The sequence below is a fragment of the Gymnoscopelus microlampas genome (genome assembly GCF_963454915.1).
Source record: "Gymnoscopelus microlampas genome assembly, chromosome: 12".
Lineage (NCBI taxonomy): Eukaryota > Metazoa > Chordata > Actinopteri > Myctophiformes > Myctophidae > Gymnoscopelus > Gymnoscopelus microlampas.
Genome location: NC_139949.1, coordinates 36,281,102 through 36,425,280, shown reverse-complemented (window position 1 = coordinate 36,425,280; position 144,179 = coordinate 36,281,102). Strand labels below are relative to the sequence as shown.

General features: G+C 42.3%; 7 protein-coding genes across 24 annotated transcripts in view; 6 read left to right on the top strand and 1 right to left on the bottom strand.

Moving 5' to 3' along the window:
- The window catches only part of LOC311057311 (uncharacterized protein), a gene marked incomplete at its 5' end in the record, with an annotated part of 31,623 nt that extends 16,917 nt beyond the window's left edge, over positions 1–14,706 (top strand). The window contains 12 exons of the mRNA XM_084074266.1: positions 5,863–5,984; positions 8,642–8,700; positions 8,790–9,180; positions 9,538–9,641; positions 10,319–10,473; positions 10,622–10,793; positions 11,264–11,390; positions 11,490–11,584; positions 11,764–11,978; positions 12,448–12,630; positions 13,129–13,264; positions 14,504–14,706. Coding sequence (XP_083930392.1) covers positions 5,863–5,984; positions 8,642–8,700; positions 8,790–9,180; positions 9,538–9,641; positions 10,319–10,473; positions 10,622–10,793; positions 11,264–11,390; positions 11,490–11,584; positions 11,764–11,978; positions 12,448–12,630; positions 13,129–13,264; positions 14,504–14,588 — 1,844 coding nt within the window. The 3' untranslated portion in view covers positions 14,589–14,706. The remainder of the gene's footprint in view (positions 1–5,862; positions 5,985–8,641; positions 8,701–8,789; positions 9,181–9,537; positions 9,642–10,318; positions 10,474–10,621; positions 10,794–11,263; positions 11,391–11,489; positions 11,585–11,763; positions 11,979–12,447; positions 12,631–13,128; positions 13,265–14,503) is intronic.
- A 14,428-nt stretch (positions 14,707–29,134) lies between these two features.
- On the top strand, positions 29,135–33,087 carry znrd2 (zinc ribbon domain containing 2). Of its 2 annotated transcripts, none has more exons than XM_084073871.1 (4): positions 29,135–29,184; positions 29,900–30,051; positions 30,507–30,591; positions 30,808–33,087. In XM_084073871.1, the coding sequence occupies exons 1-4, from the start codon at positions 29,169–29,171 to the stop codon at positions 31,254–31,256; spliced, it is 702 nt and encodes a 233-aa protein (XP_083929997.1). In that variant the 5' UTR covers positions 29,135–29,168; the 3' UTR covers positions 31,257–33,087. The 2 variants fall into 2 exon arrangements, with proteins under 2 accessions (XP_083929997.1, XP_083929996.1); XM_084073870.1 differs by having other exon boundaries at positions 29,149–29,184; positions 29,897–30,051.
- A 916-nt stretch (positions 33,088–34,003) lies between these two features.
- On the top strand, positions 34,004–38,248 carry fam89b (family with sequence similarity 89 member B). Its single transcript, XM_084073384.1, has 3 exons — positions 34,004–34,296; positions 34,716–34,995; positions 37,156–38,248. Exons 2-3 carry the CDS (start codon positions 34,723–34,725, stop codon positions 37,420–37,422), a joined length of 540 nt encoding a protein of 179 aa, XP_083929510.1. The 5' UTR covers positions 34,004–34,296; positions 34,716–34,722; the 3' UTR covers positions 37,423–38,248.
- Positions 38,249–42,926: 4,678 nt separating this feature from the next.
- Positions 42,927–79,547, top strand: LOC311056616 (uncharacterized protein). Of its 15 annotated transcripts, none has more exons than XM_084073374.1 (31): positions 42,927–43,499; positions 50,764–50,821; positions 51,017–51,112; positions 51,341–51,394; positions 51,912–52,090; positions 52,803–52,921; positions 53,220–53,303; positions 54,019–54,810; positions 55,326–55,397; positions 55,732–55,890; positions 56,856–57,191; positions 57,451–57,655; positions 58,397–58,708; positions 60,271–61,368; positions 62,356–62,652; positions 62,832–63,335; positions 63,946–64,050; positions 64,681–66,396; positions 67,324–68,301; positions 68,973–69,195; positions 70,048–70,205; positions 70,617–70,665; positions 71,025–71,355; positions 71,453–71,589; positions 71,902–71,947; positions 72,233–72,285; positions 73,377–73,488; positions 74,889–74,988; positions 76,387–76,460; positions 77,356–77,470; positions 77,637–79,547. In XM_084073374.1, the coding sequence occupies exons 1-31, from the start codon at positions 43,396–43,398 to the stop codon at positions 77,722–77,724; spliced, it is 8,754 nt and encodes a 2,917-aa protein (XP_083929500.1). In that variant the 5' UTR covers positions 42,927–43,395; the 3' UTR covers positions 77,725–79,547. The 15 variants fall into 15 exon arrangements, with proteins under 15 accessions (XP_083929500.1, XP_083929493.1, XP_083929501.1 ...); XM_084073367.1 differs by having other exon boundaries at positions 73,368–73,488; XM_084073375.1 differs by lacking the exon at positions 53,220–53,303 and having other exon boundaries at positions 73,368–73,488.
- Positions 79,548–81,297: 1,750 nt separating this feature from the next.
- LOC311056814 (RING finger protein 145-like) lies at positions 81,298–112,913 on the top strand. Of its 3 annotated transcripts, none has more exons than XM_084073636.1 (12): positions 81,298–81,437; positions 91,475–91,742; positions 96,799–96,907; positions 98,345–98,421; positions 100,083–100,318; positions 100,927–101,102; positions 101,589–101,729; positions 103,909–104,091; positions 104,573–104,720; positions 105,318–105,440; positions 106,716–106,949; positions 107,419–112,913. In XM_084073636.1, exons 2-12 carry the CDS (start codon positions 91,559–91,561, stop codon positions 108,136–108,138), a joined length of 2,331 nt encoding a protein of 776 aa, XP_083929762.1. In that variant the 5' UTR covers positions 81,298–81,437; positions 91,475–91,558; the 3' UTR covers positions 108,139–112,913. The 3 variants fall into 3 exon arrangements, with proteins under 3 accessions (XP_083929762.1, XP_083929761.1, XP_083929763.1); XM_084073635.1 differs by having other exon boundaries at positions 98,330–98,421; XM_084073637.1 differs by lacking the exon at positions 81,298–81,437 and having other exon boundaries at positions 91,719–91,742; positions 96,799–96,845; positions 98,330–98,421.
- A 2,131-nt stretch (positions 112,914–115,044) lies between these two features.
- On the top strand, positions 115,045–135,625 carry LOC311057903 (E3 ubiquitin-protein ligase RNF14-like). Its single transcript, XM_084075055.1, has 9 exons — positions 115,045–115,128; positions 117,718–117,879; positions 120,518–120,648; positions 125,940–126,126; positions 129,610–130,016; positions 130,417–130,645; positions 130,976–131,148; positions 132,934–133,064; positions 133,489–135,625. Exons 2-9 carry the CDS (start codon positions 117,726–117,728, stop codon positions 133,547–133,549), a joined length of 1,473 nt encoding a protein of 490 aa, XP_083931181.1. The 5' UTR covers positions 115,045–115,128; positions 117,718–117,725; the 3' UTR covers positions 133,550–135,625.
- A 2,142-nt stretch (positions 135,626–137,767) lies between these two features.
- LOC311057310 (grpE protein homolog 1, mitochondrial-like) lies at positions 137,768–140,314 on the bottom strand (the record flags this gene model as incomplete). Its single annotated transcript, XM_084074265.1, has 4 exons — positions 137,768–138,111; positions 138,225–138,306; positions 138,690–138,822; positions 140,289–140,314. The coding sequence occupies 4 exons, from the start codon at positions 140,312–140,314 to the stop codon at positions 137,768–137,770; spliced, it is 585 nt and encodes a 194-aa protein (XP_083930391.1).
- Positions 140,315–144,179: the final 3,865 nt, after the last annotated feature.

Sequence of the window (144,179 nt, the reverse complement as noted above, 5' to 3'; positions counted from 1 at the left end):
AAAGTTTCTTATCTTATTGTCTTCCACGATGTGGAAATTAGCCAGTTGGTTTTGCCATAAAAACACATACTGTACCAGAACATTAAACTCAACAATCATCATCTCTTTTTACATCTGAGACTACCGTCCAGGACAGGCTTCAGACACGCCTCCTGCAGGAGACTTGGCTCACATTTGAAGCCATTTGATTTGCCGTTAAGACCCGTTACGACCGCATGCCCTTTCTGACATAGGGTTTGAAACCACAACCTTCCACATGAAAGGCATATGCTCTAACCGCTGCAATAGGGCGGTGTGGATGAAATCATATTATGTTATCATGATTGCTTATATGTAACCTTATTATCAGTACATTACGTTGTTCATCTTATGTTATTCATCTTTGTACCCTATGATACATTATATTTTACATGACGTAGAGCCAAGATGTCTCTCCTAGGCCTGATAGCTATTGTTTATTGTACAGCTTGTCCTTGTAACATGACAGTATACTGTAATTATGGTCTGATTCCTTGTGCTCGAGGCAGAATGTTTGTACCATAGGCCTGTGCATACTCAAATGTACATCTCCCTTGTCCGCTAATGTATTAAAGAACCAACCATCCCACCTGCTAAGTACTGACTCTGACCCCCTTTATTGTTAATACACATTGACCACTGAATTCCACGACAGCGGTCACTAGTGATATTATACTCAACAATACATCAAAAAATCTATGAAACCCAAACATTTAATGACTACATATACATGCAGTATCCTACTATCCTACTGTACGCAATGAAGAAAACTCTCATTCTGTCCTTTCTCCTGAGCGGGTTGAACAATCGATCTGAACTTGTACATTGGTCTATGGGCATTGACCATTGGCATATGCAGGACCTGATGGAGCTAACTACCCAAATGTAAGCTGTTCATTAGCATGTTTGTGAACTCTGTCACTCAATTAAATCTCTATCCGTCAGCCATTCATTTGTATCCTTCAATAAATGTGCATCAATAGACTGAAATCATACATGGGAATTGGCCATTGGCATTTGCAGGGAGTGAAAAAACAGATTTTCCCAGGCGAGGACTGTAGTAATTCATAGTCGATATAAAAGCACAATTGTAGTTTATCCAGTTATAACACTTACTGTACTGGTTGCTAAATTAAGTCTACAACCTTATATACAATAATAATAATATATTGTTATAAAAGTTACTACATGAAGATGTGGTATAACAATTGTTACAAAAGCATGTGGAAAGTTGACACATGAAAACATAACATTCAAAGAATGGAAATAGAGCTATTTGTTCATCATACCTGATTTCATCAATTCAAAGCTATTGCTGTCCATATCCTACCTGGACTGTCAGTCAGCTATTGTAAATTATTTACAAAATAATTTATCGGGCCAGATATTATCAACAATCAATGGGTACTTTAGGACCTGGAACAACCTTATATATAATAATAATAACAATATATTGTTATAAAAGTTATTACATGAAGATGTGGTATAACAATTGATACAAAAGCATGTGGAATCAAATGTTACAGGTGCACACAGAAATGCTTTTTGTGCAAGCGTCATCCTATAATGTTTCACTTAGAGGAATTTTATCTGGAGACAGAGAGGCATACTCCTTTTCAAACAAGAGCTCTTTCATGGTTCAAGGTCTCTTAGAAACGTGAGAGAAGTTTTTCATCTAAAAGTCTCGAGAGGAAAGTTGACAGTGAAAACATAACATTCAAAGAATGGAAATATAACTATTTGTTCATCATACCTGATTTCATCAATTCAAAGCTATTGCTGTCCATATCCTACCTGGACTGTCAGTCAGCTATTGTAAATTATTTACAAAATAATTTGTCGGGCCAGATATTATCGCTGGCGGGCCAGTTCTGTCCCACGGGCCACCTGTTGCCTACCAATGCTCTACAGTGAGGCCTAATTTCTCCAACCCCCTTTGGCTCTTCAGTCAACTGACCTATTGACCCTCAAGAATGTTCCATGGACATGGAAGTCGCATCTAATTTAGCAAACACAAGGTTTAACATTACCCCAAACACTCGCTGGTCACTACTATCAGTGATTGAGTGACTAAAGTCCAACGGAAACCTGGAACTTCATAAACGCAAGAAGCCTTGTCTCCATGCTTCAAGCCTGTGTGGAGACACACAGACTCACAGCCCTGAATGGAAGAACACAATCAGAATTGCATTATTATGGTTTCCCTTTATTGGATTATGTTATCATCCCAAAGATCACACCCTGAATTGTTTGATGACCATTTATGTCATAATGTTTGAATGTTTCATTCATTTAATCATTCCAATTCATTAATCATTTTGATTGTAATTATGACATTCACTGTTTGTGCTTTTTCGAAGTTATTCATCATAGTGCACTGCACTGGATTCAATGTTTTTTAATAATTGTGCAAGGTAGAATAGACACAGTATTACAGAATAAGTGTAATATGAGCCATGACTTAATCACTGAACTTCCCAAAAATGGGCAACTCTTCGAGCCCATCTCTGCCTCACAACATCATGTGTATTTCTGAGAACACATCTGTTGCAACTAAGCCTCATGTTACTGTCGCACACTACGTATATAAACGCTGCGTGTGACCCCCTCCTCTTCATGTCTTCAGTGGCCAGAAAGCCATAACACGGCCTGGCTCAGCCCGATGCGGCTCGTCTCATCATGGCGCTCTTTCTCTCTCTCTGACGACCTTTATTCAGCATAGGACACTGTGGCTCTGGGTTCCCAAAATCTGACCCCACTACGACCACGTCTCCGCTGCTTTTCCTCTATACTGGTTGTCGTATCTGTACTCCTGCTCAACTCACCCCGCACAGGTGAGGTTCTCCCAGGCACTTCGATTTGATTCGATTCAACTCTACTTCTGGTACACGCATTTAGCCCTGTGACCTGCTCTGACCTGGGCATTCCTATAGACAGCTCAGCCTCTCACTGCTCCTGCCTGCACTCCGTTGTCTTTGCTGAGACAAAAGGAGTAGCCAATGACAAATTGACAGCTACAATTTCACGCTTTCACCCTAAATCCAGCGTGAATTTAGTATTCAAAAGACTGAGCTGTGCAACTGCCATAAGATGTTGTTCCTGAACTCTATTATCCAGATCACAGCCTTGCCTGTACTCCACCACGTTGCCAGGACAGACCACTCACTGGACCTTGGCTTGGACACATCGCATTACAACTGTGATGTGCGGTAACTCAGGAACATATTTGAATAAGATCAATTCAAGCTGCTCATGGCATATCATTTGATTATCGTTTAACTTTGTCTTTCTTACAGGACTAAAGTTAGGTTTAGCTACCATCTGGATACAGCTAAAACGTTGATTACATTTAATCTTGAGATTTTCCATTTTGTTGAATATTGCATTATGTCTAGCTTAGTTTTCATTAAATAAAATAATTTATTTATCATATCAAATCAAGTTTGATCATTGCTCAAGTTGAATTATTATATTTCTTATATGAACACACTGATGAAGATGATTTTTGAGCGGTGTAGCCGCTCCTATAAGTGGGGTTGGGAATTCGTCCTTCCCTGTACTGTGATTGGCTGACTCTATTCACACCCTTTCCGTCCTTCCCTGTACTGTGATTGGCTGACTCTATTCACACCCTTTTCGCAGTACCGTGATTGGCTGACTATTCAGACCCTTTGCTTTGATTGGCTAGCGAGACGCATGATGAAATTAATAACCTTTAAATAGTACCACGCACTTCAAAAAAATATCTTTTTTTTTAAGTGAGCTTCCATCACTGTGATGACACCGCTCACTTCACACTGGGTGTGATTTTCACTTTATGTTCAAATTTGTGAACTCTAACTATTCTCATGCATTTCTCTCCTCAGTTGGCCAGTTGATCTTAACTCGAGCATGTCATGGACCATTGGCATATTCAGGGACTGATGAGGAAACTGACTTGCTTCACTTTTACCAAATGTAAGTGTATTAGAATTTTGCAACAGGCTATGGGATGTGTAGTCATGGTCGCTATCCCATAGCCCGGAAGTACAGCTAGTATGCCATGGTTTTATTGGTTGTTGGATGGTAGTCAGGGTGGCTGTGGTAGGCATAGATATTTACCTCAGCTGTTCATTGGAGCGATGCATATATGCGGTTGCCATATGGTATTGGGCCAGGCCAAACCTCCTAATGCATGTTTGCCCCATATGCAGTATGAAGCAGGAGGTCTCTCTACAATTAAAATCATCATAACTCACTGAATCTTCAAGTGATTTGGTTATGATAGGATACTTGGTTAAATCTTACTTAAAAGAAAAAGATTTAGTGTCCAGGTACTTATATGATAACTTAAACTTGCAATGGAGCAAGTTCACCCTGCCAATATGGTGGCAAAATTGACCTGTGTGACCAATGCGGCGTTTATGTATATTATATCTATGGTGTGTGTTATTTTGGCTCTGCTATGCCAGGGTTAATTGATGTAATTGTGTTTTCCTCTTTAGGGCATGGTCACATGCACTTCATACGCATTGTAGTCAACGCAAGCTGACATTTTAGATGTGTCCATTTCCCATGTTGTTTTGCGGGCTGTGGTCAATGCTGGCATGTGTACTAGTTTTCTGGAAGGGTAGTTTGTTTGACGTAGGTTGTGTTGGCTCACTGAAAGAAAACTACAAGCGAAATGGCTGCGCCTCTCTCCTATTGGTTGGCGCCCAGTCAAAGTTCACCAATGTTGAACCCCACGCTTCTTGTTGGACTTCACACACTACAGCGCTGTCAATGCACCGTAACAGGACACTCTGCCCCTTTTCTCCCATATAATGGAAGTAAACGATGCTAGACCTGGGTCGGGGCTATACACACACAACACTGGCAGAGAGGGCTGGCTCAATAGCACAAAGTTATAAAGGACTTTGATTTAAATGCATGGCAAGTATAGCAGACCCAGCTAGGCTGGCCTATAGACATGCGCACTGATTTAATGGTGTGTTGTTGTTTGTGCATGTGTGCATGCACAGTTATAGACTTTACTTACTGTGTAACAAAAGAAAATATTTTTTGCAAAAGTTTTGCCAAATTAGAAGTACTTTACAAAATAGTGATGAAATTGTATCATTTAAAGCCTACTTGGGTTTGAGAAAGGGTGGGCTTTTTAAATGATAGGCTTTGCTGAAGGTGTAGGTACGGAATGGCTTCCCGTTTTGTTTCCCCTGCACTTTGCATGAACTTGTTTGTGTGGTTCAATAGTTAAAATAGCCTGAATAGAGTCTAAGCTACTTAGGAAAGTTAAGAGTACAGGCACGTGCAAGTATTTGGCATACTTAAATGCAAAGAATGTTCTTCAGGAAAAACACTGCGATGGCTGCAAGGAGAAAAACATGCAGGTTGTGGGCTGCATGGGCCAGATGGTTTGGCCACTACTGAGCCTTTGATTATTTCTTTCACTTCTCTAAATTCTAATTCAATACTTTGCCTCACTCCTCCACTACCATCACCCTCAGATCTGAACTTAGGAAGTCTTGACTCCCACAGGGGTACCTGCTGACCAGCCAACCACTGCCAGCTTGTCATACTGTACCAGGTACAGTATGGTACAGTCCAGGTACAGTGTACCTGGATTCTTCTCAGCGACATACATTACCAAGTATGCTATCTGGGAGAATTACGGTTTCTTTTTTCTTTTTGTGTGTTTTTCCTTTTCCCTTTTATTTTTTTAACGAATGGGAGAAAACAGTGAAGACTCAGTCTTCCTGGCTGGGGCAGACTGGCACTTATTTTGGAATTATTTTCTTTCCCCTAAATGCTGTCTTCATGTCAATGGATTCAATGGGTTGTATATTGTATCTGTCGGAGCGCCTCCAGAACACCACTGGTTCATTCCTGAGGCCAACCTAAGTGCGGCATGGAGGAAGGCCATCAGTCCTACAGAGGTGGTGAACGGACAGGAGGACCTGAGCCAGAGTACAGACTGCATGAGCCATGAGGTCAGAAAAGCCCTTACACAACGGGGGCATGGACCATGCCGCATGGTGAATAAACCATACAAACATCACCGGCCTGTATCTCCCACCTGAAACAGAGGACTAGGACCTCTACAGTTGCTAGAATAGAGCTGGTACACTATAGACCGTGATTCCGGTAAAAGAGTCACAGGAGAGGAGCTTGGTTCAGTTGCTTTACTTCTGATACGTGCGGTCTACAAAACACAAAATACAAATTGCCTTTAGCATATAATATAACATAAATCAACAATCAAATTATTGTTACATGAAACATCACGGTTCAAATAAACAGTGGGTACTGCACAGGTAGTAGCCATCAACAAACAGTTCACAGAAAGTACAGCCACTGTAATATATTCAAACATACACGATATAAAACAGCACATGACAATAACATAAAGTATCGCATCATATTCTAAACAAACAATAAGACACTTACTTTTACTGTCATGAACACACACACACAGTCAGAGAAATAGCACTGCTCCTCATGTCAAACAAAGTCAAACTGGCTGAGTGAGAGCACACAAGCTGAACATAATCGCACATTAGGTGAGCATCAACTGACTGGGAAAGGAACACCAGCTGAAACTAGTCGTTAATTAGATGCATCAAAGCATTGCTGGGTCAACATGACTTCTATGTCAACGAGGACTGCTGTGTCAACGAGGGCTTTCCTACACCACCAAAACTATTCATTTACTTGATGACTTTATGCACAGTGAAAAGTCAACCTCGTTCTTAAATATTGTGTCACTTCATTGCCACCTAATATTCAAATTCACACACGCACACACATACAAAATCTTGTTTAGAAAAAAAAAAATCAAAATCAATAATTGTATTCAAATCGCTTATTTTTTATAATCAATTACCGGTAGTTTGATTAACTTTGTGCCCTCTGGAGTGATTTAATAAATTCATTGTATTTAACTTGTTCTACCTCCACTCACTGTCTGCACTTGGGTCTTTTCCATGACAAACAAACCTTATTAAATAAACATTGTAACACACACAATTGTTTGTGCAGGTTGATCCCAGAGTCTCCTCGGTGGCTGTTCTCTCGGGGCGGAACAAAGGTGGCTGAGGCCATACAGAGATATGCAGACAGAGGAAAGAAAATAACTGGTCATTTTTAAGAGGTCAGAGGTGATTGATTGATTGATTGATTGAATACTTTATAACAGTTGGCAAAGACAAGCACAGGGAAGTACAGTTCAATACAAGGTCTGTTAAGAGGATTTTAAACCCAAGAAAGCACTATGGCTTGTTTCCATTGGGGTCCTTTGTACTCAATTCATCGAAGAAGGTGAGATTCATATAGTTTTGCTTGTTAGTGGAAGATTATCAAATTTAAAAAAGAAATCCACGAAAACACTCAAATATGGTAGTCAAATCCCTTTCAATTTCTTGTTTGAATTGCTTTATAGAAGGTGTTTTCATTGTTAAATCCAGCGACATAAAATGAATCACTGATAAGTCTGTTTTTTATGGTGAGTCCTTTAACTTTGATCTTACTGATCACAGATCACTGTTAAATGTTTGTGGTCATTAAATGCTACCAATAAATTATGTGAAACATGCACATTATTTCATGAAATCAAGAAACAAGTGATGCTATTAATATTATTTTCTATTTATTATCATTATTATCATTATTATTAGTAGTAGTAGTATAACATGCTTGATTTTATTTTTTTCATTAATTGCTTCCTATCAGCCGCCATTGAGGTCCCTGGTTATGTTGCAGCTATAGGAGGAGAATGCTGTCATCATTTCTCATCATTGGAGGAGGGTTTCTCCTGCTTGTCAAAATCGTGCCCAAATAAGATGGCAACATGCAGTATAAAATTGTGCTTATCTTGTTTTAATAATTGCTACTAATAAAAACACCATCAGCCATGTCAAAGGTGTCCTGACAAGGCTTCTGAGTCCAAGGTTAATACCAGGCTTTAGTACCCACAAACAAAACACCTTACCACAATACTGCCCTCACCCCACATTCCCATGGCCCAAAACAATCAGCATCGATCTTTCAGAAATCCTTCTGCTTTCAGTTAATTTTTACAGAACAACCTTATTATTAACAAAGGTCATCCATAATACTGACATAATTCTAGCTAAATACCTGCTTGGTGGTGTATGTAAGGTGGCATTTGTTTTAGTTTTTTGCAGCTCAAATCAAGCTGGCACACAGAGATTCTCAATATAAGTGTGTTTTTATAATATAAATATAAATATAAAGTCTGAATGGTGTTTATTAGTTATTGAAAAAAGTTGAGAGTACAGACTCAGAGTTCTTAAAAGCAAGGAATGTTTAGAAAAAAACACTGCAATGGCTGCAAGGAGAAAAGCCTACAGGGGGTGGGGTGTATGGGCCAGATGGTGTGGCCACTACTGAGCCTTTGATCAGTTCCCTCATTACTTGCACTGTACTTTGATCAAATCAGGACAATGAGGTGAGTTCTCTCATTTCTAATGAATAACTTTGCCCTGCAGTGGACATGGTGAAGGTGGAATTGGAGTTTGTCACTCGGACCGGGATGGAACAGCGGTACACCACCAAGGCTTGACAGGGGGCTCGACTGACACTCAGGTCTGAATTCAGGAAATTCTTAATTTGTGCCTCGGCCCCACAGGGGGACCTACTGACCCCACACCTCATAACCCGTGCCGTACTGCACCTGGAAGCTTCTCAGTGACCTACCAAGTCTGGTATCTGGGAGGATTACAGAGGTTTGTTGAGATTTTTTCTTTTTCATCCAAGAGCTTTTCTTTTTCATAACAAATGGGAGAATACGATGAAGCCACCGCCTTCCTGGGGCAGACTGGCCCTTATTTCTGGAGGATGTTTTTCCTTGTAAATACTGTGTTCGTGACCTGCGGACTAAATGGTTTATATATCGTATTTGTTGGAGCCACTCCAAAACACCACTGTTTCATTCCTGAGGCCAACCTGAGTGCGGCATGGAGGGAGGCCATCATTCCCATAGAGGTGGTGAACGAACAGGAGGAGCAGAGCCGATGCCACCGGTACAGGCTGGATGAGGTCAGGAACCTGTCTGCTCTGGGCTACAACCCCGGTCAGGACGTGAACCTCACTGAACTGAGACAGGAGAGCTGTGTGGACGGATGGAGCTACAGCCAAGACATCTTCCAGTCCACCATAGTCACGGAGGTCAGTGTGTGTGTGTGTGTGTGTGTGTGTGTGTGTGTGTGTGTGTGTGTGTGTGTGTGTGTGTGTGTGTGTGTGTGTGTGTGTGTGTGTGTGTACTTGTATTACTATACTTGTGGGGGCCAAATGAGAAATTGACATTGTGAAGACAAATTTCCTTGACAAAAAAGAATGGTTGTTTTATGATGTTTTAGAGGTTAACTGTTGGGGAAGTTATGTGTTCACATGTTTACTCTGCATAAGGAATTGTTGGTTGTGAGAAATCTGGGTTCCTTCTTCCCTCCCCTCCTATCCAGTGTCATTGTTGCTGTCTTTTTGTGTGAATTAAACATCAGAATGATCTCTCCTAACTCCTAACAGTGGGACCTTGTGTGTGACAATCAGTGGATGGTTCCCTTTGCAACCTCAGCTCTCTATGTGGGCTACCTGTTTGGGTCCTTAATCTCTGGACAGTTGTCTGACAGGTATTTATTTTTTATCTTTAAAAAAATAAAAAGAACCCCTAAAACACACGTTCTTGTAGTGCCTTACAGATGTTTTCCACCTCAAACACTATTCTGGTTGCAGGAAGCCAGTGTATGATATTAAATACATTGCATGAGTATTAGAGTGGTGTTTCAAGAAAATATTCATTTGAGCAAAGAACACAAATACTGCATGACTCTATTGGTCCATGACAACAGCTCCATCTACTGTTATATAATGGATTTGCATTACAGAAGATGGCAATGCAGTGGATCAAACGCTTAAAGGTGGCATCGCCCTGCATTCATGTCACCACCTATGCTATAATCCTGTCATACTCAGTGCACAGTGGTTTCCAAAGTGGCGCCGCAAGGGGAGCCAATCGGAAAGGAGAGGCGGGAAAAATAATAAAACATTTAAAGAAATGACATATAACATTTTTTTTATTATTATTTCAAATTCCATTCATAAGATTGTTGGCGTCCCTATTTTGGACATGTCATTGTGTAAAATGCTTCAAAAATACAAGCTCTACAAGCTTACAACGTGTTTAATTGTCGTTTACATTGTCATTTAGACCAACTGACACAGACATGACGACAGTTCCAGTCGAAAATATTGAATACAAATAGCTTTGCTGTCAGTTTGAATCAACTATTATTTCTGTTCCATGTAGGTTCGGGAGGAAAAAGATTCTCTTCTTCTCACTTGGGGTTCAGTGTTTATTTGGCCTGCTTCTGGCCTTCTCCTACTCATGGGTGATGTTCTGTGTCGTCTATTTGATTGTTGGAGCCTCCCAGATATCCATATACATCTCTGCATTTGTACTTGGTAAGTATAGTAAAATATTCCTCATTCTCTCTTTGTTTATCTAATTCACACAATCACCTGCATATTTACATTGGTGACTGTTCTTGTGCTATGACAGTAGTAAATGTGATTCCTCATCATTCATTATTGATTATATTGTCTTCCACAGGGACAGAGGTGCTGAGTAATTCTATGCGTGTGCTCTTTGCAACACTGGGGTCCTTTCTCTTTTACTGCATTGGGTACATGCTGCTACCCGGGATTGCATTTGGCATGAGGGCATGGAGGACTCTTCTTATCATTCTCGCCTCGTTGTCTGTGGCTTACATCCCATTGTGGTGGTAAGTTCCTCATATCTGTAGGGGTCTATGAGAGATGCTGACTAAAGGCATACTGGAAGTGATCAACTCAACTCTAAAGTCAATCAAATCCTAGAGTGGCTCAAACTCATAGGTTCAGTAACTCATTCAAAGGCATAGGCTATTCTTCGAAAGGGAAGTGGTGGCAGCTGGGCCCAATTCAGATATTTGTGTGGCATCTCAAGTAAATGATAAAATATAAAATCCCACTTTTTTACCTTTAAAGATGATATCACATCAACCTGGTATCCCTATTTTGAGCATGTCATATAGGCTAAATATTTCCAAAAACCTCCCCAAAAATGCCAGAAACTAAAAAGTCGATCTGCTAGCTCACATTGCAATGCAAAGCATCATCAAGACACAGCAGATGGACCTTGCGTTACTAAAGTTTGAGAACGCCTGTTATAGCTGATAAAATCAACACCTAGTAACATAAATTGTTTGTGCAGGTTGCTCCCAGAGTCTCCCAGGTGGCTGTTTGCTCAGGGCAGAACAAGGGAGGCTGATGCCATAGTGAGGTATGCTGCCAGGAAAAACAAGGTTGAAGCACCACTGGTCATCTTTAAAGAGGCAGAGGTAAGGTCTTGTTAGTGGAGGAGTATCATATCAAATCTTATCTTCTTTTTCAATGAAGACACTAATCCTGTGAAATGTCTTGTTTGCATTACTTTATAGAATGAGGTTTCATTGGCACCAAAACAATACACCTTCCTTGATATTCTGAAATCCAGCAACATAAGCCTCGTCACACTGTTATGTTTGTTTTTATGGTGAGTCATTCCAGTCTTCCTTTCTGATACATACAGAATTTTTAAAGATTCGTGTTCAATAAAAAATGTATTATGCAAAAGGTTCATGAATATTTCATTAATGTACTTCGTAAAACAACGTAAGGTATCAACGAACAACTAATGCGATTAACTTTTGAATATTTGTTTTTATTCTCAAGGATGGCAATAAACATTGGCTATTTTGGACTCAGCTTGAACACTTCTAATCTAAGCGGAGATCCCTACTTTAATTGCTTCTTATCAGCCGCCATTGAGGTCCCTGGTTATATTGCAGCTACGTGGCTTTTGAAGAAATATCCCAGGAGAATACTGCTGTCATCATTCCTCATCACTGGAGGAGTGTTTCTCCTGCTTATCCAAATTGTCCCCAAAAGTAAGTCTTATTTTGTGTTACATGAAACTATACTTCACCGAATCTCACAAAAGCATCGATTCAAGTGTTTATCTGCATGATGGCAGTATATAACTTGTATTGATCTTGTATTAATCATTGCCACTGCTAATAAAAACATAATCAGCACATATTTATCCTGGCCAGGCCTCTCAGTTCAAGGTAATACCAGGTCTTTCCGGAAATAAGCACCCCTAAACAGAATGTCTCATACAGTAGTTATTACCACACATTCCCATCAGCCTCCATCTTCCACAATCCCTATTTTGCTTTCAGTGCAGTTTTGCATGCCAAACTTGTATAAGTTAAACATGTTATTTATAATTTAAAGCCATCATTCCATGCTCAATATTGGTGTGACTTTTACCTTCGCACCGGCAATGTTCTTACAAGGTGTCACTTTTTTCTAATGGCCTATATCGAATTTTGGAATTAAATCTCTCCCCTGCAGCCCATCGTGAAATTGCTGTGGCTATGGAAATGATTGGGAAGTTTGGCTTCACCATGGCCTTCTGCACAGTGTACATCTACACGGCCGAACTCTACCCCACCGTGCTCAGGAACATGGGCATTGGCATTTGTTCTTCAGCTGCCCGTATTGGCAGCATCACAGCTCCTTACATCGTCTATTTGGGTATGTATTGTATACTATGTACTGTATGGAACACCTGAGACTTGTATTGGAGGCATTCACTGAAGAGGTATACCAGGCTATGTATACTCACTGCTCATACTTTATTTGATATTATACCACATCATTGAACAAAAAAAGTCTACCTAGGCAATTCAACAGGACATTATGATTGACTGAGACTTGTTACGTGTGGGTAACATTAGTTCTATATAACCAGGGCATTGAAACCTTTTCATGATTGGGCCATGGAGCCCCATTTCAAATGGTTCTGTTTTATGGTTTAAGTTACATTGAACTATCTAAATGTCATTTTTTCTTTAACTGTAATGAATTTAAACTAATCATTCATTTTTCTGGTTTATCATGTGGGCAGCAATCGACAGTGCTGTCCTCAATAACAGTATGAGAGTATATACCGTGCCCTCTGGAAATGTTTATATACCCCTTAACAAAGATGTGTTTCACCAATGGTTGCATTGTATTTTTGTGTGTTCACAGGCGCTTACAGTAAGTATCTACCATACATTCTCATGGGAAGTCTCACTGTCGGCTCATCCGTGGTTAACCTCTTCCTTCCTGAGACCCTCAATAAGGACCTTCCAGAAACACTGGAGCAGATGCAGAAATGTCACGGGTAGGTTCAAATCCCCCAAAGTTATTACAATGTACTTCATTCACATAGACCATTGGTTCTCAAAGTGGGGTCCGGGGACCCCCAGGGGTCCCTGAGGGAGTTCCAGGGGGTCCCCAGCTAAAAGATAGATTAGGCACCAAATGGACCCTAATGGGTCTGTAACTCTGAGAGTGTACAAATGGAACCAAATGGACTCTAACGGGTCCATTTGGTTCCATTTGTACACTCTCAGAGTTAAATTAACATAGATTTTACGATATAAACTGGGGTCCAAGAGATAGAAATGCCATTAAATGGGGGTCCGTAGCCCTAATGCATGTCAAACTGGGGGTCCTTCAAATTAAAATGGTTGAGATTCATTGCTAGAGCCGTAAAAAAAATCTTCTCTTATGGGGGTCCCTGGCATATCTTTTCAAATGGAGGTCCGCGGGCTAACAAGTGTCAATTTGGGGGTCCTTGACATGAAAAAGTTTGAGAACCACTGCATTAGACCACAGGCCCTGCCGCCCCCATTTGATACTGCTTGTTATCTCTGGGACTCTAATAGTGTTAATTTAACACTGTGGACAAATGGAACCAAATGGTCCATCTGGTTCCATTAGTGCTCTCCTGGAGTTAAAGACCTGTAAGACCCTGCTGGTCACCGGACCCGGGTTGAGAACCAGTTGAGAACAATGTTTCCACCCAACCTCATTTACACATCACTTATTTCCTAAAGCTGAAAGGACCACTTCACCCATTTTCAACCTATCTTCATATTGGTCCTCAGTGATGCTCAGTATAACATGGCACCATTTCTGTCAATTCAGTCTGTATCTGAGGGGAGGGCTGTGGATAGTTCAGAAACCCGCCTACCAGAGACATCATCGGTAGGCAGGTTTGGTCATTTTCAACACGATTTCAAAAATATTATTTCTTATCAAATGGCTTCTATTACAGTATATACTAGCTTTCCAGGAGGAGAAAGGCTGTAGTTTCTATTAGCTTGGAATCCCCATCGATGATGTCATTGGTAAGCAGGTTTCTCAACGGTTCATAGTCCACCAATGAGATACAGAGTGAGTAAACAGAAATGGTGCCCTCTTATTATGAGCATTAGTGAGGAGTACCAATTATATGATCATACTGTTGAAAATGGGTGATGTGCTCCTTTCAGCATGTCTCCAATAATGGTTAGGTCTTTTGGCAATTACAGCATAATATTTGACACATCATCTTACCTCATCTGTATTGTTACAGGTTGTGCAAGAGGAAGAAGAAGGACAGTTATTTGGTAAAGGTAGAAAGAGTTGACCTAACTATACCACGTGAGGTGAAATTCTGAGCAGACTCTTGTGTATTGTTGCCAAATCTACACTACTTGACTTTACTGTGTCAAGTAATCCTCCACATACTACCAATGACAGATATGTACAGTATCTAAGTTGTGTGTTCTGCTTACGCCTCCACAGAACATCATAATCTTCCCTTTTCATTTAATGTTAAAGGAGTAGATTTTCAAAAAGGGTAATTTATATTTTGTCCTGACTTGTGTCAATGTAAGGATGAAAGCAGTTCAGTTTTTAAACATGCACTATATTATTGGATTTTTACTTTTTTTTTTTGATTTTTACTTTTCTTTTTCCTTTCAGAATATCGACAGCTTCTGACTCAAATTGTAACATATCTTAACATATATGGCATTGTTTCTGCTTTAGCATTTTTTTGTAGTATTTGTACATTATTGTTGTAAAATCTATTTTAGACTTTAGGAGAGAATAGAGAATTTGACTGATATTCATTGTATATATTTTTGTACAGCATATATTTGCCTATATATAGCATAGTAATCTCAATTTTAAAACATCCTTTGTCCACTATACCACACGCAGAGATCTTTAGTTTGGTGGAATTGCTCTTTGTATAAGCTACTGCATATGCACTATAATTGTCGACAATTTAATGGCTGAATTCCGATGGTGCTGCTCCATCTACATCATCATATCCACTTAGACACCTGCAATATCCTTACTTTGTTGTCCCACAAATCTTTAAAGAGGTTGGATGTAGGTCATTCTGCTACAAAGCTCCATTTGATTGGAATAATCTTCCTCTATCCCTTATCCATTACATCCTTCTGTCGCTTCAGGACTTCCCTATATTCACATCTTGATACAACTTGTTTATGCTTCTAAATTGACTGTACGGTACTTGTAGGGATATACAGTATGGACTGATATATTTGTATAGTACCCTCCCTTCTTTCTCTTCTGCTGTTTAACAGCTGATGGTGTGTTGGTTGGTGGGGTGGGTGGGAAAGGGTGAGCAAGCTATCTGCGTATGAATGCATCTGTATACTTGCATGGTATGTATCTATGTCTGTTGTTTGTGTTTTTATGGGACCCCCTCGCAAATGAAATGCTGCATGTCAAGGGGCAATCCCTTCAATACAATCTGTGAAATCTGTATGATGTCTCACATATTGATAAAAATAAACATATTGATTTGATATCATGTCACATATCAATATGTGTACACCTGCTTGGTCCAGACCTATAAGATAAGAAGTTCATGAATGGCAATAAAGAAAGTTAAAATGTCATAAACTTCGCTTCAAGTTCGCTGTTCAACTGTAAAGTTATCCAAAATCATTTTGTATTATGATCTTTTTGTTGTTTGTTGAGTCAGGAGCCTAATGTTTAAATAAACAATCTGTCATCCTCAAAATTTAGCTGAATTAGAAGAATCTCCTGAAAAACTAGTAGTACAACATTACACGGTGCCTCCCGCTTCCTCGGGCACTACAACAAACAATTGGCTTTTGATGGAATACTTTATTAGTCAGAAATGTAAACAGCACGTGGTACAGTAAGACATTAAGGCTAAAAGGATAACACAAAAAAGTCCTGGGGACTTGTTTCCATTGTGGTCCTATGTATTCAATTCATAAACATTGCCTAAACAATTAACACAATAATACATGTGTTCAATAAATACAAACACTATGTACAAAAGAGATGGGAAAATTACATGTAGGCTAAAATTACATTACGTACAATTTGAATGATTTAATATTAAAAACAAAAAACGAACAAAAAACAAAAACAAAAAATATATAAAAACATATGATAAAGCAAAGACATGATGCTACTACCTGTATATGGTCATGTCAAATAAGAAGTAAAAAAATAAAATGAAGAGATTTAGAAAATCCATACGTGACAATATTATGGGTGCCTATCATCTAGTTACCCACTTGGGTATTCAATGTATGTATCAGGCTTCTTTTGTAAGTAGGGAGGGAGGATGCGGTGGCTAGTTTGACGTACTAGGTATGAGAGTATAGGGCACTGTTTCTTTGCCTATCTTAAATACCAATCAGTGATATTTGCTTAACCCTGTCTTCTACCCTGAGCCATCCCAAACTAGCAAAGTGTGTTGGAATTGGGTGGGTCATGGGCTGTGTTTGTGGTGGGAAGTTAGTTGGGGAGGGTGAGCTCTGTCACTGCACAATTGTTTCATATGCCGACTGATTCCTTGTTGGTTTCACATACTCTTCAGATATCTGTCCTCCTCCTTCTGCCACACTCATTAAAGGTTTTATTACAAAAATACATGTTTTGTTGTTAAAAAGTTAGAGCGCTACATATTTTGATCGTTTGATATTTGATCATTGCTATAGTGTATAGAGTGTATGTTAAGTAACACGTGTCTCTCCAGCTCTTTAGTAAACAGATAATACATTTTCAGGTGGGTTGCCAATTTCATCCAATCAGGAGAGAGTACTCATTCAGTTTTAGTGTTCCAATTCCAATTGTGTCAGCTTGCTTCTTTCTGTAATCACCTCCATTTTCACTTGTTCATCTTGCATTCTGTATGAGCTCACATATCATGATAGGTGTTCACATTGAATTTATGTTTCATTAGTTTTCTTGAAACCAGTATAAGATTATGGTCTGACAGGCCAGTGATCAGGTTGTATGATTTTTTAATACGTTCCGGTTTATTGGATAGTATTAAATCCAGTTGTGTTTGAGAAGACCTTGTTATCCTTGTTGGTCCTTTAATTAATTGTACAAGTTCAAATTTCTTTGTTATTTCTTTCAGTCTCTTGCTGCGTACTTTATCAGTCCAATTTATATTAAAATCACCCAGTAGGAGTAGCTCTTTGCTGAGATCACATTGTTTCAGTATATCAATCATATGGTCAAAAAACACATCTTTTGATGACGGCGGCCTGTACATCCCCACAACATTGAACAACATTTGTGGGAATAAGGTCACCGTGATGCCCACACATTCAACAGAGTTTTCATTTTTAAAATCAATCTGTTTGCATGCAATGTCATTTTTAACATAAATCAAGACTCCGCCTCCCTTCCTATGACCTCGGTCCCGTCTGAAAACATTGTAGCCTGGTACAGTAAATACATCTATGGGTATTGTTGAAGTTAACCACGTTTCTGTCAGGCACAAGAAATCCAGGTTAGAGTCCGTAAGAAGATGTTCCAGTTGCTCAGATTTTGACAAGAGGCTTTGTATGTTCAAGTGCCCTACAAAGAGTGCCTTTGGTTTTAATTTAGGGTCCCAAATGACTTTAGCATGTTTAACAGTTTGAAACAGTTTAAGGGGCCGGCGTTGTTTGTATATTGCAGGGTTCCTCTGGCAGTTTTGTGGATTAGAGAGGAGCTGAACAGAGGAACGTAAATCACATTTATTGGCAAGGTTTGATAATGTGAGCCCCAAATTCTCTTTTGCCATGAAGTCCACTCCAGGCTTCTTTTCGAGGAAGGCTTCACTTTGAGAAAGTCCTCGCTCATGATGTCCACACCAAGCTTCCCTTTGAGAAAGTCCTCGCTCATGACATCCACTCCGGGCTTCTCTATGAGAAAGTACTTGCACATGATGTCCACTCCAGGCTTCCCTCTGTAGAAGTCCCCCCAAATGATGACGGATGCCATGTTGTGTTGTCACCTTGAATATCCCATAGGAAAATGTCCTCCGTAGTAGCAGCTGGAGCACCATTGATTGATTGTAGATTTCTTATGTGTGAAACTGTTTAATATGCCTGTGCGATGCTCCAGTGATGTTGACATTTGACGTCAGGTGCTTGTCCAATTGTCCAAAAAATGCTTGTCCAAAAAATCATTATGGAGGAAAAAACTGTCAAACTCCTCAAAACAAACTGAAAAACTGACAGTATAACCGTGGGAAAGTCAATATAGAGGACAATAGACCATTGGCTATATAGCCCCAAGGGGGAAAAATCTAATCATGTGGATCCCAGGATCCATGTGGATCGTAGAATCCACATGGGAATGGCGTTACTCAGATGTGGATCTTGGACTTCATGGGGCCATTTTGTGACTTCAGCCATCAAGGACATATCTATGACATATGACTCCAAATTTGGGCAAGGTGTCAGAAAGTACGAGAGCTGTCGTCATAGTGAAGTTTGATGCGTGTGGAGCTGACAACAGGTGCAACTAGAAAATGTGCTCCTCGGAGCACAAGTCTCCGCCAGCAAATATTGGAATTTATTCCAATATTTGCTCAAGATTGGAACTTTGATGATAGTGTGTACGTCAGATGGCACATTGACTGCATTAGAGCACCAGTGTGTCTACATAATGTATTGCTCCGCCATTTCTCAGCCATTTCGTGATTATTCCTGTCTTACCTCACTTTGAATGAGAGACACAGACTCTTTCAAAGTGACACATCTATTTATAGGCCGCTATACGTCATGCGTCTCACTAGCCAATCAGAGCACACTCTTTCAACGTATTGTCACGTGTCACGTGAGGCTTGACTAATGTTAGCTTGGCCGAGGGGGGGGGGGGGAAACATAGTCTCCTGGCGGAGACAATAAGTACATCAGATAACAGAGTATTGCACAATGGGTAGGGACGTGTATTCCCAACTTGCATCGTTCCTGAATTGCATGCATGGCCCGAGTAGTAGTACAAATAAAACATGTAAAAAATGCGTGGAGGTAATAAGTTTGTGCTGATCCGTCCAGCGGTTTGCAAGATTATATCAACAGCTGATTACATCAAATATATATTTGCACCAGCTGTTTTCATTAACCTGGCACAGCCATATGGAACCATGCAACCGTTTGGAATAGGGGCTACACCAATGATCATTTAAAACAAGGCTCTTGCAATGGCTTCACTGTGCAATGTTTAGCTATGGATAGCAAATGACTAAGTGTGCAGTTTGTGAATGACATCACAACATAATCAATATGACATCAGTCTTGCCTAAATATGGAGATGGGCAGATGGGTACGTACATACTGACTCCAGACTGGCTATAGCCTGCAGGTATGGTGGATCTGGGAATATGAATTTAAAAAAATGAACAATACAAAACAAAAACAGTTGTTGTTGACAGATCTGAAGAAATGTGGCGCTTATCGGTGAAGTGGTTTGGAAGATTAGCGATTAACCTCAACACAACACATTACCAGGGCCGGGAATAGAACCAGGGACTTCCTGTTTCGCAGGAGGCCTCTCTACCCATTCAGTTACGTTTAAGTTTAAGTGGTTAAAGACCACCAGGAAGAGTTCAGACTAGTATTCCATGCTTTTAACGCAAAACTTAAATCAAAACAGAAGTAGCTACAGTGAGTTGTGGGGAGGGATGAGGTCTAAATTGACAGAATGGAGGAATGTACCAGTTTGAAAAGGCTTAAAATTACACATTTTCATTGTAAACAACAGACACGTTCTCTTGGTGCTGACCTGAATAGAATTTGGCCACTTAGTGCGTTGATGTATCAGATGACACAATTTTACAACCTTACAGTTTGTAGCTGTAAATCACATTGATATGACCTAAACACCTTGAAAAGTCATTGAAAAAGCTACATAAATATTTGAGGGAACTTTGAACTATTCATATCTGTAAAAAATAAAAATTCTACATTTGTATTTGCTTACATTTTGTGTTAAGTTCTGTTTTTATCTGTGTAACTTTCCATGTGTCATTGTTCTAAATCTAAAGTAAAGTAAAACTTTAATGTTTCCATAATGTTTCCGTTATGTTTTTCTATTATATATTTGTATTTGAAATAAAATCCATGTTAACAGGTGAATAGAATCAACACCCAGTCACTAGTCATTCAAATATGTACAACATAAGAAAGTCCACAGTTAAAGTTGCCACTCTCTATCTTGAGTGAGTTGTGTTATAACAGCGTCTAGGGATCTACTGCTGAAAGGTGGTGGTGACATATTTGTCAATGTATTGATCTTGTTTGAGTTTGAGCTGCTGTGTTGTGTTCCCAACTCAAAGTCCTAAGAAAATGTTATCCAATGAGTCAAGCCTATTTACCGCCTTGCTATCCATATATTACTAGTTAATATTATAACATTAATTGAACATTACCACAATGCATTGGCTAAAGTTACAGTAGCTTATCTCTTTGTAAAGGTTGTTTTACGTTAATGTTACTGTGCTTATTAACTAGTGCCTGTGTACAGTAGCTGTTGGTGGAGTGCTCGCCTTTGAATCCCAAGGCTGTGGGTTTGATACCTGGCACCACATACATACCAGCTCAGTGGCCTTACAGTTAGAGTGACTGCCCTGAGATTGGGAAGTCGGGGTTCAATCCCTGGCCGGATCACACCAAAGACTCTAAGCATCAACCTGCCTCACGCTACAGAAACAGGAGGTAGGCTCCTGCCTGGCCAATGGGCCTCATGGCTCGTTGTTTGATCATTATTCAAGTATTATATTTTATTATATCAAGTAAGTCAGTAAACAAGTAGGTTGAAGGTCTAAGTGGCTTATTGTACTATTAGCTGAGCCCCACACCTATTGTACCGCCAGTTTCCAGTATTTACCGCAAGTTTTAGTTACCCAAGCCATGCTACTCATATGCTGAGTATGTGGTAAGTTTAGTGCTAGCTAGGTTCAACTAGCTTTCAGCTGCAGTATACATAGCCCTCAGTCAGTGGAGGACGTTGGTTTCATTGAGCGTGACCTCATAGCCCTCAGTCAGTGGAGGACGTTGGCTTCATTGAGCGTGACCTCCAGCTTCACAGCTGATCTTATCTGGTCTTTCATGAGGACAATTACTGGAACAGAGCTCCAATAATCAATAAGAAACTCTGGACTCTGGTAGTGAATCATTTCTTCACTACCAGTGGAGCCAGCTGGTACTTTAAAGTTTTGCCGCAGCCAGTTGTGAGAAGATTACATTGACAATATTTCAGAATGAAGGGTTGTGGGAATTTGATTGTTTTGCTGTTCTGTTTGTTTGTATTGTTCAACGAGGGAGAGAGCCAGGTTCAACCACCTTCACTGTCTGATATATGGATTGAAGTCAAGGGATTGAGAGACAGGACGCACAGTCTGGCTGTAAAAGTTGCAAAAGAAAATGGAGGTGAGGGTAGTTAAGAGGCTTGTTTTGTAAAATGTGATTTAAAAAAGGAAGTTACAGGTACAGGCTGAAATGTGTTTACACATGATGCAGAAGCGATGAGCAACTGAAACGTTTCTCCAGAAGCCAATTATGCTAAATATAATAAGCTTAACTTCCATAACACTCCATATGCACACCTGTATCTTTAACCAGAAAACAATAATTGAAATTGTTTTTCAAAATCTATTATTTTATTTATATTGATTATTTTTTATAATCTATTAAATCAATTTGTTTGATTAACTGTTGCATGCATCCAATTTTGCTATTACAAACTGTTTATTTCCATTTATTCCGCCACTCAATAGCTTTTTGCGCTTTGTGACTCAAAGGCCTATAGCTTGCTTTACATGTCAACACCTGGTCTAAAAACACTCAACACATGTCTACGACCTATACAGAATCAAGAATCAACTTTATTGTCACGAAATGTCACAGATGTTGTTCTTGGCGGCGGACAGCAGCATCTTGCAGTACGAGTCGTAAGCATTGTTCAGATTGTTGGGGCACTGGTGTGGTAGACCAGCAGCTGCGTTGTTCACTTGTTTAGTGAAGCATGTCCAGTTTGCTTTCTGGAAGTTCCACCTCTTGACATTCATCCCTTGCACAGGCTGGACCAAAGATAGAATGGTGATGAGCGAAGGTCGGTGGTGTGACCAGGGAAACATGTCCAGGGTGCTTCTTAATCTTAACTGGGAGTGGCTGGTTGTTGCAAATGCCAGGTTTGGGACATGTTATTATGTGTGCACAGATAGACACTAGGTAGTGCTGGAGCACCTGCCCTTTTGGCCTCTGGACAGCAATGTGCCCTTTTGAAAGTTCGTTTTTTACAGTGTTTGTTTTGTATAGTGTACAGTATGTGGCCCATGGTGACATCGATCAATTCTGGATTAAAAGCTTCTAATATATTAACAATGCCCCAAAATATGCGTTGTAATTTTGTCAGACATCCCCCCACACGTGCCCGTGGCACTCCTGTGCCATGCCCATAGAGTTAAAAATAAGAGACTGTGCCCCTCCCTTCCCTCCACTAGTGGAGTAAAAGTACAAGACAATTGGAAATACTCCAGTAAAGTAATAGTACCTCGAAATTGTACTTAAGTACAGTACTTGAGTAAATGTACTTAGTTACTTTACACCACTGGAAACAAGCCCAAATAATCAACTACACTTTAGAAACAAGCCCCCAAAAAAAGCAGCTTTCCAAATGCATGGCCTTACCTAGCAGCGCGTAGATTAGAAGTATGGCTACGCAGAAGACCTGGCCGTTTTGCTCAGCAAGTCATCCTGGGAAGCAGTGGAAGAGGACCTCTCTGATGACATGAACATCCATCCTCTCTTCATATCTGAAGAACTGGCGCCTCAAGCTCATTGTTGATAAGACTGTATCAACAATGTTCCACCTCTACAACAAGGAAGCAACCCCCAATATCAACATCATGGTTGACGATGCCCGGCTACAGTTCCAGCTCTCCTCGACATATCTTGGGGGTGAAGCTTCACAGAACACTGTCTATTTAAACAACACCTGGACAGTATCAAGGGAAAGACCACCGCCCGTGCCGCACTGATTCAGCGTCTAGCCGGTACTACGTAGGGAGCCACCACAAAGACACTGTCTATCTCCACCGAGGGTCTGGTGTTCCCCGCCGCTGAGTACTGTGCCCCGGTTTGGAGCTGTAGCCCTCATGAATCTGAAGTCAAGAAGTTGGATGCTGCCCTCAATACCGCCCTACGGACTGTCTCCGGATGTCTACGAGCCACTGTCAGTTTCAAAAAAAGTGTTGACAGGCCAGCCTGGTGGTCTTGCCCTTGATACTACGGTATGACTCCTTGCCTGCCCTTGGTCGTAGTAGGGGTGTGAACAGTTTTTTGTCTGGGGTGGTGCATGTCCTTGATGATACAGTGAGCTTTGACAGGGAGGAAAGCTCCCCTCCCATTTTTGCGCTCGGCAGTTGACTCAGTGCTCTTGACTCAATGCCCCACAATATCCCTGCAGTGCCACATTCTGCCTCCTACATGGCCTTGTGAATGCCACCCGGCCTGGCGGAGATATGCACTCCGCAGTGTGCCCCTTTCTCGTTTTAACTTATTTCTCTGTGATATTTTTCAGAAATGGCTGCCAAATTAAGTGCCAGTGAGACCCAGGTGGAAGACCTTAAGGCCAGAATGAGTGCTAGTGAGACCCAGGTGGAAGACCATAAAACCAGACTGAGTGCTAGTGAGACCCACGTGGAAGACCATAAAACCAAACTGAGTGCTAGTCAGACCCAGGTGGAAGACCATAAAACCAGACTGAGTGCTTGTGAGACCCAGGTGGAAGACCTTAAAACCAGACTGAGTGCTAGTGAGACCCAGGTAGAAGACTTTAAAACCAAACTGGAAGCCAGTGAGAACAAGGTGGAAAACCTGAAGAAAGAAAGTGAAGGTAATTTAAACAGGAGGATTCACAGTGAATGCATGTACAGTAAGAGAGGGCAGTGTTGAAAAATAACTTAACCATGTTAATGAGAAAGGAGAATTGATTTTTTTTTTTATCAATTTACTGTATATATTTGATCCATATAATCCCCATGGGAAACCCACTCAAATGTATGCCATTTTAAATTAAACAATATGAATATTTATGATTTGCTTAATGGTAATGCTGTGCTGATTTCAGCGTACCTTGCTAAGCTGTCCACTGTAGAAACAAGGGTGACTGCGAGTGAGGGAGGAGTGGAGGAACTGAAGAGACGGAATGCAGGTATTATTTCATGCTTACAAATTGAACTCTGAGCTTTGGAAATCAGGCTTGAGTGAGAGACAGCGAAACCCAGCTCGATGAGCTATGCTAGAGAACAAAGGCAGTTTGAACAATGTGGTTTTGAAAACTAGGCTAAGATAAGCTTTAACAGGTGAAATGGAATTATTAGGCTACCCAGTCAGGAACAGGATATCCATAGAGAATCTATGTTCTAAAACTAAAATATATAAAAACTTCAAATCAGAATTAGTCACAAAGATGTCATAGGATGAATGCCTATAGGTTTATCTGTGTAATCTGTCATAGTTAATACCATTTACCATGATTGTGTCAATTGTATAAAATATCTAAACAGAAAATATATGCTTTGTCAAAGCAAAATATGGATGTGAGTGTTTTCTTCATTATAGAAAGAACGACAGTTATATTCACTGCAGCTGCTGGAGGATCAGGACCCATTGGACCCTTCGATGCTGACACCACTTTCATCTACAGAACGGTCCTAACAAACATTGGCAATGCTTACAATGAGCATACAGGTAAAAAGGTTATTATAGGGCTGCAATTAACATTTATTTTCATTAACAAATAATCTGTAGATTTCTTTATCATGAAATTACGTAATATGTTTACCCAGCAGTCAAAAACATAATTTTATGATATCAAACAAAAACAAGTATTTACATTGGTAAATGGCACACATTTGAATATTTTACATAGTCACCAAACAAAAAGGCTAAGTGTAAATTTAAAGCACATATTTTACACTTGGGTAGTTTGGGTTGTGTATTTACCTTGCCATGATGTAACTCCAAATATTAGAAAGATATAGAGATAATAGTTGCTCTGTAGATTGATGATTCAACATTTACTCCTCAGTGACTTACATTGCAATGCACACCAAAAATCATCTCTGAGTCACACTTAGCACACAAACTAATGCAACAAACCAGATTCCACAATGAACAAATTGACAAAACTTGACTTGGTTGTGCAATGTAAGTCAATGAGAAGAATATTTTGGATTATAAGTTATATTTACGGAGCAAGTATTGAAGATATCTCGCCAATAGTTTGAGTTATAGTTACATCATCATCAAGTAACTATAAATCTGCCATCTTCAAACTACATTCCATGTATCAGTTCAGTTTGTATGAGCACATATAAATCAGGGCCGGACTGGGACCAAAATTCAGCCCTGGCTTTTTGGTCCGAACCGGCCCATCCGCTTTACGTTTTGGCCTGTAACTGAACTGTAACTAGGTCGTACAAACAATATTCCCTTTTCCTTGGATTCCTTGGATCATGATGCATATTAGGCCATGCCCATTTCAGCTTAAAACTGCAACCCAAGAAGGCCACCCACCCAGCCTGGCTGACATAGTACGCACTCTCCTTTCTAGTTTGAATAAAACAAATTATGAGATGTCCCTGCTGTAGATAAATAAAAACGTTCCATGCTCTGTTGAATCAACAGGTATCTTCACAGCGCCTGCAGAAGGTGTGTACTTCTTCGTGTTTTTCTATCATGCTGGCGGGAACCGGGTTGCTACCCTCTTCCTTTACAAGAACAGCCACCGTATGGCCACCACATCTGACCACAGCTCCGAAGACGGGGCTGATAACGGTGGCAATGGAGTCACCCTGCAGCTGCAACAAGGAGACCAGGTGTATGTGCGCATGGCTGCTCAGACGCACATTTGGGGAGACTCCAATGCCCATACCACCTTCAGTGGCTTTCTGTTAGGTTAAAAAATAGACATATTTCAAATGGTTTGCTAGAATCCTTGAGTAAATCAGTAACTACTGTACATCCTTAAGGTGTCCTTTTGTATTATTATTATATTAATTTGCTGAACCAATACATTTTCCCATATTTGTATTAAGAAGAAAAATATTTGTATTAAGAAGTTTGTTTATGTGCTAAAAGAGTTACTTTGAGAGCTGTTTCACTGTACAATGTAAGTCAATGAGGAGCATATTTTGAATTATCAATTTCTAATCAATGGAGCATTTTTTTTTTCCCATGTCCATCTTTGGAGTTACATCATGGCAAGGTAACTACACAACCCAAACCTTGCCCTTTAACCACAAGAATATTTGTGTCAAAGTCTTTATAGTCTGAGGATTGAAATGATAATATAATATAATGATATAATGATAAATGCCGCTCCCCTCCTCCACTGTAACAGTCTATTCACTACTGCAACTTCTCACAGTAGGCCTGCAACTGAAAAAGCATATTGTAATCCACGTTGTCTTTCCAAAAGCTTTATCTTTCAAAATCCAGTTTGCCTTATCATTCTTCACACCTTCTGAAGGTTGTAAAGAGAATAACATTTTAATTTGATGATAAATCCAATTAAAAAGTACATTGGATGATGAAGAAGTGAGGCTTTGCAGGCGTTTTGTTTTTCTCCTCATACAGAAACTGGTAGAGAAATAACCTGTATCAGAAGCACAGACCCTAAAAGTGCTTAGCAAGTAAACAGCAACATGGAAGAGTCAAATGGGAGAGCAGCCATGTGTTAACAGTTGCAGTTTCAGGGCCTGTTCAGTGAGTTTTGATGACTCTGAACTGATGTGACCTGATGGAGTTGGTCACACAAATAATGATCACTGGTTGGGGCCATACAGTAGCTCATATATAGGCTAGCCTAATTTATAGGTGATTTGATTGGAATATGCAGCATAGATTTTTCTATTCTTTTTATGAATAAAACCGATCTGTATGGTAGAGTATGTTAATACAATTTAACTAGCACATCTGCAGTGAGAGAGGAGTTAGAGGAGGTTTCCCTAATTTTCCATTGATACATAAGACCCTGGTGTCAGGTAGGAAACCTACTGGACTAGTGCTCATACACACCAGCAAATAGTCATTGATGGGGATGAGACATGGAATTCCAACACTGATGCCATCTATAAGAAAGGTCAGCAGAAGGCGAAGCTACATTGTACAGTTTGCGCAGACTGAGACAGTAGGCTATAACGTAGAAAGAAGTCTAATGGTAACTTTTTGTTTTGTTGCCTGGTGTGGCTCATTAGCATTGGTGACTGGTTAGTCAAAACAAACTCCATAAAATCATCAATGTATCCAGCAAGATAGCTGGGGTACAACTTGAGAGTATGACATCAATGTATGAGACACGGGTACTTAAAAAAGTGGAAAGCTATTACCAGGGATAGAACACACCCTCTATACAATCAATACCACCTTTAGCCATCAGGACGACGGTAGGCCTACACAGTACTGAAGTTGCAAGCTCGGGCTCAGAGGTCATTTTGTCCCCACAAGTATAGGACTTTTGAACAAATAGGCCCTACCTCAGTTCTGCACATAATAATGTGATGTGATGCCTCTCTCGAACAATAACTGGTAGTCTATTCTATTTTACTCTCTATGAGGTGACAGTGGCTCAGGGGTAGAGAGTGGCCTGTAGAGCAGCCGGACGGCAACTGCGAGGTTCCCAGTTCGATCCTGGGCTCTCCCAGAGTTGGTGTTGAAGTGTCCTTGAGCAAGACGCTGAACCCCTAATTGCTCCCGGTGATCAGGTTGGATCACCTTGCATGGTGTGTGAATGTAATGCACAATCTATGTAAGGCACTTCGGATAAAAGCGCTATATAAATGCACCATTTAAGAGAAGTGCGATTGACCGATCTATCTATCTACTGGTTGACAAAGTAGCCTACTGCCTGAAGACGTATTTTTTTTGCAAATCAAGGCATGGTATGGACTGGGCCATTAGAACAGGCCCAGTCCATTAAAAAGTATTTAAAGTATTTAATGTTATGTTAATGTTACAGGTTTATAGTATTGAAGAATTTTTACTCACCCAGTTGATGCACACATGGGGATATTCTTTGGACAATTTTCCAAACAGTAGACCCAGCCCAGGTGGGTCATGGCTAACGTGCCTAGTTGATATCATCCACACTATGATCCGGTCCACTACACCACTGGTTCTCAACAGTGGGGTCCAGGGACCACCAGGGGTCCTTGAGGGGGTGACCATCTAAATTGTTGATAGTTTGGGTCCAAATGGACCCTTACAGGTCTGTAAGTCAAAGTGTACAAATGCAACCAAATGGACCTGTACACACTGAGTTATGGGGGTCCGTGGCCTTAATGCATTATACCAAAACTGTGGGTCCTTGACACTAAAAGGTTTGAGAACCACTGCACTACACCTAGCACAACAGTCACCATTTTTGCCTTTTGCTAATGTTTGACCAGTTTTTATAGTTTAGTTTGTTGATTACGTTTGATGCAGTGATGGATTTTTTTCCTTTCTTTCTTTTTTTTTTTTGGTGAGGAATTAGAAAGGTCTTAAAGGTCCTAAAATTGTCACTTCACTGTCATCTAGGGACCACCCCAAAATCACAGGTTGAGAACCGCTAACATAGGTTAATTTCATGTAGCTACGTTGATTTTCCACCAGGGAGTGCAAACGCTTCGTTGTTGCGAAATGTGTTGGAAAATGGATCTTCACAAACACATAATTATTTTATATAATAACCACTCTAATATACAGGTGAAATCATCCTCTTTTCTTTTCTTTCTTTATTTAACTTTTTTTTGATGAAATTTACCAAGCCAAGTAGGATCTTAAGGTTTATCATAAACGTCAAAGAATGGTTGCTTCTGCTTTTAATTCTCCCATACGCAACTTCCGGTGTCTCACAGGAGCGTGTGAGTGACGTCATCACGTAGAACGTGTTGTGAGGCTCAGTGGGACAACATGGCTTTGAATGGAGGTTTGTTACATTCTATATTTAACCTTTTAAGTTAACCCCGGTATCTTTTCTCAGCTCATAAGACGCATTTATGTGTGTGAGTGTTTCATTCGACATATTCGGTGAAAAAAAGAGCGTGGCGTTTCGTTGTTATTTTCAAATTGGAGTTTGACAACCCAGGGAAGTAGCTATATAGCTAACGTCAAGTAGCTAACATTACCATGGCGTAGTAGTTGACGTTATCTTGTTTTGTTTACAAGTTTTGTTGATTTGCTTGGTTTAAATATCCATACCTGCGATAGGAACTAACTACTAAATTATCACAATAATTGATGTGTTTATAAGTTAACCGGGGACATAAACCCAACAGTACCTTGTTCAGAGCTTACTTTCAAACTGGAGTGGAATGGAATCCCTATTTTGGGCATTTTAGACGAGATAAACTGATAGATCTACAAGCTCACACTGTCATATGAGTATATTGGGCTTGTAACTTTTAACCTGATTCGTGTTTGGGGTTGGGAGTCTATAAATAACGCTTTGCATCGTTATGATAAACACATTGAAAATGAAGATAACATGGTCATTTTGTGATGTACATATCTGTAGATATGTCATAAATTAAGAGTGCATCAATTCATTTGTATTCAAGTGTGGAGCTAATATTAAAAACATAAAATACGTGTGTAAACCTAATGCATGCAACCCTATCATTCATTTGCTGCTGTAATGGCAGATGATGATGACTTTGAGTGGGAGCCTCCAACAGAGTCAGAGATGAAGGTGATCCAAGCGCGCCGCGAGCGCCAAGACAAGATCAGCAAACTGATGGGAGGCTACCTGCTAAAAGGCTACAAGATGCTGGGAGAATGTTGTGATATATGTGGGGTGAGTGAGTGGTTTGACAATTGATCATGTTTTATTTGAAACTGATTCTCCAATGTGGGTCATCATGATGACCGAAAGAACAAGATTGTGGAATAAAGGAAAGGAAAATCAGAAACAGAATAAAGATACACATTTAAAAAAATAAGCGTCCATCATAGCTCACAATTAAACAGAAAAAAAGGATTCTCCAATCTCCACTGCTCTTTAGTTCTGCAATTTTAGTACCACATATGCCGTATTAATGCTACCCAAGGTTTTCTTTATGTACACTTGCCATATCCATTGTAATCATTTTTTATGCCCATGGATTATTTTCTCTGCTTCTACGTATCTCCATTTAGTAGCACATACAACTTACAGTAGCAACTTACAGTTAGTGTTGAGTCTTGAAGGATGATATAAGGCAGGATGCTGTATAATATTCAACAACATGGATTATGTATTATTTTTTCTAGACAATTCTTCTCCAGGACAAGCAGCAGAAGAACTACTGTGTATCATGTCAGGAGCTTGACTCTGATGTTGACAAGGACAATCCAGGTAGACACACATACACAGAGACAGACAGAAACAGTGAGTGAGTGAATTTGGACTAATGCTGACTTCTATTCTCTCCTCTCCATCTTTACTCTTAATTTTTCTCCCTCTCTTCTTCTCCTTAACCCTGCATTCGTCTGTTTCATTGCCCCCTCTCTCGTCTCTTGTCTATTTCCCATCCTACTCTTGTCTCCCACGGTTTTCCTCTTCTCCACTCAGCTCTGAATGCCCAGGCAGCATTGTCGCAGGTGAGAGAGAGACAACTTGCGGCCCACCCACCTGCACCATCCCAGACGCCGGAGCCGAACCAGGTCCCCAGCAACAGCCAGGGGAGTGGATTGGTCCCACTGCCCAGGCCGGAGCACTGTGAAGGGGCCGCCGCCGGGCTGAGAGGCCCCTTGCCCCCCCCACCTGTTACCCCCCCTTTAGTGCCATCTGCTCCAATCCTGGCTGCCGCTCGGCCCCCTGCTCCGATGCCTGGCTCCCCACAAAGCAACCCCCCTCTACCACTGTTACTAGAAGCAGAGGAAGCCGTCCTCACCAAACTTCGCTGGGCCAGTAACGAGCTGCGGACCACTACCTGCCTGGAGGCGAGCATCCAGCTCTGCAGCCTCATCACCAGCTGTGCCAGATCACTTCAGAGCCTTAAGGAGCTCCACCCCCAATAGCTAACCTGCAATGAAGAATACAAAATACTAAGGATGGGACAGTAATGTCACAAGCAATATGAAGTGTGTATAGCTTGTAGTTTCATGGGGCCCTGACATGGCTTAATTTATACCTTTTCGACAAGGGTTACTCAACAAACATGACATATTGTCAACTGAATAAAGTGTTGAAAACTAGAGGTGGTCCGACATATCGATTTGAATTAGATATTTGTTTGTATTTTTACCACATCGGTATCGGCAGCTAAAGATACCAATATGGCATGCCCCCCCCCCAAAAAAAAATATGTGCAGTTTTTTTAGTTTGAAGAATAGATGATAATCCAGTGTATTAGTTCCCCACATGTACTTTGAAAGCATAAAAAAGAAAGGCATGAGCACAGACAGTGGTTTCAGATGCCTTTTACGGTACAGAATTCACTACATTAATTATGGATATTGGACTCTTTTGGCCTTCCTGTTCTACAAAATATGAGGAATCGGTATCGGCCTTGAAGTCCATATCGGACCACCTCTAAAAGATAGGCCAGGGTCCCATGAGTCTGAAGCACTTCCGCTAGATGGCGCTTAGTTTAGACAACACTGATGAATCCTTGGTGTCATTATACTGGCCTGGACTCATCAGACCTGTATACCCAAAAGAATGCTGGTCCCCTTCACCCACTCAACTCTTTTCCTGGACCTCTGACTTTGTCGTCAGCAGTAATGCTGCTTTTCTCTGTGTTCTGACCTCATTCTGCAGAGTCAAAAGATACCTGTAAAAAATGTTTAAAATGTTCTAAGTGGGTATGGTACACTTCATGTTACCTTCCAACAGAGCTGTCCTTCATATTACTTAAAAGGCTTCAGGGACTTGTTAGTATTTATAGATGGTCATTTAGTTTTGCCCTTCCTCATGATGCGTGAAAATGGAATATCATGCAAGGAATGAAGTTAGTTATTACACAGATTTGCGTTTAAGGTTAAACCAATATTATACAAAGTTGTAGTCGCTGTTATTTGGCTCCTTTTTTTCCTTTTAGGAACATTTAAGAGACATGCCTTTCATATGGCAAGCTGATATGTAGACCATATTCTGTCCCCAATCCTGCTTAATATCACAACAACAAACAGTAGGTCTGTATTCACGACCCATGCTGGGAGCTCTTAACTTGTTGAACCACACATAAAAGGTGTTTGTGTGCTGCTTTTTGTGACATTCCCAGTAGATGACCTGATTTAAATACAGCCAGAGGCATTCTAATGCCATTATGTCCAATTCATCTGGGTCAGTTATAGGTGCTGGGAATAAAACAACTGATGTAAAAGTATGCGTCTTATGGCTTAATTTAAACTGTCGCATGACAGTGTCGCTCGATTTTCAGTTGGAATTCTGTCCTTTAGTCGACAGTTCAGTTTGCTGTTGCAGCTCTGGAGGATGGTGTGTTCTTTCTTATGTTCCTAAATACATGCTGGTATTTGATATTTCAGAATATTGCTCAAAATGTGTTACTTAGCAAGTTGGCTCTTTTTTTAAGTCAATAACTTGAAGAAAAGGCCATTAATAAACAATTTTGTTCATTTGTTAATAGAAGGGCAGGGCAATATTTAGATGCTGCGGCTTTCACAAAGGTCATCCTGCTTCACTAACATGCATGGCTATGCCTGTATGTGTGTAATTTTAGGAGGTACAGTATAGGCTATGTGTAACTCCAGATTCCATTAAATAGTCTTTCACAGCAGAGGGATTGTTTAGGTAGGAGACCTGTAAATCAGTATACATGATATGAAGCGGCCTGTGTCCTGGACCTATTATCAGAATAAAGTGTTTGCCTGCTGGCTTACTAATGTAGTTGTGATTTGTTCTTCCAGGAGAGAGTCTAAGTTGTACTAATTGAAATGCAGTGTTCTGCATCTCATTGGGCTCCACCAAACGCAGGCATGGTCGCACACAGAATATCTTTATTTTCACTTCCTCGTCTTCCGATGTTGCTATAATTATGCATATCGTTGTCTGGCAGATAGCTCAAAATGTGATACGTTTTTTTTAGCTTGTAAAAGTTAAAAGGTTTCCACCCGACTGCAACAATATTTGAGAAAGGTTATAGAGCCACCACACACCAACACTTCATAACCATTGGAACATAAGTAGGCATTCTGTAATGGGATACCATCACATAATAAACCACTAGAATTGCCCACATAGATGACCCATACGTCCAATAATTGCCATAAAAGCTTAATACCGTATTCCCATTCCGGAGATCCTTAATCTTACTTTGTAATTCATAATAAAGTTGCTTTATGATTTATGTATTTTTTATGCTATTCAGTGTGATATGTTAACACATATTGTTGATATAACAGAAGTACTGCACAAGCAAGTAGCCTATGATTATTGTGGCACTGTGTGTGGATGTATTAATTCTCAGTGCTTAGGCCCACAACTGAGAGTGTGTGTGTGTGTGTGTGTGTGTGTGTGTGTGTGTGTGTGTGTGTGTGTGTGTGTGTGTGTGTGTGTGTGTGTGTGTGTGTGTGTGTGTGTGTGGGGGGGGTGGGTAATGTACTTGTTTTGTGGTTTTGTACAGTCAAACTTTCGTTGTGGCAGTAGGAACGACAGTCATTTTCCATTTCACCCAAATACAGCTCCAGTCTGTCCGTTAGTCTGTAGTTGACTGTAACGGGATGGGCGGGGCGGGGCACGGCAAGCGGGACTGAGGGAGACAAAGGGAACAGAAACAAAACAAAAGCCCATACCAGGACAGGAGGAAGCGTGTGAACCACATGAACTAGCGGCTCCTCGTTTGTTTTTGTTTTTTGTTTTGTTTTGTTTTTTACAGCAGACTCAATTCATTTAAAGAAAATTAACCGTGTCTTCTTAAATCCATTTGATGCATGGACATTGTTCTACTTGTTGTCTACAGTTGTCTTTTTTTCCAGACGTGAGAACAAAAGATGTGGTAATTGTGTGGATGTCGTGGTCTGGGACGTCAATCTGGAACATAATATAACAACTTTAAAGCTCAACACAGGATACCTGCCTGGCTGTCAGTGGTGGAAAGTAAGTAAGTAGGCTGCATGGATGTTTTACTTTACTGGAGTATTTCCATTTATACTTCTACCCCACTACATCTCAGAGGCAAATATTGTACTTTTACTCCACTACAATTATTTGATTTTTTTTTATTACAAAACATACATTAACCACTTCAGCCCTATATACTTCAGCTATTTGAAAATATTTTCAAACATTTTAAAAACTTGTGAAATGGGACTTTCTGCATAATAAGTACTTTTACTTTTGGTACTTTAAGTACATTTCGATGCCAATACTTCTGTACTTTTTACTCAAGTACATTTTGAATACTGGACATTTACTTGAAACAGAGTATTTCTACATTATGGTATTGATTATTTTACTCAAGTAAAAAAAAAAGTGGAGTAATCTACTTTTCCCACCGGCTGTTATTATTTCTACAGGGCCGTGATGATGAATGGGATTCACTCTAATAACGACTGTCAGACGGGGAGTGTCTGCTCGCTGGAGGGTCTGCCTCCGCTCCCCAAAGGCCTGAGCGGCATCCTGAACTCCAGCGGCGGGTCGTGGCGGGACATCGAGAAGGTCCACAGCAAGAGAGCCCGGATCCAGGCGGACATCAACCGGACCACCGTGGTGATGAGCGGCGACACAGCGGCCACGCGGAGGCACAGCAAACCGGCAGGGCTGGACGCTGCGTTGGCACTGCTGCGCAAAGAGATGGTAATAATCTAGCCTTAGATCAAGACTATCGTAAATGTATTTTATCGAGTCTGACTTATCTACGAGAGTCTTAGCGGCCACCCCCCCAGTTTCCCCTGGAATTTCACCAGTAAAGCCCGTATTTCTCTGAACATGTACAATTGCAAAATATAAGGTGCTTACCCGCTTGCCCCAAATGTTAACTAGGTGCCCGGTGTGTTTGTGCAATGTATTCGTCGATATTGTTCAATAAAGAAGTGTTTTAATCTCGTCTGTGGCCAACTCTGTCCGATGTTCCAAATGGGTGTGTGTGACGGGGCGCATCTGGTGAAAGACGGAATTACACTCAATGTAAACAGGAAGTAAACGAGGGGGGTGGGTGGCGTTCGGCCACAGACGGGATTAAAAGAAAACACTTCTTTATTGAAAAATATGAAGTAAGTAATACATTGTACAAACACACCGGACACCTAGTTAACATTTGGGGTAAGTGGGTAAGCACCTTATATTTTGCATTTGTACATGTTCGGAGGACAAACAAACTGGGGGGGTGGTCGCTAAGACTCGTCGATATAAAAATGTCAAAATCGATAATCTAAGTCTTGATCTAAGGTAATAGTAATAATCAGTGTTGCCATATTTTGTGAGAGAAATAAGCAACCAGGTCTAGGAAAACAAGCCAAAAAGAAGCAACTATTAGGCCACATGAGCACTTTAAACCTTAAACCTATAATGCATCAGCTATTTGGAAATAGCCGATCTATAAAGCTCACAATGCCTCTCTGTGTTGTGGGCTTGTAGATCTGCTATTTTCCCCAAAAATATTGAATAAAATGTTGGTGTTTCTTTTTCTTTTTTTTTTACATTTTAACAACATATATTTTGTATGGGTGTCCCTGGTATCAAATATTTTCAGATGGGGGTCTTCAGACAAATATATTAATTTGGGGGTCCTTCACATGACAATGTTTGAGAACCACTGGTATTAACAACATAGGAAACAAGCCCAAATTAGCAACTAGGCCTACATTTTAGAAACATTCCCAAAAAGAACAGTCTGTTACTGTTCTGTTGTTGGTTTGTATATAGAGAGCTGTGGTTCTCAAACATTTTCATGTATTTGATGTTTCAAAATATATAACACATTTTTTTCAGAAAGTTTAAACATTTTCAACAAATTTTATAGAAAATTGGCTATTTCTTAAACAGATTTTGATGCTATATAAAGTAATAACCAATATAGAACGTTTCTACTCGCCTGTAGCCCACCTACAGTATCTCTGTACATGTCAGGCTGTAGCATTGGCCCATACTGTGCCTGACTTGAGGTACATTTACTTTGGAATTTTCTTTTTTTAAATACTACTTCTTAATCTTCAACCCTACACATCAGAGTCAAAATTGTACTTTTTTCTCCACTACAATTATTCTACAGCTTTAATGCACCATCTCATCTACAACTGATGTGTGTGTGTGCGTGCGTGCGTGCGTGCGTGCGTGCGTGCGTGCATGCATGCGTGTCCAACAGGTTGGCCTGCGTCATCTACCTTACAATTGGAATCTACAGTCGAATGTTTGTGCGTGTGTAAGTTGCATCAGTGTTGCCACATTGCGCGCGAGCAATAAGCAACCAGCTTGATACAAAAACACCGCACTGCGCATGCGTCGACGCACTTTCCCTAACCAATTACACGCCACTTCACGCTTACAACTCCTGGACATGGCAACCCCGGCAACCCCGCCCCCCATCCAAATACTGTCTGTCTGACTCTTTGGGAGGGTTGAACGCAGCGAACGCCGTCTCGCTGGGCTGAGCGTGCTGCTTCATCAATCTGTGCCGCACATTCTGGTCCTGCAAGAGCCTGTGTCAATACATAGATAGATGAACGGGTGAAATGTGTCCGTCTCTCAGTTTGCTTTCGTTTTCGGTTTGCGTCTCGAAACACTGTTGCTCTCGCTTTTGGTTTGCGTGTCGAAAACATCTACAGCCTACTACACGAGAGCCTCGCGCCAGCGACTAGACGGAAGGGTCGCGTAGCGACCCGCACCTCTAGTTATTCTACAACAGGTTGGCCTGCGTCATTATTCTACAGCTTTAATGCACCATCTCATCTACAACTGATGTGTGTGTGCGTGCGTGCGTGCGTCGTGCGTGTGTGCGTGCGTGCGTGTGTCCAACAGGTTGGCCTGCGTCAGCTGGACATGTCTCTGCTATGCCAGTTGTGGTCCTTGTATGAGGCCATACAGGAGTACAAAGGCTCTTCGCTCCTCTCCGACGCCTCCTACAACACCGACACAGTGTACTCGGAGGAAGAGGAAGACGGAGATGAGGAAGAAGAAAGGGCCGTGCCTTCCTCACCTCCTCCCCGCACATCCTCATCTCTGTCCCTGCCTCCCAGCAACAACTCCAGGGACCAGTGGATCAAAGACTCCTTTCACATTCCATGATATTTCTTCGAGCTTTTCTTTAGACAGGACTTTTAGACTTTTACAGTTGGGTCGTTCTGCGGGTTTTGTGCCTTGCTCAAGGGCACCACAAACTTTTTTGAGGCAGGGGAGAGACTTCACTTCCCCTGCCTAAACTTTCTTTCTACACATGCGTCTCACTTATTCTGTAATGTCTAGTCCACTGCCATTGCCATACTGTATACAGAATGATATTACATCAACAACATACAGAAGTTCTTATCATATTATAGTGTGGCCTGCACTTTCATCAAAGCTGTTTTGTGTTTTATTGTTTCTGTTATATTTTAAGGTAAGAGTGAATCTATCGGTTGTCTATAGGAGGAGGACCTGCATAGAGGCTTGACCTTAGATATTTCAATCTGAGAGCATAAATAGCCATCCTTGCTTTGGGGCACAATACTGCACACAGTAGGGTTAACAAAATGCACATTCAGGGCATGCAATTTAGGATTTTGTCTTGCAACGGTTTCTTTTAAATAGAAAGAATGAAGGCTATAGTGTACCATCAGTCAGTGAGCAGCAGTTTTACTTTGTGTTTTAAGTTCATTGCCCGACCTTGCAATGAGCACCTTTTTTCTTTCTCCATTTTTTCAGTTAGCAATGTATTGATACCATATTACACGTTTCCCTGCACACTTTAAGAAGTGAGGTGACAGGACTGTTCACAATGTTGAAATAACTTCAGTCTGTGGACACATAAGCCTATTTTAGAGTTTTTTTATGCAGCTCTTAAGCTTTGTTCCTGTAAACATATTGAATGAATCTCGTATAACATTTTAGCTGCTCTGAAAATGATGTACCTTCTCAGCTTCATTTTAATGTATTGTGTCTGTCTACATGATAATACAATAAAAAGCACTATATGTCACAGAATAGCCCTATGTAGTCCTTTGAACTAATAATTATAGCTGAGTGATCAGTGGACGATACAGAGTATGGCCACCAGGGGGCACACTAGCTCTAGTTGAGAAAGAAGGCCCATTGCTTCTGGAGAATGCAGAACAGGGAGAAGCAATACAGTATTTGCTGTCAGCAGCTAACAGGACCAGGGGCAGGTGTTGAGGGTGTGGGGAGTGCAAGGAGTGAGGGTGTGACGTAGCAGAAAGTCCCCTGTGGTTTTCTATTTATAAAGAACATATGTTGTGGATATTGTTAGATTTGCCCCTCTTCCCACCTGTGATTGTTTGGCTACTCTGGTTTGTTGTCTTCCCTGGTTATATTCCCTATTTGTGTCTTGTGATCTGACTCTGACTGTCCCAAGTTCTCCAACAACTCTTGGGACTGACAGTTTATCTGCCATCTTTTCTGCCTATCTCGTCCTGCCTACCAGCCCGCAGTGCAACTGAACTCCACAAGAGCCATGCACTATCTCTGGCCCCACCTCACAGTACAGAAAAGTGCAGTGCAGTGTAATCAGCAGGAGTTTAAGAGGTGTGAAGTCACCAGACTAAAGGTTACTCACTGGGCGTTAGCATAGGAGTGCTGTTAGAAGTCAGCTCAAATATGATAACCATATCAATAAGCCACAAAAATTGCCCCATTGAATGTCCAGATGAATAAAACTGACAGACAGCAAACATATTTAAAATGATCAGACTTTCGGCTCTCCAATACGCTTAAATGGAAGCACTGTTTTTAAATATTCTGCTCCTAACTGGTCATATACCCCATTTCACAGAAAACCTGGAATTGATATGGGATATTGCACACGGATTTGACCCGCGTTGGACCCGTTTATACCGCAGTGCAATAGTTCTGGGTAAGTGCTGGGTCATCATGGCTAGAAGACCTCACACCAGACCCACTGGGTCTGACCCACATCCACAACTTGACTTCCTTAAACATCACTTCTAAATAGGGTTGTAGTGTTTCGACCTCATTCAAGTTGATCAAAAAACATGAGTCAATCTCCATCTATGTTTTACTTCTTCGAGCCTGACATTTCTTACTCATAAACCCGCTTGCACCTTTTAAGAGTGGACGTTTGATTGCTAATTAACCTTTGTTTTAAACTACCATTTATGCTGCACTAGGCTAGCGCACCTAGAATCATAAACCATGTTCCTAGCTCTTTCATATTGAAGCCAAGCCGTGTCTGACCAGGGTTACTGATCTGGGTCAGATATCCAGTGTTGACTCTTTCACCTCAAAAGCAAATCTGGGTCAAAAGGTTACATGTTGTTGGGGGGGTCATTTTGGAAGGTTTTACAAGACAGTACCACAGAGTTAAAGGACCACACCGGTGGTCCGTTAAGCTTATAATAATAATAATAACAACTAGAAAAAGTGCTCCTCGGAGCACAGGTCTCCGCCAGGTGAAAATTTGTCTTTCGCTGTACTGTGATTGGCTGATTGGTATTCAGACCCTTTGCTCAGTACTGTGATTGGCTAGCGAGACGCATGATGAAATTAATAACTCATAAATAGCACACTCACTTAAAAAAAAAATGTTTTTCTTTGAAGTGAGCTTCCATCACTGTGATGACCACTGTTGTTTTTAAATAGCACCGCTCACTTCACACTGGGTGTGATTTTTTAATTTCATCATGCGTCTCGCTAGCCAATCACAGCGCGTCTGCGAAGTTTGAGATTAATTTCATCATGTGTCTCGCTAGTCAATCACAACACGTCCTGCAGAGCTTAGCCTATGGGCGTGTTTTCCACAGCATGGCGTCACAGCAAAAGACACATTTTCACGACGCTTTTTGTAAAGCACATTTTTTGACAGTACTCCTACAGATTTTGTCCAAGCGTCATGCAAATCGGTACACATCGGTACACTCCACCATGCCTTCGGCCTGGCGGAGACAATAATAATTTGGTTCCCATTAGATGTTTTTGTCACTGTATATTTGCATGCGAAATGTGTCCTCTGCATTCACCCATCCTATAACTAGGAGCACTGTGCAGTGAGCACTATTAGTACAGCACTCAGGGAGAAGTTAGGGGTTAAAGGTCTTGTTCAGGGACACAAATCGGGGGACCTCTGTTTCCCAGGCAGCCTCTCTATCCACTCAGTTAAGGCCACCCATATGGCCCTAAGCTCTTTGGCTATGACTCGTTTTATACCGACCCTTTTGGAAGGATATTGGGGTTTCATTGATTTTCGAGGAATCCATTGCATTGAGTTCATTTCAGTACAGTATGACAATGAACTTGCATAGACTTGAAATTTGCTTGAAATAGACCAGGCTAATCTGAGGCACCAATGGCCTAGTGGTTTGCATACCACACATAGGTTCCAATGCAGCCTGACAGGGGCTAGTCGGTTCGGTTCCAGCAGGCCTTTGCTATGCGTCTCTCCCTGTTTCCTGTCATTCTTCACTGTACGATCCAATAAAGGCGGAAACGCCCAAAACATTTAAGAAATAGCTAATCCAACCCAGTAAATAAAGGTGGCTCCCTGCCGGTAACAAATTGCAGGTTATATGATGTTTGATGTTTTTCGATTGAATACTTTATTAGTCAGAAATGTAAACAGCATGTGGTACAGTAAGACATTAAGGCTAAAAGGATAACGCAAAAAAGTCCTGAAGGACGATCATCTCGTCCACTGCCAGTTTAATAACTTTCTTGTCAAAGTCATATGACCAAAACTGTGAATAGACAATTATGTTTGCTTAAGCTGGACAGACCTTGGCCTACAGTAGGCAGTGATGGGCAAAAATCCATCAAAATGCATGTGGTTACAAAATCATAAAATAAAATAGCAATTTTATCACAATAAAATGCAATATACCATTGCCAAAAATACATGTACATGTATATTCCCTGTAGAAAAAATACACTTCTCAGACATCTGTGTGCATTGAATGGCAAGAATACATTTAGCACTACACACTCTATACATCTGGGACATGTTACATAATTAATATTTGTAATACATTTTTAAGAACACATTTTTCAATTACCTTAGATGGGGCCACTGAGATTAAAATATTCCCCCTGCTGTGTGCCCCCTGCAGATACCCCTCACCATGCCACTGATGCAGGTGCTCAGCTGGATGTTAAACTCTTGTCAGGTGAACTAAGTATATTTGATAACTAGCCCTCAACTTCCTCTCGGAACATGCATGACGTGAAACGAATATACACACTTCCTATTTAATTATCTACATTATTCTCACATTGAAATGACCAACTTGAACTAAATACTATTGCTACAGTACAAACCTCTTTGGGGAACATGTTAACTGTGATTTATTGGTTGTTTTTTTTTGTCTTTTGTTGTTTTTATGTATTGAAAATACAATATTGTTCCCTGAAGTATATGTTACAAATTAAATTCACAAAAGTAATGTACCGTAAATATGTATAGCTATATCAAATACAAGGGTTCTGGATTGTGCTGCAGCACAGTAAACTTTATAACCTGAACCCAGAGGATTCTTGTACAAATATGAGTCATGAGTAGCTGTTCTCTTGGTCTACATTCATCTATCCCAGCTGCCTCTGTCTATCCATCTATCCCTCCTCTATCTCCTAAAAATATACTGCTGCTCTCACTAAAGGAAAATCCCTCACACTGACCCCCTTGGTCCATAGGCCTACAGGCACACATAAATACGCACACACTCACACACAAACTATCACATAACTGGTCCAAGTCTCTACACACTCACCATGGAAACTATTTCTCTAGATTTAACTAGATGAAACATACTTTTCGTGTTAGTGCTGAATGAGGCAGCTGGGTCTCAGCTGGAGTGAATTGAAATATGAGTCTGCATTCAATAAAAAAGAATCCCCAAGGTTTCCCCCATGTAGGCGGGCATATTTTAAGACAAAATGCATATAGTGGATTCAGACTAGGGTTTCCAACTGTACTTTGAAATAAGGAATCGTCCCTTATTTGGATGTGTCCCTTAAACTGATGAGGGACACACTTTGTTCCTTATTTTTGGGAATCAATCAATGACAAAGTTCACAGCTCATAATACAGGTTGTAACCACTTGAACCCTTGCGACGTGTTGTGAGCTTCAGAGCTTGTAGAGCTGCTATATGGATGCTGGGGTTCAAGTGGTTAATATCATACAGAATATTTTTTTCTGGGCATCCCTTATTTTTCTTGAATTTCAGGTAGTTATTTTTTTCTGGGCATCCCTTATTTTTCTTGAATGTCATGTAGTTGGCAACCCCAAAGACTGAAAAGAGACTCCTTGTGAATGTATAGCCTACATTACAGCAGCACCACTGTCTAAAATATAACCTGTTGTTGATAAGCATGTACTTATAGACAGTAGGGATCAAAGTCTGCAACTACAACCATGTTACCTCACCACCTCAGACAGATAAAGCCATACTTTGCATAGAGCTGCATCACCCATGGACTCTCTCTCTCATGTATGTGTGTCTCTCTCTCTCTCTCTCTCTCTCTCTCTCTCTCTCTCTCTCTCTCTCTCTCTCTCTGAGTCACTGTGGCAAGAGGGGAGAGTGAACAAATTCAGAAGGCCCATATTCCCACCAATGAGGCTGACTGACTGTCTCCCCCCGTGGATTAGTCTTCAGAAGTGGCTGATGTTTAAACATCAACAACAACTGTTGTTGTTGACTCAACCCGCCCCCCGACCATCTGATGTTATTAGAACGGGGGGAACACATCGGACAAAGCATATTCGGTTCCGCTTTTAAAAAGTATCCGGTATCCACGCAGTTCTCTTCTTGACTTATCCAGCCCAGTTCTCTGAATGGGGTCGATTCCTGCTGATTCAACTTATTACCACATAGTACAAGTCGCAGCTTGCGGGACCAGCTGGGCGGTAACGGTTCATCATCACATCACCAGCGGGCTCAGAGAGCCGTCACCGGTTGAACGCTCCGCTCCGCAAGGCAACTGAACACTCTCCTTTTAAGGAACACAGGGAGAGAGAGAGAGAGTGTGTGTGTGAGAGTTGGATTGTGTCCTTTTCCCCCCCAAGAAGTTAACTTTTGTCTCCGTTCGATTTGAAATAATGACTTCTGTTTGGAAAAGATTACAACGAGTTGGCAAGAAAGCCTCCAAGTTTCAGTTCGTTGCGTCCTACCAGGAACTGGTGTTGGAATGCACCAAGAAATGGTAAGTTAACGGACAATATTCTAAAAGTCTTCTTAATCGACCTATACATTCACCACCTATATGAACTGGTCACCTCTATTTACTACTATCATGTCTTATTAGATTAGGTGTTCAACTCCCCAGTGACTTTCATTTGATATTAAATGAGCTGCTTTATGGTGCGTAAAAAGGGCACGGCTGCAACCGTCCACTACAGACTGTTATTATCTGACCTCGTTAAGTGTTCTGGGTGTTTCTGCTGTACGTATCGATATCAACATGGAGACAGTGCGTCAACTAACGCAGTTGTTTCCGTTACGAAGCCGTGTTGTTGTCAGTCTCATACTTCACTGTGTGGTGCGCCCGCATCGAGCCTCCTAACTGTAGACCCAGTATACACAGAGTATATGCCTATAGCTGTGTACAGTAGACCTAGAGTCTATACACAGAGGACTAGCCTCGGGTCGATGTGCCCACCAGTTCTTTAGCTTCCCACTGAGCATTTTTTGGTCTATTAGACGTCTAAAATACGTCTATGGGGTAGGCTAAAACAGGGTTATAATTGGTCTACTGGTGAAAGTTTTTTAGCGGTCTAGGCTTAGCCTAGACGTTGATTAGCTGTTTTTTAAACGTCTATTTATAGACCGTCTATATTATAGACGTTGAAATGACGTCTATAATATAGACGGTCTATAAATAGACGTTTAAAAAACAGCTAATCAACGTCTAGGCTAAGCCTAGACCGCTAAAAAACTTTCACCAGTAGACCAATTATAACCCTGTTTTAGACGGACGTCTAATAGACGACTATTGCTCAGTGGGTTCTGCCCTGCTATGAATGAATGAGAAGGAAAGCGCCTGCCAGCGTGTGTGATAGAGATGCTTCAAGTGATAGGGTAGCCTACTGGATGGGTGGACACAAGGGACCTCTGGGCACCTCGATGTGAAATGGGCTATTTTGTCCAAAAATGTAAAATCAAATATTTGAAAAATGGTCCTAGGTAATGTAAAGTCATAGTATACATGAGCCTTCAACTTCTTGTTTATCCCCCCAAATGACTGGATAAAGGATATGCAGGTTTTGTTGCAATTGTAGAAATATTAGACCTTAATTGTCGAATGTATAAGCATGTTCTAATCATGTAGTAGGCTACTTTACTTAAAGATATTTTCCAAATATTACATTCTTTAACATTTTGGGGAAAAAAGCACTCTTCCTTGGTGCCCACCTATCCTGTTACAGAAGCGGTTAGCCTATGTTCAGCCCTAAGCTGAGAATGGGAATCCCTTTAATCAGCAAATAAAATAAAATGAAATATATGCAAATTGTTCTTGGAGATAGAGAGCCTACTCAGCAACTAAACAGCACTAACCATAGTGCAAATATACAGCAACAAGACCTCATGAAGTGCAAAGGCAATAACATAGGCCTATAAACTAAAGATCATTTTCTAATATAGTCTACACTCAAATCATACTGTCATAGTTTGTTAGTGTTTCAAATACCAAGGCCTTATAATAGCTCATGCAATTTCCTGTGATGGCCGTTGGTCATGGATGGTCATGGAAGGCATAGTCAGATATTAAGCTGGTGGCCTACCACTGGCACAACATGACATTAGTCAAAACCAAAAGCTCATATGGGGCTGTTAAGTATAAAACCCTATTTATTTATTTATTTATTTATTTATTTATGTACCAGTACACTCCTATATATTCTTACTTTACAATCATTTGTAGACTGATTTGTACACTTTTTCCATTTAGGAGATATGTGGTGGCCAGTTTGTGATACATCAGATGCATACCATCTAATTTAAAATATACAACTTAACCCTTATAAAAACACACATTGTACATTTTCATCAAATATTGTTGATGTTGTTGTTGCAGAGATCAGACAGCGTTAAGCTTTTCTCCCATTTTACACCATATCCTGTTTTAACCAATCCCATACTGCCTCTGACCCCTGACCCTGTTAAAGTCCCATTGGTTTGCCCCCCAGCAGCCAGGACTGATGTTACAGATGTTTTTATTCAAGCCTATTACACCACTTACACACATATTGGGCAACCTATGACTATCAAACCTTTTTTCCCCAATCAGACCTTTGACCTAGTCCTATATGGCACCGATCAGAGCAATGGTCACCGATATGGCCCTTTGAAGTGTTTAACAGTAAACACTGCTGTACCACTGCCGTAGTGGAATACAAGAATGCTCGCCCCAAAACCTACTCGCCCCGGGTCAAATCCGGCGACCTCGGGAACGGTCGGCCCCACAAATCCGGCGAGCTTGGAACATTCGGACCCGGTCGGACCCACCAGGTATTTCTGGCCATCAGAACCTACTCGGCCACGTTTGAAGTCTGGGGGGAAAGCGTTCCGTGCCAAGCCGGGCGAGTGTACCGTGTACGGGGCAAGTGTACCGCCACTTTTTCATGTCAAGGACCCAAATTGACACATTTTAGGCTGCAGACCCCCATTTGAAAATATTTGCCAGAGACCCCCATAAAAGAAGATTGTTTATGGCTCTAGCAGTGATTCTCAACCATTTTCATTTCAAGGACCCCCAGTTTGACATGCATTAGGGCTACGGACCCCCATTTAATGGCATTTCTATCTCTCGGACCCCAATTTATGTTGTAAAATCAATGTTAATTTAACTCTGAGAGTGTACAAATGGAACCAAATTGGTTCCATTTGTACACTCTCAGAGTTACAGACCCATAAAGGTCCATTTGGTTCCTAACTATCCATCATTTAGCTGGGGACCCCCTGGAACTCCCTCAAGGACCACTGGGGGTCCCCGGGCCCCAGTTTGAGAATCAATGCTGTAGTGCCCCATATGTGTGCAATTTAATGGTGGTGTGACTATTCTCATGCCAGACCCCTGAACAGTGTTTGTGTCAAGTTTGGTGCGGGTCAGAGCAACAGTGCACCCTGACAGGACCCCTGAGGGACACACAGGGTCCTGTTGTGGTTATTCTCATGGCAGACCCCTGAACAGTGTTTGTTGCAAATACGGATGTTATTGACGTCCATCATCGGTCCGCCCACCCTCTTTAGGCAATTTTGATATTGTAAATATTAAATAAGTATAATTATTCTTTGATTCATAGTTTTTTCAGGAGATAACGTCAGTTGGCACATGCTCTAAATATCCATTTGGCTCCATTGTTATTGCAATATTAATAATTTTCTGTGTCCAAGAATCAAGTTACTTATATTTACAGTATACAGCGTACTAGTGCCAAATCACAACACAAGTTATCTCATGACACTGAGTGATCCACTTTGTTTTAGTGAGGCATTCTCTGGGATTAGATCATTTTGGGGTTGTCTGCCTATCAAGGCCAATATACATGCCAATGAGCTATAGTCTTAACCACTTAAGCCCTATATAATTTGTCATATGACGAAGCTCACAATGTGTCGCTTGTAGATCACAGCTTTCCTATTATTTTTTGGGGGGGAAATATAAAAAAAATGGAAAAAGGTTATTTTTTTACATTGTTTTGAAAATGTTCACATATGGTGCCCAAAATAGGGACACAGACACCAGGTTGAAAGTGGTCAGGATTTATCTTCCTACATGTTATTTTCAGAGTACTGCACACTACAATGGACTGTGCGCTCTTTATCAGACCAGGTTACATGATTTAGGCCTGATTGGGCATGTCTTATACAAAGTTCACAGACGTTTTAACAATGGAAGGATAGGCATTTTGTTATCTGACTTCAGAACAGAGGGCATAGAGTAGACAGTGAGACAGAGGATTTAGAAAGAGTGATTACTCACACACACAATGAAATCAAAACATGCCACTGGTGAGGAGAGAGAGAGAGAGAGAGAGAGAGAGAGAGAGAGAGAGAGAGAGAGAGAGAGAGAGAGAGAGAGAGAGAGAGAGAGAGAGAGAGAGAGAGAGAGAGAGAGAGAGAGAGAGAGAGAGAGAGAGAGAGAGAGAGAGAGAGAGAGAGAGAGAGAGAGAGAGAGAGAGAGAGAGAGAGAGAGAGGAGAAAGAGGATGTGAGTAAAGGATCTATATTCTGACAACATTTCAGGCTTGACTTCAGGCTCTTCAGGAGGAGATCAGTTGCACAAGTCATCAACCCTGCCCTGTACACACATCACTACTAATGTGCGCGCATGTATGCATGTGCGTGTGTGCGAGCACTTCAAAATAGGTGCCACATTTAAATGCTCACATGCACAGTCATGCTCAGACACACACCCAAGAGTCTTCAGGGAGAATCATCAAATGCTCAGCAAATTATATCATGGAATTCATTTGTGAAAATATGCCACCACAATAATTTACATCTATGTTCGATTCCTTGAATTATTTTGTTTATCTCATTATCATTATGTTGTACACATTCTACACAAATGAATGAATTGAGTAATTCATGAATGAATTTATCCACTCAACTCCCAAACTATATCTATCTACCAGTTCATTAACCACTTTCAACCTGGAGTCCCTTTTTAGGGCACTATATTCATTATAGGCTAAAATGTTGTCAACATGTAAAACATAGCTAAAACATCAGATCTAAAAGCTCACAATGGGGCTAAAAGGGGCTAAAGTATCGGCCTAATAGAAAACCGTGATATTTCTTCTCTGGCAGCGGATTTTGGCTCATGGTAGAATTCATCTGAAAATGTTAATCCCTGACATGTTTACATTTCTGATGACATCACTGCAGCGTGTCTGTCTGAATTAAGACTAATTCATACTTCAACCTCTTCCTCTGTGCCTGCTGGTCTATTTATGATGCCCCCTCCCCCTGCCCCTCCTGACCTCCTAACACAGATGGCAGTACCCCCCTCTCTTGTCACTCACACACACACACACACGCACGCACACATGCACACACACACACACACACACACACACACACACACACACACACACACACACACACACACACACACACACACACACACACACACACACACACACACACACACACACACACACACACACACACACACACACACACACACACACATTCAGAATTTTCCCATTGCTATACTTAAACTGTAACCTGAGAGACAGTTTAGTTATAGTACACACACACAAGCTTGAGCTAGCACTTCTCTCTTTGCTGTGAGTATATTTTATTGTCCATAAACTATACACAAGCAGCGTACAGAATCTAAACAATAATTTGTACCACTGTAACCATTGCTTGTTGAACAATACGTTAAGGAAGGGGTAGTGTTTTTCCACATTAAAGGGCCTTGCATGTGTGTGTGTGTGTGTGTGTGTGTGTGTGTGTGTGTGTGTGTGTGTGTGTGTGTGTGTGTGTGTGTGTGTGTGTGTGTGTGTGTGTGTGTGTGTGTGTGTGTGTGTGTGTGTGTTGTGGACGGAGGGGGTTCCTTCTTCCCGTTAAGATTCGTATTCAGAGGTGCAGGTCACATGACTCAGCAGCTTCCTGTTTCACTTCCTGTACTGCGGAGGAGGCCACCCAAATACAATGGCACACACACACACACACACACACACACACACACACACACACACACACACACACACACACACACACACACACACACACACACACACACACACACACACACAATGCACATATCTATTTGCTTAGTCAGAGATAATATACACCAGAGTACGGTACTTTAACCAACCATACACTTATAGACAGGCTCCCATGCACACACACACACATGCACATATGTGCTTTAGACAGAGACAATACTGTACAGAACACTACTTACACCAATCATACACTCATACACATGCACTTATTGTATGCACACAAACATGCACGAACGCACACACACACACACACACACACACACACACACACACACACACACACACACACACACACACACACACACACACACACACACACACACACACACACACACACACACACACACACACACACACACACACACACACACACAGACAGACACGATCCAACCTCAAGGTGAACTGTGAAGCAGAACTGTGTCCTTAGCCATGACAGTCATAAGATCTGCAGTGCTCTGCTCCCTGTTTATAATTTCACATCTGATGGAAAATGTTGTGCAAGGGTTGGTGCACATGACAGGATATCAACCAGAATTATCTCTAGCAAGCTTGCCATGTAGATGTTGGCGTATCTGGGAGAGTTCTGTGGTCTGTTTTCCAATAACGTTTCTCAGAGCACTGTGTTGTGTGAGTCCACTTTGTGGAGCTATATGGTGAAGCTTGAATGGTGTATAGCAGTTATGCATCCATTGTTTGATATGAATGTGACATGTACTGTGTGTGTGAAATGAATCACCTGAGTCCTATTTTTCATGTAGTCATCTGTGTCAGTGTTTATCAACAGTGCGTCTTGATCAAAAAGTGTAGAAAGGGCCTTCTCATAGGGTCGCAGACTGAGAAGTCAGTCAGTTTTATTTATATAGCATCAAATCACAACATAGAGCAGGTCAAGACCATACTCTTTAATTTACAGAGACCCAACAGTTACCTCATGAACAAGCACTTGGCAACGGCAGCAAGGAAATACTCCTCCCCTGTAATGGGAAGAAACCTAAAACAGAACCTGTCTCTAGGTGGTCAGCCATCTGCCTTGACCAGTTGAGTTGAGAGAGAGAGAGAGAGAGAGAGAGAGAGAGAGAGAGAGAGAGAGAGAGAGAGAGAGAGAGAGAGAGAGAGAGAGAGAGAGAGAGAGAGAGAGAGAGAGAGAGAGAGAGAGAGAGAGAGAGGAAGAAAGACAGGAAGAGAGAGACAAAGATGTACAGAAAAAAATAGCTCATGGCCCACAGTCCATGGAAACCCTCGATCCGCAGCCACGGGGTCTGTAATCACGATCCATGGAAGCCTGTGAGACTAGAGAGCACAACAACTCCAGCGAAGAAGTCAAGCTAGTAACATCATGCATTAATGGGGCATGAATGAGAGGGAGAAGAGGAGAGAGGAGCTTGTTGAAGCAGGGGAAGTCCCTCAGCACAGGGAGTCAGTACAGAGAAACTAATATGGGAGAAATATGATCCCTTTTCCTAGTTCTTGTCAGTACATGCGTATAGCCTTCTGGATCCGCTGGGGAGTCTGACTTGTGGCAGCCTGATAATATAGATTTTAGTTTGTGCATCTTTTTGTGATGTGATGCATGTTATGATATATGATATGATATGGCCACACCACCATATGATATGATATGATATGATATGATATGATATGATATGATATGATATGATATGATATGACATGATACAAATTATGCAGTATGTTACTCTGTAATTGATCTAATGTTATGTGATTCTAGGCAACCAGACAAGCTGAGGGTGGTATGGACCCGGAGAAACAGACGCATGTGCTCCAAGGTGACACATGCACACGCGCGCGCACACACACACACACACACACACACACACACACACACACACACACACACACACACACACACACACACACACACACACACACACACACACACACACACACACACACACACACACACACACACACACACAATCTACAGTCAATGTTGCTGCTAACATGTTGTGTGTGTTGTGCAGCTCCACAGTTGGCAGCCTGGCATCAAGAACCCCTACAGAGGCATGGTGGTGTGGCCGGTGCCAGAGAACATTGACATCTCTGTTACACTGTTCAAGGTATTGTCACCATCAACCAGGACACAGCATGCTACCTTTATTTATGTGATATACAAAGACAGGAACGGCTTAGTAAATGTATAGATAAAAGAATGGATCCGTTCAGATGGCACTTGGCAGTAAACAGACGTGTGTATAGACTGACAGGCCTTATAGATATGATGTACCTACCAAATGTCTGATACCAATCAGAGAATGACATGTATTTCTGCTCTTTTCTCTCCCAAGGATGCCAATGCAGATGAGTTTGAGAGTAAAGACTGGACCTTTGTCATTGAGGGTGTGAGTGTCTCTTTACTTGTTCTTCGACCAGCTCTCAAACTAGTTAACCACTTAAACCCTACAGTATGTACTTTGTTAACCGGAGTCCCACAGGGGTTAGGCCCCCTTCTTTCTTCCCTCTACCCCAAATGTCTTTGGCAAAAATAGCCGATCTACAAGCTCACAATGCATCGCAATGTGACACGTTGTGAGCATGTAGATCGCCAAATGTCCTCCCAAAAATAGGGACGCGAGGGTTCATGTGAATAACTAACCTGACCTATGACCACTGCTTACTTCTTGGTGATGAATAAGTTATCAGTAATTATACTACCAGTTATTCTTAGTACTTAAAATCTGATTTTGCCAGGCCGGGCCAGGCCATCGATTGCTTTGTCATTCCTGGTGTACAATGTTTTTTGACAAACTTTGACAATAAAATCAATATTGTTACTGTGCAAACTTTTGGTATGACACAAATATGTTTGCATTTCCAATACCCTATCCCTAAGAGCCTCCACCCTTTACTCTGTTGCAGGAGAGCAAGGGCCATCGTAAGGTGTTAGCATCAGCCGACATAAACCTCAAGCAATTCGCCAGCCCCGCGCACACACAAACAGACTTGACGCTGAAGCTAAAGCCGCTGTCTGTCAAAGTGGTGGAGGCCACGCTCAAATTGTCCCTATCATGTGTCTTTGTTCGAGAAGGAAAAGCCACGTGAGTAGCTTTGTCTTCTACAACTATTGACTGAATCATCTCAGTTTCATGAAATGTGTTGCGTAATAACTAGAGCTGGGGCAACTTATTATGATATATGTTTGAATGAAAGTGGACTCTTTACCAGAGTTATTTATGAATTATGATATTCAGTAAATAAATAAATTAATATATGTTTGAATGAAAGTGGACTTTTTAACAGGGTTATTTATGAATTCTGATATTCAGTAAATAAATAAATTAACGCTGGGTCCATAATTATCTTGACATCATGCAAAAGTCATATTGCCCAGCTTGTAAAAATGCTAATTTTGATAATTAAAACTATTTTTTATTATTGTGATATATTTTGTGTACCTTTTATTTTTATCAGTGAATGTGTTTGTCCCTTAGAAATGACATCATTCCTGACTCCTTGTCCTTAGTGATGTCATTCTGTGTGCTCATCCAAAGAGCTGATAAATAGTACTTGACTACAATTTGCATACATACCATTCCGTATGTGGTAGACATTTTACAGCAATCTTCCAACTTTACTCTCTGTTTATTACAACCGTATTGTTCAGTATTTATCGACTTGTCATTATATTAGAAAACAACAATAGTTTTGGCCAAGGTCAGTGATGTTGCTTTATCTTGTTGTGAGATTATCATCAAGTAACTGAATGACATGTTGACGTACGTGTCTCCCTCGTCTATCTTCTCTCACCAGTGATGAGGACATGCAGAGTCTGGCCAGCCTGATGAGCGTCAAACCCACGGACATCGGTAACCTTGATGACTTTAACGAGAGTGACGAGGAGGAGGACAAGAAGTCTATCACTGCTACAGGTACAACTTCAGGCTTCAGGCTTTTACACACACACACACACACACACACACACACACACACACACACACACACACACACACACACACACACACACACACACACACACACACACACACACACACACACACACACACACACACACACACACACACACTGAACGCACACTCCTTTTACTGCCTCTCAGCGAATGTTCTCCTTTGGTGCTTATTAGTACACTGCTTGCTGTTCCACCCTGTGCTTTCATTTCCCTGCCGTTACCTCTCCTTCCTTCCACATCTTTTCCTTTCCCTCCGCCAGCTCCACACACCCTAACTCGCCCCAACCGCCCCGCTCCTCCTCCGCCTGACAAGAGAATCTCTGGGCTCCCTCCACCAGGCTCAGGTAGAACTTCTCTTTCACTTTCCCTCTTCTCTCATCCGTTTCTTTTCTCCCATGCCTGCAGAGAGCAAGAAAGGTCCTCTTTGTCTTGCGCTCGCTTTGTTTATCTGTCTTGTTCTCTCAGGGCGGTGCGTTACTATTAGTACATTTTCACACACTTGTGTTATGTACCCGACCCAGCAGCCCATCCCACACTGCTGGACATTACCGTCTAAATAACCAACCCACGTAGTTCTCATCTGTGCTTCAAATACCTCACCGAGGCTCACATAATGAAAGGCAGAATATAGCACATTGAAACTTCCCATTCTTCCCAGTCTGTTTTTTAACACCAAGGGGAGTAGAATATCCACTCATCCACGCTCATGTGTCTTGGTTTCATAAAATATATGTCGCATTATGTGTTTCTCATGTCACTCATACTCATAATCACAGCATTTATAACCAGTCATATATGAAGATTCACACTTTCCTGTATTAACTATATCAACAAGTCATTTAGACAATGTTTTCGAGACAAAACATGCGTGCACGACACGTCATATTTCTGTCTCATTTCTCTCATGTCATTGATCAACTCATTATACTTTCCCCTTTCTTTCTTTTTCTGATTTTTCTCCATCCCACCAATATCTCACCTCACATCATCCATCCATCCATCAATTCCATCCATCCATTCATCCATTCATCCATCCATCCATCCATCCATCCAATCCAGTATGTGGAGGAGAGGGTGGAAGGCCTGTCTCTGGTCCTCCAAGCCCATTCCCGCACTCCCGCCCACCTCTGCCTACGGCCCCTCGCCCTTCCCCTCGTCGCTCCAGACACTCCCTCTCGGATGCTCCCGTCCTGTCGCCTTCTCCGGGGCCCTCCCCTCAACCTTCCCCTCGTTCCAAACATAAAAAATCCCTCCTCCCAGTTCAGTCCGAGGCTCCTCCCACACCCTATGTGGTCCCTAACCCTCCATCACCTAAGAACTCAGAGGCTACATCACCCCCATCAGCCCCTTCCGCCCCGCGCCCCTCCTCTGCTCCACCCCTTCCTCCCACCTCCCCTCCTAGTCCTAACCCTCCTGAGATAGCCTCCACTTTATCTGCTCCTTCACCCCAGCCTTTTGCAGCAGTACCCCCTTCGCCTCTTAATCAAACCTCACCTGAGTCAGACAAGGCTCCAGCAATCTCCAATGCCCACTTTATCTTGCCCTATGCACCTCCTAAGACCTCACTATTAGGTGCGAGCTCCACAGAGGCCGCCAAGGCTGTCTCCTCTACGGTGGCAGCACCTGAGCCTCAGCCCCAGCCCGCTGTCTCGCCATCCGCTGGCTCCTCGTGTCTGTCCGCCCAGTCCACTGTGCCCCTTATCACCCCCACTATGACTTCCTCCCAGCTTCCCCCCTCCGTTCCCAAGTCCAACCAGTCCTCCACAGCCCCCTCCACACAACCTCCATGCAGCAAGACTGCCAGTCAGCCTCCCTCTCTGCCTAAAATCTTCCAGGCTGGCTCGGGAAAAGGTACCCATTTATTTGTCTGGCCGGCTAGCAGACAGGCGTGTTGCAATATCGTTGACTCAAGCTGTTATGATTGGCCTTATAAGGCCTTTTCCAGCATGATGTAACTTTGTGTTCGGAACAGTGGTTCCAAAGCATCTCTGTGTGCGCGCATGTGCGTGCTTGAGCATGCTTGTGCATGTATGAGGTAGAGGTTTGTGTGTACTGTACAAGTAGCCTAGGCAACATTTTGGGGACAACCCATGCATGATTAGGATCTTTGGGAACTGCTAAACTTAGACCAATCTGCGTCACAGAGAAATGCGCTACAATTGGTTTGGCCGCGCATTCCTTGGTCATCGCTGAGAACACACCATGCGAACAAGTGACTTCAAGGAAGCAGTGCACATACAGTATACATTGTGTAGTATGACAGTGCATGCTATCACCTTTCTACTTTCTACTTTTTACTTTTTACTCACTAGCTCTGTCCATGTTTTCTTCTCTCCTGTCCTCTCCTATCCTTCCCTCATTTTCAGCTCCACTTTCATACCAGCGGCACCCCCCAGAGGTTCAGACTGGATGTGCAGAGGATCCAGCCTTTGGCCCTGGTCTGTCTTCTTGAATTCTGTCCACGTCTTGTTTACTTGTGTCTAGCTGTGTGACTTCATCGTCTCACCCACTGTGTTTCTTCTACTAATATTTGACTGCTGCTTACCATCAAGTGTCTCACTGTCATTTTGTATTTCTTTTCCCTCGCTTTGTTCTTTTATTTTCTTTCTCTCCTCTTCCCTCCTGTCCTCCTATCTCCTCCCCACTTGAGTCCTTATTTTTCTTCACCATCCTCCCCTTGCTTTGTTCTTTTATTTCTCACTCTTGTCTCCTTTCCTCCTCCCTCCTTCCCTGTCCTCTCCTGTCCTCTACTACTCTACTCCTCTCCATCAGTTCGTTCTCATCTCTTCAGACCTCAGATTGTCAAGACAGTGGCTCGTCCCTCCTCTCCCTCCCCCTTCTCCCCCGATGCTCTTCCCCCTGAAAAGACATCGGCTAGCATGACTACCGTGCTACCTTTCCCCAAATCCCGCCCCTGTAGCTCAGCATCAGGTAACTGGGAAAAAAAAGATGCAACCAGAACATTCGCAATGAGTTATTTAATGTTAGTAGTTATGGCTACTATGACGTTGGTAAATCTAGAGATGGTTTAGTCTGACCGGTTCAAATGATTAATACAGGTTATCGTTGAATTTTCAGTCAGTGCTTTTAAAATGTTTTAATAGTCAAATAATAAATAGCAAAAAAAACAGCATTATTAGTGTTTCTCTACACCAGTGGTCCTCAAACGGTGTGGCGAGATACACTGGAGTGCCGTTAAGTAATTCCAGGTGTGCCTTTGAATTTAATTACATATTATTTTGCAATATACACAACTATACAAACAGTTATATATATTTTTTCCTAGTGTACGGTCATTTCCGAATGCAAAATTCTATACCCTGAAACAATATATATCTTAGCTACTTTCAACCTGGCATCCCTATCGTGGGCATGTTATTTTAGGCAAAGATACAAGTTTACAACACGTTGCAACGTGATTCTATGAATACAGGTGTTTATTTTGACTTGTCCTCTGGTGTACCTTGGGGAGAAAAAAATATGAAAAGCACTACTCTACACAACATGACACTGACTGCTCCCCTGCCAAACGAATGTTCTGAGAAAATGCAACCAGGGACAACAGGTCCAGATACAAGATTTTCACTCCTCGAAAGACCATGGATACACCAATATACTGAACTTATTGTAAAGACTAAAGACTAAAAACACTACTGCTCTGCTCTCTGGCGCCATTTACACTATTGACTGTGCTAATCTCCCCATCTTTTCCCATTCTTTTCTTTCTGTTCACTCTTTATTTCCATTTTCCCAATCATATACTTCCCCTTTTCAATTCCTGCATACTTTCACACTAACACTATTTACCCTCTGCTCTCTTCATACCTACCTCTATCTCTCTCTCTGTCTCTCTGTCTCTCTCCTTCTCCTCTCCTCTCCTTCTTTTGACTGCTCAGGTGGTCAAGGGGCGTGGCCTAAGTCTGACTCCACTGTCTCTGGTGGTGACATCAGCCCCGTTCCTCTCCTGACCAGACCTGACCTTGACGCTCTCTGTGACCCTGAGGCTCCGCCCCTTTCCACCTCCCTCCCGCGCTACTCACCGCCGCGCTCCTCCTCGCGCCGGCTCTCGTCTCCCTCTCGCTCCTCTCCTCGCTCCTCCTCGGTTCTTTTCTCCTCTCCTCTCTCTTCTTCTCCCCGTTCTGCCTCCCTTCTTCCCTCGTCCCCAACGGCAAGCGCTCCCCCTCAGCTCCCCCCTTCTTCTGCGCCCGCCCCGCTCAGCTCTAGCCAGTCAGGTACACCAGCCAGTTACATGTGGGAGTTTCTTTAAAAGTTCTTCTATTGGGGAACACTCCAGTGATTTAAAAGACTCTTTCTGTTGATTTGCTGGGGGTGGAAACCATGTCCAAAACCATTACTTTTCAGGAAGAAAAAAATAAAATACAAGATTTATTCCTGACAGCAACAATATGGAAACCAGTTTCTGTTTGCCTCTGGTTCTCCTGTAGGCCAGTTGTTGCTTCATGTCCTGACTGTGACATTTAACCTTTGTAGGGATAACGTCCCCCCTGGCCCAAGTGGACAAGGAAACAGCGCCGGTTGCCAAGGAAACCACCCCAGCCACTCTGACCCGTGGTGATGAGTCTCCGCGAGGCAACAGGGCGGTTGCCAGCATCAGAATAGCCAACCAGCCAATCAAAGAGGCCCTGGACTCCGGTCAGACCATCAAAGAGAGCCAAGCTGAACCAAGATGCATCAGGTGGGTTCATATAACAATGTCACATGATCTCACAGTCAAGTTTTGTTTACTTGCTGTGGATACAGTACATGCGAGGTCTGCCTCAGACCATCGCATATACAGACATACAGTACAGTACTGTTCTTAAGTTTGCATCATGCTGACTGCACTGAATTCTAACCCTGTAGATTGGATGCAGTCCTAACTCACTTCAATCTGTTGTCAGGACACAGATTGCAACACTTGCTGCATAGTGCTTGTTTGCGAGTAAAACTACTCTTAAGTAGTTTGGGTTTCTCCAGGTTAACCTGGCGCAGTGCTTGGTAAACCTGTTGTTAGCTGCCTGATATGGTTGTTCTGCAAGAATGAAATAAAACTGTATTGCTGTTGTTGATTCATTGATTTGTCCATGGTTATTGAGCGGATCAACGGCTGTGATTTGATTTGTGGTGGCTCAATCGTCACAGTTGCTTTGTGTGTGATGTTTGTGCTCCGTTGAAGCTGCTAACAATTGCTGAGTTTCCCCCGCTGGTTGTCCTGCTGTCCTACCGGCCTGCGTTACACACGGCTGTAGAATTAGAATTGGCACTCCCAGTTCTAATTCTTGGTGTGCACTGTGCAGCCTGCTTGAACTCCCCGTCATGACCTCTCACATGCTGAGCCTTGCGACAACTCACTCACACCACTTACCACCTTTGTGACCCACCAACCCTGTGACTGTTTGACCTGTCAACTCTGAACACCAGTGTCTCTGTCCCCCAGTCCTGGCGAATCCCGTTCAGAACTCATCATAGCCCCACCTCCTCCCTGGCCCTTCTCCTGTCCTGAGGCCGACACCCCTCAGCAGCCCTCCACCAATGTCCTGGCAGCATTTATCACACCTAAACAGCCATTGGCTGCGAAAGAAACAGATAAAAAGCAGACAGAAATGCCCAAAAACCCACCGCTTGCAGAGGCAGAGCCAGACTTTGATGACATCATCTTTGAATCACTAAATCAAAGTCACCAGTCTGGAGGTTTGTTCCTGGAAGAGGATGACTCAAAACGGGACACAATTAAGAGATCTCCGTTGGGGTAAGTATCATATGCATATACTGTACACATACTACATACACATATGCATATAATGCACAATTTTCATCAATAGCTCATCTACAAGCTCACAACGTGTCACATCGCAATGCATTGTGGCTATTTTCAGAAAGAGCGACGCTTCTGTTTTAAGACACTGTCTTAAAACAACATCTTACAACAGAATCTATGTTATGCAATACTCAGAAATGGGATTTGCCTGCAGACTGAACAAAGCCTTAATGGCAATGCCATCTCACACACACACACACACACACACACACACACACACACACACACACACACACACACACACACACACACACACACACACACACACACACACACACACACACACACACACACACACACACACACACACACACACACACACACACACACACACACACACACACACACACACACACACACACACACACACACACACACTCTCCGGGAACGCATTTGTGTCATTTTAAGATTTCTTTGGCTATTCAAAAATAGCAGATATACAAGCTCATAGCTATGATATGATATATAGCTATGAGCTTGTAGATCTGCTATTTTTGAAAAATCTTGAAGATGTGTGTAAATCTTTTTACACACATATCGTATTAAAATATATACATTTTTTTATACAAAAACAAAACATTTTGAGATGGGGGTCCGCGGCCAAATGCATATGTGGCATGTGACAGCCAGAGTTTTAACAAAAACTAAGATGAGCGAACATATTACTCCAGTTTTAGCTTCACTACATTGGCTCCCGGTTCTTTTTAGGATTGATTTAAAAAATATTTTACTTGTTTATAGAGCTCTCAATGGTCTGGCACCTTCCTACCTTTATGATTGCCTGCCTAAATATGTTCCAAACCGCCCCCCTCCCCAGGTCTTCTAGTGCTGACCTGCTCGAAGTGCCTACAATGGCATATAGAAAACACGGTGAAGCAGCATTCTGCTTCTATGGGCCGACGGCTTGGAATAAACTCCCATTAGACCTAAGACTCTGTAGATATAACTTTAAAGCACAGCTTTACCTATTTCTTCACTCTTGCTTTTAGTTGATTTTTAAATCTATGTGTTATTCATGTCCTCACTGTTTTGCTTGATTCGCCGCTTTTTCGCACTTGTGCTTCATTCTTGCTCTGTACTTTGAGCTGCTGTTCATGTCATGGTGCTATACAAATAAAGTTTATTATTATTATTATATCTAAAAAAAAATCTTAAATCCTAACATGTTGCTATATCAGTGGTGCTCCAACTTTTCCATGTCAAGGACCCCCAAAATGATATGTATTTGGCCGCGAACCCACATCTCAAAATATGTTGTTCCAGGGACCCCCAGAAGCACAGATCGGATTTTAAAATGTTTGCTTTAATACTTATATATATATGTTCAAAGATCTGCACACATTTCCCACGATTTAAAAATAATAATTAAAAAAATGACACAGATGTGTTCCCGGTCTTAATGGATTCATGTGTAAAAAACACTATACACATACACAGACAAAAACACACATTAAGGGTTAAAGGGTATTGCCTGTGTTGCCCTTGTCCTACAGTCTTGAGCCAAAAGCCCTGGAGAAGCCCCCTGGAGAAGCCTCCTCACTGACAGAGCTCCTCCAGGAGGCACAGAGAGCAACGGGGCCTGAGGAGCAGGGGAGAGAGAGCATGGAGGAGCAGAGCAAGAAAGGAGAGAGCGAACGGATGAAGAGCGAGGAGGAGCAAAGAAAGAGGACGCTGCTGGAAGATGAGAAGAAGAAGAGGCTCCTGGAGGAGGTGGAGGAGAAGAAAAGGTCAGAGGAGAGACTTTTGAAAGAGGAGCAAGAGCGGGAGGCGAGTAAAGAAAGAGAGAAGGAGCAGAAGAGGAGGAAAGAGCAGGAAGAAAAAGAGAGGCTCTTGAAGGAGGAGAGAGAGAAGGAGCTGAGGAAAAAAGAGGAGGAGAGGATAGTTGCGGAAGAGGAGGTGAGGAAACGGAGGGAGGAGGAAGAACGGGAGAGACAGATAAAGATGGAGAAAGAGAGAGAAGAGCATAGAACGAGGGAGCAGGAAGAGAGGAAGAGGAGGGAGGAGGAGGAGAGAAGGAAGAGGGAGGAAGAAGAGAAGGAGCAGCAGAGAAAGATAGAGGAGGAGAAAAAGGTGAGACTCTTGAAGGAGGCCAAAGAAAAAGAGGAGCGTAGGGTGAGGGGAGAGGAGGAGAGACGGAGACAAGAGGAAAAGGAGCGACTCTTGAAGGAGCAGAGAGAGGCGGAGAGGAAGAAAAAGGAGGAAGAAAAAGAGATGGAAGAGCGGAGGAAGAGAGAAGAGGAAGAGGAGAGGAGGAGGAAGAACCAAATGGAAGAGGAGGACAGGAGACTCAAGGCAGAGGAGGCGCATAAATCCCTTCCTCTCTGCGTTCTGGAGGCTAACAGGTCAGACGAGGACAAGGAGAGGATGAGAACTCTGACTGACCCTGGGTCAGGGTCTGAGTCCAGTCCAGAAGCTTCTCTTGGGCATCTCCCTCCTCCTGCGGAACAGACTGGTGTAACATCCAAACGACCGCCTTGGGCAGAAGATTTCTTCAGCCAATCGCACGGCAGAAGCACCGACGTCCACCTCTCACAGAACAAAATGACCACCCTGTCAAGCCCCGCCTCTGTGGGAACGAGAGACAATGAGTGGTGAGTTACATTGCTGAAATCATGAATCATACCTAGAAGAGTTCATGTGTGGAATGTATTTTCTTTTTTGTCATGGAATTTCTTTTTCTTTTTCTTATGATGATCAAAATCAATCAATCAATCAAACCATCTTTATTTTGAAAATTGAAAGTTGCATCTTTCTATTACATTTTCTTAAAATTGACTTTAGAACTCTATTCTGTCATTCTGTTGTAATGATAATGGGCCTCATTCACGACCAGTCAATGTTTTTTTCTTACCTACGTGCATGTTAGTGGATCCTGATTATTCTTGTAATGTTGCTTGTTTTTATGCATGCGGACTACGGGTGGAAATTATCATTCTTGCTAAATCCGGTGTATTCATTACATCATGCATATGTTGTTCATTAATATGTGCTGTCCCGTCCAAACAAACAATTACACATTGGTAGAGGTTTAGGTGGTGTAGTTATCTTGCTCCGTAGATTACAAACTTATCATTCAAAATAGCCTCCCCATTGACTGACACTGCAAGGTGAAACCGGTCACTCTTTTAGCACATAAACAAACCCAACGTGGAATCCTACAATGTATAACAATTAAAACACAACTCCTATTTTTCTTTTTTATAGAATTGTTATTTTCCTGTAGAATTTACTACAAATAGTAAATGCGTTCTCACAACACGTCACAACCAGATGCGTTTTGAGCTTGTAGATCGTAAAGTAGGAAGTTCAAGTGAGAAAGAACATATTGCATTTTGCATAAATGTTTGATATTAGTGAATGAGGCCCATTGTGTTTTTCTGTTGATCTGAGCTATTTTGATTCATTTGGATGACTGTTGTTTCCCCTGTTGTTTCATCACCTCATGCCCTTCCTCGTGTCTTCCTGCTTTCCTCTCCCATCGCCTTCCTCCTCCCTTCTCCCTCCCTGCACCACATCTACCTTGTCTTCTCTTTGTGGTTTGTCCTCCCCCTCTCTGACTGTCTCTGTCTGTCTCTCAGTGTGGGGCAAGCCACTCGGCTAAAAGAAGGTTCCTTGTCTGAATCTGGCGTTTTTGCCCTAGACAATAGTGGGTCCTCCACTTCTAGCACACCTGGCATCCAATCAAGCCCCACTGCTCAGTCCTCGACACAGGGAATCATATTAGAGGCCTTGTTGGTCCCGCACCAAGAGAGAGTTTTGGATGCGGAGGTTCCGCTATGGAATGTTCTAGAAGGGAGAAGTAGGGAAAATAGAATTGATCAGAACTCAGCGGCAGAGGTTCTTTCACACGAACACACACAACCCCTGGGCAGAGGGTAAGAATGGACAAGGGGCCGCCTGTCTGTCTGTCTGTCTGTCTGTCTGTGTCTGATTTATCTTTCTGATTGACGTAGTGTGTCTATCTGTCTGTCTGTATGTCACACACTGGTTGTCTGGTTTACTTTGTAGTGGCATAACTAAGTTCTGTGTGTCTCTTGTGTGTTTGCATTACTAGCACCCACAAAGAAGATGGTACAGAGACAAGAAACACTACACACAAACTTCAGTCAGTCACAGCAGAGGACTCGCAGGAAACGCATCACCTAGGCCCAGTCCCCGCCATGTCACGTCTTCCAGCAGTTGAAGAGGAGCCTAAGGAGCCAGAAAGACCAGTCTCCCCAGGATTCACAGACATACCAGCAACCCCAGAGGAGGTTAATGAAGACGATGATCTAATGATTCTGGAGCTGGCTCCACTTTTGCCTTCCAGTCCAGAACTCATGGAATCGCATTTGGACTCAGGTGAAGAGCAAGTAGGTGGTCACATGGCCGAAGATCAGGAGTACTTTATCGGCAAGGAGTCAGTACACAAAGCAGAGAATCCACTGTGGGCAGCCGTAGAGGAGACCGCTGTGGCGAAAGCAGCGGAGATAAAGATGGACAACTCTCAGGCAACCGAAGAGAGGCCTGGAGAGGAGAAAGAGGAACGGAGCGAGGAGAAGAGTGGTGTAACAGGGGGGTGAGTCACTTGTAGCATGGCTTGACTTGGCTCCCTGGTACTTCTCAAAGCACGTCATACAAAGAAACACACACACACACACACACACACACACACACACACACACACACACACACACACACACACACACACACACACACACACACACACACACACAAACACTCGTACACAGGGATCTTTGTGGTGCTGTGTAGCTTACGCAATGCTTACTTCCAAGCAGCAATTAACCCAGTCTGTTGCTCTGCTCTGTCAACCTTCATTCATTTCATTCCAGCGTACTATTCTGCCTGTGCTGTTTTAAATAGATCTGATTGTTCTGGAGGGCTTTTCATATAGAATCGCAAAGAGCTGATAGGTCGACTCCAGTGCAGTAATGAGCGTGTGTGTGTGTGTGTGTGTGTGTGTGTGTGTGTGTGTGTGTGTGTGTGTGTGTGTGTGTGTGTGTGTGTGTGTGTGTGTGTGTGTGTGTGTGTGTGTGTGTGTGTGTGTGTGTGTGTGTGTGTGTGTGTGTGTGTGTGTGTGTGCGCGTGCGCGCGCACGCGCGTTTGTGTGTGTGTGTGTGTGTGTGTGTGTGTGTGTGTATGTGCGTGCACGTGCGCACACATGTCAGTGCCCAGAAATGTATGTACACAGAAGAAGAGGTGTTTGTAGATGAAGAACAGAAGGAGGAGTCTGTTGGCTTCATGTCAGCAGTAGTGGGGGTGTTTTATAGAGGGTGAGTCTCTCTGTACACCTGCCTGTCACGTCGTCTGTCCCACAAGAAAGAGAAAGCTTTTGACATTTTTCTAATCATTTATCAAATTAGATTTATCAGAGCATCCCACACAGAAATGCATTTTTATTCAAAGGTCAGAGAGTAAAGGTTTGCTTGCAATGCATGGTACAGTGCCTTGCTGAAAGGCACTTTTGCATAGTTTTTGCTAACCATCCACCTTTCATCTGCTGGCTCATAGCTAGAATAACCCTCCTGTCAATGCTGGGGATTGATCAATAATGGTTTGTTTATGATACATTGAGTTAGCAAAAAGTGATTGTAATCATGTCATGTTGAATTAGTCTCTGAGCAAGTTCTGCTCTCGTCTGCATGGCACCAGATACAGTTTTTTCACTTTCTCAATTACTGAAGTGACACATCATGGCATGGTGTAAACGGTGTGGATATTCGGTTCAGCCATTAAGTAATGTGTTCCTCAGTGTGCTTCGGCAGAGAACTGTGATCCAACCCTAAAAGCCAAGTCTGAATAGCAACCGTTTGGTATAGAGCATGCTGTCCATCGGCTGTCGTCACTGGATAGAGTTCTGTCCCTGAGTTGTCACTTTCCTGTCACTCCTCTCCATCCCATAGCTATGAGACAGTGACATCCCTGCTTCGCTCAACCGGACCGGCCCCGGTGGCAGATGTAAGTCCTAAAGCAGACGAAGACCCAGACGCAGGTCCACCGAGTCTTTCTGCACTGGACATCCTGCCACCCGCAGCATTTTCGGACACAGCTGAGGAGCAGCCGGTCAGTGGGCAGGACCTGCCCAGGAGGGACCCATTGCCATTGGTCGGGAACATGCGGATGCTACCTTACCTGGAGGCACACGGGCTGAGTCTGGTGGACAGTCTGAGACTGGCTGCTATCGAGCAGGAAAGAGAGAGGGAAGAGAGGAGGAAGAGAGAGGAGGAGGAGAGAGAAAGGAGAGAGAGAGAAGAGACAGAGATGAGGGAGAGAGAAAGGGAAGATAGGGAGACGGAGGAGAGAGAAAGAGCAGAGAGGGAGAGAGAAAGGCTGGAGATGGAGGAGAGAGAAAGAGCAGAGAGGGAGAGAGAAAGGCTGGAGAAGGAGGAGAGAGAAAGGGCAGAGAGGGAGAGAGAAATGATGGAGAGGGAGAAGGAGGAGAGAAAAAGGGCAGAGAGGGAGAGAGAAAGGATGGAGAGGAAGAAGGAGGAGGAGGAGAGAAAAAGAGCAGAGAGGGAGAGAGAAAGGCTGGAGAAGGAGGAGAGAGAAAGGGCAGAGAGGGAGAGAGAAATGATGGAGAGGGAGAAGGAGGAGAGAAAAAGAGCAGAGAGGGAGAGAGAAAGGCTGGAGAAGGAGGAGAGAGAAAGGGCAGAGAGGGAGAGAGAAAGGCTGGAGAAGGAGGAGAGAGAAAGGGCAGAGAGGGAGAGAGAAATGATGGAGAAGGAGAAGGAGGGGAGAGAAAGGGCAGAGAAGGAGAGAGAAAGGATGGAGAGGGAGAAGGAGGGGAGAGAAAGGGCAGAGAAGGAGAGAGAAAGGATGGAGAGGGAGAAGGAGGGGAGAGAAAGGGCAGAGAGGGTGAGAGAAAAGATGGAGAGGGAGAAGGAGGAGAGGGAAAGGGCAGAGAGGGAGAAGGAGGAGGAGAAGAGAGAAAGGGTGGTATTGGAGAGGCAAGAAATGGAGAAGAGTGAGAGAGAGAAACGAGAAAGGGAGGAAATAGAGAAATCAGAGGAAGAAAGAATGAAGAGGGAAAAGGCAGAGACAGAGAGGGCAGAGAGAGAGAGATCAGCGATGGAGGAGGACAGAGAGACACAAAAAGATCAGGAGAACAAGATGCAGAAGATTCCTCCTGGCTCTTCCTCTGCGAGGGACAACCAGGAAGCAACATGTAGTCAATCAAACGACTGGCCCAACCTGAGGGAGGCAGAGCTGGATGAGATAGCGTGCGAGGAGACGCTGGAGGGTCACACTAATGAAATAGAACTCAAATCCCATCCAAATTCAGTGAGCGTCCCCCAACCTAATACAGAGGTCAAAACCGTTCTGAACGAAGGTGGTCATTGGTCTGCTGGAATGGGGGCTTCTGACCTTGACTCCAGCCTGAAAGTTAACACAGCTGACTCCACACCAGCGGCAACCAAAGATTCGAACCGTGCTGTTAAAAATGAGGCACTGGGCAGAGCGGGCCCAAAATCATTGAGAAGAGGGAATTCCAAGGTTAAGATCGGTGCCATCCCTGTGTGGATGAGAGAGGAGGAGGAAGAGGAAGTTGAATATGAGAGAGGGCAGGAAGACCTTGGAAGCATCTGGCTTTCTGAGCTGTACATGGATAGGGAAGGGGGGTAAGTAGATGGGTGACTGACTTGGCTGAATAGTGAGGGGCATAAAGAGGGTATGAGAAGGAGGGTAGAAAGCACCTGTGCACAAGGTCAAAACATTGGTCAAAAAAGTGTATGTCTTTGCATCCTGCAGAAAGAAAATTAGACTCGGCATTTTGATAATTACACAATAAGAATTCTTCCTCTATCAACCTGTGTACTAAGGGCTCAGCCTTTGGTTCAGCGTACCCTTCTTCTGTGTTGGCATGTGAATGCCCTGCTCATGTCCTTCTATTAGCAACATCATCACTTAGATGATGTTTGTGAAGAAACCTTGACCTCCCTCTTTACATACTACTGTATGTCTGGCTGTGGTTGTGAATGTTTTACCAGGCAGTGTGACGCGTGTTTTTCGACCACATTGTGGTATTAAAGAATACTGCCATTTATGAAGAATGATTGCTGTTGAAGGGCATCGTCTTTCATAGACATTGTATGGTAGATGTTCCCCTCACACTGCAAATTTCCTTTAACACTGTGGTCATTTTTAAGAAATAAAATAATTCGTAAACAGTGCAACACTACTACAATGAGGGCAGTGTATTGGTTTCTGCTTCACGGTGGTTATGTGATATCTGCAATCATAGAGCATGACTGGTTTGTTGAGCTATCACTACAGTGTATCATGTGGCATGGACTGGTGGATGGAATCGTAAGGTCAGTCACTATTGTTACTGTAAGCACGAGGTTGGAGCATGGGTATTTTTGTTATGATTGGGTTTATTCTCCGTTCGTTTATGTCTCTAATATGGTTGGTCTGTCATGGTTCTTGTTTCTGTTGCTGGGAGAACTGTGGCATGGCAAAGACTGTGTGGTTTTAGCAGTGACTGGTCCTATTAAAGGTACCCCAACTATCATATCTGGGTATGTAACTGCCCTCTCTGTCTACAGCCCAGATCATCCATCCACCACGACCCCTGAGGCCACCCAGGAGCCCACCCACCCACCTTCATCTACCAATCACCACGTCCTATGCCAGAGCCCTTCTGTCAATCAGCCAAACAAATCTGAGGACTCTCGTTCTCTAACCAATCAGGAAGCTCCTCCTCATTGCGAACCTCCTCCCGTGCCTAAGCAGGAAGTGGGAATCAGCACGACAGCAAATATCAAGCCAGCTCCTCCTCCACACGGTGAGACCCTCGAGCAGCCGTTAACTGGACGGGGAGATGATGCTGCTGATGTTGTTGGAGGAACTGCCGGGGTCCCTGCAGAGGCCAAACAGGAAGGAATTAAACTCATCCTGTCATCGGTGGTTCCTTGGCCCTTTCCCCCTGACAAAAACAGCGCCAAGATACCCGCTGACACACATACTGAGACCCACATGGAATCACACGATGATACGTGCAGCGGTCTGAGAAAGATGGCAGACATGAACGTCGACACTCCGGATTCTAATAGCCCCAGTGTTGACATGGACACACACAACGCTACGAGTGACACTATTCACGTGGCTGACACCCATACAGACACAGACACTACCATGGAAAGAACAGGGCACTTACACTTTAAGTCACACACCTCTGAGCCTATCACCAAGGCCCAGCAGCTGGAGGAGGAGGAGAGACTGTTATTGGCTAAAATACGGCTGATGACAGGCGGCGCTTCTCCGGCCCCAACCCCCCGCAGTATAAAGAAACGCCTCATCCCCGACCCCCATGATATCATCTTTGACACCGTAGAGCTTAGTAGCCAATCAGACACCAGCACCGGGGACGGACCCATTACAGAATTGAAGTCCATCGGTTCCTGCTTTTCTGTCCTGGAGGAAATTTCATGGGATGAGGATGGAGAGCAATTAGCCAGTGAGCTGGGAGAAGCCATGGTTGTACAGGAAGAGATGGAAATAAAACAGGAAGCAAAGGACAAAGTGTAAGTCAGCTGGGGAGGTCAACCCCTGCTGCTCTAAACCATACTATTCCATTGAAGCCTGTGTGTGTGTGTGTGTGTGTGTGTGTGTGTGTGTGTGTGTGTGTGTGTGTGTGTGTGTGTGTGTGTGTGTGTGTGTGTGTGTGTGTGTGTGTGTGTGTGTGTGTGTGTGTGTGTGTGTGTGCGTGTGTGCGCACGTGTGCCTGATTGGACTTATAGTTCTGAAGAATATTTCTAAGCAGAATTATAATTATAAGTGTTATAATTTTTTATACATGCATTTTTCCCTAGAAAATATCACAACACAGATGACACAATACAAGCAACAGCTTGCTGTACTGGCTGGGCTCTTTGTTTGTACGTGTTTGTACCTTAGTTGTGGTGAGACAACGATTCACCACATCTTTTGGTCAATATTATCTGGAATGTTGCCAATAAAGCTGTTTGTCACTCTTAACGCTTGCATTGACTTGATACTAACTTTCTGTTCTTCCTCGCTTGGTGCTGTCTGGACTTGCAAGGTGGTTACCCCTGCAACAGGTTTGCAAGTCCACAATATACGCTCATCCGCTCAGTTGTTGCTGATCATCAAGAATTAGTAACGACAACGCTTTGATTCTAAACTCAAGTCCATAATCCATTTTGTCTATTTTGTCCCAATGCCCTCTCCTTAGGCGAAGTGATCAGCTGACTGTCGTTCCTGGTGATAGAGAGAAGAAAAAAGACCAGCAGATTGAACGTCCTACAGGTCACTCGAAAGTACGTGCACAGGCCCCTCCTGCAGTGTCTAATGGAAAGCCTGCACTAGAGGAGCCAGACGGTGTCGTCACCTCTGACCCAATGACCCCAAAGTCTGCAGCCATGGTCAGAGAGGAGGCTGATGGAAAGGACGAGGAGGTAAATAACAGTAATGGATGGTAGTTCTAAGAACAAGCACTAGAGGTCTTCACGGATCCACCGCCAAGACCCATACGGATACGGGTTCAGTTCCATATTTTATTATGGTCTATTGGGTCCAGACAGAAGTGCTGACACACTCTTGATGAAGGTCCAGAGGGACCGAAACGTCATGTCAATTTGAATAGAACTGATGCAGCTGAGCAAGAGCAGAGTGCGGGATTTGTGTTCATGATTGCATCATATCCATATGATTAAAATCGCCGGGATTATTTGTTTATTTTTGGAACATCTAATATGACGCGATTCTAGATGACCCGATGGTATTTTCAATAGAAAACATTACTCTGTGGTTGTGATCCAGGGGGATAGCGACCTCTAGCGGCAGTGATATCAGACTTCGGTTTTCTATTGCCTATGTCATCTACTGGCAGAACGGCATTTTTAATTGCCTTCTAGTCTGTGTCCTCTCGAACATCCACCGGGTCGGTTCTGTAATATCCCGGAACCAATCGGATCTTGGAACAAATTTCACAGTTCCGTTCAGTTAAGGTTTGAGTCCGTCATTTGAAAAAAAGAAATGTTGGAATCATTTGGATCTCACAGTGAATTTATTTTCCTGGGTCCATTAGGGAACACACACACACACACACACACACACACACACACACACACACACACACACACACACACACACACACACACACACACACACACACACACACACACGAAACCAACCCAATAATTACGTTTGATAACCTACACACCTACTCATACAACTCCTACACAACTGACACTAACTAACATAACACTCCTTCCTCCTTTGCTCCCCTCCTCACTCCTACCCTCCAGAGTCCAGTTCTCCTGGTGAGCTCCAGCCAGTCACTCCTCCAGTGGTGTCAAGAGGTGACACAAGGTCACCAGGGGGTAAAGGTCACCAACTTCAGCACTTCCTGGCGGAACGGCCTGGGCTTCTGCGCCATCTTTCATCACTTCCACCCAGACAAAATGTACAGCTCTGAACATTTTATTTATTTCTATATGGCTTGTTAGCACTAGTATGAACTGATATTGTTGTGATTTGCTCACAGAATTTAATTGAAAGCCTGTTTTTGTGTAAAGCGCTGCAAAAAAGAGGGGATTCTTAGCTTTTTAATAATGTCATTTCTGTATTCCAGATATTGAGTAAGATATGTAAAATTATCGACTGTCACCAAACTATTTTGAGTTAAAACGGTTTCATAGTGATGTTGCGTATAATCAGAGAAAACTGATAAATCTAAACATTTGATATCTGACAATGAAAATGGTAATTCAGGATTCATTATTTCCCTGAGATAGTTTCAGTTTCTGGAAATGTCCTTTACAAATATGCTACCGTAGCTTTGTTGTGATTGCATTCTGCATTTATACCCCTGCAGAGACTTTGACAAGTTGGACTCTCATGACATCAAGCTCAATAACAAGAAGGTAAAGACACAACTGAAGCTAGCTGATGGTCTTCATACTTTGTCAGTCTATGTTACCTTAGAAACATGTGCTATAGCATTCTTTGCTTTACATTGTTTCACAGATTATGATATTAGTAATGTTGCAGTGGTGTTGCATATGTGAAAAGTTTATAGACGGATCAGATCAGTAATATACATACCAGATATGGTAATGGCGGCAAATAATTCAACCAAATATGTGGGCTTTCTTTGCTCAGAACTGTTAAGCTAAGTTTGATAAAGAGTATGTTTGCCGTGGATTAGGTAGGTAGGTCATCTATGGGCAAAACAGGTGTTGTTGATAATGTTCTTCTTTACACCATGACTTGACACCATTAGGCTTTTGACGGCTTTGAGGCTCTGGGCATCTCTCGTCTGTTGGAGCCTTCGGACATGGTCCTGCTGTCCGTCCCCGACCGCCTCATCGTCATGACCTACCTCAGCCAGATCCGCTCACACTTCACCAACCAAGAGCTGCGTGTTCTCCAGATAGAACAGAACTGCAGCCAAACCAGCTACGGCTTTGCCCTCTCTGGTCCCGGCCCGACCGACGTCGATGCCGCTGCGTTCTGTATGGCCAGGCTACAGGAAGGAGCCACAGTGAGTCTGGAGGAAGGAGGGAGCAGCTCCCTGGTAGTCCCGCCTCCGAGGACCAAACGCATGGCCAGAGGTACTGGCCTCACTGCTTGATATAATAACTACTCCATTACATTGTTATTAGGACATTCGTCCAATTTAGGCTTAAATCTGAATGATGTATTTCTTAGGGGAGGAGTCAATAACCCCAGTCCCGCCCCCAAGACTGGTTACCAAAGGGTCCAAGTCGGGCCTGAGTCAGGTGAAAGATGCTGACCTGGTGAGGAGGAGGAGGAGAACGAACAGTGAGAATGAAGGAAACACTCAGGTACACTTTCTCAGACTGCTGTTGACTGTCAACACATACCAGTGTGCAGCACCTGGTAAATACCTGGTACCTGCTACGTACTCGACTGGCATGCCTAAATATGAATATTCAGAAACACCCAACATCCCATTGTTACTATTCCACAAACTAACATAATTCAATTTGAAAATAGTAGATCTACAAGCTCACAATGTGTCACAATGCAATGAATTGGGATCTTATTGATTATTGAATTATTATTGATTGTTATTTTTGCCATTTGTTCTCCGACTATTGTACTGTATGTGACAGTTCCATGTGCTTCCTATACAGGCCGATGAAGAGAAGGCTCTCTCTACGGCAGAGAACACTACTTCAGGTGGGGGCTCCAAGTCATACAGTGAAAGGATTATGATGAAGCAAAACTATTGAATACTGTCAAATCTAATATTAATACTGCATCTAAATGACTTTTGAGATTTGTCACCATTATAGACTTCGACCCTTAAAGCGTCCCTCGTGTTCTGTGTGTGTGTGTGTGTGTGTGTGTGTGTGTGTGTGTGTGTGTGTGTGTGTGTGTGTGTGTGTGTGTGTGTGCGTGTGCGTGTGCGTGTGTGTGTGTGTGTGTGTGTGTGTGTGTGTGTGTGTGTGTGTGTGTACACAGAATCTCAGAGAGCAGCAGAATCCCAATCACCTCAACAAGAAGAGGATAAAATGGTCAGTTATTGGTCATATTCAGATTCGCACGGTGGCCATTTTGCTGCATAAGAGTTATGGTCACTTCATCCTTCAATGTCTATGTCTCTGTATCTTTGCATCTCTGGTGTCTTAGATCACCATCTGTCGCCTGGAGCAGTGATTCTCAGTCCTTTTAATTTCAAGGAACTCCAGTTTGATATGCATTAGGTCATGGACACTTGATTGAATTTTCATCTCTGGGACCCCAATCCACACTGTAAAATCCTCAGTGTTAATTTGACGATACCGCTACGAAACGGAGATTCAATTCAGCTTAAAGGGGAATTCTGGACCACGGTTTTCTTACCTTTTCTATGATGTTATGATATCTTAGGATGAATGCTACAATAGAAAAATGTCATAACTCCATCACGGGTCCGCCACAGCTTAAAACGTTTGCCAATAGGCCTTGCGCTAGATCTCATATTTTAATAGCTTTTTTTTAATTTATTTTTTTAGATCTGACATCGGAACTCTATGCAAAAATGCAAAAATGCAACAAAAAAAAAACACAAGTCTCGCTAGACGAGATTTCAATCTCAAGATTTCAAACTCGTCTAGCGAGACGTTTTTTTTTTTTTTTTCAAGGACCCGTGATGGAGTTATGACATTATTTCATCCTAAGATATCATAACATCATAGAAAAGATAAGAAAACCATGGTCCAAAATTCCCCTTTAACACTCTTTTCTTTACCTTGAGCCAATGTACAACTGTCGTTTACCTATCATTCCTTTCTCTAATCCTTTGACCTTCTCTCCTTTTCTTGTCTATTTGTTTATCCATCCCTTTCTATCCTACCACTCCTCTCTGCTACCCTCGTTCCTTTCTCTCCCTCTACTACTGCTTCTGCTTCCTCTACTACTCCTACTCTTTTCTCTTTTTCCTCCTTCTCTCCCTCTCTTTCTCTTGTCATGTGTCTGTGACTGCTGTGTGTGTTCATGTGTGTGTGTGGACTGTGTGTGTGTGTGTGTGTGTGTGTGTGTGTGTGTGTGTGTGTGTGTGTGTGTGTGTGTGTGTGTGTGTGTGTGCGTGTGCGTGTGCGTGTGTGTGTTTGGTCAGTGTCTGCAGGACACCAGTCAGTATGTGCTGAGTGAGCTGGCAGCGTTGGAAACGGAACAGAAGCACATCGACAGCCGAGCCGCAGTGGTGGAGAAACGCCTGCGACGCCTAATGGAGTCAGGTGGGACACAAAATACACATGCTTCTATACAGACAGGCAGACATACAGTATACACTCACCAGTGTTTCCCCTATATGCATTAAGCAGTGGCGGGCCGCCACCCCTTAAATCTGGCCGCCACAGTATGATTTAAAAAAATAAAAATAAAAATAAAATAAAGAAAAACATTTTTCTTGTTTTATTTATTTATTTATTTTTAATCATGGACATATCCGTGATTGGCAGGTAATATGTTAAGTAAGACGTGTGAGTACTTCCTCCACCACTGTCTTTTTTGTTATGTATGACAGTTTGTCTATACTACTTGGTCTAATAAAAGTATATTTTCCTAAATCTGGAGAGAATTCATATATAAACTATAAAAATATTTTCCTGCTCATTGCTGTGCACATGTACTATATAAGTCTTCGTGTTTGAGCACAAATATGCATTTTGAGAACCCAACATTTTTCGGCGTGCCTCCCCCACACCTTCAGCTTCTGGCTAGGGGAAATTGCTCACACACGGATTAAAGTTCTCAGAATTCGATAAAAGCCAGCATGCCTTCTATGAAAGCGAAAATAGCCTCTCAATGCAATGTCGCATTGAGAGCTTGTAGATAGGCTATTGTTGTTTATTTTTATTATTATTATTTTAAGATTAGAGCATTTGAAGTGGTGCAACTAAATTTAGTTTGGAAGCATTTTCCATAAAACTCTAATGGTCTCGGATAATTCATAAAAGCAAAGGTTAAAGCCTCAGTCTGTGATTCCTTCACCTGGTTGGCAGTATGTAGAACAGCAGGAACAATATTACCAAATCATCATAGTTTTCCATATTGTGTTAATTGTTTAGGAAACCGCACTAGTGTGACAGGGCTCCTTTCACACTGTTACACAAATCACATAAAAGGACTTGGCCATACACATTTTTTCAGCCATGAGATTTTATTTTTGCTTTAATCCATGCTCACATCTACACTCACACACACACACACACACACACACACACACACACACACACACACACACACACACACACACACACACACACACACACACACACACACACACACACACACACACACACACACACACACACACACACACTCAGATTGTCTCACAAGTAGATGGAATACGTAAACACCTCAAATATCAAATAAAACATCGAATCAAATGAGAAACACATATCCATCCCAACTTTTAATACTCTGGGAGCAAGAATGGCTTCTATTTCTTCTTCTGTACACATATCCATCCCAACTTTCTGGGAGCAAGAATGGCTTCTACTTCTTCTTCAGTACACATGTCCATCCCAACTTTCTGGGAGCAAGAATGGCTTCTACTTTTATTTAATTGGGCTTTGCTGCTGTCTGTGCTGAGAGACCATTTTGATGTTGTTTTGACTCATTTCCTGTACAGGAAGTGACCGTGACATGGAGGAGAAACTGATCCAGGAGTGGTTTACTCTGGTCAACAAGAAGAACGCCCTGATACGCAGACAGGACCACCTGGAGATGCTGTAAGACACACGCACACGCACACGCACACACATAGACACCTCTCAATTTCAACTTTATTCTCACAGCACAGGTTTACAGGTGTGAAGAAGTGGGTGAAATACTTTTTCCCATCATTTTTAGTTTTGAGAAAAGGGAAGAAGAATTTGATAGAAAGAAATAAGAGGGAAAACAGGTCAGATATACAGCTATTCTCCTGACATGAGTAGAGTGAAATCTATACATATACCGTCCAAGCAGGTCCCCAGTGAGCCATAGTCGGCTATTAGACCTCCGTCTAAAACAGGGTTATAATTGGTCTAACAGTGAAAGTTTTTTAGACGTCTAGGCTTAGCCTAGGCGTTGATTATCTATTTTTTAAGCGTCTCTATATAGAAGTCTATATTATAGACGTCATTTCAACTGCTGTAAATATAGACGGTCTATAAATAGACGCTTAAAAAACAGCTAATCAACGTCTAGGCTAATCCTAGACGTCTAAAAAACTTTCACTGTTAGACCAATTATAACCCCGTTTTAGACTAGCCCTTAGACGTATTTTAGACGTCTAATAGCCCGAAAAATGCTCAGTGGGTCAGTTATTCCAAAAATGACAATGGTATGAGGCAGTTAAAAAATAGCAGCATATGTAGAAACAGATATACACGTGAGGTAGAAATAGCAGCAGATATAGTGTCGGATGTAGTTAAAATAAATAGCAGCAGATATAGTAGCACATACTGTACTGTACACGAGGTGCAGCAATAGAATAGTAACAAATATAGAACAACACAGAGTAGACCTTTGTGCATATAGTGTCCTGTGCAGGGGACACATCATTTAGCAGCATATTTCAGCAATGTCATTGTAAACATAAAGTGGCAGTTTGAGTACAGCAGCAGAGCGCCCCCTACAGTCTTATATCGTCTCTGTTGGGTGGAAATCTCATGCTTCCAAAACTGTTACTTTTCAAGATTAAAATTCAAAAATAGCAAAAGTAGCAGATGTACAAGCTCAAAACGCGCCGCGTCGCACTTCGAGCTTGTGGATCTGCTACTTTTGATGCTTTTGTGTGATGCTGTAGTGTGATCACGTAGGGCGTTAATTTATGAAAAAAATAAGGATATTCTGCCCTACAACAACGATATGCTGTACGTACACAGAAAAGTAATCCTGAGGACACACACAGACACACACACACACACACACACACACACACACACACACACACACACACACACACACACACACACACACACACACACACACTGCTCGCATATTACACCTACATTTCATCACACTGAATGCATGTATTGTACATAGTCACACATGCAGACAAAGTGCTTCCATGCATATTCCACTACATTTATTACATTCCATCCACACAACCAAAAATGTTCCATATTTGTGTCTGTCTGTAGACAAGAGGAACAAGACCTGGAGAGGAGATTTGAGCTGCTGACCAGAGAACTACGAGTCATGATGGCCATCGAAGGTCAGTAACAGTGTAACACACACACACATCCTTAAGCACTGTACTGTACTGTACTGTACTGTACTGTACTGTACTGTACTGTACTGTACTGTACTGACTGTACTGTACTGTACTGTACTGTACTGTACTGTACTGTACTGTACTGTACTGTACTATAATGCAGTGGTTCTCAACCTTTTCAGGCTACGACCCCCCAAAATAATCATTTTTGAACTGGGGACCCCCCACCCTGACAAGCACTTGGAATTGTAGGAGTTGAGGCATTACATTTAGTTTGACTCGGTTCTACAGATTTTTTGCCTCTTTCTTATATTATTTGACAATTTGGCCAATGTTTGACCAGTTTTTTTTTTTTGTTGATTACTTTTGACGCAGTAATGGTCTTATTTTATTTATTTATTTTATTTTAGGGGTATTAAAAAGGTACCTTAAATTGTCACTTTAGAAATGTGCAGATACCCTGTAATACACTTATACTGTATGTTGGTTTGTTTACTGTTGAGGGAGGAAACAATGTTGCACATTAAGCAAATAATCTGGGGACCCCCCCAAAAAGAAATCATGTTATTAACTCCTATCGTAATTAATTAAACTAGACCATACCCGGTCGACGCATCCGTGGGGGGATATGCACACATGATCTGGCAACCCGGGAGGCGACATTGTTTGACACATAAACGCTAATAAGAAGCTGAGATTTGATGAAATTGAAAAACGGGCTTCACAGTTAAGTTCAGATGGTAATGGTCAATGGCTGTGTGCAAAATCAGAGCAATTGGTCCAGCCACTGAGGAGAACCGGGTAGTGACACCACTACAAACACACGGACAAACAGAGGTTACTAGAATTATAGTAGGATATATTAATGAAAAATATTGTATATGTAACACTGTAGACTGGCAGAAGACCACCAATCAGCAGCAGAGAGAACAGCTCCTGCTACAGGAACTGGTGTCACTGGTCAACCAGCGAGATGAGATCATCAGAGACATCGACGCCAAGGAGAGAGGGTACGAACCCAAAGTGAAATACTGCATTAATGTTCCCAGGCAGCATCGCACCTTGTGTGTCAAGACATTGCTTTTATAGACAGATTTCTGCATGGTTAGGGGGCAGAACGCAATGCTCTCTATAGCAGTGGTTCTCCAACAATTTGTACGTGTGTGTTTTGTGCAGGGCGATGGAAGAAGACGAGCGTCTGGAGCGAGGTCTGGAGCTGAGGAGGAGAAAGCAGAGCAACAAAGACAAATGTGTCTTACAGTGAGAGACGTGCAATCACCCAAGACTTATGGCTCTTTTCGACTACAAGAACTGAGTGAACCACGCTGTGCCGTGAAACGTATTTCACAGGTTCTGGACTTGTTTAAGGCTCAGATAAGGTTCTCAGAACCTAGTTTGGGCCCTGCTTAGGAGGTAGTGCTAACCCTGAGTTCTGTGAACCCAGAACTCATACATCTAACATTTTTCTATAATAGCGAAAATAGCAGATCTACAAGCTCACAAGGAATCGCAAACGCGGCACCTTGTGAGCTTGTAGATCTGCTATTTTCTCTTTTTTTACCCCATTCAGGGGGTGGTTCTGGACTGGTTATATTGGAAACAATCACAGAACTTCACAGGTTCTGGGAAGTTTCATGTTCCGGGTGGTGCTGGCTGGCTTACCCTTCGTAGTCGAAAAGGGCCATTATTTGTGATCCTGTTAAAGCTTGATCTTCACAGAGAGTAACAGAAGTTGTGCTGTTCTGCTCTGTTGAAACCTTGTTGTTATGCAATAACTCAGCAGGATGAACCACGCTAGTTAAGGCGTGTCAGACTGTAAAGTGTGTTTGTGCAGTCAGTGTTGGAGGAATTTCTCGGATGTTCTTTACTTAAGTAAAAGTAGCAATACCACAATGCATCACAAGTAAAAGTTGTAAAACTTTCACTTGGGTAAAAGTACAATAGTATTGGCCTCAAAATATACTTAAAGTGCCAAAAGTAAAAGTACTTATTATGCAGAATGTGCCATTTCACAAGTGTTTTCAAAAGTTTTCTAAATTTGTAAAAAGGAAAAAGTGTGAAAATAGCTGATCTACAAGCTCAGAACGCGTCGCATCCCGATGCACTGTGATCTTGTAGATCTTGTATCTTTTTATAATCCAACTCCACAAAGTAACTAACTAGAATTGTCAAATAATTGGGGTGTAGTAAAAAGTACAATATTTGCCTCTGAGGTCTAGTAGAGTAGAAGTCTAAAGTATTGAAAAGAAGTTAAGTAAAAGTACCTAAAACTTGTACTCAAGTACAGTACAGTACTTGAGTAATTGTATTGTTACTTTCTACCACTGTGATTGGGTCTGTTTTCTGTTGAATGTTTTTCATGTAAAAATATCTATATCTATATCTATATATAATTTTCCATAACAGTGAGTATAATTGTCTGTATAGTTGTTGGAGAATTGTCTTGATTTCATTCGCTGCGTGTTATTTATTTGAGTGATCCATGGGGCTGAATTTTCTATATCAAATGTGCATGTGTGTATAACACTATTCAGTTATTTCAGTATTAATACTTTTGATTGGTCAAAGACACTTTATACTACACTTTCGTTAGTACTGGTAAAGTGCGGCTAGCCATGCTTTATTAATTGATTTACAGACTATTTTGGTAATCAGGGAGTTAGTGAATATAATTTTTTGTTTCCTCCTTTTTTTTTTACTCTTATGTCCTATATATTGAAGAAATCTAGTCAGTAATTTAATGTGTTCATAGTGGCTGTAAAAGCTATACATTCTTCCCTGTGGGTATGTCTGCTGTTGTGTTGCTGCTGTACACATAATCACATTAAAGAATGCCCTTTGGAGGAATTATTGCTGTAGTTTGACTGTATTTAAACAGATATGCATATATGAACCTCATGCATCTTGCATCATACTGGGCAAGGCTTGTGGGGTAGAAAATAATTTCTTCATAATCTCTTACTTCTGAGATCAGAAATATTGCCAAAAATGTAGAACTTTATAAATGTATAGCTACCTAATAACTATGTACTGTATATGTATACCTACTGTACCTTGTTATTAAATTGGCTGATTGTCAGACATTAACCACTTAAGCTCTCTATACCTAGTTGACCCCCAGGGCTCTCATATCTCAGAAAAGTAAGTCTTGTGGACCAAATGTATTAATCAGCCATGTCCCCATTGTGTATATAATTCATAATCATAAATTTAATTAACCCAGCAACATGATTGGACCACTGGTGGGTTGGACTCTGGGATGGGATGGACCATATGGATTTTTACCATGGAGTGGACATAATGCGCATGCCTGGTGCATTCCTGATCAGTACTATCAAAGATGGTAGCAGAAGTGAAGATGAGGCATAGCAACGGTTGTCAGTGGGAAAAATCATGGTCATAGTTTGGTCTGCACATGCACCCTTGGTCCCTTGTGTCACTCACATCACATGTCCTGCTTTCTCTGGTTTTGCAGAGAGTGGAGCTTTGTATTTATTTATTATTATTAAACACATTAATTAGATACACCGAACTTCACATCAAGACCGGAAGATATGATGACGTTGATTAGATAAGGCCTTATTGATCCCAAAGGGGACATCCAGTTGCCAAAGGCAGCACAGCAGTTCAGATGCAGAGCAAGAAAAAGTACTGTAGGTACAGCAGGGTAAAAGACTAAACACCATCAGTTTATTAATATTTTGGCCACGGACCTCCATCTGAAAACATTTTGTGCCGGGGACCCCCATACAAGATTTACGTTTAAACGTTTAAATATTTTAAAAAAATATTCCAAATTTTTAATATTTTCTTTTTCAAAAGTATTTGAAAATAGCAGATCTACAAGCTCACAATGTGACGCGTTGAGAGCTTATAGACCTGCTATTTTCAAATAGCCAGTGCATATAAGGTTAAAGTGGGAAACAAATGTGGATGCTACATTAACAGATATTTCTGGGGACCCCCTTGAACCTAGCCTGACACTCAGCCAGAATTTTCATTTTGTTCCACTCGGGGCTAGTGATTCAGGGGCTTTAGCCAGGCTACCTTGAACCCCCACAAGGACCCCTGGGGGACCGGGGCCCCACTTTGAGAACCACTGGTCTTTGGGACTTTGAATGGGGGGGGGGGGGGGTCCTTGACGTCCTTCATGACCCAGGGTAGCCTAGGTACAGGTTGAAAGTTTTTCCCACCACACCAACCCCGACCCAGATAATTTGACCCCGACCAGGAAGCAGGCCAGGGCATTGAACGTGATCTTGCTTCCACCACTATCTTTGGTACTACTACCAGAGACGCTCGCAGTGTTGCCACGTCCACTTATTATAAGCGACTTTGGGCTTGTTTTTCTGTAAAGTTGCTTATAAATATTGTTAGTTGCGGCCGGGTTGCGGGTTTTGGGGCTTTTTTCCCCCTAAAGTGTAGTTTTGTATTTGTCTTGCTTCCTAGGGTTGTTTAAACCAGTGTTTCTCAAACATTTTCAAGTCAAGGTTCCCCAAATTAATTTGTATTTTTCTCATCTGAAAATATGTTATGCGAGGGACCTCCATACAAGATTTGTGTTGTTTTAGAAAATGTTTTAAAAATGTTCCCCATTATTCGAATGTTCAAGTTTTTTTTTTAATAGCAATGTGAGCTTGTAGATCGGCTATTTTCAAATAGCCAATGTACTACTACTATGTTTAAAGGGCGGTAAGATCTCGCTTCTTTTGGGCTTGCTTTCATAGACCTAGCTGCTTGTTTCTCTCGCAAAACCTGGCAACGCTGGACGCTCGGTGGTGGTAGTGCTTTGTAATGGCCGCTAGGTGAGCACTGTGAACGGAGAGAGAGATAGAGAGCGGGTGGGCCAACATCTTGATTGAGGAGCTTTTTCCATCGTTAGTAGGACCGTTAACTCGGTCGGCCGCTCAGTGAAAATGGTCGCGATCGGATTCGAAAAGCACCCCGAAACTCTGTTAGGAACATCGGCCCCTAAATGTAAGTAGTGTGTTTTCTATTTCCATGTATACTTTCTTTTTTGACAGGACGTATAAGAACAGCTCAAGGGAGTCTCTAGCTGTCCGCTAGGCTAACCAGCTTGGACTTTTATTATTTTATTATTATTTATACCCGACCAAATAAAATAAATAAATATATATTAAAAAAAGATGTCTAGTTCCACTGTAAATTGAGTAGTGTTAATTAATGTATGTTTTGCTTTATATACCTTGCTTAAAACAGCTAACTGGCTAGCATCACTGATACACACAGTTGTTAGACCGACATTGGTGAGCTGTTGAATGGTGCGACTCCAGGGGTCGCTGTTTTACACGGTTTCGAGACCGTGAAACCGTCGCGCGAGAATATTTTGAGCATTTGGTACGTGAACAAAGTGCTCGGACACCTGCTGCTGTGATATTTATAATATAGTATGTTTCTCAGGCGGCGGACCAGCATACACTAGTACCTGCCCCTTGACTTTTGTATTTACAATGCAAAAAAAAGTTATGATTTCGCCGAATGTGTACAACCCGGGCGAACGGTCTCGTAATTCCACAGGTTGCCGGTGTCGGTGTAACACCCCGTTGCCCGCTCGCTTGACTGCTCAATTCAGCTCATCATCAGTTGCCAGTTTCTGCGAGAGAAACACGTCCAAAAGTAGCAACTCTAGGCTACGGCTATTTGAAAATACTATTTTCAAAATAAGAAAAAAATCATCTTGAAAAAAAAGAAGTTATTTTGGAACATTTTAACAACACAAATCTTGTATGGGGGGTGTCCCTGGCACAACATATTTTCAGATGGGGGGTCCTTGCCATGCAAATGTTTGAGAATCACTGGTTTAAACAACATTAGGAAACAGGGGGTCCGCCAAATCTTTGTGTGATATGATTTTTTTTCTACCTTAACCACTTGAACCCTAACATCTCTTTTCTGAGGAGAACTTTAGCCAAAAATAGCAGATCTACAAGCTCACAACGGGCGTTGTGAGCTTGTAGATCGGCTATTTTTGGCAAAGAGGTATAGGTGTAGAGGGAAAAAAGAGCAGACCAAGTAAAAAAAGTTTAATATGAAACAAAATGTTATACAATATAGAGGGGGGTCCCTGCTTCATCTCTCTCTCAGCTAGGGGGTCCTTGGGCTGAAAACGTTGAAGACCCCTGGCTTAGAATAAGCGGACATGGCAACACTCCTCATCGTCTCTGTTTGTGTTTTGTTGCAGCCTTTCATTCACTCTACGGTTTGCAGCCTTGCAGCAGGGTTTTTCCTCTCTGTCGAGACCGGGGTTACTAGAGTTCATGGAACATGGGAAAAGCCATTGATGCATCACTCAGGGCAGCACCCCATCCCATACCACCCTAACACACGCTTCCCAAACACTGGGTCGGGACCCATTTGTCGGTCGTGGACACATTTGTATGGGTCGCCTGTAGATGTTTCAAAAGATTTAGATTTTTTTTTTAATCTTTTGATATTTCAAAAGATCCTCCCCCCAAAAAGGGGGAAAAGCAACATTTTCAGGAAGAAAATCTAACATGGTTCAGGAATAAAATCTAACATTTTTCAAAAGAAATTCATAAAATCAAAGGAATTCCATGGTAAAAATACAATAAAATTAGGAAATAGTGAAAATAGGCGATCTACAAGCTCGCAACGCGGTGCAAAGTGAGCTTGTAGATCTGCTATTTTCACTAGTTTGTTGGCAAACGTCTCTTTTGGGTCTTGAGCTAAATAGTTTGGGAACCATGCCCTGCCCTAACACACTACAGTCTCTCTGTTTGAACACAATATGACCTGGATCATGTGTGTCCACTGAATGTCACATTATTATTATTATTACAGTCAGTAGACATACAGGTCTGGTTGCTGCCTACCATTCAGTGTGCAGTAAGTAAGTAACGACTAGACTAGAGGATTATAGCAGGGTGAAGCCACAGTAGTGGGAATAGATGGTAGGTAGTGTTATGTAAGGGGTACTTTCTGCAAAGTGATCTCTCACTCTCTTTATGGTCATGGCTGGTTGTTGTGGATCTAGGACGTTATGTAAGTTTTACTGGATCCTCCTGTCCCGGGGCTGCAGGGATATATAGCAAGGGGGATGGAAACGCCACCGTCAGCGGATTTTGAAGAGGCTTTCGGAAGTTACTGGGTTGTTGGGAACAAAATAGTATGTCTTCTGTTCTGCAGCTGTGTTACTTGCAGTACCTCTGTAGTGCTCATCATCAACATTGAACCTCAGCTGAAAACAGCCTATAATATGTTGTTTCTTTCTGTGAGATCAGAGAGGTAAACAAACGGGCTTGTGCGTTTAATGTGTTTTTTGTTTTGATGGTAGCCTACCTGTGGATGAATTCTGTTCAGCACACATGTTGGAACAGTCCTATCACTTGACAGTTAAGTGATAGGACTCAGGACTGTAACTGTAATAGTGTTTATAAATGTCTGTATGACTGCTGTATGACTGCAGCATTTGAAGAGAAGCAACATGTCAGGTGTGAGTGCAGTGGTTCCCAAACTTTTTAGGTCGAGACCCAAAAGAGAAATGTTCCCACGACCCAAACTAGTGACAGTAGCAAATCTAGAAGCTTGTGAGCTTGCTATTTTCACTACTTTTTAAAAGTTTAAAAGTTTTTTTTACTTATTTATGAAATGCTTTTGAAAAATGTTTGAATTTGTTTTTAATTTATGAAAAATGTAGAATTGAGGTAATATTTGAAAATCTTTTGAAATAATAATTCAAAAAACAAAAAAAATAAAGGGACATACTCGCGACCCATAAAAATGGGTCCGCAACCCACAAACGGGTCCCGACCCACTGTTTAGGAAACAGTGATTTAGTGTAGTACAAGGAATTTGTTGGTGAATCAGAGGCCTCCCTTTGTGCTGGTTTAAATTTTGTCCAACAAAATTGGAAATGCAATTTTGTGGCGTTGGACTTGGAAATTGTCCAGGAGTGCTCAACTTAAGCCGGGAAAACTGTTGCTGACTACATAATTTGAAACATTAGACCTACATGTTCTGTATTCTGTTGTAAGCCAGTTTATGGTCCGATGAAGCAGTTAACACCATAACACCAGACTGTGTGTGGTCAACAGCACTGCCACTCTCATGGATTTATTTATACAAAATGGTAAACAAAGAGATCTGTAGCTCTTTGTTGTCTTGAAAATCTGTATTATTATACTTAGGGAATACAATAACTGATATCAACATTGCTGTTGTGGTCGATAACCGATATTACTGATGTCAATATTATCTGTATAAAAGTTATTTTAAGGCCGATATTACAGATACCTATATGGTGACCGACATATATCGCGCATCCCTAATTCTACTGTAAGGTGAGCTTTTGTTGCACCTCGAGATTCACAAGTTCAAGATACAGGTTTTTTTATTCAAAAACATCGAGGGCTGTGTCTTTGTTTAAGGTTTCAATTTTGGATTAGGTGTGCATGAGTTCATAGATAAACGTGACTATGTGCAAAAGGCTTTATGGTCGACTAATCAATTAATCAGTCTGTTTGGCTTGGTCTTAGACGACCAAGACTTTAATAGATTATTATGCTTTTTTCTTTATTTTTATTTCTTGTAAAATCTAGATAAAAGCCATTCATTCCTCCAGCATATATGACAACCAGATGTTTTTTAAATTCTGTTGTGGAAACTCCACCAGCCATTAATTTCTCTTCTATGAGGTCCGACTGAAGTCGAAATCACGCACACACGCACCTAGCAGATGAGTACCAATGCTCAACAATGAGCCCTGCTGTTGTCGGCCAGTGGTCCGCCTGGTGTATTTCAGCCGTTATTGTGGTGAGAGCTTCCTTAATTCCAATTGATTTATTGGGTCACCATTCACGGCGTAGACAAGGACCGCACAGATTGCAGCTGTAGCTCTTGCCCCTGACTGCAGATGGATCATCTTAACAACCTATCCCCTGGAGACCCCAAATGATGTTTGAAACGGTTTGACTCTTTACTTACCGTTTTGGTCCTGGAGTGAGCCTATATTATTACACTAGCAGAGTGCTGTACCGCTAAATCTTTTTATTAACCACATGAACCCTAGTGTCTCTATTCTGGGGCAAACATTTGACATAAATAGCAGATCTACAAGGTCACAACGGGTCACATGGTGACGCGTTAGGATCTTATAGATCGACTATTTTTGGAAAAGATATTTGGTGTAGAGGGAAATACTAGCAGACCTGGAATAGAGCCCTGGGGTACCCCAGTCAATGAACTATATATAAAGTGTCAACCTCAATGCCGAGAATATTCAACGTCCTGTTCCTGATCAACTGCACAAGCGCAGCGTACCCCACTAAGTTAACCCTGACGATTATATTTTGAGATGAATGTCACCGCATCAAATGCATTGATCCAGAGCAGGACTTAGACTATTCTCAGCAAGGAGGTGGACATCTTTAATGTTGGGCAACTGCTGCACACTTCTGAAAAGTTAAGAGTCAAACCCTGTTTGCGTCTCCAGCGTTACTTAACACCTCACACTGTTTAAAAACACTGTGTGACTTTTGACACAGGATTAACTTGATATGCTTGAGCACATCACAACCACTTTGAAGTCGTAATTGGATTTGAACCGGACCGGTGAGTTTGTTCTGAGTCTGGCTGAAGTGTTTTACAATGTTAGAATTTCCTCAATTAGCAAATGTGACTGCATGTAAACAACACTGACAATTCTCAGAGTCTCAAGTGCATTTGGGTTAGGGTTTTGCATTTTCACTCGTCCCTAGTGTGAAATGGTTTGTAAGTGGATAGTTCAGTTGAGCGTTTAGTGTGAAGCAGATAAATAGCATAGCCATTTGTTATGCAAACTGTAGTACTTAACACAGTACTACAGTAAAGCTGTAACGTGGCTGCTTGTACTCACCTGTCAACTTTCTGTGAATTGTTCTGCTGTTTTATCTTTAATTTATACTATAATGCTTTTATATTGTAAGTCCTTTTGAGCTGTAAGAAAGGTGCTATAACATAGCCTAGGTGCTGTATGTATATAACAGCTATGCGGACATGCGGTATAGTTGTGGAATGGCATTAATTGCGCACCCAGCGTGTGTCGGAAAGAGGGAACATCGAAGTGAGTACAATATATGCAGGACGAGAGAATGAAACGGTAAACAGACACATAAGGTGACTGTGTGCCGTACGATAGTAGCAAGCAACCAGTGTTATGTGTGATGACACAGCCCCTCCCCCAACTCCAGCAACTCGACCGGACTCACACACCCACACATAACACAAAGTGCTAATGTTTCTGGGGAACGATGCATTTTTGATTTCACCGCAGTGACTCATTGGAATATACACTCTGCGAGCTGATTATTTGAACAGGAGTGACATTTAATACCATGAGCAGAGTTTCAACACCGGCTTGTCACCAAAATGTGTGGGTGTGGGGGGGGGGAAAGAAGTCTGTGTCATACTGTTTTTAATCCATTAAAACCGGGAAATCATCGGTGTCATTTTTAGATTTCTTTAGATATTCAAAAAATAGCAATTATAAATAAATAAATAAATAAATAGCTATTAATAATAGCTATTTTTTTTTAAATCTAGAAAAATTGTGTAAATCTTTTATATATATACTAGAGTTTCGGGGGGCTACGCCCCCCTCAACCCCAGCCGCGCACGGGGCCCAGCGTGGCCGTGTGTATATTGGGGGACCCAAATCGCCGGAGTGAAACTGTGGAAAAGTTTTTTTGAAAAAGGAAAAAATTTGAAGAAATAATATTTGTTATGTTTCAGGGGGTCCACAGGGGGTCCGCGGACCCCCTGATGGTCCACGTGGAGTGTTGGGACGCGCGGGGACACCCCTGGAACATTGCGGACCATTTCGGTGGTTTTTTTTTTTTCATGAAGGTGGTTGCTTGTTTCTGGCGCAGGCTGTGCAAACCTGGCAACCCAGCGCATGCTGCCGCACGTTTAAGTGGCGTAGCGTCATGAGGGTCAGTGGGGCCGTGGCTCGGTCAGTGAAGACCCTGTAGTGCGGATGATATGTGGCATAGAGGGGCAGATTGTAAATCCACAGAGGAAACATCCGTGGGCTACCATTGGTTCAGCGATGTGTGCGGTCGCCCTGCGGCCCCTCCTCCTCCACCAATGTGCAGTATTGAGAGCCCTGACGTCACAACAATTGGAGCGATGGGCACTGCACTGTGGTTGGTTAGGGTACACCTAGGGCCCAGGTAGAACCCAGTTAAAGCCTGCATGGGCAAACCCAGTTAGGACCCGCCTTGGTCCCACATAAACATGGCTAGTTGGGGCCCACCTAAGGGCCAGGTAGAAGCTACTTATAGCCTGCATGGGCATCGCAGTTGGGATTGAAGTGGATGCCGCTGACATTGCTGACATGGGGTCCATATGGTTTAGCCCACCTTGAAACCATATGGGAACTACGCTGGCATGCTGGCTGTAATGCAAACGCTGCATCATACCTGCAGTGTGTAGTTTGATGTTGTGTGTGTAGCAGATATACCTGCAGTGTGTAGATCAACGTCCATAGGAAAGTCAATGCACAGCAGTGTTTTTTTTCCCCAGCAGAGTTTGTAGTGTCTCTGTGTCTCTCTGGAAGAGGTTGCACATGAACTCTGCAGCCGCACTGAGGCGCTCCAACACAAACACTCTGACATTAAGCTGCTTCACACAACAAACATCAGCACCACGCTGCTGTTTGTCCAAAAGACACAATATCTCCTCTCCCACCGACGTCATGTGTTCATTTATCGACAGCCGTACAGACTCCTTTTGACACATTTTACGTCGTTTATCCAGCTCTCACTGACTCTCCACATCGGGCTGTTATTTTGCTGCGATCAAGTCAACGATGTGAGAGATTAGCTAGCACAGACGGACGGACAGGGGGTGAAACATAGTCTTGCGCCATGCCTTTCGGCCTGGCGGAGACAATAAAAAACCGAAAGTAAAGGAAATGGCCATTTCTGCAACAGAAGTAGTCAATAAACTATGCTATGAAAACATGGGCCACATTGGCAAAGAATGTAAGAAAGAGGCAATGATGTAGAAAATAGCCGATCTCCAAGCTTACAAAGCCTGTCAACGTGAGGCGTTTCGAGCTTGTAGATCGGCTATTTTCACAATATTTACTTGTGGAACGGAGTCAAACAGAATGGGGGGGTCCCAGATCAAGTACGTGTATTTGGGGGGGGGGGGGGGGGGGGGGGCGGCGTGAAAGGGTTGATAAACACTGCTGTAATCGGAGCGAAATTATCTGAAATTACTACATGACCATAATGCAGCGTAACATGCGTTGCACGGGGCGGTCCTGCCATTACGTTAGTTACTGTAGTTGCTGTGGAGCTACATAGTTCTCCAGAAGACACACACAAACATACACCATCTGCAATGGACGAACTGAGCAGCACTATAGACATTCACCACACGAACGTGCATTGTTGACAAAGTGATTGCACAGCCGCTGCAGGCATGACAACCAGGTTAGCGTTAGCGACACGGCAGCTATCACAGCGCCCTGTCCGTCGTGCTGCAACTGCCTGTGATGGCTACAGCAGTAACAGCAAGCTGTCTGCGATGCCATTGTCTGGAGACTGCTCTTAGCGTGACACGACCAATGAGAGTGAGCGCTGTAGTTGTTGCTAAGATACGGTGGCGTCTCTGCCCCATAGCTTGTAGATCTCTCACACATGATTGGCGTAGGCTGCGTTGCCAGGTCTGACTTTGTGTCTAAGCAATGGTCGGCTTATTTTTGCGCGCCTTTGGGCTCGTTTGCATTGTGCGCACGGCAGCGCTTGTTTAGCGTACGTCAGCGCGACGTGGCAACGGACGTGGCAACGTGAAAGGTGATTGGCTGGTGAAAAGAAACACCCGACGTTACACCAGAAATGGTGCCTGGAGAAAATGGTGACCAAAAAAAAAGTTTGGAAAAAAAGGAAAAAACCCCCGCAGCGGCTGCCTGCTGTTGTGGTGATGAGGTCGTGCGCACGGTAAACGGTACGAAGCTGCCTCCCCTTCCGTTTTGTCCGACATTTGGTGAGTAGAATTAATTATGTTGCGCGGTGGAAAAGGTGTAGTGAACAGTGAGATGTCCCCTACGCGAGGCGTAAATTCAGCGCGGCCGCCGTGGCGAGTCAGTTGGCGACATGTGGTCTGGCGGTGCGTTGTTTATTCGATAACAGAGCTGTGGGGTGTGGACACCGAGGGTGCGGAAGTCGGTCGCCATTTATATAGTTAGATATATATAATTTATTTTTATTATTTTAAGCGAACATTGTTAAGTCAAGTCTTTGCTTCTGGGGGTTCTACAAATGTCTTCTAAATCCTAAGTTTGCTGAAAATCGTATGTTGCTAGCTATGTTATCAGTGGTTCTCAAACCTTTTCATGTCAAGGACCACCCAAAATGATATGTATTTGGCCACACGGACCCCCCCATCTTTTTGTTCCAGGGACCTCCCCCCGCGGCACTCTGTGCTGCGCTGTGAGCTTGTATATCTGCTATTTTTTGAATAGCCAAAGTATAAAATAACGGCTAAAGTGGTTACACTAGATGTTTTCCCGGGTTGAATGGGTTAAAAAGCCTCTGATCTGATGTGATTGGATTGGTGTCAGCAGCTCAGAGCAGCATGTGCTGCTACTACACCAGTCTACTCCCTTGACAGTCAAGTCTAATCTGACATGTAGCACCTTCCTCCAGGGAGCCAGCCAGTTCTCTCACACTGTAATAGAATGTCTTCATAGTTTTATCCACCTACCTATACAGTATTTGCTTTTTTCATTCCTCTGGTGTTTTCTTTCACATCTGCCATTTCATTTTGGTAATTGGCCTTCATCTGTCTGTGCATGATTCATACTGTACTGGTGCAGGAAATCTCAGAAGAGAATGTGCTTCTGTATTTAAATGTTGTTTTCAAGGCCAAGGAGGTCAAGCTTTAGAATAGATCAATGTCAACAAAACAGCCTGGCTGTCACTGTGGTAATTTAGATTTAGAATAGGGGCCTTGCAGAGAATGGTGGTATAATTCTTTCTTCCAGCATGACTGCCTGTAACCACTTTGAAAAGAAAATGCCCAATTTCTTTGCAGTCATATAGTAGGTAAAACGCTGGAAAAGCTTGATTACTGTTCTGCTGTGACTTGTTTTCAAGATCCAATTGCAAGACACCAAATTATTATTATTATTTTTCTTTTCTTCTCATAATCAACACATAGCAACTGTTGTTTTGTACGTACTGTAGCAACAGTTGCAAGTGTTCCAATTTGTCATAAAGCACAAAACAATGGTTTCTGTTACAGGCAGCAAAACATTAAACGCAAAGCCTCGGATGGGATGTTACTATATCAAGTCGAGGCTACCTGGAAACTTCACTAACCACTTTGAACTTGGCTTCCCCATTTTGAGCATGTCATTAAATCATTATACGAGGTCTACAAGCTTGTAGATTGGCTATTTTCGCTATTTGTCATAGTACGACGACGACGACGACAAGTATCTGGTTAAAGGTGCTGCAAATCTCTTAAATGACTACTAACACTTGTGCATACCCGGTTATTTAACTGTTTTATCCAATTACAGTAGTTAGTAGTTTTACATGCTGTCCAGTTTTGTCGGCGTGGCAGAGACTATGTTTTGCACTCCTTCTGTTCCTCTGTCCGTGCGTGCGTGTGCGTGTCCGTCTTTCTGTGAGCAGCTATTTTGCGTGCACAGCGAAACTGCACGCACACTCCCTGGATGCCAGAGCAGAACCTTTGCCCCGAATTCTTCAGATCATCCTGTTATAGCACCACTAGGAGGTCGATTTTTGCCCAAAAAAAAAGTGATATTACTCCTACAGATTTTTGTCCAAACTCAAGCTCACAGCGCGTCGCAGTGTGACACGTTGTCAGCTTGTAGATCAGATATTTTCGTGCATGACACAGGCGTGCAACTAAACTTAGTCTGTCTTCTTTCTTCCCTGCCTTCCCCTCCCCTCCCCGAAATCCTTTCAACCATCTCCTCCCTCTCCTCTCCTCTCCTGTGCCCCCTCCCTGCCCCACAGTGCGCCCGGCGTAAGCTCCCAGGTCGCAAAGCGGTCCCGGCGAGGCCGTCGGCGGCGGCTCCCAGTTCCCGAGCCGAGGTCATCATGGCGGTGAAGGAGCGCATGGAGGCGGTGCTGAACGTGGGCCTGCGCGTCCCCAGCATCATGCTGCTGGACGTGCTGTACCGCTGGGACGTCAGCTCCTTCTTCCAGAAGATCCAGCGCACCAGCCTCTCCAACAACCCCCTGTTCCAGTACAAGTACCTGGCGCTCTACCTACACTATGTCGGTCAGTAATGCGATGGCTTCAGGGAAAGCACACACTCGTACACAGTACACACACACACACACTTAAGGGGTTGTGTCCACTAAAGTGTTTCTTCCAAGGTGAAAACGCGAGTTGAAAATATTTCAGCTGTCGGCAATCAGATAAAAACGCCAAATGAGATCTTGAATGTGCGAGCAGCGCCTCGTCACACGGCTGGTGTTTCCAAAAATGCGGCGATCCCATTGTAAACCATTCAAAACATAATGCTGCAAAAAAAGTCTTGTTGGAGTGTGAGGAATAAACGATCCAAAAATGTGAATATTTTACATCAAACTATTAATTTAGTGATGCCTCATTCATAGGTTGATGCAGGTTAAAACATTTATTCTGTTATGCTTCGCGTTCTACAGTATGTGAATGTACTCATGACACAAACAGCAGTTTAAATTAATGGAAATAAACGCTCTCAAGTGTGTAAGGACCTTTAACACCCACACACACACACACACACACACACACACACACACACACACACACACACACACACACACACAACCTGTTCTAGAACAAATGGCCACCACCCTACGTCACCAAACTACGTGCACTATGTCAAATTTGGCTTATGGACGGATGCTTGTTGAAAGAAAAAACATACCCAGAGATGCACACAATCATGGCTCATACAGTACATATCCTGATTACAAACACCCTGCCCTCTACTTACACTATATAGGTTTACAACACACACCATGTTTCAGTACAAATATTTTGGCCTCACCAGTTGTTATTATAACACACACATGTGCCCCATACGTAGGCACATGATGTTCCATCTTCCAGTGCAAATCCCTTGTAACCCGGGCCACCAATGAAATGTAGAAAATCGTGGCATCATGAACTTAAGGAAAAAGAAAATGGGAGTTGATTTTGGTGAATTAATTTCCCTTACACTGTTAAGGAATGCAATGAGAACATTTTTCATATGGTTCATTGATATGGGGAATGGGGGGTGCCTATCTACAAGCTCGTAGATCAGTTCTGTTAGATGTGCTCGTAGATCAGTTATATTTTTATGGGTTTTTTTTAGGTTTGAAAATGTAGGCCCTGTCTATAGGAGAATTGGATGTAATTCTGTTGGCAGTAACTGTAACAGACGTGCGCGGTGCTGCAGCCGTTGGTCCAGTGGCGTGGTCATTTGTGTTATCAGGAGCTCTGGTTCCAGTGTTTACACAGTATGGTTGTAGTATTGGTAGACAATTTGATTGTGTTTGACCACCTTATCTTATCAGTCAAAGCAGCTCGTGGCTCTGCTAACTTTATCAGCTATTGGCGTCCTGGGTGTCACAGTTTGAACTCAACTTGGGCGAGTGAAATCAAGTTTGACACACCTGCTGTGTTGGTCAGTTGCAAAAAGGCTTTCATACATTAAGTTATCCAAGACCAGTTCCTTATTAGTTTTTTGTTTTTGTTTTATCGCTTCCACTATCTCTTGTTTGTCCTTGTATCCTGCATGAGTTCTCCCTGCTGATTGGATAAATTGGTATCCCGACCTGAAAATATATTTAGAGTAACCACTGTTAAGCAATGATTGATATCAGAATATGGGAAAGAATATCACCTTATAGCACCTTTTAGTTATCCAACAGCAGACCAAGAAGAGGGACGTGTTCTCAATGCCAGCCCAGGAGTTAAAATAAAAACTGCATACGACATGGAGGGTTCAGTTTAAGACTGGCCTTTGACACACAGGGCTGACTTGAATGCTAACTAGCTCCTAGAGACCTGCATACCCAAAATTCCACCATTGGTTCAGGAAGTTCAGCAAGTAGTGACAAGAGTTGGCATCCCGCCATGCAATACAAGCAAGTGCAAGCAGCAGCATGTATTTTCATGAACAGTATATGTATTCCTTTATTTGAATATTGCAGTCTGTATCTACCCATATACAGTATGTACTTAGTATTTTTTTTTATTCAGATGCCAAACTTTTACAATCACCAAGCAAACCCTTGTGTAGCTCCTGGCAGAATGATAATAGACAGCTTCAACTCGGTCATTCATTAAGTAGTAGCAGTAACTAATCTAATTCCAGGCCCACTGCAGGTCTACAGTCCAATGTAACAAGTGTCTTTCAAACTAGCTGGGACATAGTAGTCTCGTGTGTACCCAGGTGACCCCCTGATGATACATCTCTAAATTCAATGTATGGGCTAAAACGGGTGGGAAACAATTTAGAGATTGAAAAAATTAACTGCATTGCGGAATTAATGCAAGGACTTTAGGGTGATCCTTATATTGGGATGGTGATATGATTTGCATTCAAAGCAGTGGGTGTAGTTTTGTCAGCTGAGGTTTTCTCCGCTGTTCTAGTAGCCCATGCATTGAATTCAGATGTCGCCAGACGCATCAGTAGACGGACATCTCTGATCGTTTAGGATTAGGACTATAGATTCCTGTTGGAACGAGTCCCATTCTTTCTGCACCTCCAACCGTATGGGCTGTGATTCTGAATGCTGTGTCTTTTAATGAGAACAGGGATAGGGATTCAGGCAGTTAAAGTGAAATGTATTCAAACTCTGTTCCAGAAAACTGGGTACTAGCATATATAGGCAGTCATGAAGATGGAAGGCTAGATGGAAAGTAGTTACACTGACAGTGCTACAGCACGAAGGACAAAGACATAGAATTGGGGACAGCGACGTGACAGAAGAGTTGACGCAGCAATCGTTAGGTTATCGAACCCTGGCTGGAGCTAGCCAAACGGGGGGGGGGGGGGGGGGTGTGTGTGTGTGTGTGTGTGTGTGTGTGTGTGTGTGAATGAGACTTGGCTGTAGTTGGTGAATGAGCCAACAGGCTGGGTATGTGCTGATGAAAGGTGGGGATCGACTGATGTCTGGTCTGCCACAAGAGAGACAGACATGTTCGTATCATTAGAAAAGGAGTGCAGAAATGATTCATTTCAATTAAAATATATTTTAAAAATTGAATTATACAACAGTTGGATCTGATCGATCTGACTGGCAGAGACATGTGCCTCATTGGGCATTGCTCATTCAAAAAAATGTTTCTAGGGCTGTCAAATAGATAATCGAGCCTCGAATAATCTTCAACTTTGGGTGAAAGTGTACAATCGATTGTACAAAATATATTTGATTGGATGTATTGGAATATTGGCTACCGCTCAATATTTTATAATTCACTCGAAGCCGTGCTTGTCTGGCATTGTCTTCAATGCCAGACAAAATAGGCCTGGTGATTACGTGGTTAAAGGAGTAGTTATTTTCTACTCAATAAATTACACACCCCATAAAGCCTTGAATTTATGGCGTTTTTTTGTTTTGTCCCATTCCTGAGCCATTAATTTGATGACCGGCGGAGTCTCCCGTAGGAGACACAAAGAGTTTCCATTCAGTCTCCTATCGGAGACTCCGCCGGTTAGAAAATAAGTAATTTTTGGGGTGAACTACCCCTGAGGGTTCCATGATTACTGGTACATCCTTTGTATCTTTATTCCAGCATCTTGAGCGCGCTGTCCCCTTATTGTACCTGTCTGGGAGGCTACATGACTCATTATTTGATGTTTGACAACTTAAGAGTAGATCAGAAGGTGTAACCCAGATAAAATAATGCATCACTCTGCAATAGTTTATTGTTGTCGACCTGTCCAAAGTCAGAAAACATGAGTTCACTTTACTTAAGCTTGTTCTTAACAATCGGTGGCATGTGCCCTGTTATGGATATACATTTTCTATGCGAATATAATAATGTGATAATTATGAAATATTTCCAAAATCTGCCAATTCTTTAGACTGATAGTTGAATGTAAGTTCTGAGCTCCGTCGACATCCCTAGTGGTTTCACGAGAACAGAGTTTACAGCGGCTCCACAGTCAATCAGTTCAATCATGCCTAGAAGGGTCTTCAATCCTCAGAAGGCAAGGCATAGGCATTTACAGCAGAAATATTCCAAAATGATTGTACGCTAAAACCGGCCAAACCGCACCATTGCAACTAGTCGCAACTCCTTGCTACAAAACAAATTTAATGTCAACCGCACCAATGCAACTCCTTGCAACTGCCATTGGGGATAATGGTTGCAAGGAGTTGCATGGCGAATCATTGGTGTGGAGTGGCCTTTAGAACTGAACATTTTGCTGCTCCTGGATAATACAACCAAAGACCAATGGAATATTGCCGGCCAACGGTGTGACTGTAACCGAGGTGTGTTCATCACACACCGAGTCACATCAGACAGACATCGAGTTTCATGACTTCTTTGTCTGTTGTTTCAAATTTAAAAAAACTCAAGCGGTCCTCATACACGGTCCAGCCATATATCATGTTTTGACCTAGTGTTATGGTTGTGTGTCATATATTTTGCATTCAGGTTTAGCATGTATTTGCTTTTAACCCAATTGATGGAAATGTACCAACTTTGCATATTTATTTTGCGATAATGGGATTAAAACTCGCTGACATTTGTATGGAAACGTCACTACTCACTCGCAAGAGAAACTAAACAAAGATGTTTTCTTCTTTTTTTTCCAGTGTTTTGTGACCTTTCTTTTTTTCTCTCTCTCTCTCCCTCTTTGTCTCCATCTGTCACTGTGCCTGTCTGTCTCTCTCCTCTCTGACTGTCTGTCTCTCTCTGCAGTTAGATAAGGTCTGGGTTAGTTGACTGTCAGTAGCAGGGTAGGGAGCAGTGACTGTCTCATTGACTGTCAAAAATAGCTCCCAAACAATTACATAAGACACATCTGCCACACACATCCACGCACACACACATGCATGCGCACACGCACACACACACACACACACACACACACACACACACACACACACACACACACACACACACACACACACACACACACACACACACACACACACACACACACACACACACACACACACACACACACACTCTGTTTCTATACCCATGGATAACAGTTACCCGGTGTGTTTAGCAGGCTGTGATCCACACTAACGGCAGTGTACGTGTATATACAGGCATTGCTCTTCAAAAAGCCTTTGCTAACTGTGTGTGTGTGTGTGTGTGTGTGTGTGTGTGGTTGCAGGGTACATTCTGAGCTTGGTGCTGCTGACTCTGCCTCATCAGCATCTGGTAAAACTCTATCTATATGTCCTGACCGCTCTGCTGCTCTTCGCTGGCCACCAGGTGTCCAGGTACACACACACACACACACACACACACACACACACACACACACACACACAGACACACACACACACACGTGCGCACGCATGCACAAAATTAAGTGCGGACACTTAAGCCCAGATTGGACAAAGAATTATAGGGGCATACCGCCGCAATTTCTTATCTTATTTCTTCTCCCAGACTGTGGTGTTAATTGAGTTTCCCCCCAGAGGATATGTTCCTACAGGCATAAACACGCCTGGTCCTCACTCGCCTGCAGCTCTGCAGTCTCTAATAGAGCTGTACAGTTTGTAAATAAAAACAAGAAAAGCAGAGAAAGAAATTGCATTTTTAATTAATGTGGTTCCTAATTCACACATGGGCTCTATTTTGTAATGTTGATGTGGTAATGACACACTCTAGTGCTATGTTGAGGGGGGGGGGGGGCTGCCTCATATTCAACCACTGTAAACAATGACCTAAGCAGTAGCATCTAATTTTCATTCGCCCAAGTTTTTCCTGCAAGTGCTTAAAAACAATTATGAAAGTTAATGTCCATCCACATGTGCTGTAAGAGTTGCAGTTTTCAACAGAATACACAGTATGATGCAGCCCTTCTTTCCATTTACACACACATACTGTTTTGTCCAGATTTGGCACAGATTGAAAGGTTTCTCTACACATCTCAGATTTTAGTCCATTATTCATTGCCCCATCCATGTCAAATATCTTCCCAAAAGCTTTAAATAATGTATTGCTGTAGGTACTGTATAAGCACTACTGCTAACCAGATGGGTTTTTGTCGGACTGGCACCCCATTCTTCATAAAGCGTTTTATAGAAAGTAGCTGGGATAGTGCCGTAAAACTCAGTTGACCTGGTAGGTAGAACCCCATGTGCCTGGTAGTGATGTCACCAACTTCAGGTCAGGTCAAGGTTTCAGACAGCTAATGGCTACAGACGTGTTGTCCGCAAATAATTATATTGTCTAAGCCAGCACAATGATCGCCCATGTCTTCCTTCATTTCGTACAACGTTGAGTTGGATATCTCGGATGTCAGAGAGAGTCTGCGGTTGCCATTTTCCTAAGCTGCTAAGATTTGTGCTTTCGACCTCAGTTTTTGCAATTCTTTCATTGTTGCCATGTTTTGTTTAGAGTTTTTTATATCCCCCACTTTTCAAGTAATGTACAACAACAAATGTAATTGCAGTGCCGTTCAGATTTTTACTTTTGGATGTCTATGATTGTCACTTTACATGTGCCACTTGCAGAAGGCCACACATGTAGTTTTTATGTCACCTGACCTGACCATGAACCACACCTAACCATTCCCCTTAACAGACAACATATCTCGCTGTCATGGAGGTCCGTTTTCAATATCAGCGGCGATGGTGTGGCTACAGAGTTGCGTATGCATGGACTTCTAATCTTTTGACCTTCCTTTTATCCAGGGACTATGTTCGCAGCGAACTGGAGTCTGGATATGAAGGACCTCTGTACCTGGAACCTCTTTCCATGAACAGATTCACTACCGCACTCATAGGTACACACACACACACACACACACACACACACACACACACACACACACACACACACACACACACACGCGCGTGTCTAATTCAGGATGACATGCATACACCCATGCATGCGCAGACTCACACATGCATGCAAAGTGGCATTAAGTTCAAGATAGAATTCAGTTGGCCACGCTCTCTTCACCCTCCTGCCCTTTCCCTCTACCTCCATGCGCATATACCCCGCCCTTCCTGCTAAGTCCAGAGAAGTATGGAAAATCAGTTTGGTGTCAATCTCAGGCCCTGAAAATGGATCATCCACACAATTGATAGACCCACCCTTATTTCACATATTGTGCTGAGAAGTATGGAAAATCAGTTTGGTGTCAGTCTCAGGCCCTGGAAATGGATAATTCAAACAACTGATAGACCCAACTTTAAAGGGATATTTCACTTTCAAAACAATTTTGGGTCATGTTTGATTTTGCTATTTTGTCTCATGTGTTTAAGAAAGTAGGTAGCTGATATATTGCACTTTTACCTTAGCGCTAGGTATACTCTTGGTTGCTTGTTTTTTACAGGAAATGCACATAAGACTTCTGGTGATTAGTAATGTTTCTGTTGGAGTTGATACACCGCCCCTATAAAAACGCACCATAAACACACACAGAACTGGCCATGTTCGGGGGAGTGGACGCCGGGCAGGGAGGGTGATCTTTGTCACTGCACATACTCCTACGGGCTGGGGCGGCACCTGTCAGCGGGGAATATTGAATGGGGGGAGTAAGACAGAGGCACTACTAATACAGTACTTCCGGTGGGGGGCTCCTCACTGGCAGGTGAGCCAGTAGGATACAACAGCAGTGGGAGGAATTAATTGAAGGGGTAAAAAAATATTGGCTTCTCTAAATTCATAGAAAGAAAATAATCATAAAATCCTGTCCAGAGTCTTAAAGGTCTGGGGGATTTTTTGAAATGGAAACCGTTTGAGCTGAGCTATCTTAGCTGTGTCTGTAGAACTGTGGTTTCGGCTTACCTTGTAGGGCGGGGAGTCTCCTGTTCTATGAGTAGGACATGTTGTAGTGCAAGTTTCACTGCTTTGTTTTAAATGTGCACTGTTGATTGTGTTGGCTAAAATATTTGACAAATAAAGGTTGAATTGAATTTGATTGATTGCATACTTTATTAGTCAGAAATGCAAACAGCACGTGGTACGGGGAGACATTAAGGCTAAAAGGATAACGCAAAAAAAAGTCATGGGGACTTGTTTCCATTGTGGTCCTTTGCCCAGTGAAAGCTTTAGAAAGCCATGAACAACCAAGCTTACTGGGGGAGGATACGCAACACCCGAGACAAAGGGAGGAGAAAGCCAGACTCTTTTACATGGAGCTACTAGTCTCATTAGCGGAGCTCCTGTTAGCTGATACGTGCTAATGATCGGTGCAAGTTTGGGGACAGATTCTGGCAGGCGTCCTTTAGTGACTCCAAACCAACTCTTAAAACGTTTAACAAACTGAGGATATGCCAAATACCAATGATTCCATTACATTTTGTCTCTGTGTGTGTTTATGGTGTGTCTTGCCCAATGTGTGCATGCGTTTGAGCATGGTGTTTGCATGGTGTGTGTCTGACTTTCTGTGTGTTGCGTTCTGTGCTTGCGTGCGTGGGTGTGTTGCGTCCCCTCCAGGTCAGCTGGTGGTGTGTACGCTGTGTTCGTGTGTGATGCAGACCAAGAGGATCTGGCTGTTCTCGGCTCACCTGCTCCCCCTGGTGGCGCGGCTGTGTCTGGTTCCCCTGGAGACGATTGTGTTCATCAACAGGTTCGCCATGATCTTCACCGGCCTGGAGGTCATCTACTTCTTGGCCTCCAATCTGCTGGTGCCGTACAACCTGGCCAAGACGGCATACAGGGAGCTGGCACAGGTAACAGATACAGCCTAGTGTCTCTTTTCCACTACAAGGACTAAGTGTGCCGTGAAAACGTATTTCACGTGTTCTGGATTTGTTTCCATACGCTTTGTGGAGACTCGTGCATGTACATGTGCTGCGGCCAAATCCTGCATCCTTCTGTCTTCTTTCAACCTACTATATCCTGTTACTGCTGTAGTAAAGATCCATTTGATCAGGGGTGCACATAACTGGTGCGCAGGTGCGCATGCGCACCCAAAATAAATAATGCGCAGCACTTCAGACGACGCAAGGCGCTTTTGCGTACCAACAGCTGGGACAGGAATTTCCAAGCTTTTATTTTTTAGCAAAACTAAAAAATAAAAGGCTGGAGATCGAGGCTAGGAATTTACTTCTTGAAGCCACACTCACTCCCCCCCGTTGACAAAACGGGACGGGACCATTTATTTGGTGCGCACCAAGTCACATCTCCAGGTGCTCTTCTGAGTACTAGACCTAAAAAGTTATGTGCACCCCTGCATTTGATCCTTTCAGGGATCATTAGAATTTCAACACATTAAAGTCTCTCTGTCTCTCGCTCTCTCGCTCTCTCGCTCTCTCTCCCCCTCCCTCCCTCTCTCCAGGTGGTAGAGGTGTATGGGCTGCTGGCTCTGGGCATGTCTTTGTGGAACCAGCTAGTGCTGCCTGTACTCTTCATGTGTTTCTGGCTGCTGCTGTTCGCCCTGCAGATATACTCGTACTTCAGCACCAGAGACCAGCCCACGTCCAGGGAGAGACTCCTGTTCCTCTTCCTCACCAGGTAGTCACCAGGCTGCTGTTGGGGGGGCTGCTTCGGCGTTTAGCCGAGGTGCTTCTCCAGAGCTACTTAAAATGAGAGAGCTGAGTTTGTAACTGTTTGCCTGGGAAACAACTTGTGAGAAACTACTGTTAGCTATGTTGTAATCTATTATTATTATTGCTGTATATTTGCTTTGAACTTATTGGTGTAAACAGCAGACCGGTTGTTGAAAAGTGTTATTTAGACATCAAATAACCCCAGTCAAACAACAATAGAAAACCCGGTTCCTCTTCCAGTCTAAATTCTACTTTATTTTAATTGCATAGACATGCAACTTGACTATGTTGCTCCCAGAAAATGACAGATTTGCTAGCAAATCAGTTAATTTCACCAAGCAACAACATATGACAAAGTATACATTTGGTTTACCTTTCCATCTCTCTCTTGTCTCTCCTCTGCTCTGGCTGTATCCCCTGCCTCCTTTGTCTCTTCTCTCCTGTATCTCAGTATTGCAGAGTGCTGTAGCACTCCATACTCCTTGCTGGGTCTGGTGTTCACCGTGTCCTTTGTGGCTCTGGGAGTTCTTACCCTCTGCAAGTTCTACCTGCAGGGCTACAGGGCCTTCATGAACGACAACACCATGCACAGGTCTGTGTGTGTGTGTGTGTGTGTGTGTGTGTGTGTGTGTGTGTGTGTGCGCTTGTTTGCGATTGCATGCGGCCATGTGAGAATGTTTGTGTGTGCTCGTGCGCGCATTGGGCATTTTGAGTAGTGCAGTGCTTTAACACACAAAAAACAAGAGTTCTATCAAGGATAGGACAGTCCTTCACATCTTTATATTTGTTCACAATGACATAGAATTTCGACTGCAGATCATTTATTTTAGCAAGGGGGCAGAAAAGATTGGTTTATTTTTACTTTCTTATGGTTGGACAAGCTTGGCTTCCTTTTTATTCTGTTATAGTATATGGCAGACATTATTAGACAGCTGCTTAAAACAAGTTTACACCAGCTTGTGTTATTTGTTGACTTCTCTGCTCGTTTGGGTTTACATTGCCACCGTAATTATTTTGGCTGTAACACTTATTTGCATAACCGCTTCAACTTTTCAACTGCAAAAAGTGTTGTTTTTTGTACATCAACTTTGCACACAGAAATCACAAATGTGAAAGTTATTCGCTATAGCACACCACTGAGGTCATAGCTTTAGGACGTATCCTTGGTGGACTAGTTCTATGAAAGACAGAAGGCTAGGACTCCCAAACTGGATGGCCTCTGGTGAGGGATTCCTCTTTCATCATAGCAGCTGCTCTGTCATGAGACCATCATGGTGGAACTTCTTCCAATGTAAACATTAGCTCACATGATTGACACTAACCTATAGACGGAGTGAGCGAAGAGACGACCATAGAAACAACTTGGGCACAAAGATTGACTTGATAACTTTTAATATTTCTGTTCTGCTAATTAGCTCTTACCGTTATGCGTTGTCCTCTGGTTGATTCAGTAGCCCACAATAAATAGGCTAAGCACTGCAGCTTAGACGTTTAGGACTTGACACATATATTTTATTTGAATGCAACTTTCCCCAATTCCCTTGCTAAGTAAATAAAGTAGGGTTTCATGGTGCTTATACTCCCATGTACTGTGTCCCCTCACATCGTATTTCCCCCGGTTTGAAATTGCTAAATAACTCTGGCAAATTTCACAAAAAAAGTCTTTGGTGTAGCTGCATTTTTCTTTCTTTGTGGTATTTTCACAATCACAATCCTCCTAAATCTTCTGCATAGCTTGTCACTTCTCGGTGACTTGCTATTTTCTGCATTAAAGCGTTGTGTAGGCACTGGTGACAGGGTGACAGGTTAACCTGCACTTGACCCGCATGTGCACAGTTTGATTGGCATCAAACACAGCCCGTGATGACAGCCTTTCCCGGCTTTCTTCACAGCCATTTAATAAAAGCCAGATTTTAGAAAAGCTTCTGTCTTGCTGTGGTTTGACTTTTGACAACTAAAGCCAATCAGAATACGGGACATTGTCTCATTATGTGGGACACTGGACAAGGGATACAAATGCTGTGCAGTCCAGCATAAAGTGGGACACCTGGTCACCCAGTATCCACAACAAAAAGAAAGAGAAAACTAAGTAGAAATTCTACCTTCAGCTGACAACAGTAGTCTTGGCTTTATTTAGAAGAGATACAACCTAGAAACGGCACCACCCCATGGATTCCGTTGTCATTGTGAGAACCAGATAGGGATTTAGTGAGATAATATATTTTTTCAATTCCATCTCGGACAAAGTGAAATTAATTTGTTAATTTTGAATAGTATTTTAATAGTTGAGTAGGTGATTATATAAAGAGTACTTGATTAGTTGATTTCCTATGCCTATCCCTGTGGTGCGTGCGTGCGTGTGTGTCTGCGTGCGTGCAAGACTATATAGAGGTTGTTTGATATAAGAAATGCACCACCAAACCTTCATTCAAGGGTGGAGCTTATTATAGAATAATTGAAGCATAAAAATTATGTTGATTTAATTAACATTGATTAATTAACATTCTATGAGGAAATGTTATTTATTTTATATCAGGAGACAGTTTTACCAGAAAACAGAGTGTAATGAAAATAATTGCTAATAAATGTAACAACAAATAAATGTTGAATACGGTCATTTCAAAAGCAGAATTGATAGGCTTTTTTTTCCTCCCCCGCCGTCTGATTTCAGGAGCATTTTGAAACTTCACGGTGTATTTCTGCAGCCTATGTACTGTAGGTCTTCATAATATGATTTTTAATAACAATATTTGTCTGGTGTGTGTGTCCAGGGGTATGACCGAGGGCATCACCCTGCTGATCCTGGCCGTCCAGACGGGCCTCATCGAGCTGCAGGTGATTCATCGAGCCTTCCTCCTATCCATCATCCTCTTCATCGTGGTGGCATCCATCTTGCAGTCCATGCTGGAGATCGCCGACCCCATCGTCCTGGCCCTGGGCGCCTCCCGAGACAAGTACGATGATGGAGAGAAAACGCATACAAATTATTTTGTTTCTGTTTCATTTTAAAAAATGTGTTGGAACCACCAATCTTGGTTATTTTTGACATGTTTGTTTTTCAGATTATTCCTCCTCGTTTCCCGTCGCTGATCGCACCGTCTGGCTCTTAAAGTCTTCAACTTCTCTCACGAGAGTTGGCGGAACGTTTCCAAGCTTGCATAAATCAGAAAAGCTTCCCCCCCCCCCCAAAAAAAAAAAACGTGTTCAAAGTCGTACTTTCCCGGTTCTAAAACCGGGAAAGTACCGGTGGCATTTTAGATGTTGATATGTATATAGCAACAGGAATTTATTATTATTTTTGGAATAAAAAATAGATTTCCTGAAACGTTTTTAAAATCTACCTCAGTCAATGGGTTATTTCTATCCTCTCTGTCCGTCTGTCTTTCTGTCTCCCAATCGGACTCTCATTTGATCCCTTTGTCTCTGGTCTTCCAGGAGTCTGTGGAAGCACTTCCGTGCCGTGTCTCTCTGTCTGTTCCTGCTGGTCTTCCCAGCCTACATGGCCTACATGATCTGTCAGTTCTTTCATATGGACTTCTGGCTCCTCATTATCATCTCTTCCTCCATCCTTACCTCACTGCAGGTACACACACACACACAAACAATGGCCTCTTTATCCCTTAACACAGTGGTTCTCAACCGTTTCAGGCCGCGACCCCCCAAAAGATACGTATCCCCCACCCTGATAAGCACTTGTTATTTTAGGTGTTGAGGCATTACATTTAGTTTCACTCGGTTCCCCCAGATAAATATTGATCGGCTATTTTCAAATGTTTTTATTTGGCAATTTGGCCAATGTTTGACCAGTTTTTATTGTATAGTTTGTTGATTACTTTTGATGCAGTTGATTTTGACACTTCATTTCATTTCTTCTTTTTTTGGTATGAAAAAGGTCATAAAAGTCCTTAGATTATCCCTCTATTCACCTGTTTCCTAGGCTGTGTGTTTTCTACTTCCTGTCGATTTGATCCAATGAAATCCAATGAAACTGGTCAGATGACCAATGATATCCAATGAAATCGACAGGAAGTGGAAAACACACAGCCTAGGAAACAGGTGAATACTGTCATCTGGCCCTGGGGACCCCCCCCCCAAAAAAATCATGTGGGGATCTCCCTGGGGGTCCCGAACCACAGGTTGAGATCAACTGCCGTAACAAAACGACTCCTGCTTCCTGCAGGTCCTGGGTACCCTGCTCATCTACATTCTCTTCATGGTGGAGGAGTTCCGCAAGGCTCCTGTCGAGAACATGGACGAGGTCATCTACTGTGTCAATGGCACCTACCGCCTGCTGGAGTTCCTGGTGAGGGGGACACAGTAACTAGTTTAACCTATTCAATCTGGGAATGTATCTGTGTCATTTTATATTTCTTTGGGCTATTCAAAAATTGCAGATATTCAAGCTCATAGCGCAGCCACGCTATGCGCTTGTAGATCTGCTATTTTTGAAAAATATATATTTTTAACTAAAATCTTTGCTTCTGGGGATTCCACAAATGTCTTCTAAATCCTAACATTTTTTTCAAATGTCAAGGACCCCCAAAATTATGTGTTTGGCCGCCACAATATTTTGTTCCAGGGACCCCCAGAAGCAAATATTAGAGTTACAAATGTTCGCTTTAAAATATATATATATTCAAAGATTTGCACATATTTTCAAGAATTTTCAAAAAAATTGCATATCTACAAGCTCATAGAGCAGCTCTCGGTGCCGCACTATGAGCTCGTATATCTGCTATTTTTGAATAGCCAAAGAAATCTAAAATGACACAGCGTTCCTGGTCACTGGTTGAACGGGGCACAAAATTGAGAATGACAGGCACTCACGCAGCAATCAGCTGAGCTCAATGCTTAGTTTCCCGTGACAATGGCTCCCACACAGCTAGCCTCAAGCATACCACCACATCTAAGGCCCAGTGAGAATGCAATAAGCTGGTGTAACTAACTATTTATTTATTTACTTGCCTTTTAGATTATTAACTACTACTGCAGTCATTTTTATTAGTTTGTATGTACTGGTTTTAAACAGACAGTTGTGATTGGCTCTCAAGCTTTTGATTCGATGCGTTGGCTAATTAAAGCTAAAACGTCTCATCTCATCCCGTCCATTCGTCCGTCTCCTACCATGGTTATTGTAGTTAACTAAAACTAATGAAAACAAAAATTAACCAACATTTTAGTTAAGTGAAATAAAAATGCTGATTTGTGCTATTTGTCTTTTTTTTTAAAAGCTCAGCCCTGACAAATTCTCCATATTAACCCATTAAGACCTGAGGCCGATTCTACAAATGCCTTCCAAATCAGTAGTTCTCACACAAACATTTTCAAAAATAGCAGATGTACAAGCTTGCAACGCGACACGAAGCCAACGAAAAAATCTAAAATGAAACGGATGCTTTCCCAGTTTTAATGGGTTAAAAATAAATAAACTAATGAAAAAGATTTACTAAGATTAAGCCTTTTAAAAAACTAAGACTAAATTAGCAAACTCGCTTAAAAAAAAAGTATCGAAGCTGATCTGAAATTGAAAACAAAACGAAATAAAAACTGAACTGCTCCTCCCCTCCCTGCCCTCCAGGTTGCCGTGTGCGTGGTATGCTACGGCGTGTCAGAGACGGTGTTTGGCGAGTGGAGCGTGATGGGCAGTACCATCATCCTGGTCCACTCCTACTACAACGTGTGGCTACGTGCCCAGCTGGGCTGGCAGAGCTTCCTGTTGCGTCGAGACGCCGTCTACAAGATCAAGAGTCTGCCCACGGCCAGCGAGAGCCAGCTGGAGAGCTACAACGACATCTGTGCCATATGTTACCAGGTATGAGGAAACGCGTGCAGTGCTTCTCAAAACACTGTCATGTCAGGGACCCCCATAAGAGAAGATTTGTGTTGTTAAAATATATATATATAAGAAAAATCTGAATTTCTCAACACTTTCCACAAATAACAGATCTACAATCTACGTGACAAGTTGTGAGCTTGTATATTGGGCATTTTTTAATACAAAACAATAATAAAAAGTACATTGGCACCATTTTTGCTGATGCAAATAAATAGGACTACTTGAATGCAGAATGTAGTTACACAAATCATACATCCACAATAAAAAATTGTTACAATTGCAGATGACATGAGGTAACCTCGTTGTTTTCCATTTTTCTTCTTTTAAAGACCAAACCTTTTCATAACTAATGCAAACATTAACAACTTGGTGTGTGTGTGTGTGTGTGTGTGTGTGTGTGTGTGTGTGTGTGTGTGTGTGTGTCTGTGTGTCTGTGTGTCTCCAGGACATGAAGAATGCAGTCATCACCCCCTGCAGCCATTTCTTCCACGCTGGCTGTCTGAAGAAATGGCTCTACGTCCAAGAGACCTGCCCCCTCTGTCACTCGCAGCTCAAGGGCCAATCGCCGGCCGCCGCCGGTGCCACCCAAGACTCCCCCGTGGTAAACCAGAGCCCGGTGGAGGCGGGGCAAGGAGGAGCCCCTGCGGGTAACAGCGGAAAAGAGACGGGGCGTCCTCTGGACCACGGGACAGAGGAAGGAGGGGAAGGGAAAAGAGAGGACGGACTGGGAGAGACCTCGTCCTCCTCACTCTGCCCTCCGTTCTCCAGCGAGCTCTTGCCTCCCCAGGACTCAGTCAAGACAGACAGACAGGACTGCTCGCCCTCCTCTCCCTCCTCATCATCATCATCGTCATCCTCCTCATCGATTCCTGCTCCGTCGCCTCCTCTGCCCTCTGGCCCTCCGGAGAGTCAAATCGCAGATGAGCACCCCCTTCCCGCTCCCCTCGGCCCCACTACCTCCTCCGATTCCTCCACCACAACTGACAGCCTTGCCACTTACCCCGACCCTCCTCTGCCGCTCTCCCCCCTGGCGTCGTGCCGTCGGCGTCGCACCGTTCCTTCTCAGTCCGCCTCAGACCCGCCCACAGACCCCGACCCCTTCCCTCAGCTCGTCTCAACGTCCCTATGGGACAGCCGAGACTCACCGAAACAGGCTGCGGTCTGACCCCGGCAGTGGCTGAAGGACGGTCACTTCCTCCCTCACATGCAGCCTCTGAGCCCCATCACATGACGTGCGCGCACATACTGTACATACATACACATTACACATACACACACACAAATTAAAGACTCTTAGTACTCCAGTGGCCAATTTTCTGGCTCCTATGCCGCCTTGTCCTTCTCTTACCTGTTGAGCCTGCTGCCATGAGCTTACATCTCAAATAGTCTGCAATGAGTTCAGGGGCCATATGTATGAAGGGTGTGTACGCATCAAAAATATGCTGAGCACAAATCCACGCAAAGATCAGTATTTATGTAAAGGAAACCTGACGTCTCCATGCTCAGCAGGTGGTGTACGCAAGTTTTCAGGGAGAATGTTTTAGCGACAGTCGCGAGGATAGATTATGCAGGAACATTTATAAATGTGATGTTTTTATTTTATTTTCTTACACGCAGTGTAGTAGCATTTCACTCTACTTTATTGGCTAGTATTTTTAAATTAAATAGAAATTCCTCTTCGGTTCAATTGACTTTGTCTCCACTCGTGCAAATCATTATGAATGTATGTGTCGTTAGATTTAAAAAAAAACATCTGGGCATCGCTGCCACTCACAATTGTTTGGCCCAGGTTACCAGCCATGAGTGGTCCTGTAGAGAGAGCGCTGAAGTCCCCTCTCCTTCTCCAGTGTTTGGGACACTTGCCCTGTGGACACTGATCTGCAAAAGTCCCACCACTTTTTTTCTATTTCTTCCACAATTAGTTTCTCTGAACCAGTGCTATCGTGTAAATATGTTTACAGCACAAGCCTGTTTCCCTCACTCCCTATTTATTTTTCTTTGATATGCCAAGTACGCTGCCAATTAATATTGTTTATCATTTGCTACCTCCTCAACTAACATCTGATGAAAAACTTGAGAAACGCAGGCTGTTTAAACTTTCATACATATGGCCCCAGTTCTTTGAAGTTGAAAGTCTGAGACGCTAGCTGTCCATGTAAAAAAGGAAATATGCAGACTTCGTCACTCAATATTTACGAAACTTACATGCACAAATGTAATTGCTTTGCAGTGAACGCACTTAATGAAATATGAAGTTCGTAATTTTTTAAGTGGGCATCTCAACACTGTATTGACTTTAATTTGAAGGAAATTTGAATTAAATAACGGTTTCCAGGAATCAGTCCTCACTCCCACAGAAAAAGAGAAAAAACAAGAAAACCATCAACTAATCAAAAGTTTTGTATCCAAACTGTGAAATCCTGGCGGAAAAAAAACTACTTGTGTCCTTCAAATGTCGTCACATTTCAACCACCACTAATCCTCATTTCCCTCCCACGACATTTCATTTGATGGCTGTACGTCCTGCCTTTCTCTTTGTGCAGTCTCGCTCACACCGCTGTTCATGTCACACTTTGGGCATTGATTTTTGGTTACATACAAGTGCCACAGGCAGGTTCTCTCTCACAGGTACGGAATGAGGCACAGATCAGATCAGGCCATCGAAAAGACTGTATGGTAATTGAGTTTTGAGACTTCTCAGTTGAATTTTAAATATTGACTTTTCTGTTGCATTTTAAATACCAACAGAAACCTGTTGGGATTACAAAAGGTCAATCCTCTGAATGTCTCCATTGGTTCTCATCAATGGCCAGGGGTGTTTGCTAGTTCTCATTGGTCGATACCGAGTATGGACCGAGACTATCTCTGTTAGTTATTGTTGACAATAACAGTTGACTGGTTACCGTTCTGCAAGGGCATCATACAACATGAAGCACTTTTCTGCGTTGAGGATGCCTGGTGCAGGCCCCCCCAATCAAGTATTGCAATGTGAACCATTTCCACGGGCTCACATGGGACCAGTGTTGTCCAATCCTAGCTCATTTTACATGATATGATAATTTCCTTCCTGTTCTGTTAAGTTTGTGAATTCATACTGGCTGGTCCCAGCAAAAATGATGCTGTTCCCAGTGATGTCCCATGGTCGCCAAACCTTACATTGCTATTGAGGGTTTTTTTTTTTACACATGCCATTTCTCCTTCAGTGGACAGCATAGAGTGATTTGGGATGACATGAAGTAATGGCTGTGGTCCAGATTTCAGCCTACGACATTGGAAGGATCCCTTTGTACACAAAGGCACCAGGAGGGCCAAACCTGCTAATGTCATCTCTTTCTTGACTTTATTCGATTCCCATACAAGCTGGCTAGTGCTCATTCATGGCCATGAGAGGCATGCATTTTTGTACAACTGACCTCTTATTAATCAGTTGACAAAAGGTGCATTTCACAAGAGTGTGGTTGAGTTGCGTCTCGAGGGGATGAATGAACCAGGGATGGCTTTGAATTTGCCCATGGCAGGATAATGCATCAGGGTCTTAAAATAAGAACTGTGACGCAGAAACTATCAAGGGAAGGAAGCAACCTTTTTTGGACAAAATGTATATCTGTTTCCAGGCTAGCCATTGGTTTTGGCTAAGTAAGAATTCAGGGTCAGAGGTTTGGAACCGGTGGCATCACAACCCAGCTGCTTCATTCTAAACCACATTACTCGAGCTGCTGCTTCGCTCCAGTCATTTCAGTCCACATGATGGAACCACCAGCAAGTTGAGCCGTTTCATAGGAAAGCTCAAGTATATTGCATTTTTTGTTCAACACGCACTGAAAGTTGTATCCATGTCCCATTGGAAAGGTTAGAGTAGAAGGGGCGGGACAGGGAGAGGAGTGTGGCCTTTGTCTGTGAGCGTCTTGACGGGCAAAGAGACGTAGAGACATGGCCACGTATAGATTTGTCGCACGCTTAGGGCTTGCACGCTGCATTTCTGCTGTTAACATAAACTATATGTTTGTCCCTTACGTTCCTTAACCTTGCTATCTGCGTATGTATCCTCTGCCATTGTTTTATTTTTGTTATGATTTTGTGTTGCAATTGCACTAATGTTGTTTATACTAGCAATGCTCCAAAGCCCTTTCTGTGGCTGTGAGCAACCAAATATCCCCTCTATTAAGTTTGCATATGGGAAATGGCCCATTCTATTCATGTGTGTACTGTATATAAACGTCACATATACGACACCTGCATATGAACTGGGAGGGGGTGTTGATTATATAGTATATACGATGTGATCTGGGCTTGATTCTTATTTTCTCCAAAAGCCAACCTAGCATCTAGATCGTCTTTGGTACTCTGTAAGACTATTGGCTCTGGAATGCTTTGGAAGGGAGACTGAGCCCTAATCTGTTAGACCAGCCAGTGTTACTGTTTCTTCAATCTGAATGACGCGGCCTCGAGCTGGTGTGAACACTCCAATGCCCTCTACTGGTAGGAGTGGGATCAGCATTGGCGCTGACGGAGAAGATGCACTAACCAACCCTTAGCAGTGTTATTACTACTCCTCTAACTATGATTACTACTCTTGCTATTAACATCTTAATTGTTGCTTTTGTTAGGCATTGGCTGATGGACTGACAATGAATACATGACAAATGTATGATCGTCAACGTGACCAATGCTCTTTGTTTCACTTAGTATTTTTCTTTTCTTTTTTTGTTCTGAATTTTAGAGTTTGGTGTATTTTGCACATTGTTCTTTTGAAAGGTGAATATAAGGATTTCTTTTTTTTGAAGGGCCTCTAATTTTATTAGCAAAATATTAGTTCCATTCCTCATAGACCTGGGCCATAAAAACAGCATAGGAATTGGTTACTCTTAATTTTGGTTTACTTTGCCAAGTTCTGTCTTGGAGGGAGTGGCATGCATGACAGACGGTCAAAAGTGTTACAAGTCAGTGACATTCAGCTAGTGGGATGGTATCATGGCACTGTTATGTGTGTCTGTGCTTTCCTCTGTATAATAATGACATTTAACATTGGTGGTTGAATGGTGAATAACAAAATTACCACCATTGATTCTGCCTTTGCACACATTAAAACATGGTCCACATGTTAAACTGAGCGTATTATGAAGTTACATAAAGCTAGTTCAATATTTGGACACACAGTAACTGAATCCAGTAACTGAATGCTTGATCAACAACCTCTGAATAAATTAGATTATATTCCAAATAAATGTATCTGGGATTTCAGCTATAGGATGCCATGTATATAGTGTCCTACTCCTGTAGCCAAACGTATTAGGAACTGCAAATGTAAGTTACAGTTGTAGTGTTTTGCTGTTGACCATTCTACAAAAGCATATGGATGTAATCAAATTAGCTTTCATGTATTTATACGCCCCAATTTACAATAACGTCAGCAATACTGGCCAAGTTTTGCTCTCTGTCCCAATATGTGTGGTTTAAATTGAATAATTTTTTCAGTGAATAATACTGAATACATTTTGTATATTGAATGGCCTCTGAATGCTTTTAGGAAGATATAAACCTTTCTTGATCCCTGTGGGTAAAATCTGGTTGCGTACTCATGTACTGTAGCAGCAACAGCAGTAAGCGTGAAATACAGGATAGGTACACTTGAGAAGAGAGATGAGAATAAGATGATATTAAATAAATAGACTTAGAGTCTGACACTAGACCTCTGCATTTGGTCTGACTGAGTTATCTATATTTTTTCAAATACAATATATGTACAATATATCACCAGTAAAATAAACCGTATGCATGAATATACCGCCCAGTTATGAAGGCTGCTACGCTGCCATTATAGTGACACACACACACACACACACACACACACACACACACACACACACACACACACACACACACACACACACACACACACACACACACACACACACACACACACACACACACACACACACACCTGCATGCAAGTACTATATTTCGGAGTCAGTCCTACAGCTGAAATCCCATTGAATTGCATTGTCATATTCTTATAAAAATCTAAGTAACTGTACATATCATTTAGCTAGAGCTTGGTACTTTGAACATTTTGCAGAACCAATTTCTGTCTGTTGAGATTTTTAAGAGGTCTGATCATGTTCAGGATTGTTCTCACTGAGAGACACCATGCAGATATTTTACTGTTCTGTTCACATTTTTTTATTTTTATGTTTTTTTATTTTGTCTGATTGCATACACATGTTCAAGGTGCTCTGTGAAACCTTGAGTCTCTGAATGCCATGTCAATTTTTCAGTTCAACGCTCAATGGTTTTTGGAATTTATGCCTGGCGTTGCCTTGGGTTAATTTGCAAAAACTGAATGTCAGAAATAAAAAGAATTAACAAACCCATCCAGTATTCTCAGCTGGTTCAATTGAACACTAGAGAGACAGCAGTGAATGACATATTAACCTTTGTATAGAAATGGTTAATTACTACACTGTGTGTGTGTGTGTGTGTGTGTGTGTGTGTGTGTGTGTTCTGACTGACTGACTGACTGACATCAGCTCATGTGCATGTTTTGACCATAGTAGCGAAAGCAACATTACTTTTATCATAGTGGGGTATTCCGCTGCACACTCCTAAACATGCATGCACCACATAGGGATGCACCAATAGTTATACTTGAGAACACTTGTGAACCAACATTCATTTTTTTGTCATCTTCATCTGAGTACATGAACATGAGTCAGGTGTGCAGTAGTCTATGTACTGTGTACAGCGTGGTATGCCACAATGATAAACACATTACAATCATGCAGATGGTGTCATTCACTGACAAAAGACGAACTACAGATTTAGATCAAAACTACTTTATTTACCAGGTATGTTTGCACATAATATGATGAATTTGTCTAGGGGGTGCAATACAATGGAATATATATATTTACACGGTTCATATAAATTTAAAGATTATAAATGAAACTATGCAGTATAAAAATCATAAAGGATTCATAGACTAACTAGTAGAAAATGTGGTGAGGCTCTGGCTATGGGATTACTAGTAGATATTATAAAGTATTTACAACCCTGAGAACATGTGCCTGCCTCATAGAACCAGTCTTATAAATAAGATTAGTCTCCATGTGGTGGAAAAAGTAGCTACACAAGTAAAAGTCTGCATTCCAAATTATACTTGAGTAAAGTATTGTCATCAAAATATACACACTCCTATTATAGGAGTGACTGTGATTTTTACGGCTCTAGCAGTGATTCTCAACCATTTTAATTTCAAGGACCGCCAGTTTGACATGCATTAGAGGCTACGGACCCCATTTAATGGCATTTCTATCTCTGGGACCCCAAGTTATATTGTAAAATCAATGTTTATTTTAAATTACATACCCACAAGGGTCCATTTGGTTCCTAACTATCCATCATTTAGATGGGGACCTCCTGGAACTCCCTCAAGGACCCCTGGGGGTCCCCGGACCCCACTTTGAGAACCAATGCCCTAGTGTACCGGTAGAGGGAGCTTGTCGCAGGTTGGAAGTGTAATCCCATAGTCACGAGGGGCGTCTATTTAGTTTAGATTCTAGACTTTATTAACTTTACAAAATTTGTCCTCGTTGACTTTGAGTGACGTCGTGTTATTGTTTGTATTCTAAACACAAATGCAACGATTATACATTTTCAGAATTGAACACACTACTGCGGTCACATAAAACATTTTACATCATCACCTATCATCAGTAGTGTTAAGTAACTAAGTACATTTACTCAAGTACTGTACTTAGGTAGAATTTTAGACAGGGGCCATTTTCGAAATGCAGCCTCCTCTATGCGTTGCAACGCATAGATCTGCTATTTTTAATGAGTACTTTCTATTTTTTGTACTTAAAGTACATTTGATACCAATACTTCTGTACTTTTACTCAAGTATACATTTTGAATTCCGGACTTTTACTTGCAACAGTATTTCTACATGGCAGTATTGATACTTTTACTTAGGTAAACAATGTGAGTACTTCTGCCACCACTGTCACCCCTAACACAATGTACATGTAATGCACACTGGTTACCTGGGGCAACCAAGGGGCCAATCACAACGCTATGGTCCGTCCGCCCTATGGGACCAACACTACCGATACATAATCTTGGTGCTGTCGGTCTGCCATCAGTGAGTGTGGAGAAGGTAAGGATAATAAACTGTCACTTTCATAGCATAACGAGTGTATCAACGCTCAATAACGATACTATAATACAGTAATAATGTGCTGCTTTGTCAACTACACGTTCTACAGCTGTCTACCACCAGCTAACACATCATGATCAACTCGTGTTGTTGTTGGTTGGATGACGTTAGCTAGCTTGTAGCTTCTGTGTTGAACGGTGGTAAAAGTTTATAGATAGAGAGAACATATCTGTTACACAGTACTGTTACTGTACACAGCAGCAGGGTAAATGATGTAAGATGACGGCTAACGTTGACGTACGTGTTGCCGTTGCTGCTAACATGATGCCACAGCAGCAACACGTACAGCCAGATGATAAAGGGTAACGTTAGCCATAGCTACTTGTCAGAGTAAAGGGGCAAAGTCCCCCCTGAAATCTCAAATTACTCACAGCTCTGTATGTGCCCGTGTGTGTGCCCCCAGAGAATGAACCCCACACCCCACTGCCGATAATTATGATTGGTTCCAATCTGAGTGGTTGTGACTGAGCAACCTGACCAACATTGCCCGTAGTCACTAATCAGTAATCAGTGGTGTAAAGTAACTAAGTACATTTACTCAAGTACTGTACTTAGGTACAATTTTGAGGTATGTTTACTTTACTGGAGTATTTCCAATTTCCAATACTTTTACTTCTACTCCACTACATCTCAGAGGCAAATATTGTACTTTTACTCCACTGCAAATATTTGAACACTTGAGTTACTAGTTACTTTGCAGATATACATTATATTATAAAACATACATTAACCACTTGAGCCCTATATTATACCTAGGCTATTTGAAAATAGCCGATCGTTGTGAGCTTGTAGATCTGTTATTTTCAAACATTTTAGTACTTTTACTTTTGGTACTTTAAGTATATTTTGATGCCAATATTTCTGCACACAGCATTACATTTTGAACACAGGCCTTTTTACTTGTAACAGGGTATTTTTATATTGTGGTATTGCTATTTTACTTAAGTAAAATAGCCGAGTACTTCTTCCACTACTGTCAGTAATCAATCATTAAAGTACCACATCACCCATTTTCAACATTCTCTTCATAAGACCGTTATATTGGTCCTCACTAATGGTCATTATAAGATGGTACCATGTTAGTCTGTGCAGTCTGTGTCTCAGAGGAGGGCTCTGGACAGTTCCGGAACCTGTCTAGTGCCTACCCAGTGACAATCTGTTGCCAGGTTTGGACATTTCAGACAAGATTTCAGATTTGAATGTTTTATTTTTAGTAAGGCAAGCACAATGGCTTCTATTATAGCATGCTAACTTGTCGGGACGAGAAGGGCTGTAGTTGCTTTCTATTAGCTTGGAATCCCCATTGATGACGACTTTGGTTGGCAGGTTATCGTCAATATAGCCGATCTACATGCTCACAATGCCTCGCGTTAGCGGGCGTTGTGCAAAGCAAAGCAAAGCAAAGTTTGTTGTTTACCCAGGGTGTCGGACTAAGTACGAAACTTGTTTCCAGCCGGACCCTGCATGGAAGCCTTGCTCAAGGGCTATTCAGCGGTGGCAGCGGTGGCCTAGTGGTTAGAGGGGCGGCCTTGATACCGGAAGGTCCCTAGTTCGATTCCCCAATTCGTCACATCGATCATGAATCACCGCTGAATAGCCCTTGAGCAAGGCTTCCATGCAGGGTCCGGCTGGAAACAAGTTTCGTACTTAGTCCGACACCCTGGGTAAACAACAAACTTTGCTTTGCTTTAGCGGTGATTCAGGATTGATGTGATGAATTGGGGAATCGAACTAGGGACCTTCCGGTATCAAGGCCGCCCCTCTAACCACTAGGCCACCGCTGCCACTGTGAGCTTGCAGATCGGCTAATTTCACAATATTTATCTGTGGAACCGAGGCAAACTAAATGTAATGCCTCAACTCCTACAATTCCAACTGCTAGTCAGGGTGGGGGGGTCCATATGTTTTTTTTTTTTCGGGGGGGTCGGACGTGAAAAGGTTGAGAACCACTTGTCTAAACATTAAAAAAAAAAGAAAATTCTACTGGGAGCTACAGGTAAGAGCAGTGTGGTGACTTCCCTTCCTTCTCCAGCATGGATGATGGCTCATAGTTCAATAGTATATACATTATCTAGTACAGTGCTATGAGCCATGAGCCCCAGCTTGGCTCACACAGTATATACACACAACTCAACTTCATTGTCACAGGTTTACATTGTGTAAAAAAGTGGGTGAAATTCTTTGTCATACAAGCTCCATCATTTCACAACATCACAGTTAGAATGAAATAGGCAATGAAAGAAACAAAAACAGGTCCGATATCAGTATGAGCAGTGTACTGAAATATATACATGTTGACTATGTGGATTCTTGTTTTGTTTTGTTGAATAATAAGCAATATCGTGATTTGACATCTGTGTGCTGGCAACAAGTGACAACTGTGTTTATTACATCGGGTCTAGTGTTACTTGGAAAGCCACGTTTTATACTCCACAGTATGACGGCGCCGCTTGCCAAAAAGATCAGTTGTTTGAGACCATCATGCAACGGAGTACGAAATATTCTTAAGTGCAGTTTTTGTTGTTGTAGGAATGTAAATGTCTGAGGAGGACAGAGAATCGCAGGAGGATGAGCTGCTTGCTCTAGCAAGTATCTATGATGACCAGGATTTCCACAGGGCCAACTCGGCCCAGGGAGGTGAGATGCAGCTGTGCCTGGAACTGCCTCCCGACTTCAAAGTTGTCGTGAAAGGTAACGCACTGCTGTTTGGAGGAGATGTTAACTTTAACCACTTAGGCTTAACACAATAGGGACACCAGGTTCAATGTGGTTAACCCTTTCAATCCGTGAACGCATACTGCGCCGTTTTAGATTTTTAGCTATCAACATTATTTTATACTTTGGGCTATTCAAAAATAGCAGATCTACAAGCTCTTAGTGCGGCACCAAGCTTGTAGATCTGCTATTTATGAATATATATGTTTTTAACTAAAATCTTTGCTTCTGGGGATTTTACAAATGTGACCAGGTCTGGTGTTTAGGGCATCATGTCGCCCATTGACAAAGACTAGAAAATAGCCTTTAAACTTTTTTTTTTTTTTTTGTGATTTTCGTTTTTTTTCATATTAACACAGTTCGAATGTTGAAGAAGGTTTATAGTCCAAAAGATAGGCGTTTTAGAATCATTAAGTGGTTTAAATTACACTACAAAAACAGGAGTGTTTCTGTGTGTTTCTGTCGGTCTTTTGGGGGCGGAGAGTGGTTTTAACTTGCAGGGACAACATTAGCATGTGAGTGGTTTTGGTTGGTTGTTGGCCCATTGTTCTCCGGTTACAAGCCTAATCCCCGCCCATCAGTATCACTCCTCTCTGTGGTGGTGTAACGTAACTTAAGTACATTTACTCAAGTATTGTACTTAAGTACAATTTTGAGGTATTTTTTACTTTACTGGAGTAATAGCCACTGGGTGAATATTCAACCTGAGGCTGAAACTAACTTCACCACGGTGGGAAGCGCCGAAACGGCCAGTATTGCGTTAGTCTTTTTCGGGACAGAATGTAGTTCTATTATCAATAATAACATTGTGGCGAACACAGCAGCTCTGAGGGCAGCCCCAGCTAAACAACAGGCCGCTCGACGTTCGTATTGAAGTATTTCACTGAAGATGTGGACAAAACAACGGTGGAATAACGAGCTAGGCTAGGAGCTTAGCATTGTTAGCTCGCGGTCAAGCGTCATGGCTGAACGTACAGTTGGTGTTTGCATTTCTCCATTTACAACTCGTACATCAACATAAACGTTCAGATTTAAAATATAAAGTGCTTATCTCATGGCCACGGGTGTTATAATTATGTACGGGCCCTCATAAGTACCCGTATCTTCCGTTTTGTTCAATAAAAAGCATTTTGATCCGAGTGATGGCCATTGTCTCCGTTGTTTTTCAACTACACGGCCGTATTGGTTGGGGGGTGTATTGCACTCCTGATACGTTATAACTCTATGAGAAAATGGCCGCCGATCAGATTAAAATGCTTTTTATTGAACAATATGGAAGATACGGGTACTTAGACCCACCCGAAGTTAATGGTAACATCCGTGGCCATGAGATAAGCACTTTATATTTGAAATCTGAACGTTTATGTAGATGTACGGGTTGTAAATGGAGAGTGCAAACACCAGGTTGGAGTTAATCCAGGACCTAGCTGGTCGTGTCTTCATTATTAATAGGTAACCCTCGACTGTTAGTCGACTACCAGTGGGTCAAATTTAGTGGTGGAAGAAGCACTCGGTGGTAGCAATACCACAATATAAAAATACTCTGTTACAAGTAAAAGTGCTCAAAATGTTACTTGAGTTCAATCAAAGTAAAAGTACTAAAGTCTTGGTATCAAAATGTACTTAAAGTACCTAAAGTATAAGTACTAAAATGTTTGAAAATAGCTGATCTACAAGCTCACAACGCGTCGCAATGCGCATTGTGAGCTTGTAGATCAGCTATTTTCAAATAGACTATGTATAAAATAGGGCTAAAGTGGTTAATGTATGTTTTATAATGTAATAATTTATATCTGCAAAGTAACTAGTAACTCAAGTTTAAAATGATTGTAGTGGAGTAAAAGTACAATATTTTCCTCTGATCTGTAGTGGAGTAGAAGTTAAAGTATTGGAAATACTCCAGTAAAGTAAAAAATACCTTTAAAAAAATGTAATTGCGTTGCATCAAATTTCTATATGGTGGACAGCTGACTGAAAGGTGTCAATGGGGGAGTGATTAGAGGAGTGGCTAGGTTGAATAAATTACCCATTGTTCACGCCCATTACCTGGAGCTGAGAGGTGCTAGAAGTGGAAATTCTTTAGGAGGGATTATCTCAGTTTGGACTATTATAGATAACAAGATTAAAATGGTCACATCTTCTTCAAATGTGTTCCAATTTCAATGAATGATACATCATATGAAAGCTTATATTCTGTACTTCAACAATCTGTAATAAAATGAAAAATGAAAAATGCCTACTTGATGCCTAAAGCACTGGACCCGCTCACAAATGTCTTCTAAATCCTAACAGTTTTCTGAAACACTTATGCTATAATATCAGTGGTTCTCAAACTTTTTCATGTCAAGGACCCCCAATTTGGCCCAACCCCCATTTGGCCGCAGCCTGGAACTAAATATTTAGTTCCAGGGACCAAAAGCAAAGATTTTAGTTACAAATGTTCACTTAAAAAATACATATATTCAAAGATTTGCTAAAAAATCATGATTTTTCAAAAATAGCAGATCTACAAGCTCATGGCGCGGCACTCGTCTTAATGGGTTAAGTGACGATGTGTTGACCTCAACCATAACCTTTTCTGCCCTAAAACGTGCTACATTGAATATTCTGACAGGGGAAAAACGGGCAGAGTACAGTGTCTCCTACCTACCTCCTCTGGTCCTGAACTTCGAGCTTCCTTCAGAGTATCCATCTTCCTCCGCACCGATCTTCACCATCAGCTCCAAATGGCTTACCAGAGCACAGGTAAGGCTCATGCTGAACAGAACCTCATCATACCAAACGCTACGTTGTCAGAAGCTAGAGATGTACCGAGATACCGTTTTTTTCCTTACCGATTCCGGTCCCATATCTTGCGTATCCATATCTTGGAACCAAATGGACCATTTGGTTCCATTTGTTCACTGTCAGAGTTATGGGGAGAAATGAAAAGGTCTGAGAACCACTGGTCTAGGAATAAATCAAAATTCTATTCATAATTGTTAAAGTGCAGCTACAAGTAGGTAAAATAATGTAAATAGTACAGTAAGAGTACAAAACAGTTGTGCAACATCAACTGAAGCATTCAAAATATTACTGTAAGGGGCACGGTGGCGCAGTCGGTAGCGCTGTCGCCTCACAGCTAGAAGGTCCTGGGTTCGATTCCCGCCAGGGACGCTGTGGGCACTGGGGGCGTGTCTTCTCCTCCGCGTCATCAGCGCCCATACCCAGGGTGGGGTTGGCGAAAGGGCCTACTCTGTGTGGAGTTTGCATGTTCTCCCCGTGTCTCCTAGGGTAGTTAATACCCTCACAAAAACATGTAGTAATCCTGGTCACTATACCGCCTCCCCCATGACAGCCGGGGCGCCTGATGGAGGGGAAGGGAACTGGTTGGAATAACGTGTTCCTTCCACGCGCTACGTCCAACCAGGGAAACTCCCCCTGTCAGGTGACAAGAAGGTCAGTTGGCTCTCATGCACTGAAGGAAGCATGAGCTCGGCCCTGGCCTCCCTGGCTGTGGGGGACTGGTGTAGTGCTGGTGTAGGGCTGGTGTAGCGCCCAGTAGTCCAGTACCTGGCCTGTAGACCTGTTCGCAATTTGGTGTTAGGGGAATTTCTCACCTGAACTTTGTCAGTGGGTCCCTAGACATGAAAAATCATGGAGGTGCTTGTCCGCCAGAGTGGCACGAATGGCGCAATGGCCAAATCAAAAATGGCCGCCATCGGCTATGATGAAAATCCAACTTTCTTGTTTCTGAATGTATAAACAAATGTAATACCTCCATTTTGACTAATTAGGGTGTGTGGAATTCATTTTTGATATTGTTATGACCTTTTTGGGTGATTTTGACCTTGAAAGGTCATGGTCAAGGTCATTTCGCTATTCCAAAGACATTGGCCATAACTTGGCCATTGTTAGGAGTAAAAACAGGTGCAATAAGTCTATTTCAACTAATTCTGATATTTGGAATTCCTTTCTGATATTGTTTTGACCATTAAAGATCATCTTGTCATTGAAATATCAATATCAATGTCATTATTCAATAACTCGATTTGTTTCTTTAGTCACTTTTATTGTATTTCTTTGATAATTATTTGTTTTATTTATAACAAAAGACATGAACATGAAAAATATAACAATTCTAAATATCCCCTTTAACTTTTATTTGATTTGGGTGCTTTAATTAGAAAATAAGACGAGATAAGAAAATAAAAGTGATATACAAATAAAATCATATCTTTTTGTTACAATTTCTCTTACAGTGCACCATATATGTGTGCATGCTGGTTAGTGTGATGGGTTTTTACATGAAGGATTTTCCAGTTTTCCATGGCAGAATATGATGCACGTAACTCCAGCAGCACGGCAGCCACATCGCCGAGTGTTGCACTTGCCTGCACACTTGCATACTCGGTGGTAAGGGCTTCAGACATTTTGATGGCAGTAGAGTACCAAAGTGCTCCTCCCATCCATGTTCCACTGGCTCTAATCTTGCCTCAGGTTCCTTGGCTGTCGCAAGCAGGTAACAAGCCCTATGCACCAGAAAAGCACCATGTTTGATGTGACCTCTGATCACACTACTTGTGGGAGGGATAGCATTAATTCCAGCGCTGGCACTGGTATAGCTTTCCCTGAGGTCATCAAACGTCTCAGCAGTTGTACTTGACCTGGCCCCTGTCCGGACACGTACCAAGTACTTCTCTGCCAACGCTGTGTCTTGTTCTGTCAAGGTGTCTGCCTCTCCAAAGTTTGTTAAATATTGTACTGGGTCAGAAGCCATAGCTTCATGTTTGGTCCCCACCTTGCTCATGCAGTCATCTCCAGTCAGGATATGCAACTTGATAACTGTCTTGGCTAGTGGTGCTCCACGATGAGAGACTGCTTGATGCAGTGGAAGCATGCGCTGCTTCTCACCAGTGCTATACTGCTGCCAGATCTCCTTCACCCCCAGTGCTTGGAAGTATGGGGTGTAGTATAGCAGTAATGCGAAGGTGTCTGTATCATTGGAGACTATGACAACTCTCTTGCTCTGTTTCACACGAACACACCACTCCAAATGCACCACCAATCTGGTCTCAGCCTCCTCAATCCAGTTCAATAGGTCTGGGATCTTTTCACCACCAGCCGCCATTGCTGGGAGCACCTCATCTTCAGAGACAACAGAGCTGACAATGATGGTAGCATTGCCACAGGCTTGACTGGCTTGACTGCACACCACATCCCGAACTAGCAGTTGGAGATTGCACTTGTTCTGCTCAGACGCCCATAACTTGTCAAGTTGCTGAGGGATGGGTGTGTCTCTGTTCATGCCAATGATGTCGATTCCTGTTCTTGAGTCTGTGTGCCGCATGCGCTCCGCTTCCTTTAGAGACATCTCAATGTAGGAATCGAGTATGAGATGGATGAACCCTGGCTCTTGGCAGAGGGATAATGTTGAGCTGATGATGGCGTTGATGACAGCACCTAAAGTAGGGAATCGTGCAAGTGGCATCTGCCACATTTTCGACATGAAATCTACCACAACATGAGTGGCAAGAGTAGACTTTGGACTCCATTGGGTGAGGTCAAGTTCAGGCTCAATCTCACTGACACGTTTTGACTTGTTGACATGAGCTGGAAGGTCACCATCAAACAGGGGAGATGCTGAGAGCATCTCATGAGTAAGTATCTGCCGGCCCCGCTCCTTAGCAATGTCCATACTCCTATGTGCCTCGGCCATGCCTTTGGATGAGACTAACTTCTGCTCCTTCAGAATGGTTGTTGGCGTCTTCAGCGGTTGCTCGTTGAACTGAGGTAACTTCCACTTTGGTATGGTTGAGCTCATTTTCTTGGTCTTCTCAACTAACCTCTCATGTCTGTATGAGCAGTAGACACGCTCCCCATTTTTTAGACAATTGAGCAGGCGTGGAGTGACCCCTCGGTCAACTGCTTGCTTTGTGAGCAGGTTGTGCTGTGGCACAGGCACATTGACCATCATTGAGTATGGATTATGATGCTCTAGCACGAAGTCCAGCAGCTTCGCCACATTCCGGTTGAATGTAGGGCGGCGAGTGGTACTCAGTGCATGCTGGAGATGGCATTCTGTATCTTTAATGGTGTGGTTGTTGGTGAGAAAGTTGAGGACATTGGTGATTGACCCAATCTCGTGGAAAAAGAGCTCGAACTCTGCCACAGAATTTGCATTGTGTGTGGCTCCTACTACAGAGTGACCTCCTGGACCCGTCGACACTCGCTGAATGGTCTGCTCAACCTTCATGTCACCTCCTACAGCCCAGACCCAGCCTGGGCGATCCCGAATAACCCACTGGCCTATAGAGAAGCGCCGATAGAGCTCAGGATGTGTGAACTCTAGCATCTTGATTTGTTCAAGATACCATGAGCCATGACGCAAGTAGTTTTTGCAATCACATTCTGCAAAGATTGGCATAGAGTCCGCATGTAGATTCCAGTTTTCTTCTCTTTCGGAGACTACAGCATTCTTGATGACGGCCACCAAAAAAATTCTTATTATATTTTGTGGTATGGTCTTATTTGTATATCACTTTTATTCCTACATAGTCTTGTTTGCTAATTTCAACACCCAATTAAAATAAAAGTTAAACAGAGATGTTTAGAATTGTTATTTTTCTCATGTACATGTCTTTTGCTGTAAATAAAACAAATGATTATGAAAAAGAATACAATAAAAGGGATAGTAAAGTACAAAATCGTAATTGAATTATTGAAAAATGACATTGACATTGATATTTCAATGACAAGATGATCCTTAATGGTCAAAACAATATCAGAAATGAATTCTAAATGTCAGAATTAGTTGAAATAGACTTATTGCACCTGTTTTTACTCCTAACAATTGCCAAGTTATGGCCAATGTCTTTGGAATAGCAAAATTACCTTGACCATGACCTTTCAAGGTCAAAATCACCCAAAAAGGTCATAACAATATCAAAAATGAATTCCACACACCCCAATTAGTTAAAATGGAGGTATTACATTTGTTTATACATTCAGAAACAAAAAAGTTGGATTTTCATCATAGCCGATGGCGGCCATTTTTGATTTGGCCATTGCGCCATTCGTGCCACTCTGGCGAACAAGCACCTCCATGATTTTTCATGTCTAGGGACCCACTGACTCAGTTCAGGTGAGAAATTCCCCTAACACCAAATTGCGAACAGGTCTACAGGCCAGGTACAGGACTACAGGATCACTTAGGAAATTGGCACCGGGTGAAAAAAATGGGTTACAAAAATCGCGGGATAAAAATTATAAAAAAAAAAAAAAAAATATTACTGTAAATGAGATATCATCATGTGACAAATTACGTGGTATCGGAACGGCATAGACTGGCATACTCGCCGTCACCGATACCGGCATTTTGGGCAGTATCGATAGCTTCTCCGATACTGTTTTCGGTATCGAAACAACTCTAGTAGAAGCATTGTACTGTCAAATGCCCAGTCATTTCAACACTACAGCTCTGAAGTAGGACTACAAATTCACAATTACAAATTTAAGTTGACGATTAATTGTCACTCAAATAATTGCGATTAACGATTGAATTGTGTGTTTGGCATTGAATATTGGTAGCCTGGTAAACCCTCCCTCCGGAAATCTCATTTCCATTTGATTTCCTCAAATCAAATGGAAATCAGATTTCCGGAGGGAGGGTTTACCAGGCTAGAATATTGGAACATATAAATACAAAATCCATTTCTTAATGCCTTTTAGGCTTTGTAAAAAAAAATTGCACAGGGCAGATATGAAAAATAACTTAAATATACAAAGAAATATTGACGTATTTAATAATTTTATACATGTAAAAATACAGAAATAGCTGATCTACAAGCTTACAACGCGTCACAAAATGACGCGTTGTATGCTTGTAGATCTGCTATTTATGCTTTTTTAATATAGCGATTAGACGATTATGTAATAATTGTGACGGGCCTACTCTGAAGACTGTGTGTGTGTGTGTGTGTGTGTGTGTCTGTCTGTCTGTCTGTCTGTCTGTCTGTCTGTCTGTCTGTCTGTCTGTCTGTGCGTCTGCATATCAGATGAGTTCCCTGTGCAAACGTCTGGACGAGCTGTGGGAGGAGAACCAGGGCTGTGTTGTCCTCTTTACCTGGGTCCAGTTTCTCAAGGAGGAGGCGCTGGACTTCCTGGACATCCAGTCCCCTCTGGAGGTAGTCAGGGGAGGAAGCAAGGCCAACGGTGAACGCAAGAAGAGTGAGCCTGCTACAGGTACAACATTAGAGGATGTGTTGTGGGTTTCATTTGCTGTACTTGCAGGTACAATATGAGATGATGGTGTTATGGGTGTCATTGCCTGGCTATGCAAAAGAAAGCAGAACAGAGGAAATCTGCATTCTTTCAGGAAAGAGGAGTGTCCAGACCAGAGGTTTATCATGCAAGGAAGAAAAAAATAGATTGCTCTACATACACACTGTACGTAGGCAACATACTGTAGATAGACATTACATAGATATACACATTACATGGAAACATCAGCAGAGCTTCTGTCTCTCCCTCAGTGAGTGAATAGAAACCATGACCATTATCTCCGTCTGATCCTTACGGATGAGGAGAGGTGATGACATGGCGCAGTTCAGTTTGTTGTCTCGTCGTGGCCACAAGATAAAAGTCATCCCTCACGAAAGCCCGATCTTGTGAGTTGTGCTAACTAGATCTTCATCTAGTGGCCACACCTTACAGTTCCAGTGGCCACAAGGTTGGGATCTTGTGGGCCCGTTTTAAGCGTCGAATACGGTTACACGTTGTGATTGTGAAAGGAGATGTTTTTCAACTGGACTCTGTAAGCTTCACTATTGTTTCCCCTGTCATGATGAGGATTACTATTGCATGATGTCATAGCCTGCATCTACTGGGATACATGATTAGATCATGTGCATTTAGACAAGTCATGGCGTGAAAACTTCAATGTGCCTGTTAGTCAGGGTGGATGTATTCATCAAATGTTGAATGAAACATTTGAATATGTGCTCAAATTAACTGAGGTCTTCACCCCAGACACCTTCGGATTTGGCATTTGTTCTCATGCCCGCCGTGTTAGTTGTGTGTGGCTTTAATATGAGTTAGATATATTGGTGTTTAGAGCTGCATTGTGCCATCATGCCCACGGTGGCTGCAGTTAACTTCAAAACAAAGCTTTAAGAGGGAAAGACGGCTTTGTTTTCTACTTATAAATACCAGTTTATAAGGGCCCTGAGTTTCACTTTCGTTTTTAATTACTTGGATTTTAAAATAGATGAAGGGATTTTCTCTGAAAATGTAGATGATAAAGACACAACTAGGAAACTACTTGGCACAGACCTAACGTCAGTTGCACTACATTAATTATTAGTTATTGTGTCCAAGGCTCATGAAGTTCACTACTATGTTAATTTGTATAGATATGGCGTCATGCTATGGTTAACCGTGGATAACCGCAAACACTCCCAACATGTACATAAATGTGCCTTGAAGCCCACTTGACACACCCACCATGGAAGCTATGGCCTAAGAAGAAATGCCACCCTTTTCACATTGGCCTATTATAGCGCCACCAGGAGGCCACAATAACCTACCTGACCTGGCGGAGACCTGTGCTCCGAGGAGCACTTTTTCTAGTTTTTACTTCTTTTATTTTGTTGTAATGCTCATGGTTGAAACTACATCTCTACAGTGTGTGATTACATCACAGTTGTACATGACTGCGATCTTATTATGGTGTTTGGGTGTTTGAGCTTGTTGTCTGTGGACTGATGTGTTATTGTTTGCGTCATGATGCACAGACCGAGCAAATATTACGCATAGTTTAGCATATAGAGCCTATATGTCCAGCAGGCTGCCAGAATCCTTAAAATGTAAGGATTACTGGTCAAATAGAGCCCCAATCCAACCCTGATACTGCGTTTTTGATTCAGATAGGCTATAGGCTGGGTGAGAATGTGAGAGCTCATCTATTGGAAAATGTATTACTCTATCTCAGAATTTTGCAGTCTTAACCCAGTTTAATGTGTGACTGTGATCAGAGGCAGACAAGATAAAAGTTGGCAAAAAATGCCTTGGCAAACATCAAGAGAAATAGACATACTACATCATTTGAAATATTACATTTTGTAGCCTGCTGTAACTTGAGCTGTATACCGGCAGTCCAATGAATTAGCCAACACCATACTAAAAACTCCAGACAGTATTGGACATTGTGCTATCAACAGCCTTCAACTGTCCTACAAAGTTGTATTTCATACACAAAATAATGAATAATCAATGAGCTACAGATGTACATTTGTGACTGTGGTTGGGAGCGCCTAGTATCCTCCTCCTGTATGATCCTTTTCTTAGCTGTAGGGCAAAACTCTTAGCCACAGATTATTCTCTTGGAAACCTGCAATTCTATGCTATGGTGATTTTTTTTTTTTTTATAGACAATTTTGTAGGTAGGTCTATGTACAGTACCTATGATAAAGTTTTGTTTGTATAAAATGTAGGCTATATCCCTTGCAGGCTGCATAATGTAGCCTATCAGTCTAGAGTAGACTATATTATGCCAAGATGATCAACAGCAGCTGATTTGTTTTTAAATGCTGCTGCTCTCTTGTATTTTCACGTGAAAACGACTTGACCAACAGCAGTCGACGGTCTCTTGATAATATGCACACATCTATTGTAGCAGATGACCCCCAACGCCAGGGACCTCTGCTATTGGCCAACAGTTGGCCTTTTGGAAGGGCTGCTTTATACAGCATCGTGTGCCCACTGCCCATGAGATTAAGGATATGTAAAGAAGGAGGGGACAGGTGTTCTACGTCATAGCAGGGGCCATAGATCAAGTCAATGAGAGCCAGTTGGCGCAGCTTATGAATAAACACTATTTTTAATGATTGTGACCTTTGTCAGATTATCGGTTCATGAAAATAAAAGAAGACATATCACATGTAGATTCATGATCTGTTTTTTTTTTATGTGCACTCTACGGTATATCATTTCATTGACTTGCATTCCATTGAATGTTCGGCTCCAGTTTGCCTCCCTGTATCTGTCCTCTCCTTTTTTACAGTATATATATTCTTGCACAAGATCAGGATCTCCTGGGAACGTCATATATCCTGTGGCCGCAACATACATTAACTAACTGAACAGCACAGAAGATCATGTGATCATGTGGCCAAAAGATATAACGTGTGGCGTGCACAAGATCATGATCTCGTCACCACAAGATCTTCATCTCCTGGGCAGTCTGGACATGGCATTTCTAGTGGCCACATGCTCTGTATTTCATGGGCTCATGCACATCTTTCAGTATCTTGTGGCCATAACTAACTGTGTCATGTAGACCACAGATTACCGATGTTTTGACAGACGTGTCGTCAAAAAGAGCAACATTTCTAATCACTTTCTGACAAAGTTAGATTTGATTAAAGTTTCTATAGACAATTTTCTATTTGAACTTATATGCATTTTTATTCACAAAATATACACAAATAATTCATAATGTTTCCAAAATAGCCAATCTACAAGCTCATCCTGTTGCAAAGCATTGTGAGCTCGAAGATATGCTATTTTTGAAAAGGCCAAAAAATGGGGACACATAGGCTGCATAATTGCCAATACTAATGTTGTCAAAAGTCAATTAATGGCCGATACAATGGTTTGGCCGATATATCTCTCTAAAACATATGTATGGCTCTAAACATAAACGGCACTTTTCTTCACTCTCTTCAGCCGTGAAGTGTTCAGGCAAATCCTCTGATCAGGAAGAAGAAGAGCGACCAAGGAAACCGAAAAGGGGAAATTGTGAACCGCGGTCATCGGCATCTTCGTCACCGTCACCCTCGTATCAGCTGGATCCACGGGCCGTGCTGGCAGTGGACCCGCGCGCCGACATCCTACCTCAGCTGTTGGACTTTGACGAGGCACAGAGTCAGAAGGTGTTTGACAGCAAGGTGTTCTGCTGTGGGATCTGCTTCATGGAGAAGCTGGGCTCGGGCTGCCTGTGCTTCAATCAGTGCCAACACGTCTACTGCAAGGCATGCATGACGGAATACTTCCAGATTCAGATACGAGATGGCAACGTACAGTGCCTTAATTGCCCTGAGCCAAAATGTACCTCTGTTGCCACACCACTGCAGGTGAGCAAGGCGTGTGTGCGTGCGTGCGTGTGTGTGTGTGTGTGGGGGGGGGGGGGGGGGGGGGGGGGGTGTATGTGCAAGTTTTCTCTATACCAAATTCCTTCACTTGAAAATGGCCAATCTACATGCTTTTAGATTGTGTGGCTCCACTGAATATTATGGATTTCACTGGCACATAAAAAAAAGCAATAATGTTGTTTTTGATACACCTCACATCACTGCGAGTATTTTAATTCTGTGTGTGTTTGTGCAGTTCTCTCGTTGCCTTATGCACTGGCAGAAGCCATCAGTATCTTTTTCACTTTTTTATCATATTATTTTGCTTGTAGATTCCTGATAATGAGTAATGCATTTTGCTCTGGGTATTTCTGTCTCTCCATCCGCCCGTCTTCTTTCGTAGGTCAAGCAGCTGGTGGACGATGAGCTGTTTGCTCGATATGACCGCTTGCTGCTGCAGTCCACTCTGGACCTGATGGCAGACGTGGTGTACTGCCCCCGGCAGTCCTGTGCCACCGCCGTCATGGTGGAGCCAGACACTACTATGGGCATCTGTCCTGCCTGTCGCTATGCCTTCTGTACCCTCTGCAAGCTGACCTACCATGGCCTGTCCCACTGCAAAATCACTGCAGGTGTTTACCTGTGTTTTACTGTTCCTCTTAGCTTTTTGCGTATCATCACCTATTTTTGCCAATTTTCCAACATCGAGGTGGCTGAATTTGCCTTAAAATCTTGGAAAGAATTTGTGGTTTTGACTTCAATTAATCATATTCCTGTGGAGGCTTACAAGGAGAAACTTTCTGGGAGTTACTTTATATGTTTTTGGTTTAGTCTTGTACAGACTGGCCATTAACCAGAAAACAGAATAAAGTTAGATATAACAAGATATTGAGAAGTTGAACATGTTTTGAAGAAAGATGACTGCTGATCTTATTAAAGCCAGTGTCGTCTGTTCTGTACAGATGATTTGCGTGGCCTGAGGGATGAGTATCTTTCCGCCAGTACAGACGGGAAGAAGTTCATGGAGCAGCGCTATGGGAAAAGGGTCATCCAGAAAGCAGTGGAAGAGTCCTTCAGCAGAGACTGGCTCAATGAGAACTGTAAAGGCTGCCCACGCTGTGGGACAAATATACAGGTATGTACACCAGGGGTTGGACCATTTCATTTAAAATGACAAATAAATTGGCAAAGACAGACGTGGAAAGACATGCAACATAGGTCACACATTACCTGCCAAGATATTATCAGCGTTTTGTATCCCCTTGCCTGCGTAATTATCTGCGTAAACGATCTTTGAAACGCCGTGGAAGCCACGTTGTGTACAAAAAAAAAAAAAAAGTCCCCGTCGGTAGGCGAAGGAGTCCGTGTGTATCCACTGGAACAATAACATCACAACAAAAACACAACAAAAACAAACTGAGTTAGGAGTGTTTTTCTAAAAATCCTATACTGGGTGGATGTCTGTTTTTTTGGAATGACGTCACATTCGCCTACTGCTTCTCTGAGTGACGAGGGATCATTCCAAAGCTGTGTTAGGGCCAGGGTCCCCACGGTCATGAAATTCCTGGAAATATTTTGAAATAAAAAATAAAAAAATCCAGTACTGGAAAAGGTTTGAAATTGATCGAACATCATCAAAGGTCCTGGAATTTATCAAGGGTCCTGGAAAAATATTTGGCTATGCATTGTTTTTGGCTATTGATTTTGTTAAAACAAAACATTTTCATAAACATGAATAATATTACACGAAATATGTAACATAAGTAGTTTTTCGCCGAACGGGCTGTGTGACGGCAGCCTAATGTATGTCTCAAACTTTATTTTTGCTACACTGCCTATCTTTGGGCATTCTACATAGGAGTAAGAGACACATTATTGCGCCGAATGATTGTTATATAGGCCTGGAAATTGGGCTAAATATTCTGGAAAGTTTTTGGAAAAGTTTTGGAAATTCATTGCTAAAAATGTGTGGGGACCCTGTAGGGTGCCCCTTGTAGAACTTTTTTTTGGAAAGAACGCATGTATGTGATCTCGGCAAGCAAGTGTTGGATTTGAAAGAACGCATATATACGATCTTGGCAGTCAATGTGTTATCACATTCACTGCCACGGGCTTTCTAATGCTGGCATGTAGCTTTCTGCCAGCATGTTTAAGCATTCTGACTATTTTTTCAAGAACCACAGAATATTTATCTCCAGTATGATCGATCACCTGATGGTTGCTAATCACGGAGGAAATCACTGTGCTTCCGTGAAAAAAGAAATGTCATCGTGACCTCCCGTTCTCTTGTTATACCCAGTTGAAAATAGCATGTTTCACCAAAAATACATAGTAAAAAAAAAAAAGTGCACAGGAGCCGAGATACAGGATTTTAAAGTAATAAGTTAACCAGGAAGTGAATGGAGCAGTAAATCTTCGGATCAAGTTATCTTGGGTTCTGTAAAAAAAAAAAAATCACGGACATATCCGCGAATGGCGGTAAACGCGTGGATTTTAAATCACGGATATGTCCGTGAATGGCTACATTCTGGCAGTGAATGTGTTAAGCTGTACACAGAGAGACAGACATACAGAGATTTGTGGATTTATAGATGATTTGGAGAACCACTCATCTGACTGACTTCACACTTGGGTTCTCAGCAATACACACTTCAAGTTTGAAGTCGATTGGTTGGATGGTTCTCTACATACAGACAGAAACACACACACACACACACACACACACACACACACACACACACACACACACACACACACACACGCAGAGATCCCGTGAATTTATAGATACTGTATATAGATATTAGAGACCCCTCACATGTCATGGGAGCTCAGAACCTTCCTTATGGGAGCTCAGCTCCCACATAACTCGAAGCTTCGTTTCTGCCCTCGTCTCATTCTATCTTTACCTTCTGTCCTATAGAAATCGGACGGCTGCAACAAGATGACGTGCACGTCCTGCAGGCAGTACTTCTGCTGGTTGTGCCTGGGACAGCTCAGCAAAGTCAACCCTTACAGTCACTTCAACAACCCCCACTCTCCCTGCTATAACCAGTATGTAAACCCCACTCACCCTGCTTACAACCAGACTTAAACCCTGATTTGTATACCCTCAACTCTGATTTGTGAAGGAAAACTTGTGATGATTGTGCTGTTTTCCTTCACCTTGGCCATTTGTCTTTCTATTATAATTCACATACACACCTCAACACATACAATATATGAAACTCTTCACACAGTACTATACTTGTTTTCTCTCGGAGAAAGACAGCATGAATATCCCAATACCTGTATACATATAATCAACTATTTGATCACTCAGTCCTCAGTCGTATTCTCTATTCATAATTAATCCAGTGACATGTTTGGATAAATTGCAACCTGAACACTCCTGCATAACCATCACACACAGCTAAACAATCATTTCCCCAGTGCCTGAATGTGTCTTTAAAGACATGGTCTATGTTGTCTGTTCCAGACTGTTCCAAGGTGTGGATCTTGATGAAGAGGATGCCTTCTGGAGCGACGAAGAGGACTGACACACGTGCAATAAATACCTCCCTGCTCTGTGCGCCATTTGAATGCACTTTAATCTCCCCCTCACCACATCGCACACATTGACCACGCTTTACTGTATGTGCATCTGTACAGACAGTTTCAGTGCCATAGCTACAGTACCATCTGTTGACAGAACAGAGATGGTCACTTATACAGTGTTAGTAGGAAGGCAGCAATGGATTTTCCTTGTAGTGAGTTTGGCAACTTATGAGTTTTTGTCTCTCAAAATGTATCAACTGGAGACAGCATTGCAGTGGAGTCCATTCAAAATGCAAAATGTACAGTCAATTTCCCAGAAGATATCACATCACAAGACCTCAATTTAGCAAGTTAAGTGTCCTCGAAATCAATGATATACAAAATAATCGCATCTTGCAGTTGATGCATGATTGAATAATAATCTTGGAGATATTCCACTTTAATGAAGTTTTGTTAAGAAAATTGGCACAGAATGGTTTTATCTGTCCAAATTCAATTTGGAGTTCACGGTTCACAGTTTGGTACATAAATTGCTTTTGTAATAATGATTGAGAACACGTTCAATGCAAACCTTTTTGATTTGATTAATTGCAAATTTTATTTTGTAAACTAAATAACAGAACTTTGAACATGTTAAAAGCAAATCGGGTGAAGGGAAAACCCATGCTTGAATTTCACACTGATGCACAGCGTTCTACTGCTCTTTCAATCTATTCTATTCAATCAGGAATAAACATTTCACTCCTGTAATAAGTGTATATATTTTCACATGTGTTCAGGGCGTATTTATGATAAACTCTAAATTATACTCTTAATAAAGCTGCAATCTGTACATGTCATGTTCTAACCAGAATTTGAACCTGGGTCTGAGTTATATTGTCATCTATCATATTTTATCATACTACAGATTGGTTGTTTTATTCATTAAAATAATACGTTACAGATTGCAGCTTTAAATCAGTATGGAATGGCTGACTAGTATCCCCGGGCCGATATGTATCTTTATGGAAGAAGACATGTCTAACAACTGTACTCCGGCAGTTTAACGTAGCATTGCTTCTTGGCAATAGATGCATTCCATGCAAAAAAAGCTGGTTGCATATTATGTTGTAGACGATGTAGCACGGCCAAGGAACTTTGCAGTTTACACATTAATTTCCATTCTATCAAATAATATACATACCTGTAGATGGCAATTATTTTACTTAATTTCTTTAAGGGCTACAGTATGTTATTCTGCGATGAATGTGTATCCTGGGAAATTTGTTCAGTACAAAAAAACACTTGGCAATGGTATTTCTCCTCTTCTGCATTTAACTATAGCTTAAAGATCAAGATATGGCCCAAACTATTTTTACAAACCAAACTGCTTAAGTGTCGCATGCCCAAAATAGGCGATCTACAAGCGCACAACGTGCCACGAATACGAAGCATTGTGAGCTATTTTCGGCGAGCGACACCGTTGTATAGAGGAGAATACAGTGCATTAGGCATTAGTTAATTTTCACTGGGAAATCTTACTACTACTTACAAAGTACTTAAGTCAAAATAAAGTCAGGAGATTTACGCTATTAGGTATAGGATCTATATCTAATACCCATACTATAGGTATTAGGACGTTTGAAGGCTTGGGCGTTATCAACCTGTAGCAAATTATAGAAACTTTTAACAAGGAGTTCCAAGAGCTCCTTTTTATTTTAATTAAAGTAGCAAGAAGAATCAGCAGATTCTTAAATCTTCTATGTATTTTGGTGAACATATCATAGAGCAAATGTTTTTGTTGTTGGTTAGAGTAGATCCTTTGCTGAGTTTACTGACTACCCAGTGCAAGAGGTGAAATTGTTGGCAAACAGTGACTGGCAACAGCTTGGGATGATAATTCACTATTGCACACATTTGTATCCCTCCTTATTTATAACTACAATTTAGTCATGGTTGCAGTCATTTTTTTCTATTGCCAAATAATGATTGAAGGCCATAGAAATATAATAATTGGTGTTTTTTTGTTTTTTCCAAGTGCACAATCTTCATGTTTTTCTTCATTTTTTGAATTGATAAAAATGAAATCATTTATGGAAGGTTTGTCTGTTTCTTATGCTTTTTTTTAATGGAAAAAACAGTGCCGAATGAATTGTTCTCCTTAGCCAATGTGCGTTCTGAATGGTTAGTAGGTTCTGTGATTATTATCACTGGCTTTTGTGATTCTGATGAAATGATACTATCTCTGCCACTATCTCACTCGTGCATTGCACACTGCTATTTTTTACAGTGCTTTTGAGCTTTACAGAATATAAGAGCATTCACAGTCATAGTCCTATAAAAATAATGTGAGTGAGATGCTGCTTTAGTTGTTCCTCCTTACTTAGTAATTTAACAACCATGCTGCTGAGTCCTACATGTCATACTTGTAAACTTGTCTTGAGCACCAACTTGTTGAATAGAAAGCTCTGAATATGTCTGAAATTGCTCATTCCAATACTAAACATTTTGAATTAATTAGATATTAAACGTGGTGGTTTTAACATTAGAAATGTAAAATAAATTATGTATGTCATGGTAAATGTAGGAAAACTGGAACATTTCCAACATACTGGTAATGTTGGAAACCTTTTCCCTGGAAATGTGATATCCCACAGTAGGTCTTACGATTAATGGTCACTGTTTTCACTTTTGCTGCCGAGAATTATCTAACTCTCTTGTTCTGAATCATGTTTAAATATTTTTTTTCCAATGATTTCAGAGGCATACATCTGGTCGGGAAATGGGGCGCTCGCTTTGTTTCAACCAACATCCTGCATATGTGCAATTTCACAATAAGTGATAAAATGACCTATTCCGTACACTGCAGGCATGCCAACACGGCATTGGCTGTCGGCTCACTCTGGTGTGCATCTCAAGCGTTGAGGCCTTGCTGTTGGAGGGCCTGCTTTGTTTTCAAGTGATGTAAATAGTCATGCATGTAAAATCATTCTTTATTCAGAGAGTGAAACAAAACAAATGCTCCCCTTTCCTCCAGCCCATCCAATCTAGTACTAAAGACAAGTGTTCTGATGGACCGCTGTCTGGTGGGTGTCCTACATATAGACTACATATCCTAGGAGATGTAGTCTAGACATTTACCGGTCTGTTGGGTAGCGTGGGAGATTTCTAACATTTCCTGTCTCCCTAAATTTACAGTGACAGTAGCTGTTGGGCAGAAACCATCTTGATATACTCCATCTTGACACTTTTGCATTTTTGCACCTCATTGTGAGCTTGGAGGTCCATCAATGTATCAATGATGAACAAAACCTCCTAACTCCACTTTTTGTTTTGTTTATTTTTCATTTCCTGACAAATTAACATTTTTGAGTTACCTGGTTTCTACCCGACAGCAGAGATATATTCCTTTTTAAGAAGATTCATTGTAATGAGTACATTAATATTTAACAGACTGCTCTGTAAATGAAAATCTGTTTTCTTTTGTTTACTTAAATAGTTACCAAAATGTAAGTAAGTAATATCTGTGACAAAACCATAATTACTCCAGAGGGTTTTTCCAGAAGGTCAAGTTGTGGCCTGACTACAAGTACAATTTAGGCATTTAGCAGACGCTCTTAATTAGAGAGACTAGTACTATTGACTCTCTCTCTATGAAAATGACAAGGTTGTTGTAGGAAGTATAAAGTATCCCTCAGAGAGACAGAGTGGGTAACTATAAAAACCCAATCAAAGAAACAAAGACCACAAAGTTTCTAAAGAGATTTAGAACAACCATGGTGTACACCTGTGAACATATTAATTGTGGCGTTTCTGCTGTGCTACATTGATAAATGTCATTCACTTTTTTGCAGTAGATAATAGAAGGACAGTTTGAACTTATATGAATAACTAACTTCCTGTAGTATACCTGTGTGTTTCAATGTCCAGAAAACAAGAAATCAAATTGAGGAACCAATCTTATCAGGCATCAGAAACAGTGGAGCATGTTCTTGTGTACTGCAGGAAGGATATGATTGAGGGAATGGAGCGAGCTGGATCAGCAGGTATAGGAATGAAGGGAATATTAGAATGTAGTGGAAGTGGGCAGGCTAAAGAAGCAATTGCTAAATTTTCTAAAGAGAACCAGACTGCTGGGAAGAATAATGATTAGTGGAAAAATGTAATGGCAGTAATGCAACACAATGGATGCAAAATCCACACAGGAGAAGAAGAAAGTATGTAGTAGAGTATATAATCTTTTAGGGGGCTTTTGCTACACCGACAATGGCCGGCCGGAGTGTGCGGCCGTGGAGCTTGTAGCCCACCTTGATCACCATTGTGACCATACCAGGCTCCTTGCCCGGCATGGGTGCGTGGAACAAGGCGTGATGTTCATATGGGTCAAACTTCTGGCCATCGGGGTTGATCTTCTCCAGACCATGTTTGGAGAAGACTTTCTGGATCTCCACCTCAGTCATCACAACGCCTTTAAACAGGTTCTTCAGGTAGGGGTTCTGGGCCAACTCCTCCCTGGGCACACTTTCCGTGGCCTTCTCTAAGATGTCGGCCACCTCCAGCAGGTCTTTGCAGATGCCCTGGATCCCTAGTGGGTTTGGGGATTGAGTGGGACAATTAAGAAGATGTTAGCCTATGCTGTTTGCGGTGACTTCTGGGTTAGGCCTATACATTTTTTGTAATGATATTTTTATTTCTTACCATATAACTTGGCATCGTCCACCAACCTCTGATTCCTCGCCCGGAGGTTCTCCATGTCTGCCAAGGACCTCTTATATTTTTCCTAGTAACAAAAGTATGAAAAAGATCAGAACATACATTTAAAATACAATGATACAGTATTATTCATGATATTTCTTCTGATAGTGCACTCTGTAAGTGTCTCTGGCTTCTGGATAAGCGCATCTGCTAAATGTCCAGGATACAGGATAAGCAAGTGAAATTGGAAGTGATGTCAAATAAATGAGCAGAACATTTTGGAACTGTCTGGAACACTACAAAATTTAAGCTGATGAATGGGTACCCTCTCCTGATTGGCTGAAATTGGCAACCCACCTGAAAGTGTATTTTCAGTTAATTAAAGAGCTGGAGAGACTTGGAGACTTCTGTTACAGAACAAACAGTCTATAGCAGAGCTCAACCCCCTTAGCTGGTGAACTGACTCACCATGACCTCCTTCAGCTGGCTCTTCTCCTCCACTGCACTCTGCTCTGGCATTACACCACCTTCCTCCGCCGCAGACCGCTGTCCATTCTTCTGCCTGGCATCTGTACACAGCAACCGTGGAGATGCCCTGGACCTAATGGAGAACATTAGCCAAGGTCACTTCTTGTCATATAATAAAGTCATCATGTGAACAGTTTATGATATTCACACAAGTCAGTTTATTATTATTTCTCAGTTAAAGACAATGGTCCGCTCGCCCCCAGCGGTTGTATTCTTATATTCTTTTTACTGAGGTTAAGGTTAGGAATACATTTTGGGTTAGGCATAGTTTTACTGAGGTTAAGTTTAGGAATAAGGTTAGGTTTAGTTTAGGCATAGTTTACTGAGGTTAAGTTTAGGAATACCTGGTGGCGACACCTGGTGGCGACTGCTCCGAGGTCGCCGGATTTGACCCGGCCGGCGGGCGTGTTTTGGGGCGAGCGTTCTTCTATTCACACATATGTGTTCACATGACAGCAAGGCAAGCTCAAAGCATTAACTTTGATCTAAAAACGTACGGTATAACGTACACATTTGGAGCAACACGAAAGTCCTTACCGTAGTAGTGATTTTGAGGCTACAATAGAGTAGCTCTGTCTAACTGCTCGTACACACCGACTCGCCATCTTTCAGTACACACACACTGGTGGGATTTCTCGATATCCTCAATGAATCGCAGTTTGCACCTTTATTGTGTGCCTGGCAGTATGTTGATGACATCACGCTCATGTCACTATGACACAGCTATGTCCATATATGGAGTTCCAAATACAGAACGGGTCATGTTACTATGCCATAACCATATATGGAGTGTGTTGTCTAACCTCAATGGGTTGTCAGGGCATCATACGCAACAATCCATATATGGAACCGAACAATCATTCGGTTCCATATATGGAGATCTAGAATAATCACCATATATGAAGTTGAGGTTGGTATCCTATATTGAAATGGGCGGACGGACGGCCATGTAACTCTGACTCAGACATAACAGTAAACAAACCCAATACGCCCATAGGCAGGACCACGACCACGCCACTATATGACTCAGACACAATCATAAACAAATCCGATACGCCCATATATAGGCATGTCACTATGACTCAGACACAACCATAACAAACCCAATATTCCCATATATAGGCATATATGGAGATCCGGTTGTCCAGAGCCACAGATCCGACCTCTATGCCCATATATGGTCATGTGCGTATATGGGACTGACCGACTTCAAACTCTGCGTGTGCAACGGCAAGGACGTGAGGGAGGGTGGTGCCCACCGCCGAGTATTTGGATATGCGGTTATCCAGAACTGTCGATTCGACCGATATGTCCATACTGTATCATATATGGATATACAGTTGCCCATATATGGGCATGCATGGACATATAATGACATCAGGGATCTATATATGGGCATAAAAGGGACACAGGTAGACAGACAGGTACAGAGATCTCCATGTATGGTTATAAAAGGGACACAGGCAGACAGACGGTTACAATGGCTACTCTGACAACGGGTATAACGGGCAATGAAAAACAGGGTGGGGCATTCGTTACCTGTTTGCATCGTACCCAACTTGCATCGTTCCCGAGTCTAGTAAAATGTTAAATTTATTATGTTTTTAAAATGGTTTCCAGAAATACCTGGTGCCCACTGTTCCGGTTACCCTTAATTCATATCAACACTTTCATGTGTAATCCTACTACAAACGTGAAATACTGTATCTGTGTGTGTGTGTGTGTGTGTGTGTGTGTGTGTGTGTGTGTGTGTGTGTGTGTGTGTGTGTGTGTGTGTGTGTGTGTGTGTGTGTGTGTGTGTGTGTGTATGTGTGTGTGTGTGTGTGTATGTGTCTGTCCTTCACTATCTCGGGAACTGCCCGACCAATCAACTTCAAACTCCGCTTGTATGTGGTTGAGTTACAGAGGGAGTGTGGTGCCCTGTGTGATTCAGTCAGAGGTTTGGTCTGTCTGCTTGTGTCCCTTTTGTGAATACAAGAACGCTCGCCCCGGGTCAAATTGAGCAACCTCGGAACAGTCACCACCAGGTTTTCCTAAACGTAATCTTAGTAAAATTGTGCCTAAACCTAACCTTATTCATCATTTTGGTCGCTTGTAGCCGCAACCTTATTCTTTCGGTCATGAGTCATGACCCACACTTCATGACCATAGGTGAAAGTAGGAACGAAGATGCCTAACCCTAAACTTATTCCTAACCTTATCCTCAGTAAAACGAATACAAGAATTGAAGAACCGCTGTTGGCGAGCGATCTGCGAGAAAAATGGGGGTGAGTGTGTTTTGGGGCGAGCGTTCCGATCACCGTTTGAAGGCGAAGCAGGAGGGGACTGCAGACTGGTTCAAATGAGGATGAATATAGAGGGAAATACCTCTGCTAGCTCGTCGGCACACCCTCTGAGGACACTGGCTGGAATGTTATCTGGCCCTGGTCACTTTTGTGGATTAGCTCTTTGAAAAGCTCTCACGTTAGCTGTAGTTGGGTACAGAGTGCAGTTGTTCTGGGCCTCAGCTAGCCTCACAGTAGGAATGGTGATGGTGTTGCTCTCCTCAAACCGTGCACTGCACAGGCGATGAGCTCATCAGGGAGAGATGTACTGTCTAGGGCTGGGCATCACAAATATTTCTCCCTTTACAGTCTTCAGTGGATCGCCATCCACACCACAGCTGTGGTAGTTAGACCCCAACTTGTCCTTGTATTCTCTTTTGCCACCTCAATTGGCTTTCCACACCATCACCATTCACGCAGGGTTTATGGTCACGGAAAGAAGAGGTGAGGCAGGCAGAAGACCTTGAATGACTGGGGGCTGAACCAGAGCGGGGAAGGCCAGAGAGTTGGTCAGCTGGTCACCCCTTTGGGGTTTAATGAAGTGTTATCCTTTTTTAAACTATATATTTTTTTTTGGGGGGGGGGGCTTTTCTGCCTTTAATTGATAGCTTACAGTAGAGATGCACAGGGAACAGGGAGAGAGAGATGGGGAGAGACATGCAGCAAAGGTCGCCGGGAACGGGACTCGAACCCGCGGCGTGCCGTAAGGCTACTTATAGCCATGTGTTATCCTATTATATTATGTTTGGGGAAACTCCTAACTTTGACATTTGTCTACTCTGTTTGTTCAGCTGCAACACAGAGAATCTTCCAGTCTGTGGTTTCAAACCAGCCCTGGAGAGTGGCAATCCTCACTACACTGTTGAACTGTCCAAAAAACTGGTTTATCCTGTAGTCAGTATAGGTTGGGAGTGGAGGATAAGAATGGAGATGCTTTACTAAAGGCAGGGCAGAGGAGAGTTTGTAGCAATAATGTAACAATCAATGGCCTGATCATGGCAGGTCGGAAGGTTAATGTGCTAGTGATTTAGAGTAGACACACATTGAAGTGCAGTATTAACAGTAAAACTCTCAATTCCACATTCATATAAACCACCCACTTTTTCTTACTTCTGATAAAGCCCTAATAAATACTGATGTGCCCAGTGTTAAGTCGGTCAGATCTCCAAAACTTATCTATACATTTCCATACATTCATTAATTTATTTGGTGATAACAAGAAAGGGCACATCGGGGGTCCCCAGATGACGGTGAAGTGACAATTTAAGGACTATACTATAATTTAACTATACTATAAGACTATAATTTAACTATACTATAAACTGGTCAAACATTGGCCAAATTGTCAAATAATATAAGAAAGAGGCAAAAAATATGAAAATAGCCGACAAGCTCTCAACGCCTTGCGTAGCAAGACGTTGTGAGCTTGTAGATCTGCTATTTTCACAATATTTATCTGTAGAACCGAATCAAACTAAATTGAATGCCGCAATCCCTACAATTCCAGGTGCTTATCAGGGTGGGGGTCCCCTGTTCAAATATGATCATTTTGGGGGGTCACTGCCTGAAAAGGTTGAGAACCACTGCTATAGACCATATTCACACGGCGGCCATATTGGAATTTAACATCGAAAGTGCCGCCACCTGGGGTGGCTACTTTCATTGACTTCATAGAAACATGAGACTGAAATCCTGACACCAAGTAATATACTAGGCTCTATGCACAGCAGCCATATTATCACTTCCTTCACAGGTGTTACCAGTGATACTAATGAAGGCTCTGTTCCATTTAGTGTAGCACAGTAGTTGTCAGATTTTTGAATTTCAGTTTTCCACGACCCCCATAACTCTGAGAGTGTACAAATGGAACGGGTCCATTTGGTTCCATTTGTACACTCTCAGAGTTACACACCCGTAAAGGGCCATTTGGGAGTGTTTCCAGTGAGCCAACATGAACAATATCAGCACCCTGACTCAGTCTGACCAGAATGGAACAGAGCCTTCATTAGTATCATTGATAACACCTGAGAATGTCTTACAATATGGCTGCTGTGCTGCTGTGCATAGGACCTATAATGGGTGTTGCACTAAGTACTCTTACAACAGGTATGTGTACAATGGATAGTACAATGGGTAAATAATTGACAACATCTGCATAAACATTTCGGAATGGATGGCATTTCTGTCTGTCTCTTATATGTCATCATGATTTGTGTGCGTGGGGAACTCATTTGAAACAAGCTCAGTGCTTTTATGAGTCTTCCAGTTTAGTAGACCTCGTATTGTGAATTTGTACTTCCATGTACTGTTGTTCTCATGTCTTACTAAATCAATTAAATCAATCAATCAATACCCTAAACCTAATTGAATCAATGCATCAGATCATCTCAGGGATGTAAAACAAATGAATGACTATGTAGTTGATTTCCATTGTGAGACAGATTTAGTGTGACCGTGTTGATCTGATTCGATAAAGGCTGTGAGTCTGGGTAAAGATCATCGGACAGGTTTTTTTCTTCCATCCAAGTCTGCTATTTGCATAGAACCAAATTACTCATGGCAACAGCGCGCTCACTCAGTTCAATGTTTAGTTCGCTGTGGATTGTGGGAGTTGACACTGGCCACTGACTGTGCCCAGGCTTGTTACCGGGGACTGACAGACGAGCACAGTGTTCCGTCAGCATACATCATTGAAACACGCTCGTCACGTTGTTCCTTAGTGAGCGTTTCACTTCCGGTTGGTGGACTTCACAATAAGTGTGCAGTTGAGTTGTCTAATGATGTTGCAGTTATATATTTTTAAATAAGTAACAAATACAACACTAAACATTTTAGGAATATGTTGCAAACAACAACAATACATTAGGTGGCCACTTAAAAATACATTTTTGTAGTAGTTTGGGACAGTGAAGAGCCAGTTTGTCTTGGAATGGTTAATCAGCATGGCTCTGGGCGGGCCAACAGAACACTTATTGTTCTGTTGTTGTGTCAATTAAATGTGCTTGTCATTTGACTCAAGAGTGTTTTGCATTTTTATTGTGATTGATGCGATTTGTGTCTGTTGCTCCATTTTGTTTTCATATGCATGTGTATGGGCTGGGTTGTG

What these genes read in the sequence shown, in the direction of transcription:
- LOC311056616 (XM_084073367.1), top strand. Translation starts at nt 43,396, where the DNA reads ATGACTTCTGTTTGGAAAAGATTACAACGAGTTGGCAAGAAAGCCTCC. An exon ending in GGATCCAGCCTTTGGCCCTG is followed by an intron (nt 55,398 to 55,731) that starts GTCTGTCTTCTT and finishes CCTCTCCATCAG; the next exon opens with TTCGTTCTCATCTCTTCAGA. An exon ending in TCAAGCTCAATAACAAGAAG is followed by an intron (nt 70,666 to 71,024) that starts GTAAAGACACAA and finishes TGACACCATTAG; the next exon opens with GCTTTTGACGGCTTTGAGGC.
- LOC311057903 (XM_084075055.1), top strand. Translation starts at nt 117,726, where the DNA reads ATGTCTGAGGAGGACAGAGAATCGCAGGAGGATGAGCTGCTTGCTCTA. An exon ending in CCACTGCAAAATCACTGCAG is followed by an intron (nt 130,646 to 130,975) that starts GTGTTTACCTGT and finishes TGTTCTGTACAG; the next exon opens with ATGATTTGCGTGGCCTGAGG. An exon ending in CACTCTCCCTGCTATAACCA is followed by an intron (nt 133,065 to 133,488) that starts GTATGTAAACCC and finishes TGTCTGTTCCAG; the next exon opens with ACTGTTCCAAGGTGTGGATC.
- LOC311056814 (XM_084073635.1), top strand. Translation starts at nt 91,559, where the DNA reads ATGGCGGTGAAGGAGCGCATGGAGGCGGTGCTGAACGTGGGCCTGCGC. An exon ending in GCTGGCCACCAGGTGTCCAG is followed by an intron (nt 96,908 to 98,329) that starts GTACACACACAC and finishes CCTTTTATCCAG; the next exon opens with GGACTATGTTCGCAGCGAAC. An exon ending in TCTGTGCCATATGTTACCAG is followed by an intron (nt 106,950 to 107,418) that starts GTATGAGGAAAC and finishes GTGTGTCTCCAG; the next exon opens with GACATGAAGAATGCAGTCAT.
- znrd2 (XM_084073870.1), top strand. An exon ending in AATGTTGTGATATATGTGGG is followed by an intron (nt 30,052 to 30,506) that starts GTGAGTGAGTGG and finishes TATTTTTTCTAG; the next exon opens with ACAATTCTTCTCCAGGACAA. An exon ending in TGTTGACAAGGACAATCCAG is followed by an intron (nt 30,592 to 30,807) that starts GTAGACACACAT and finishes TTCTCCACTCAG; the next exon opens with CTCTGAATGCCCAGGCAGCA.
- fam89b (XM_084073384.1), top strand. Translation starts at nt 34,723, where the DNA reads ATGATGAATGGGATTCACTCTAATAACGACTGTCAGACGGGGAGTGTC. An exon ending in CACTGCTGCGCAAAGAGATG is followed by an intron (nt 34,996 to 37,155) that starts GTAATAATCTAG and finishes TGTGTCCAACAG; the next exon opens with GTTGGCCTGCGTCAGCTGGA.